The 144,179-nt window shown below is 36.2% G+C and overlaps 1 protein-coding gene across 2 annotated transcripts; it reads right to left on the bottom strand.

Moving 5' to 3' along the window:
* Positions 1-28,726: 28,726 nt before the first annotated feature.
* On the bottom strand, positions 28,727-100,607 carry LOC101705527 (adapter SH3BGRL). 2 transcript variants are annotated; one of them, XM_021247656.2, is made up of 4 exons: positions 100,266-100,607; positions 51,278-51,463; positions 36,083-36,163; positions 28,727-30,468 (listed from the first exon to the last, which is right to left on the bottom strand). In XM_021247656.2, exons 1-4 carry the CDS (start codon positions 100,413-100,415, stop codon positions 30,436-30,438), a joined length of 450 nt encoding a protein of 149 aa, XP_021103315.1. In that variant the 5' UTR covers positions 100,416-100,607; the 3' UTR covers positions 28,727-30,435. The 2 variants fall into 2 exon arrangements, with proteins under 2 accessions (XP_021103315.1, XP_012922558.1); XM_013067104.3 differs by having other exon boundaries at positions 100,371-100,576.
* Between the last annotated feature and the right edge of the window lie 43,572 nt (positions 100,608-144,179).

The following is a 144,179-nucleotide window of genomic DNA, read 5'->3' as shown; positions in this document are numbered from 1 at the left end:
TCCAATCAGGTCATGGAAAGTTCCAGGTAGGGGGAAGGTTCCCTAGCACCCAATGAGAGAAGCTGGGGACAAAAGCCCATGGCTATCCACATTTCCAGAGCCCCCGGCCCTTGTCCTCTTCAGGGCAGCTTTCTCTCTTCTGGCTTTTCCTCCTTACAAACAATGTGTCTTTCATTTAAACTTCGTCCCTTTAATTCATTACTGATTCTAAGTTTTCAATCTTAGTAAACTCTCCATTCCAATGGAGCAACAGTGGTCACCTCTCAGTTGCAAATTCTTAGCCATGTAACAATATCAGTACTCCTAACTAACTGGCCTGGGTGAAGTCCTGTTTATAGAAAAGACCATTCCATGGGCCGGGGATTTAGCTCAGTGGTTTCACTGCCTACTGCACAAGCGCGAGGACCCAAGTTTGATCCCTGGTAGCAAAAAAAGGAAAAAGAAAAGACCATTCCAGACCAACAGGCCCTCATTTTCAGAATTAAAAATGTTGCACAGAAGTGAAATGACCAGTAACCACAGACTAGATGACCTGATCCCAGAATAGTTAGTTTCCAGCTTCCTCATTCTCTGCTACCCCTTAAAATCCCTATACTCTGTAAGACAGCTGCTGTTCTGGCATTTCAGAGCCAGTGTCACCTCTTGGGTCTTTGATCTCAAATAAATCCTGGCCATGCTGTACGCCTCTCTCTCTGGAAAGAGAATACATGGCACTGTGTTTTGGCAGAGCCAGCCAGGTGGTAAGGCCCATTTGAGCATTTTTGTTTCTCTCTCTCTTTCTCTCTCCCTCATTTCTTATAGAAACAAACTTCAGGCTACAGTTATCACAACAAAAGCAAGACTAAGTAGAATGGAGAGTACAAAGTAGCATTAGAGAAGTAATCTCAGGAAAAGATACCCAAAGGTTAGCTTTACAATACAGGAGATACTTTGCTGGTGATAATGTGAAATAGGAAGAAAAGGCCTAAAGGGGTAGGGGAAGTGGGAGGAGTAGGGGAAAGGAAATAAGGGAAGGGAAAAATATGAGAAAAGGAAAAAATGGAAACAAAGTCTTTGTAAATAAGGAGAGGTGGAGGGGTTGAAGGAAGGGCAGGGGAATGGGGAAAAAATAAGAACCAAGATACATCATGTAAAGGTACAAGTTCCCAATGATGAATATCACTGTATTTCATACCTAAAATGTACCAATAAACTTAATGAAAAAAAATGGCCACAAGTTTTTCTTTCTGTTCTGTGTGTGAGGAATTGCTAGGCTTGTACTCTACTTTTCAACTCATAGCTCCTTCAGTTCACCTTTACTGGATATTCCTTTGTTCTGCTAAGTTCCCATGCACATGTTTCTAAATTATCTAAATTTCTATTACACAAAACCAGGGGAATGATCTAACCTTTTATTCAGAAGAAGAGAGAAGGCCCTTATGTTCCCTAAAAATTGGGGAACCTCCTGGCTTGCTCTGCCAAAATATGGTATTCTGTGGTCACCTTCCAGAGGTGGTTTCTAGTTTCTTCTTGTCTTTAACAAAATAAACATAAGTGGTAGCATTATTTTACATTTATTAAAGGTAACAGAAGAAAACTTCACAGAGTGAGTTCTGGCCAAGTAAATTCAGAAAAGGGTGCACCCTACAGCATGAGAGGAGACTACTGTGAAAGCAAGAGCATAGTAGCCTAGAGCTCAATGGTGACTGTCCTTTTGTATCTCCTTCTCCCTTGGCTGGCATCATGTCTAGGCTGTCCTCTTGAAAACCTGTTCAAGCTCTCATGAGAAGAATTGAAGATGGCACTCTCTGATTGTTTTCATGTATATGGCTTTGGGAACTATTCTGTGCACATATCCTGGGATTTTGTAATTGGCAAGTCATGCCCAATTCTCCAGCCAGCTTCACCACATCCTAATCTCCTGCCTCAGTAGAAGGATCTGCATCAAGAATTTCTAAGCAGTTCTACTAGACTGCCTGCATCTGGGAAGGTCCTGAAGATGAGATGAGGAATTTTTCCAATCCTAAACATGGAATTCATGGAGGTTTACTGACTTCCATCACGGAAAAAGAGTTTTAAGATCATGTCAATAGGGCAACGTAAGTGTTTATCAGGAAGACATTTTAGGACACACTCAAGAGAGGAGTGCAGATGCTTAGAGAAATGAGACATACTACAGTTTGTAACTGGAAATAGCTATGTTTTCAGTGGCGGAAATCTGTAGAATTTTATAATCTGTAGTCTTGGTCTTGTTTTGGTGAATGGGAGATGATAGTCAACCCACAATAAAGTAATGAACCATCCATAGGGGAAAGCCTATTTTATAGGTGAAAAGGTGGTCTATTCCAAGATGAAAGAGGGCTGTGTTTTGCAGGTGAAAGCTAATTGCCCAAATTTATTATCCTCTAATAGAAGAAGAAAGAAAAAATTTAATCTGGGTTTGTATTCTAAAGCTGTAGTTTTTTTCATTTTTAAAATTTTGGTTTTCCTTGTTTTGTTTCAGCCTAATTTTTATTTCTTCTATTCTACCTAATTTCCTCCCTGAGACTTTGATCTCTCTCTCTCTCTCTCTTTTTTTTTTTTTTTTTTTGGTACCAGGGATTGAACTCAGGACCTTGCACTTGCCAGGCAGGCGCAGTGCCACTGAGCTACATCCCCAGCCCTGATCTCTTATTCTTTAGGGGTGCAGAAGGCATGATAGCCTGTCTTCACTACAACTGCTTCAGGCTGAGTAGGGGTATTTGTCTTACCTAGCCATGTGTGTTAGTCAGGGTTTGTAAGGAAAACAGATTTAACACAAGACATACAATTTGTAGGATTATATTATAATAGTCACCCAAAAGGTCAATTGCAGAGGAGTCTATGGTATCTAACCATGTGCTAGAGACCCAAAGAATCCAGCCAAGGGCCTGGATCCCACAGCAATGTCCCACACAAGTCCAGCTGAAGGCCTAGAGTCCAAGGCAATGTCCTCTATGAGTCCAGCCAGTGGCCTAGAGCCCAAGACAATAACTCATGCTTGTCCATATTGAGGATCTGCACTGGGAAGTTCCAAAGGCCAGTGGTGAAAGCTATAAAGCCTGCATGAGCATGATAAAGGATTTGTGCCACCAGGCTGAGGAACCTGTACTGGAGTCAGGAAGTGATGCTCACAGCAAAGATCAGTGCTCCCCTGATGAGAACAGCAGCTATTCCCAGTGACAGCAAGGATCTGAACTCCTCCAACAATGAGAAAATAATCAAGTTCTCATCAGGAAAACTACCCATGGCAAACTTCTCCAAGAAAATCAGCATCCCATGATCTTTCCCTCCAGTTCTCTTTTTAAACCATTGGCAACAATCCTCAGGTGGGTCTTCCACACCCAAAACACACTGATTCAGTTCAGCTGGGCATTCCAAGTTGAACATTAGTTAATCCACCATACCATGGAACAAAATCTCATTCTGACTGATCTAAAGGAGACAGAAATATTGGATTCTAATTTTTGAGGAACTATCATCTTTCAGTAGTCTAGAAAGGAGGACAAGGATATTAGCAAGTGATTGACGATTAAGCTTCATTTTATAATCATGTTAAATAATCAGCAGACAGAAATTAAAAGTACTCATTTATGAACATTGGCTCCACAGAATAGTAGATGTCCCTGATATTTGGCATAAGCCTTTTATCTTTAACATTAACCTCTATTTCTTTTGAGGTATTTACCCAAATGTGTAACAAGTAGAGTTTAAGAGCATGCAGACTCCTCCTTGTTTTGTTAATAAGACAGCTAATGTTCTACTGTTTTCAGTATAACAAAGGTGAATGAATACAGTAAATAAAGTTATTTTTCTACCATGTGGCCATACAAAATTTTTACTATAGGGTTGTCCTTTACAAACCTGAAGACATTTTGTAATACTGGCTCCACATAATATAAACATATATAGTTTATGTCATCACAAAGGTGACAAAACAGAGCAGCTAGAGTATTTATATTGCCATTCTTATCTTATAGGTCCACAAATACAAGGAGATAAATCTTTACCTGGGGGGTACTTGAATGTGCATTAAAATAACATAATAGGAATACATTAAGAGAGGGTAAAAGGCACATTTTATTGGGCTAGTGGGACTAGATATTAAAATATCTTATGACTATAAGTTATAGATGTGCAGAGACCCTTGCTGGAGGAGTGATTAGAAAGATTTCTAAGATCAAAGGGTCCCTTGGAGCAATGCTCCAGAATTACTGGAATACATGATTATTAAAGCAGGCTTGCAGGGGCATTAGCAGAGCAGGATCAAATACAGATTATTCTTAGATATGGTTGCTCCGGCGACTGTTCTTTCCATCCCCAATGGCTTTTTTTGATTAGGGAAAAATGAGTCACTAGCAGACCACCCTGTCATTCTCTGTCCTGTGCATGAAGTCTTGCACAGATGTCCTTTCTTTTTGTGTCCTTTATCCTTGATTCCTGGCTCTGTCAATAAAGGGCCACAGAGGCTACAGTTTGGGATGTTTTTCTGAGACTCTCATTCTGAGGAAACTTGGTAAAGCAGATCCCCTAGACATCTTTGAGTAAAAACTGGACATGGACTCTGAATAATCTCTCATCCTTTGCTCCACTTCAGTCATGATCTAGGACAAGTAGTGCCACATGTGAGGACAAGTTGGTCCAACTCAATGCAGAGGAATGGCCTTACAAAGCCTTTAAAAGGAACAAGGATGTTCAACTTCACATTCATGTAAGGGGACACAGGCAGCCATGGAGTAGCTTGGCATGCCTTCAGCAAGGTCACAGGTTAGGTTTATCAGCCCAGAGGTCTTTTAACTGTCCAAATGCTAAGTGAGCAAGCACAGATTGTTTTTCTTTTTGCTCATTTATTTCATTTCTTCTGCATTCCATACTGTATGGATCAAACTTTATCCAAAGAGAAATATCAATTTAAGCAACATTTACAATGTCTTTTAAAAATATCTGAATATAAAGTTTGAATCTCAACTCATTAAACTTCTAATTTTTATCCACCAACAATGTCCTTGGTTCATGCCACGGGGAAGCCTGGTGGTGGAGGACTTGAAACATGTGGGCCAAAATTTGAGACTGTCATTAGTTCCTATAAAAGTTGCACACCTTGCCACCTGGCATCTTTGCAGGGTCATTATTTGATCTACTCAAACAAAGGAAGTTCCTCTAAAAAAGTTTTCTCTTTATCCCTCAGCTCCCTCTGAAAACCACCTTCTACCTCTGATGCCCTAGAGGACCAAGAGAAGTGGCTGGGGAGGGGGGGGGCTTCAAAAATACAATACCTTATACCAATTTGACATATTTTATATTAAGACAAAAATCAAGCCAACAACTTATGCTAAACTGGGAAAAATTTATCAGGAAAAAGGAATCTTCATCATAATTTTTACAAAGGCTCAAGCATGCCATGGTTTATATATCTGAGAATGTACTCTGGTTTAAAAACAATTGCCTTGTGTGTATTTATCAGTCTGTTTGTTCAATTTGTGCTAGCCACCAGTTATAAAACCTGCAGCTGCTTTGAGCTCAATAATTTCTTCTTTTTTCTAGCTCTTTTTAAGATTTCCATGGAAAACTGTATAGATTTTTCAGATACAACATTACCTCAAATACTTGTGGTTCCCATAACTTAAAACTGGGCCAATTTAATTCAGTTAATAAAAGTAATGTTGTCTTTAAGGTTAATGACATGTTCCATCCAGGTTATCAGCAAAATCAAAAATTTGTTTTACAAATGCAACACCTATTTTCATCTGTATAAAATAATTTAAGAGTTTTTCAATGATACTCAAGAGTTAATCATGAAAATGGAACCAAAAACTCTATAATGGGGAAAGACACTTAAGACTTAGAAATAAAAGCACATAGCTTCTCAATTCTGGTGTGCCTGCCTATGCAGGCACCATTCTTGCATGAATACAAATTCAAACCTTGCTTTCACTGCCTCTGGAGTCAAATTTGGGTCTAAACAAGTGAATTTATTTCTAATAATTTGGGGCTCACTTAGGAATTCTATACCTACATGGACCAGTTCTGGATGGAAAAGAAGACATGTCCAACCTCATTTTTGGGTGGCTCACTTGGCCTGGACATTCTATCTCTGTGCAGAAGCCAAACAACAACTGAGACTGTTGTTCTAATGACAGTGAAACCAATGCAATGGGAGATAAAACAGACAACTGTGGTAACCCAACAACGTCTTGCACAAATCAAAATAGAAAATTAAAATATAAATACTGCCTCTTGATGGGTGGTACATTTTTTGGAATCAAATATGTGAAAGGGGTGTCCTAGGTGGAGGTCAAGTGCACAAAGAAACAATTCTGAGTGAAAGGGGATTAAGAGAAACTCAGTCACAGGGACCAACCAAAAATAAAATTCTAGGCCTAGAGAAGTTAAAATGGAGAAAAGAAATTCTTCCTGAGACATTGCTTCAAATGGTCTGCTATACATAAATACCATTTCCTAAATTTACAACAGCCCACTGTTACAAATCTTAGCTAATTGATAAGTTTACTTATAGCTTCTAATTTGAGTTGGTATTTTTGGTCAATTGATATGCTTAAAACATTTGTACATTGTAAATTCTTAGACTGCTAAAATAAAGATTATTGGCAGCCAGTCAAAATTAGGGACACTTTAGAATCAAAATGACAGGTACTAGATTTATTATAGAAAGAAAGAAGTAGGATAAAGAAAGAATTATAGAGAAAATTATAACTATAAACTTTTTTTTTTTGGTACCGGGGCTCAAACTTGGAACCTTTCGATTGCAAGGCAGGTGCTGGAACCACTGAGCTAAATCCCCGGCCCTATAAACATATTTTTTATGTGAGAGGATTTTGTATGATAACATTCTTGGGTAAATGAGACAAATACCAGCAAAATGAGAAGGGTCAAGTATGTTGAAAAAAGGTTTATAGATGTTCTAATTTATAAAAAGAAATATGTAATGTAGTTACTTTGAGCTTTTACTGTCATTGGTTTGGTTGAACCCACAATGTTAATTCTAAAAGGTCCTTGTTATTCAATGGACACTAAAGGACTATGGCCCTGACCCTTATACCATCAATCACTCCTTCCCAGATCCCACCTCTCCTCTCTGGAGGTGCTTTCATCTAACTTATGCTTTCTAACTGATGCTTTCAGACAAAGGCTATAACTCTCATTTCTGAGATTAGTACTAAACATGATCTTTTCTGCATGATTGAGAGAAACACCTAGGTTGGTCAATGACAAGAAGCAGTTCCAACCTAGCTTATGTCATTCATTATTACTGACTTCATGGTATATTAAAGATATTTACATTTCCCAAGTGTACAGGTATACAAAGACATAAACCTAAAAAAAAACATATTAGTGACCTCTGAGCTAAAGTTATTTATGGTAATAAACTTTTAGGGTCAAGTATCTGGTTTAAAATGCTATACAGTCCAGCCAATGTCACATAAAGTACCTCTATAGACAGGTACATTTTTCTTAGATGGTATTATATTAAAAGATGATAAATTTAGTTAAGTTTTTTCATGTCACTTAATTATGTCATTATGATTCGTATAATAAAATGTTATTTGCCCTTGATCTCAAGTTTTCTCTGTGAAACTTTATAATTGTTACCTGTTAACATTTTACAGGGATAAACTTCTAAGAGGAGCATGAAGGATAAAGTCTACTTCTTGGGAAGGAGTTAATTGCTGCAGTTTAAAAGGCAATCAAATTTGCCAAATGGACATGATTCACTGTGAATACTTTAGAAAATAAGTATAATTCATGTCTCTGTTGACATATATGCTTTCTTGCTGGTAGACAACATTTTCTTTCATGATTATTTCAGAGCTTAGTGGCTCTAAAACCTTACACCAAAGCAAATTTCCTTTCACCTGTATCAGCCCAAAAAGTCAAAGGACCATCTTACATCCCTTTGTTCTAGATCTACTGGACACCCTCTGGGGCAAAAATTTACTTTCTCAATTGGATATTTACATTAGCAATTTAAAACTGATAATAACCCTGCCTATACTTCCAGTTCTTTTTGCACATTCTTCCAACTTTGGCATGTTAAACATGTTATTGATATACCTCACAATCCCACATGACAAGCCATTAGGGAATGAGCCAATGGATCTCTGAATACTCTATTATTAAAACAAAAAGGGGTAATATAGTAGAGAGACTTTACCCACTAGAACAATTATATAAAGCAGTCTTTAAATTTTTAAAATTGTTACTCAGATAGCATCAGGGTTGTAGAAAAAATTTTATTCTCACAAAAGACATTGTCTAACCCTCAAGGGCTGGTCCCCATGGAGTTGCTCACTTTAGGGAGAGGGTATGCAATCTGTTTTATCACCTCATGGCCCTCTCTGGTTTCCTACAAAGGCTGTTTATTCATATCATGCGGCACCAAGTGAGAAGCAACTCATTCTTGAGCTTCAGGCAATGGCTTTTCAACCTCCATTGAGAAAGGACAACAGGAAAAGAACACATCCAGACATCTGTGGATGCCGTAGCAGGGTCCCAGGTCACAGGGAACACACCGATCCAGCCCATTCCAAACAGGCACATCTGTGGATGCCATAGGGGGGTCCCCAGTCTTGGAGAACATGCTGATCCAGCCTGTGCCCTGGCAGCAAACCATGCAACCATGCCCCCTGCTCCTCTGGCCTCTTGGCAATACTGCCACCTGGTTCCACACTACAAAGACACAGAGGACACCAGACCACCAGACCATTGTACTGAGTAAGTTGGAGGGATCATCACCTCCCATCAGAACTTGGACTATCTTCAGGGGAAGGGGAGCTGGAACCTGCAGTACAACCCTGTAGAGTTCAACCATACAGGAGGACAGGGAGCTCAACTTGGGACTTGCAGCCACAAATCTGCCTGAATCTCATGGGTCTGTAACTGGCTTGCTGAGAATCATTGACATATCTGCACACTGCTACCCACGTTGTCTATTGTTACATCAGAGACACACCCTTAGGAGCCCCTTCATTTTCATTTTTATTTTTTGTGGGAAATTGTAGAATTTAGTTATCTAGATGTAAGAAATGATTCCAAGAAGTTAGTTAACTGAGAAAATTAAGAAGTCATTTCTGGGAATTTTCACAAGTCTGTTTGTTAAAAGAATTCCAGGAAACTTTAAGAGATGTTGTAAAAGATTTATGGGAGAAAAACAGGTTTTCCTAGTTTTCTTAGTAACCATTGTCCAGGGTCAGAGGACTGTGACCCAATGACTCTATGGGTGGTGAGAGAGATACGACTCACTATGTACATCTGTGATGTTTGTGCTGGGCCGGTGGGCTTGATTTCTGCTGAAGTCACCCTGCTTTCTTGATACCATCTGATAAGAAGAGGGCTGCAGTGTGCTCTTAGATGTACGGGATTGGTGAATGGAAACGAGGGACTTGTAAATTTGCCTGTAGCTTTTATGACTCACTTAAAGTTACTGGTTAACTCCAGAGGTTAAAACCAAAAAGACAATAGCCAGAAAAACTAAGCTGCTTTCCTATATGTATAAAAGCCTTACTTCTTTCCTTTGTGATTGTCAAACAGTGTCAGGAGAATAAACTGCTGTTCATCCCCCAGGCTGTCTCCTTTTCTTTCTTTAAATGTTGGTGCTCTCCAGGGTCTCCAGTCTCCCTCTAGAGAGACCACCCACAAGTGGCACCCAAACAGGGACCTCAACTCCTCTCACCAGAGGTAAGGTGAAAATAAGGGAGCGATTGGCATTCTGTGAGTCAGGGAAGACTCAGGAATTTCTGGGTAACAGTGGGACAGGGGTCTTCACAGTTTGGTGAAGCCATTTCAAACCTTAAACATTTATTAAAGAGGTGTGGATTTAAGATCCATAAGGAGGATCTAAAAAGATGTTTGCATATAGCAAACAGATTTTATAATTTGGCTGAGTTCAAGGAGGGCTGGTCCGAGGATAAATGGAATGAAGTGCTTGCTTGTGTTTGAAAGGCTTATAGAAAAGGAATGATGATTGATGACAGGTTTTGGGGAACTGCTATTGCAATACAGCTTGTTCTTCATTGTGCTGAATCTTTAACTGCATGAACAGAGTTATCAGATCAGGCTAAATTAGCTCTTAAAGAACAAGGTTTAATTGAGGAAGATGAGAAAAATGCGACAAATGATTTAATTCAAATTATACCTCAGGATAAGGATGATAAATCTGATGAAGAAGCATTTCCTTGTCCTTTGGCTCCCTTACCTCCCCCTCAAGTTACACTCTCAGCTCCTTCTATGCTAACTCCAGCTGAAGAGAAAATTAGAAACCTTTGTTCCTCAGCCCAAGGAGCAAAAATGTCTAATAAAACTATGCCCATGCAACAAGATCTTTTAGGACCCATAGATCAGCCTATGCCATTATTTAAAAACAATAATAAACCTTTAAAAGCCAACTCTAGAAAACAGCCCATGACAAAATCATATCCTCTCTGAAATCACAAAAGGCAGGAATTTAATACTTATTCTTCTTCCTCCTCAAAAAGTAGCTCAGGGGAAGATGGCTGCAAGGGCGAGGTGAGGCGTTGGTGACCGAAGTCCCTATGTGGGCGGATGCGGAGTGAAGATGGCCCACCACGGCAACAGGGGGTAGTGGGTGCCTGGTGTGGAATAAACATGATGGGCCCACATGAGCTGGCATGGCAGCTGCTGCACGCGCTGCTCTGCCTGCACCATGCATGCTTCCCCCCCGGTTGTGCACCCGCTTTGGCACCTGGACATTGGCCTGGAGGTGCTGCTGTCATGCCGCCACCATCGTGGTTCTAGTGCCACTCAGCTTCATGTGGTGCAAGCCCTCGGCACCCAGGAGGCCCCGGCACCACCCCCTTAGGGCCCACACAGGCTCCGCCGGCCAGGCCCGGCTGCACTGGCTTTCAGACTGCTGCACGCTGCGGAAGCTTCCAGTGCATGTGGGGCTAGTGCAGGCTGAGGATGAGTGCAGCCTGCCGGACATGGTGAGCTTGGAGGTGTGGGCCATGGTGGTGGACATCTCGTACATCAGTGTGTATGACCACCAAAGTATTTAAAAAATAATAATAATTCCAGACAGATGGATGTTACTCATTATCCTCCATTTGGCAAATTCTGTTATTTAAATGTATGCGTTGATACTTATTCCAAATTCATATGGGCCTCTGCTCGTATAGGAGAATCAACTAAACATGTTATTGTTCATTTATTAGAATGTTTTGCTATAGTGGGAGTTCCTGGATCTATCAAAATGGAAAATGGACCTGCATATACTAGTTTAAAATTTAAAACATTTTTACAAGAATATCATATTAAACATGTTACTGGCATTCCTTATAATCCTCTGGGACAAGCACTTGTAGAACAAGCTCATCATACGTTAAAATTACAATTAAATAAAATAAAAAGGGGGAATATGGGGAAAAGGAAATTGATTCCTTAGTTGAAGGACAAAATGTAACCTATAAGAAATTTATGAAACAATTAATACAAACAACACATCAACTTTTACATATTACTTTATTTACATTAATTTTTTTAAATTTGCCACAAGGAGACATTGAATCTTGAGCTGAAAAACATTTTAAAGAAATTGACTCAGAATCACCTCAGCCAGTCTGGGTAAAATTAGATCATGATAATTGGACATCAGGACAAATGCTTGCAAAGGGGAAGGGATATGCTTGTATTTCCACAGATGGCAGAATGACCCAAATCTGGCTTCCTGAACAAAGAATTAAATTCCAGAGTCAAGACATTAACCTGGACAATGGATCTCCAAGAACAAATAGTGCTTAAACAACCTTTAAGCACTATTCCAGAAGGATCAAAATAAGAGTTCCTTCAAAAATTAGAAAGCTCTCTCTTAAACAAAAGAGAAAAAGAAAGAAAATGTCTCATGCTAAATACCAGTCTAAACTCCCTGATTGGGATATGTTAACTAATCTGGTAACAAAGGCTGGAGACTACATGTCATCTATGGGCCCAGCCCCCCCTGAGCCTAGATGCTTAGTACTTTTCTTCCTTACTATGATATCTCTATTAAATTCATCTACTGCTCAGGTAGGTATAAATATGTCGGATTGTGATTATTTGGCCCCACAAAATAGTACTAGTACTATTATAATTAAAGATTGGATAAATGTAAAACCTATAATATATATTCATGATTCCTTTTGGACTGTCCCTCTCTATTCTAACAAAATGTTCTTAGATTCAGACAAAAACTTTTATAAAGTCCAAGAGGTAAAAAGGGAAACTGATGGATTACTTTTGTTGGGAATGATAATGTTTGCTATATTGACCATAATTCAGCATTTATTATGATCATTATTTTGAAGTCATTATTTTCTGGAACATTGGCAATATTACCCCAAAAACAATTAGACCTTACTGGCAATGTTTAGATTCAGCTGGCACAATCACTTAATTTGTCTGAGTTCTGTTTAAGTGTAGATGTAAATTTACATTATGTATTAGGGAGTTGTCTCATCCCAGTGTGCACTCCCTTGAGTCTGATACAACCTTATACCCTGTTTAAAGACATCCCAGGAAAAAATCTTAAGTATGAAGATAGTTACAATTGGGGGACCCCCTCTTATTTAAAACCCCAAAAAATGCTATTAAGTTATATACACCTCAGATGATTATGTTAAATAATACACAATGTGCTATATATAAAAATTGTACTACAAAATGTCTAAGATTACAAATGTTAGAAAAAAATGACCTGTTATGAGGAACAAGAAATCATATATAATGATGGTCATGTACCTTTACCATCAGGATGGTTTTATACATGTGAAGGAGTAATGTTTAATTATATCCCTGCCTACTTGTCTGAGACTTGGTGCTGCCTAAGTCGCCTGGCCATGATATTGCCAGATCAAAGTGATTTGATAGCACCCAAAAGAATTACACATTGGTCACACTATACTGAACCAGGATGTGATGATGATGTAGGTCTCTTGACAGATGCTCAAGTGATACCTATGATAGTATCTGTGCTTGCTCAGCCTGCCATAGGACTTCATGCAGAAAAGGTGGTATGAAAATTGACATGCAAGGTGGTCAAAGGTCTAAATGCTATCTCATCTGCCTTGGCATTAATTAATCAGGAGTTACAAGAACACTGACAGGCTATACTAGACAACAGGGCAGCAACAGATTACTTACTCTTGTTCCATCATCAAGGATGTGAAAAAATAAAAAATATGTGTTGATTTAATATGACTGACAATAGACCAGGGATTCAAGAAAAAATAAAACAATTAGAGGAATTGACAGAGAAAATACATAATGAAAAATTAGGATGGGATTTGTTTCAATGGTTAACCCAATGGTTGCCTAATATGCAATGGTTAAAACAGCTTTTTCTTGTAGTCATAATTGTTTCCATATGTTTGTTGTTATCGTGTTGCAGCATACAATGCCTACCTTATTGTATGGGATTGTGCCCGAAAACAGGAATTACTTATATGCTAAAACAAAAAAAGAAACCATCTCTATTCCCTTTATACAATAATTAATGGATTTAAGGATGATTTTTTTTCAATATTATTTCCTTTTTTATTATATTTCTTGCTGTTTTATAAAATTATAGAAGGACCAAACATCAAACTGAGTGGACATAAGATGTCTACCTTCCTGGCCTTTCCAGATCCCATCTCTTGATCTTCTCGACATTATAATCAAGAATTTAGCCTAAATAAAATAAAAAGGGGGAATTGTGCGAAATTGTAGAATTTAGTTATCTAGTTGTAAGAATTGATTACAAGAAGTTAGTTAACTGAGAAAATTAAGAAGTTGTTTCTGAGAATTTCCACAAGTCTGTTTCTTAAAAGAATTCCAGGAAACTTTAAGAGATGTTGTAAAAGTTTTACGGGAGAAAAACAGGTTTTCCTAGTTTTCTTAGTAACCATTGTCTGGGATCAGAGGACTGTGACCCAATGACTCCATGGGTGGTGAGAGAGATACGATTCACTATGTACATCTGTGATGTTTGTGCTGGGCTGGTAGGCTTGATTTCTGCTGAAGTCACCCTGCTTTCTTGACACCATCTGATAAGAAGAGGGCTGCAGTGTGCTCTTAGATGTATGGGATTGTTGAATGGAAACGAGGGACTTGTAAATTTGCCTGTAGCTTTTATGACTCACTTAGAGTCACTGGTTAACTCCAGAGGTTAAAACCAAAAAGACAATAGCCAGAAAAACTAAGCTGCTTTCCTAACATGTATAAAAAGCCTTACTTCTTTCCTTTGTGATTGTCAAACAGTGTCAGGAGAATAAACTGCTGTTCATCTCCCAGGCTGTCTCCTTTTCTTTCTTTAAATGTTGGTGCTCTCCAGGGTCTCCAGTCTCCCTCTAAAGAGACCACCCACAATTTTTTTTATTTCCAAAATTAATATTATTTGTTATTTTTTCTTTTTCTCCCCTTATCTTTACATTTGTCCTACTTTGCAAATTTTTTGTTTTTCCCTTCCTTTTTTTCTCTTTCCTTTCTCTGTCTCTTACACTCACTCTCTTGCTGTACCATATTGTTCATCTCCCTTTTTGTTCTTGTTCTGGCTCTCATTCAGAGTTCTTCTTTATTTTTCTATTATTCTCTTTTTGCTTCTCACCTGTGTCTTCTGGCCTCACTGCTAACCTTCCCCTATCCTTCTACCTATCTATCCCTCCCTCCTCAACTCCTTCTAACTCCCCATACCGAAGGGTAATGTTGTTATATTGAAGTTTATTCACTATAAACATATGTTGTGTTGGTCCTTGATCTTGATTTAATTCACACAGTTAAAGGGGATAGATTAATAACTACCACAAAATGTCATTTTCTAAGATGTACTTGATGCTATGGTATTGCCAATTGTATCAATTGGGCTAGGGTGTTGTGATTGATGTAATCAGTGGTCTTTCCTGGTATAATGAAAATGAGATAGCCTCAGAGTCATTAGAGACTCAAAATTTAAAGACCAGCTATACCTGGAAGACACATCTGAGAAGCAATCATTCCATAAGGGTTCTAATTACAAGCAACAAAGATATTTACAGTAAGCAATTTCGAAGCATCAACCCAGGAGTTAAACCAAAGACAGTAACAAAAAACTGAGAAGATATTTAAGCAAGGCACAAACTCAGACTTCCACCCCACCAAGGGTAAATAAACCCCAGGATAAACAAGGTGGAAAAGTCCCATAACCAACCACTTTGACAACTTGAACTGATAGCACAGGAAGTAACAAAACAGATGAATGAAGCTGTAGAAAAATTCAAAGCAGAAATAATCTCCCGGATATCTACAGAGATGGTGAGAAGAGTGAAAGACATGATTAGAGGCTCTAGAACAGAAACAGATAAAAAAATAAATGAGCTCAGAAACATGCTGGAAGCCATGAATACCCAGCATGAGAAAGAAATGGAATCCATGAAACAGATTCAAACAGATATTGAGGAGATTAAAAACTCCATTGAAAGTATCCACAGCAGATTAAGGGAATCTGAAGAGAGAATATCAGGTATAAAAGACAGGATTGCAGTTAAAGACCATGAAAACAGAGATTTTTTTAAAATAGTAAGGGACCATGAGAAATCAATCCAGCAGCTACTAGACAATGCAAAGAAGAATAACATAAGATTGATAGAAGTCCATGAAAAAAAAAGAGAAAGCACAATTGACATAAAAAACTGTTCACAGAATAGTGGAAAACTTCCCAGACAGAGGTAGAGAATTGGATGTACAGATAAGTGAGGTATGTAGAACTCCAACTAGCCATGATCAAAAAATATCTACACCTAGACATATAATAGTCAAGATCCCAGAAACCCAACAGAAGAACAAAATCCTACAAGCAGTTAGAGAAAAGAAACAAATAATCTACAAAGGAAAGCCCATCAGAATCACAGCAGACTTCTCAACACAAACCCTCAAAGCAAGGAGAGCCTGGAGTGAAGTATTTCAAGCCCTAAAAGAAAATAATTTCCGACCTAGACTGTTGTATCCTGCAAAATTATCTTTCAAAATTGATGGGGAAATTAGATACTTCCATGAAAAAGAACACCTGAGAAATTTCATGAACATGAAACCATCACTACAAGCAATTCTAAACAATATCCTAGAAAAAACAATGAAGGTCACAAATTCCATGAGGACCAACAGAGAGAAGCCACTAGGAAAGGTAAGACACTAAAGGGAAAGGGGGAAAAATAACAAATAAAAGAGACAACAAAAGTAAAACATCATGAAAAGGATGAATCAATATCTATCAATTATAACCATCAATGTTAATGGCCTCAATTCACCAATCAAAAGAAATGGACTGGCAGAATGGATTAAGAAGCAAAATCCAGCAATATGCTGTATACAAGAAACACACCTAACTCAAAAAGAAACTTAGACTGAAAGTAAAAGGATGAAAAACAGTTCTCCATGCCACAGGAGCCCAGAAAAAAACAGGGGTAGCAGTCTTATTTGCAGACAAAGTAAATTTCAAACCAAAACTAATTAAGAGAGACAAAGATGGTCACTACATCCTTGCCAAGGGAACAATCCAAGAGGAAGAGATGACAATCCTAAATATATATGCACCAAATACAAAGGCCAGCAACTATTCAAAACAAATATTCAGGGACATGAAAAACCAAATAAACACTAAGACAATTGTAGTGGGGGAGCTCAATATCCCACTATAACAAATAGACAGATCATCTAGACAAAAAGTTAACAAGGAAATTCTAGAACTGAACCAAGTTATTGAACAACTGGACTAAACAGATGTTTACAGAGTGTTCCACCCCACAAAAAGGGACTACACATTCTTTTTGGCTGCACATGGTCATTCTCCACATGCTAGCTCACAGGACATGTCTAAGTAAATGTAAAAGAACTGAAGTTACCCCCTGTATATTATCAGACCATAGTGCAATAAAATTGGAGTTCAACAACATAAGAAACCACAAAACCCCCACAAACACATGGAAACTGAATAATACCCTCCTGAACAACCAATGAGTCACAGAAGAAATTAAACAGTTCCTACAAGTAAATGACAATGCCAGTACAACATACAGGAATCTCTGGGACACAATGAAAGCAGTTCTACATGCAAAATTCATAGCAGTGAATGCCCATATTAGGAAAACAGAGAAAACTCAAATAAATAACCTAAGGCAGAACCCCAAGCTGCTAGAAAAAGAAGAGCATCAAAAATCCAAAGCTCATACAAGAAAGGAAATCATAAAGATTACAGCAGAAAAGAATGCAACAGAGACTAAGACAACAATACAATCAATGAATCAAAGAGTTGGTTTTTTGAAAGAATAAATAAAATTGATAAACCATTGGCCAACTTATCAAAAAAAGGAAAGAAAACACACAAATATATGCAATTAAGAATGCAAAAGGTGAAGTCATAACAGATCCAACAGAAATCCAGAGGATCATCAATACCCACTTCGAGAACCTGTACTCTAATAAAATGGAAAACACAGAAGAAACGGACAGATTCCTAGATACAAACAAATTGCAAAAGTTAAATGAAGAAGATATAGAAATTCTAAACACTTCAATTACATGAGTGAAATTGAAAATGTAATAGAAAATTTACTGACAAAGAAAAGCCCAGGTCCTGATAGCTTCACTGCTGAATTCTACAAGATATTTAGAGAATATCTATTGCCGTTACTCTTTAATCTCATCAAGGAAAGTGAAAGGGAAGCAAGGCTTCCGAATTCCTTCCTAGAAGCAAGTGTTACTTTGATTCCAAAACCAGGGAAAGACCCAACCCAAAAACAGAACTACAGGCCAATCTCCCTAATGAACATAGATGCGAAAATCCTCAACAATATACTGGCAAACAGAATACAGAGGGTCATCAACATGATCATACACCCTTACCAAGTCGGATTTATCCCAGGGATGCAAGGATGGTTCAACATTCTTAAATCAATAAATGTATTACACTATATTAACAGAGTCAAGGACAAAATCCATATGATCATCTCAATAGATGCAGAAAAGCCATTCGACAAAATCCAGCACTCATTCATGATAAAAATTCTACAGAAAATTGGAATAGAAGGTCTTTATCTCAACAGGATTAAGGCTATCTATGAAAAACCTACGGCCAACATCATACTAAATGGTCAAAAACTGAAAACTTTCATGCTAAAATCAGGAACAAGACAAGGATGCCCACTGTCACCACTCCTGTTCAATATCATTCTGGAAACATTAGCCATAGCAATTAGAAAAGAGACAGAAATAAAAGGAATAAAGATCAGAAAGGAAGAAGTTAAACTGTCATTATTTGCTTAAGATATGATACTTTACATAGAAAACCCACAAAACTCCACCAGAAGACTTCTAGACTTAATGGACAGATTCAATAGAGTAGCTGGATAGAAGGTCAACACTGAAAAAACAATAGCCGTCTTGTATACAAATAACAGACTCACAGAAATTAAGGAAAAATCCCTTTCACAATAGCATCAAAAAAAAAAAATGAAACATCTAGGAATCAGTCTAACAAAGGAAGCAAAAGACCTCTACACTGAAAACTACACCACTCTGAAAAAAGAGATAGAAGAGGATACAAGAAAATGGAAAGTCATCCCTTGCTCCTGGGTAGGCAAAATCAATATAGTGAAAATGGCCATACTTCCAAAACTACTATATAGATTCAATGCAATGCCAATTGAAATTCCAATATACTTCACAGATCTAGAGAAAACAATCCCAAAATTCATTTGGAACCATAAGAGACATAGAATAGCAAAAGCAATTCTAAGGAACAGAGACATGGCTGAGGGTATCACAATCCCCAACTTGAAACTATACTACAAAGCTACTGTGATAAAAACAGCATGGTACTGGCAATAGAACAGACTTGAAGATCAGTGGAATAGATTAGAAGATGCAGAAGCAACTCCAGACATACTCAGTCACCTCATCTTCGACAAAGGTGCCAATCACCATCATTGGAGGTAACATAGCCTATTCAATAAATGGTGTTGGAAAAACTGGATTTCAACCTGCCAAAGATTAAAAATAGACTCATACCTATCACCAAGCACTAAACTAAGATTGAAGTGGATTAAAGATCTAAATATTAAAACAGAAACACTACACTTGTTGGAAGATATGTTAGGTAGAACTCTTGAACACATTGGCATAGGAAAAGACTTTATGAACAAAATCTCAGTAGCACAGGAAATAGCACAAAGAATCAACAACTGGGATCCCATCTTATTAAAAAGCTTTCTGCACTTCAAAAGAAACCACCAACAGAGCTAACAGACAACCTACAACGTGGGAAAAAATTTTAGCAGCTGTACCTCAGACAAAGAACTACTATCTAGAATATATAAACAACTTAAAAAATCAGACCCCCCCAAATTCAAAGACCCAATTCAAAAACGGGCATCTGAAATTAACAGACATTTTTCAGAACAAGAAGTAAAAGCAGCAAATAAATATATGAAAAAATGTTCAACATCACTGGTCATTCGAGAGATGCAGATGAAAACAACACTAAGATTCCACCTCACTCCAGAAGGAATGGCTACTATCAAGAAATCGACCAATAACAAATGGTGGCAGGGGTGTGGGGAGAAAGGAACCCTTCTCCATTTTTGGTGGGAGTGCAGACTGGTGTAATCACTGTGGAAGTCAGTATGGAGATACCTCAAAGAACTAGGACTAGAGGTCCCATTTGACCCAGCTATTCCCTTTTTGGGTATCTTCCCAAAAGAATTAAAAGAATCATACCACAGCATTATATGTGCACCCATGTTCACGGTGGCACAGTTTGTAATAGCTAAAGCTTGGAAGCAGCCCAAGTGCCCATCAACTGGAGCCTGGATAAAGAAAATGTGGTTTTTGTATAAAATGGAGTACTACTTAGCCATAAAGAATGAAAAACTGGAGTCTTACATAGCTAAATGGATGCATATCGAGGCCATACTCTTAAGTGAAATGAATAGGACACACATGTGTAAATACCAAATAGTTTCTTTGGTGTGAGAAACTGATAGTGTAAATAAGGGTTAAAATGATTAAAATGAATAACTGATAATTTGAAATAAGAAAGAAGGTCCAAAGATGTAAAGGTGAAGGGTGGGGAAGGGAAAAGGAAAGAAGAGAAAGGAAAAATTATGAGAAAAGAAAAAAAATGGAAATGATGTCTGTGTAAACAGGGAAGGGTGGAGTGGGTGAAGGGTGCACAGGTAATGGGGAAAAAACAAGAACCAAGATACACCATGTACAGGTACAAACAGCTAATGATAAATGTCAATGAATTTTATACCTAAAATGTACCAATAAAAAAAACTTAAGGAAAAAAAAAAAGAACAGATCCATTGCCCTCTGCAATACTATCCTCAGGACCTACCTGGGAAGCAATGAAATAGCTCATCACACAAGCTAAACAGATACTAAAAAATTGGCATCCCTTCCACCTCAGAAATCCTCTTTCCAATGGTACCACAAGTCACCTATAAATCTAAGATAGCAAAGGTAAAAGGATGCATTTTTTAAAATTCATTGTTTATTGAAAGTATATTTTAGGTATACAATATCATGACATTTGTCATTGGGAATTTGTACCTTTACATGATATATCTTGGTTTTTATTTTTTCCCCATTCCCTTGCCCTCCTTTCAATCCCTCCACCCCTCCCTATTTGCAAACTTTGTTTTTTCCTTTTCTCATATTTACTTCTTTCCCTTCTTTTCTTTCCCCTACCCCTCCTACTTCACTTTCCCCTTTGGACCTTTTCTTCCTATTTCACATTATTATTATGCATTTTGATTGGTAGGAGTGTATACTGGTGCAAATACTGTGGGAATCAATATGGAGATACCTCAAAAAACTAGGATTAGAGGTCCCATTTAACCCAGCTATTCACCTGCTGGCTATTTTCCGAAAAGAATTAAAAGAATCATACTACAGCAATATATGTGCAACCATATTTGTAGTTAATTTTGAAACAGCCCAATTGCCCATCAACTGGAGACTGGATAAAGAAGATGTGTTTTTTAAATGTAAAATGGAGTACTACTCAGCTATAAAGAATGAAACATTTATAGCTAAATGGATGCACATTGAGGTCATACTCTTAAGGATGCATTTTTATTCTGGTTCTGTTTAGCTGTACAACAAAAGTAAGTGGCATGGTATATTGGGCACATTTAGTTACACCTCCTATGTTTGATATAGTCCCCTGGGAAGACCCTCTCTTCCAATACCTCATACTGATGAAGCTTGGCTGCCCCCTCCTGGCCTTTTAAGGAATTGTGGTCCCTCTAGATCCACTAATAGCTGGTATTTACTACCTCATGATTAGTATTTTGGGGATGAAAAATTACCCCTTTGGTCTCCAATGTCACCAATAGCTCTTACTGTGTTCCCTTTCATCCTCAATTGTATATGAATTATATTTTCAATGGGCCCAACTGTACTGAAGGGGCCCACTGTTAGGTCTTCATTAATACTGCCCAGAGTTCTAGGTTCTTGTGCCTGGCAGGCACCTTTCCAAACACAGTGTTCCCATATATTCTCTTCCTTGGATGTCTATAGGAGATGGCCTAGATTTGGGTTGGACTTTATGTTGGTCCACCAATATCTCCATTATTCATCTTGCTTATGAAAATTGAGGACCACAAATTTGATGGCATTAAAGTCTAATTTTACCTGGAATTATAGTTTCCGTTTTAATTACAGTGGCAGCACTCCCTTGTGGAATTATAGGTTTATTGCCTATATTTTCTTTCCTCTGGCACCTATTTATACCTTTAAAAAGCTTAATGGTGTTTAGCTATACATCTTTTGTCACGTTGTCAGAATCAGCAACTACCAACATGTAAACTCAGATGGATTGCTAATGACACCTCTGATCATGTCACAATCTCTACTTCCCATTCATATTTTGGTACTAAGGAAGGACCTGTTTTCACTGTTTACAATTCATTCACTCCTTGTTACCAACCTTCTAAGGTTTGCAATATTATCTTGCCTGCAATCACCACATGGCTCAATGTGTCACTAATAATAATATTTAATTAAATATTATTTATATTACAGTGCTTAGATAAATGGCTGAAACCTGGCTCCCCAATTTTACAGGTGGTTCAATGGGAAACTTTGCTCTTGAACAAATTACCTCAGCATTTGAACATATTAGACAAAAATGGTTTGGGGGTGTTTCAATTGCTGCTATTATAGCAGCAACAGCATTGGCAGGTACAGCAGCCACAGCTCTGTAGGCTATTCCAATAAATCACCATGCCAAAACCATGATCACATTCCTATACCAAGCCCAATACTCCTGTACCATAAACTCAACCCTCTGCTTAATCTAAATTTTTTAAAAAAGAGGAAGTTGCACTGCCACAGTCGTGAACTGTAACATATAGTTGCAGCTGGATAAAGCCAGTAGGAACTGGTACAGTGTTTAGAGCCCCCTTTTTCACATGTAGCCTAGATTTTTATTTACTATTACTATTACTCTCTATATATCTATACTTTTTCTTTGCTTTTTTTCATCTATACTTTGCTGCTGGGCTTTTAAAGATCAATCTTTTAATATCTTTTACCTTACATTGGTCCCATATTCATAAAATATAACCTAAATGTTATATTTATTTTTGAGGACATTGAATTACTCATATACATTTAAAATATATTGTATGCCTTTAAAAATCTCCCTTGTACTTTCAGAAAGAGATTAAAAAGAGAAAGAAAAAACAAGACAGCATCCAATTTAGGCCCCTGAGCTCAGGTTGTGTGAGTGGCCTGACAAACCTGGGGGCTATACTGCATAGGAAGCTCGCCCCAAACAGAGATTAAGCCACATAATACTACGTTGACCTGAGAGTACCTAATGAAGCTACTACCCATCCTAGAGGATACCTCTTGATATCTCCTCCCTTTTCTAGATAAAAAAAGAAGTACCCTAGAGGATACCTCTTGATTCTCCTCCCTTGTCTTCACAGCTTTTACATGCTACCATTTATTTTCTGGAGGCTTAGGAGCTTCCAACCACTGAAAGAGAAAAAACCTAAGGTTGCAGAAGTTTGTACACAGGAAGAGTTAAAAAAGGAGGAAAAACAGAGATAAACTATCATTCGGAAGGCAAGGGGTTAGCAGAAACTATGTTTCTGAGGAGAAGAGGTTGAGGGAAGCAGGGGAGAAAAAATGAAAGCCTTTGGCTGAACTTACCAAAGTTGTAGTTCCAATACCTCTTTTTATCTCCTGGCTGGCTCACCAAGAGAAAATGTCATTGGACTGGGTCTGAGAGGTTCCCACAGCTAAAATGCGGAACTTAATCCAGGCTAAATAAAGAATTCTTGAAAGTTTCCTGATTCACATAACGGAGTAAGAATTTTCGGGATGTGTCAGTAAGTGGCACTGGAAGTGTTTATTTGGCAGAGATTTTAGTACACACTTAAGAGCAAAGTGTGGGCATTGAGAGAAATGAGATACACAACAGTTTGGAACTGGGAGTCTTTATATGATTTTGGTGGTTGAAATCTTTAGAATTTGACAATCTATATAGTCTTGGTTTTGGTATGGTGGGTGGCAGAGTGTGGCCCACCCGCAGTAAGATAATGATCCATTTACAGGGGAAATTCTATTTACAGGTGCAAAGGTGGTCTATTCAAAGGCGATAGAGTACTATTTACAAGTAAAAAGGGTATGCCCAGCCCTTTTGCAGGGGAGAGGGAATTTTCCAGGCTTATTGTGTTCTGGGCAAAGATAGAAAAGAAAAAAATTAAACTGAGCTTGTGCCTTGCAGCTACAGATTTTATTTTTAAAATTGTGATTTTCCTTGTCTCCTTTCTGCTTATTTTTTATTTCATCTATCCTATATCCATAGGTACTAAATCAAAGTCAGCTTTAATTATTGGTAGAAAAGTAAGCTTGGCTTAAGTTTGTGGTAAATTGTAAGACAATGTTTGGTTTGTCCAGCAAAATAAACTGATATTTGCTTATTTATCCATCAATACTCCATCAACCTAGTATTCTTTTTTCTTCTAGTAAAGTCATCACTTGAGAATCTACAAGTAGCATAATAGACTGTCCCAAAGTAAACATATTTGCCACTTTTAAAATAACACAAGTGGGTTTAAATGCTCAAGGTCAGAGTGACCATTCTTTTCCTTGCTGTTCTGTTTAGAGAAATAAACTATGGCTGCAGTACAAGAAAATGGCTTTGAATCTAGCCCTTCCAGAGCATTATAAAGAGATTTGACTATAAGTTCAAAATTAGAAACTCAAATTTAGCAGAAGCCTGCCATGTCCAGAAACCATCACAATCACATCTTTTTTTTTCCCCCCTTGTGTGGTAACAGGGATCAGACTCAGGACTTTGCACTTGCCAGGCAGGAATGGTGTCACTGAGCTACATTCCAGGCCCTAGTTACCTCTTAGAGGTAATTTGATATTGGCAACTGCTTGATTGTGATTAGAAATTCAGTTCCAATTCTCTGTTTTAATTGAAACCCAGGATATTTTACTTTTGCTTACAAATCTGAAGTTTATTGGGAGATATTTTATATTCACAAATAGATAGGACCAGACAAAAAATTTATGAAAAAATTAGAGTTGAACCACACCACAGCATTAAACAAAGACTTAATAGATATTTACAGAATGTTTCTTCCAACAACAAAATACACATTTTTCTCAACGTCAAACAGACTTTTTCCAAAATAGATCACATCATCTGCAAAACTTATGCTTAAATAAATTTAAAAGAATTGAAATAATCCCATGCATACCATCATATCATAGAGTAGGAAAAGGGGGCCAGTAGGCAGGAAAAGTAAGACAAGTCCTGGGTAAGCCTTCTGTCAAATTCTAACTAGAAAGAGCTAAACCTTCACTAAAGGAAGCAGGAAGAAAACTGAGCCTGTCAGACAGGCCTAGCCACTCCTTCCCACCTTCAATAAAATGCAAAGGGTACAAAGGGTGGCCACGTAAAAGCCAGTTCTTATTTAGTACATAAAATACACATACACCCCTCAAACTTAATTGCTAGCTCAATTTTTGTATGTAAGGTCTCTTCTAACAAATTCTAGAGATAAAGAGTCTTGACAGGGCAAGAGAAAATCAAATAATAATTTAAGAATGCACATGTAGGTGGAGCAGGGGGTTAAAGGTCTTGGGGCCCAGAAATCATCTATGATAGCCCAGGGAACCAATCCTGTTATGGTCAATTCCAGGTAGGGGAGAAGGGCCTTGGCACCTAATAAAAGCAGCCAGGAACAAAGGGTCCATGGGTCTTCAATCTTTCCAGAGCTTCCTACCCTGACTTATTAGGGTAGCTCTCTTTCCTCTCCTTTTTCCCACTTTCCAATGAAGTGTCCAATAAAATGTCTTCCATTCCTTAAAATTTGTATCTTTAATTTGTGATTGATATGGAGTTTACAGTCCTGGTGAGTAGCTCAGACAGGGAAAGCAGTGGAGCTAGAGCTGCAGTGCACATCCCCGGATGCAACAAGTGTACAATGAAATTAGAAATGAATAACTATCTGAATGTGATCACTATGTATGGCAAATATAGTATGTACTAATAAAAAGTGGTCAAAAACATTATCTTGGAGGAAAGACAGCCTATAAAACAAGTAGTGCTGGGAAAACTGGATAACTCTGTAGAAGATTGAAACTGGCCCCAATTAAATCAAAATAGATAAAAGATCTAAACATTAAAACACAAACATTGAACTTACTGGAGGATAAAATAGGTAAAACACTTGAAGTCTTGGGTGTAGGAAAGGATTTTCTAAACAGAACTGAAACCGCACAAGAAATAACAGCAAGAATCAGTAAATGGGATTACATCAAATTGAAAAGCTTTTTTACTGCAAAAGAATCAATTAGAAGATAAAGAACAATGTTCAGAATGTGAAAATTCTTTTATTAACCATTTCACAGAGGACTAATATCTAGAATAAATAAAGAACTCAAAAATAATACACCACTAAAAATGAATAAACCAGTCAAGAAATGGGCATGTGAAATGAAAAGATATTTCACAGAGAAAGAATTCCAAATGGCCAACAAATACATGAAAAAAAATGTTTAACATCTTTGGCCATTGGAGAAACACAAATTAAAACAACACTAAGATTCCATCTTATACCAGAAAGAATGGCAATCATTAAGAAAACAAGAAATAACAAATGGTGGCAAGTTTGTGGTGAAAAAAGAACCCTCCTACACTATTAGTAGGAATGTAAGCTATTACAACTGTTATAGAAGTTATCTGGGACCCCCAGTGAAGCCCCTGATCCATGATTAGGTACATGGTGCAGAATGAAGATGAAGACAAATAGTGAAGGAAATGAGGCCCAGGAGGTCAGATCTTCTAATGAGCAAAAACCCTGAACCTCTGGACTTGTCAGTATTTTATTGAGCACAAAGCAGCAGAGGGGAGCCTATGGTCAGGTATGTGGGGTGATGATCAGAGGTGCTGATATGAGCGAGGCCTAGCAAAACCAAAACAAAGCATTCTTTTTTTTTTTTTTTTTTTTGGTACTAGGATAGAACTCAGGACCTTGCACTTGTGAGGCAAGTGTGGTGCCACTGAGCTAAATCCCAGGCCCAGAACAAAGCATTCTTGCAAGAAGTGAATCTTAGGTTAATGGGAACTTGTTCTTTCCCTTAGTTTAATATTACCTTTTTATACAGGATGAGCAAGAATCATGGGGTCTTCAGCTGCAGAGTCTATCAGCTAATACAGGTGCCACAGTGTCATTGACCTGGGTTAGTCTTGGTCGTGGCCAGTGGCACATAGAGTTCTCTTTCTGCATGACAGCTGCAGCCATAAAGCTATGCACTTAAGCCTTATACCAGTTCTGAATTATAAGTATAAGCCAATTTTACTAAGACAACTGAATATAATCAACGCCTGCTCAACACTATCTTAAGGTGGTCTTGTACAGAAATCAATATGGGTATTTGTCAAAGAACTAAAATTAGAAATTCCATATGACTCAGCTGTCCTCCTGCTAGATATCTTCCCCAAAGAGCTTAAGACTTTGTACTACAGTGATACATACATACCAATGTTTACAGCAGCACAATTCATAACAGCTAAATCTTGGAAGCAGCCTGTAAATCAACATATGATTAAAGAGAATGCAGTATCTATGTTTAATATAATACTATTTGGCTATAAAGGACAAATTTGAGCCCTTTGTAGGAAAATGGATGCACTCGGAAAATAAAATGTTGAGTGAAATAAACCAGACACACAAGCTTAAACATCATATGGTTCCCTCATTTGAGTAAGACAAAGTACAAAGAGAATAAAAGGTAGGTTGGAGACAAAGGAATGGATCTCTTGCAAATGAGGAGTCCAAAAGAACAAGGGCATGGGATGATGGGGAATATAAGGGGAAATAAGTACAATAAAGTTATGCCATATACAAGAAGCTCAATGAATGTAAAGATTGTATGCCATAAATGTGTCAAAACTAATAATATCAACAAGAATGAAAATGGGGAAAGGGGAACTGAAGGAGGAAAGTAGGAGGGGGAAGAGAAAGGAGATTAAAAAAATAAGCTGTAGCATGTACATGCACCTATTCCCCAAGATGACTGTAAACTATTATGTACAGTGGACCCTCGAGTTACGACCAGCCTGACATGATCAACTTGGGTTATGACTGGAAATTTAGTTTTACTTTATGAACAAGGTATTGAAGGCCCGAATGCCAGCAACTTCTGCTTTCAGATGGTCTCAGATACAGATTTAACCCTTAAAGAGTTCTGGAAGGAACCTTTCCAGTATCCTTACAGCATCCTTTCCTTTGTGGGGTTGAGAAATCCTAGGCCATTGTCTTTCTAAGGACACTGAGATCTGCCTATATATAGGAGAGGGACTTTGAGGGCTGTGTAGAGGAGCCTGGGGCTTCAATTGACCAACTTGAGTTACAACCAGCCCTTGAGAAAGAACTGAGTTCATAAGTCAAGGGTCCACTGTACTGAAAACATGTACTAAAAAAGATGAACTTGAATCCTTACCCTATACCATATACAAAAAGAAACTCAGAGTAGATCATATACACATATATGTGTGTGTGTACACCACAAGGAAAAGTATTAGAGGAAACTAGGAATAAATCTCAAAGACCTTGAATTAGGCACTTTTTTTCTTCTATTTTAGCAAAAGCATAAGCAATAAAAGAAAAACATATATAAATTGATTTTCAAAATTAAAAACTTTTGTACTTCAAAGAACACCTCCAAAAGAATGACTATATGAAAAAAGAGTGAATATATGACCCATGAAATGGAAGAACATATTTTCAAATCATGTATACAGTTACAGACTAAAAGATTTCCATTCAAGAAGGCTCCATCCAATCTTACTTTAAATCTAGAGACATTAATTTTAGCATATAATTAATACATATAAACATTCCCAATGCATATATTTTTGACAGTGTAAAATCACCTGACACAAAAATAAAAGTAAAAATCTCCACATAGGACACCCAAAGTATTATCTTCAATATTTAATAAAACTTAGAAAATTTTGGCTAATTTTTTTTAGCATTTTCCAGAATCTATTATCAATTACCCTGTGAGAACTCTAGAAAGAGTTTTCTAAGGCATATTTTTGTAAACAAAATAATGGAATAGTTTGTTTGACTCCAGTGTATATTCCAAAATTCAGGTCATGAAATGCTCTACAAGTAATATTACTCATTTAAAATTACTATTATATTAAGAAATTCCAGGAACACATAAATTATGTTTCTGAAAGTACTGTTTATTTTAAAGCATCACATCATTTGATTATCAATAAACAAAGCCATATTTTCATCATATGTTGATTTTTATAGAGTACAGACTAGCAAACAAGAAACAGGATAAACTAAAGAAAAGGGTGTTGTTTTTTAGAAATAGTGTGGAACTAAAATACAAAAGTTTTTTTTTTCTGAGTTAAGTGATTTAGACAATGCTTTCTCTCTAAAAGTCTTTAATAATATTTTAAAAGATGTCTCTTGTTACGTTTTGTACCTGCAGTGTCCCTCAAAAGCTCATGTGTTGAAGGCTTGATCCCTATGGCAGCAGTAGGTGGAGGTGAAGCCTTTTGAAAATGACTAGATAACGGGCTCTAACCTCATCAACAGCTGAAGCTATATTAACTTATTGATGAACACATATTACACTGGGTTTGGGGGGAGGTGCTTTGTTGCAAAAGGGAGCTTTCTCTATTTTTGCTTCGATGCCACCATGAGGTGAGCAGCTTTCCTCTACCATACTCTCCCCACCATGTTCTTGTTTGCTACAGGCCCACAGTGGTGATACCAAGCTACGTGGACCTATGAAACCAGGAGCAAAATGAAATTTTTTCTTCTTTTAAACTGTTTCTTAGGTATTTTGTCACAACAATTGAACATGATTAACATATCCATTTACTTGATATTTGTACTTTTTCATGGAATAGAGGCATAGAAAATATTCTCTCTGCTTGTATTAATGTATTTAAACAATGTATGACTAAACTGAAACAGAAAGGTCCAATATCAAGAGACAGTGGCATTCATAGTCACAGTCTCTTAAAAAGGGGAAACCCAATAAGATTTCTTTTAGTAAAAACCCATAGAAAACAAATGTTGGTCAATAAGTGGCAACATACTTTTTAATAATTAATTAAAATCTGAGCTCTATTCAAAAGCATGCCCTTTTAAGCTTCCTTGCTATCCCAATTCCATGAAAAAACATGCATATTTCACTGAGGTAAGCAATTCAGAAACATAATTTCATCATAAGAATGCAGTTACATAAAGAACTTGTCAAGTGAATGCACCTACTGCTTTTTATGGGAGTGGGTCGTGTAATCTGAACACTTAATGTGGAATGAAAAGCTACATTTAGAATTCTGAAAGCTTGTGGATCAGTACATATAAGTTTCTTCTACAAAAGAATGGGAATGTTATAATTATCATATAAAATTACAATGTTTCAAATATCATAATCATTATCTCCAAGTACTTTTTGATCACAATTTCACATAAAACACATACATATTCTTGTTCACTAAAACTAATGAGGCAATTTGGGAACAAGAGACAGATTCACTCACACTTTCTATTTCTGAATGGTGAGCTGCAGATACACTTAAGTTGTGAGAGTATCAAAAAGGAAGAGTATTTTCTTTGTAAAAATCATTAAGGTACAAAAATTATCTTGGAAGATAATACTATCCCATGATATTTATTTAAAATTTTATCATAACCTCCCATTATCCTCAACATAATGTTCGTATTTTAATTATGTATTCATTTTCATTTTACAGGAAAATACCACCTAATTAACTACTTTAACTTTAAGCCAATTTCTTTTGAAATCAAGATAATTTTGCTATTTGAAAAATTGTTATTTTATAAAAGCAATAGGGACTCATTTTTCAAGATGCTTAAGGCAGAATGCTTAAGGCAGAATGCTTAAGGTTCATGCTTGCTGATTTGCTTGGGCTTCTGCTTCCTGAAAACAAAAGAACAAAACAAGTTAAGCATAAATATCACAAAGCAGACATCTAGGTGTATATTGTTTAGACTTCATAAGACCAAATTACTAAGATATTCAAAAGCAGAGTAATTAAGTACAGAAAAGACTTCTTAAAATTTTTAATAGAAAAACTATAATATAGAAACTACTGTCTAAAACACGTGACTTTTAATCCTGACATATCAACTTTATTGGTTAAGAAATAACCTAGTAGATTAGTAAAACACACCCCTTGGTGTTTCTCGGTGGGTCATGGAGGAGTGACCTTGGGTACTAATATGGTTCCTCTTCAGTCCCTCTGTTGCACTGTCTCCCTGCTGTGCTCTGCTGCTATGAACTATGCATCTTTTCTCTGCCACACTTCTCTGCTGAGATGTTTCTGTCTTGATCCAGCCAACCATGGACTGAATACTGAAACCATGAGCCAAATTAAATCTATCTTCCCTTAAATTGCAGGGAACAGGTATTGTGTCTCAGTGCCAGGAAAGCTGACACAAGACACATAATGAAAGTCTGTCTAATCATTACTAATGGTTTGAAATTATTCCATAAATGCAAGTTATTTAGAGTGTAAAATTGGTATTTTAAAATAATAAGCTAGGGTTTTTTTCCCTCAGGAGATGTTTTACAAAAATCGAGAGTTCACAAATATTGTTACCTAATGTTTATAGTTAGTTGAATTTTGTTTAACTAATGTTAAGTTAGAGAATGTGCTATTCATTAAAATATTGTGGCTTTATGTTTCATGACAGTAGGCTGGAAAAGAAATCAGGTTGTCTTTTTCCTTTGGACAGTGAATATCTAGTATAGGGATTCTGAACTACCTATGTGCTTTGGCTCCCAACATAATACTTTACATATAATAATCTTCATGAATAGTTTGGTGAATTAAAGATGTATGGTAAGAGTGATTCTGGAAAAAGAAACACAAGACTTGAGCTGTAGAAATCAAGTGTTCCAGATATTAACACTCTAAATACCAGTCAGTAATTAAATTGTGGCAATCTTAGAAGAGTCAAAAGCAGCTGGGTATTCCAAAATGAGATTAAAGGAAGGAAGGGAGAGGAGGAGGAAGCATAGGAGGGAGGGAGAGAAGGAAATTTCTAAATTTTTTTAAAGTTTCTGACATAATATATGGGTATGAAAATAAATATATCTCATACCTACATTACATAATTTGTTTCATTTTATGGAGCAGACCTAGACCTACAACAATTCCTTCCACAAAAAACACATTTAATACTAAGACTCACAAAATGTTTAACCTATTTGAGGAAACATTGTACAGTAACATGAATAAGCCCTAACATGAAGTCTTTCTTCCTATGAGCATTCAATGCTTCTAAGTAATCAGTAATTTTGGAAGCAGCCTAGTTTCCTAAATCACATCCAATAGATTTTTGCTATAATTTATTATAAATTATATAGCTTTCAGTTATCCTTCTTAATGAAATAAATTACTACTACAAGCATACACAACAATTCTTTGTAATTTGTCTTTAGAATTCATCATATATAAAGTAAACTATTTACTTTTCTAATTAGGTTTTATTAACCAAATGTTTAAATCTATCTTAACCTTTATTATTACCTGAAAATAAGCAGTCAATATTTATAGAATCATGGTTCATCTAATCAAGCAGAAGGTTTTAGAAGCAATGATATGGGTAATACTCTCCACTACTCATAATGTAAAAATCATTCTATAAATGCATTGGTTTTGCATCAGGTAATCCTAGTTTCAAATTCTAGCTCAGCTACTGAATTTTTATGTATCTTTGGACAAATTACTTCAAGTATCTGAGTATCAGTTTTCTCCTCTGTAGAATGGCATTAATGACACTTAGCTCATAAGGATGATGTAAGGATAAAATGAGATGTATGTGAAGTGTGCACCTCAATGCATTGGCCACTACATGCATCCCTTATTCTTCTTTCTTCTCACCCCCTCCTCTCTTTTTGTCTAATAACTGAAACAAAGCCTACAGATACAGTGTGAATAAAATGAATTCAGTGGAAATAAAATTGCATTAAATTTCATAGAAGAGACAGACTTCCAGTGAAGATAGTGAGAACAATTCTCTAACCAGCAACCCCTGTTCCCTCAACATGCCTTCTACAGGGAAGTCATTTTCCTCTTAGCACGAACATCACTAGGTTTGTGGTTTAGTAAAAATATCAATTATTTTATCTCATATCTCAAAACCATCACCTCTACACCAAAGAAGTGCCAATGATAAATGTTATTTCATTGGCAAAATAGAGTAATTAATAATTTTATATATCTTTTTAATGCACCAACTATTCAAGATATAAAAATTATTTGACTTCCACAAAAATATTCTTTGCTTTATGGAAATATCTGCTACAGATTATTTTAAATATCAAGCTCTCCAGTGAATTAGTTTTTACTACTAAATGTAATGACTATACATTGTAATTATTTTCAAAAATAAAGATTGGGAGAAGAACATGTATATTGGCTATGGTTCCTTTCAGACTCTTTTTTGTTTTATGCATGAATTTTAAATATAATTAGAAAATGATCCTATAGAAACAATTCTGTAACTCATTTTAATACATTCTTTCACAAACTACACTAGTTCCTTCTTATCCGTACAGGGTATATTCCTAGTGGATGCCTGAAACTATAGATAGTACAACACCCTACATATACTATGTTTTTTCCTGTACAAGCATACCTACAGTGAATTTTAACTTATCAATTAGGAACAGTAAGAGATTAACAATGATAACTAGTGATTGAACAATTATAACAATATACTGACAAAATTATGTAAATGTTGTCCTTCTCTTGCTACTGCCACGATTCAGTTAGTACATACAGAATAGATAAATTGGACAAAAGAATGATTCATGTCCTGGATAGGATGGGGAAGATGCTGAGATAATTTATCACACTACTCAAAATGGCAATTTAAAGTTTATTATTTATTTCTGGAATTTTACAGTAACATTTTCATAGCGTAGTTGACCACTGGTGACTAACACCATGGAAAGTGAGACCTTTGATAGGGGAGGTTTGGGGTAGTGTATCATTCTTTCATAATACTATGAATTCATTGAGTGGATAAATTATTTTTTGTTGAACATCTAATTTTTTCCAAAGTTCATAATATACGTAATACTTTCATTTACAATTTTGTCTATTAAGTTCATTTAGTTAGCGATTTCATTTAGTTGACATTCCTGTTAAAGTTTTAACTTATTTATAATTTAAGATTATAAATTACATTTTATTCATGTTTTTATTAATAAGGCTTTTTTTCATGTATAGGATTATTTCATCAAAATGTCATACCCAAGAGGAAAGTGGGTAAAGAAGTATAAATATTTTTGAAGTTCTTGATACATAATTCCCCTTCTGCTTTAAAAGTAGTACTCCTTTTTTCCTTATGTTTCAATGTACTCTTTTCAATACCAAGCATTATTTCATTTAATTTTTGTTAATCTCACAGATGAAAATTGTATTTCATTTTACCACATTTCTTTTACCATCAATGTACTTTTTCAATGTGTATTTTACAGTTGCATTTCTTATTTGATATACTCTATTCAGCTAGTTCTTTTTTTTAGCTCACTGTCCCGTTAAAGGGCGAAAATTGAAAATTGAGCTGAACAATAGAAAAATAATATCTGACATCAAATTTGTTACCTTTAGTCTTGGAAAAACCATATTAAATATTAACATTCAAAATATCCCTATTATCAGTACATCCTACATGACCATTGTCATTTCCAGACCTGTCTGGTTAGCTGGATCTATCAGCTCCCCTTTTTCCAATCCTTCATAATCTCCACTGTTCTTTCAGATTAAATCACAACTTAAAATACTGAAATTGTATCATTGTTTTTCCGTATTCTCCATCATGCGTTTTGCATGTCTGTAGGATAAAGTTAAAACTATCCAGGACAGCAATCATAATCTGGTTCCAGCCTAGCTAGCTAATTTCACATCCTTTATTAATGTCTTCTGTTTTGAAGTCACATTGTATCACACTCTGCTCCCTGAATATATAATTATGTAGAGCCACCCCCCAATGCAGTGGTTTCTGTTGCTGTCTCTGTGAAACATGCCTTAGCATCACTATTATTTAAGGCTCTCCAACAGCTCCAATGCCACTACTCGGTGAAAGCTTTTACAGTCTCCTTAGTAGGAATTTATGATTAGTTCTTCTAAACTCTTACAAGTCTTTATTTACACTATCTTATAGAATTTACCACAGTATGTCTTAAATTAAAATTATACATAGCTGTATTTGTTAAATAATTATTTGCAAACACATCTTCTCAAGGTTATAAACACTTAGAATGTAAGAAGTGTGCTACATTTGGTTATTTGCCCCACCATTAATCTTAATGCTTGACACTCAAATTGTTGATAAATGAATAAGTGAATGAACAAATCCCAATTTTAACTGAATGAGAGTCATCAGCCACAGGAAACAGATTATCTAGATTATTTCTTTCATACCTCCTCTAATCTGCACTAAACTCAATGACTTAATTTTGGTCTTATTAGCTTATTTAACCAAAGGTGCCTTACCTAAATTTTCTTATAACTCAAATTATACAAAATCTAAAATATAACATTTTATCCTTGGAAAAAGAAATTTTGTCAAAGAAAAAAAATCACAGTGACACAAACACAATGTTAGCACACTGCATCTAGTAAAAACACAGGGTCGCCACAGGAGGTGGAGTTTGAATAATCTAAGTAAAATCAGGTGTTAAGAGCACACAGCAGGGAACACACATTTTGATTAAGTCAGCTTGTGTGGAGAAGATCTATTTTTTGTTTTGTTTTTGTTTTGGTTCTTTTTTTTTTGGTTTTTTGAGACAGGATCTTGCTATGTCCAGGCTGGCCTTGAATTCACTGTGCAGTCAAGGCTTGTCTCTAACTTGAACCAATCCTAGTGCCTCAGCCTCCTGAGTGCTGGGATTACAGGTGTGCACCACCATGCCCAGACTGAGAAGAGCTATTGCAAAAGGTAAAGGCATACTTAAATCCACAGTTTTAAGACATTTCATTAAATAGGCAATTTCGTTTCTGCTTTCTTTCTTTTTTGGTTCCCCTAGGAACACTGCCACTTGAAAATTTAATTTGTATTGGTAGCAAATATTCCCTAAGTTAGCTAGCAATTTAGTGACGAGTTTGTAACTCAAAATGCTCTTAGTTAACTTGAATGGATGAATCTATCATTTGCTTTCACACAAAGACAGTAAATGTTGTAGGATGCTTGTTGTCTATGTAGAACTGTGCATAACAACTGAAATAATAGTCTTTAATGCTCCAAATCACCTTTGAATAGGTAATGTTAACTGTGTTGGATTGCCTGATGAAGAAGTCAGTTCACCTACCACTTCCTACACACATATGTTATAATTTTATTGTGATTATGCACATATTTCTACCCTGCTTAGGATGAAGTGTATGCAGAAGGGGACTATTAGCTATGATGAACTCCCCCTGACTTAATCTGAATATTTAATAAAGGTAGAAATTTTACTGATTTAAAAGCCCAGCAGCAATAAAATAAATTATAAAGCAAGAGGAAAAAAACCATACCTTTGAGCCAGGCGGTGCCGTCAAGCCCAAAAAGGCATACACCGCATTATTTTCTCGGGCTTCAAAGAAGGCATCATAGTCCTTGATGAAAAGAAGGCAAAAGAGTTAGGAATGTGGAATCAACAAAGGACAGGATAGTGGTGGATAGGATGAGTTGTCTCACTGAGGGAAGACAGGCTACTTTCAATAATCCTAGAATTCTGGAAAAAGTAGTCAAAAGACATGGCCCCTGGATAGCATTTAATGTGGGTTAGAAGTGAAGGACCCTAGTTAGCAAGAAAGACTCCATATTGCTGCTGAACAACCCACCTGCCTGCCCTTTAGATGAACTCAAAAGGAGGAAGCTTAGAAACCTCCTCCCCTTAGAGTCTCTTAGAAACAATTAATCAACTATTGTTTTACAAATGTTCTAACAGCAGGACATTCCGCTTCTGTACCTTTTGCTTGCTTTACTAGTTCTATCCCATAGGGGGGTCTAGAAACTGCTGGCCTCAAAGGTGTATAAAATATGTTAATCTCCCCCCAGTCCAGGCTCTGAGGCCGATGCTCGGCTGGGGTCCCGGCCGGTAATAAACTCCTGTGTGGATCTATCGGTCTCTGGTTGGTTCTCTCTCACTGGGTGTATTTTACTGTGAAATGGCAAAAAATTTTACTCAGTATCACATAGCATTTACATCTGCTTGGAGCTTTCTCCACTACTCAAACCTGCCAACTATTTCCCAGTAAGAGACTGCTGATTTCTAGTGGTAAACTGTTATTCCGGTTCCCCACATTGCTCTTTCATTATTTATTTGGATATAGATTTCCTCATATTCTACAGTAGACCATATATTAACTTTATATGACCAAATCCAGAAGAATGGTGAGTCTGTGCCATGTTTTGAACAACAAAATGAAATGTTCATGAAATGTGACCAAAAGAACAACCAAACCACTGAGAGGTTTCAGCCTTTGGAATCCAAGAGAAACCTTACACAACTGAGTTTGGTTAGGTTTCCCACTGTCATTCTCTACAGCACCAAACCTTCTACAAAACTAACGAACAGACTTACCTAAATTTGTCACTTACAAACAATCATGAACAAAATTGAATATATTGGCATTGTCTACTCCTCAACTTAATTTGTTTGATTTTTAAACAGCGAGAGAGAGAAGCTTGACATTTGGGCTGATTTGTTAAAGTTAAAAAACCTTGTGAATTGTGGCTTCTCTAGAGAATGTCTTCCCAACAGATTATCAATTATAGGGTTCTTTCTGAATACTTTTTCTTTTCTTGACACTTTGAAGATACAAAGATAAAAAGTTCAGAGCCTCTCAAGCTGATGATGATGCCTAAAATTTGAATCCTACCCCCCCAAAAAACATCAGAATGGTTATTTCCTCCATACTTAGTTTCTTTCAGCACACAATAAAAAGAAAATTTGCTTTGTGGAGGATGAGGACACTGTTGTGGTGGATTAACTAATGGTCAACCTGGAATCCCCAGCTGAAATGAGTCAGTATGATTCTGGGTATGGAAGCCCCACCTGAGAATTGTTGCCAAGACCATAAAAGGAGAACTGGAGGGGAAGACTGTATGCTGTTGATTTTCCTGGAGAAGCTTGCCATGGCTGATTTTCCTGATACAAATTCAGCTGTTCTCATTGTCAGAGGAGCTCGAGTCCTCACTATCACTAGGGATGGTTGCTGTTGTCATCAGGGGAGCTCTGGTCTTCACCTTTAGCATCGCTTCCTGGCTCCAGTGCAGATCCCTCAGCCTGGTGGCACAGATCCTTCACCCTGCCTGTGAAGACCTTCTAGCTTCCACCACTGGCTTTGGGCCTTCCCAGTACAGATTCTTGATGTAGACTTGCATGAGACATTGCAATGGGTTCTTGGCCTCTGGCTGGACTCGTGGAGGACACTGCCTTGGGCTCTAGGCCATTAGCTGGAGTTGAGCGGGACACTGCCATGGGATACAGGCCTCATGTTCAGGTTTCTAGCGTGTGGACAGATCTCTTGCACTCCTCTGTATCTGACTATTTGGGTGATTATTATAAAATAATCCTATAATTTGTGTGTCCTGTATTAAATCTATTCCCTTGCAAACCCAGACTACAACAACTGTTAAGGGAATTTTAAAAACGAGTTATACATTGGAAGAAAGTATTTGCAAAACATGTATGTAGCAAAGAACTGGCATCCAGAATAAATAAATCTCACAAAACCTAATAGATGAAAAATAAACAGCTCAATTAAGTGACTGAGAACTAAAAGGACACTTAAATAGGTTGTAAGCATGGCAAGTAGTCATGAATACATGTTCAGTGTCATTAGCTGTTAAGCAAATGCAAATTAAAATTGCCAAGTGATATCAAGACACATCTTTAGATTGTTTTTTTAAACATTAGGGCTGCGAATATAGCTCAGTGGCACATAACATGTTCAAGGTCCTAGGTACTTAGTAAAGAGAAAGAAAGAAACAAAGCTGACAATACCAAGAGCTAAAAAGGATATAATTAATAAAAAAGGATACTGTGTATTAGGAATGAGTATATATATATATATATATATATATATATATATATAATGTATATAAAGTGGCAAGTCAATCTGGAAACATTTGGGCAGTTTCTTATAAATTAAAAATATAATTACCATATGATGTAGTAATCAGATTCCTTGGTATTTATCCATGAGAAATGAAAGTTGTTGTTCATATAAAACCTGGATGCAAATGTTTAAAGTAACCATAGTCATAATTGCCAAAATCTGGAACCCATAAATATGTCTATCAATGAAAGTAGTTAAACTGTAACACATATTTACAGTGTTATACTATTTGGCAATTAAAGGAACAAATTGTTGATATATGCAGCAACTTGTGTGGATCTCAAGTGCATTAAATTGAAAGAGGCCAGTCTCAAAAAGTTAAACAGTATATAAATCCATTTATACCTTCTCAAAGAGACAAAATTATACTGATGGGAACAGATCATTGTTTGCCAGGTTTTAAGGATGGGTACAGAGTGTAAATGTAAAGGATAACATGAAAGAGTTTTTTTAATGTTTCTGTATCTTGATTATGGCACTGGTTACACAAATCCATGACTGTGTTAAAATTCACAGAAAAATATAAGCCAAAAAAGTTAACTCTATGGACTGAAATTAAAACATTCAATTAAAAATGGCATGAGGAATGTATCTGTATGTTAGGGAATGTGGTAAAAATAGCATATAAATCAGACAAAATTACCCATTAAAGAAAATATGTGTATTTGTATATTTAACCAAACTGATTGTGACAAGTTAAAGACAGAAAAAGGAGTAGGGAAAGCTATTCTGGAAAAATGCAAATGAAAGGTAAATGAGATTTAACCAATTTAAAATTGAACCAAAAGATTGGAATAGAAATGCTCCAAAAGAAGATATTGTACATTGAAGGCCAATGGGCATATAAAAAATGAGTCTTTCTCAAGATAACAAGTGCTAATAAAGATGTGGAAAAATTTTTAAAAACACCTTGTGCACTCTTGGTGGAAATGTAAATTAGTGTGACCATTATGGACTTAAACATTAAAACAGAAGGTGGTCCTTCAGAACATTTAAAATAGAACTACTGTATGAAAAAATGATCTCATTTCTGAGTACATATCCAATGGAAATGAAATCATCCTATGGAAGAGACATCTACACTCCCATTTTCATGGTAGCATTATTATTCACAATAGCCAAGAAATATAAATAAGTGAATTATCCTTTAATTGATGGATAGATAAGGAAAATGCAATATATAGAGACAATGAAATATTATTTAACCCAAAAAAAGCAGAAATTCCATCATTTGTGACATGGATGAACCTGAAAGATGTTAAGTTAAATGAAATATTCCAATCATAGAAACACAAATACTGTATATTCTCATTCACATGTAAAATCTAAGAAAATTGAGCTCATAGAAGTAGAGCATAGATTGGTGGTAACAAAGCATATTCTTACTTCCCCTGAATTCACCATTCAAAAGTGAAACTAACCGGATCTAGACACCAATTCTATGCTGAAGTAGATAACTGATAAACCAATGTAGTCAAATCATATATAGCAAGATTTACACTTTACATTTGGAAATAACCTCAAAATACTAGTTAAAACAATCAAGGAGTCAAATAGGTATTTTTTTTTATCACAAAACAACTAAAATAACTTGTGTCAGTCATCTGATTCATGTGAAAGAAAGTAAGTCTTCAACTGTATTCAAATCTTATCATGTAATTCTATATAGGGTAGTCCAGTTGCTTCTATTTTAAGTATTTTATAGTCAAATTCTATGATTATTCATTGGTTCCAGCCATAGGAAACACGAACAGGTTTGTGAATCTGAGCGAAGAAAACATGTTTTTTAATTAAGTCAAATAAATTCACATATTCCACAAATATTTATTGAGCACATACTATATACTAAGCACTGTTCTTGGTGTTAGAAATGTAAGGGTACACAAAACAGACTATGACATAGTTTTTACTATCTATAGGAACTATCTTTCAGAAAAAAAGAAAAATTAATTTATTTGCATCTATGACATTCCAATAGCATTAATCCAGAATATATTTCACCATATATTATTAGTATATTATCATTATATGAAAATGTATTTCACTTCCTCATATACATAGCATAAGCTCTTTTAGAACAAAGATTATTCTTACACATTTTGTATCTTCTATAGCTGAGCCTCACATATGTAGGCAGGCTAGTAGTTTCTATTATGTTCCACTCAGGAAATAAGATTCTAAGCCATAGTTCAAATATAGCATCTCTGGGACCTGGAATCAAATCACCTGGAAAACAACAATTTTGTGAAGACAAAAAAGGAATTATGTGTCTACGAATCAGGAGCAAGCTTACAGGAAAACTAGAAACTAAAAAGAATCCTGACAATGGAGGATAATGCAGAGAAAAGAATGAAGGAGCCTGGGAAGCTAACCCCAGGTCCCTGGGAGGGGCCATGTCTCTACTAACACAAAGTAAGCTCAAAGAGGTTTGGCAGCTTCAGGAAGAAACCATCAGGCCAGGCCAGCAGTGCTAGTACCAATAAAAGCCCACAGTTATTGTGAACTGCAAAAACAACATGGGGTTTTCCTCTGAAATTAACTTCTTCCACATGGCAAGCTAAAGCCAGTGAACAAACTCAGTGCAGGGCCCACATATTTGAGTGTTTAATCAAGAGCAATTTGGGGAAGGAGATAATTGTTTAAAGACAGCTATAGAACAGCTACAGAACAATTATATACTTCAAAGTTTCTTGGGTTATCTTACCATAGTGACTGGGTGGGAGATGGCCACAACAGACAATCATCAAAAGGGTGTAGGCTAGATATAGACTCCCTGAGAAGGTGAAGCTTAAGCTGGAAAGGACACAGGGTTCCTGCCGTCTGACCTGAGAAGCTAGGCTGGTCATGAGTGTGTTTTAGAGGGGCTGGGTCTAGAAGTGCTGGCAATAAGTCCAGCAGACTGCTTGATGCTCTTTCCCCACTCTAGGGCTTGCATCCAACACAGAGCTCAGTGGTCTGTTTGCTTTCCTTATCTGCCAATGTGATCAGGGATATGCCTCAGCTTAGATGGTTGCCACCACGTGGCATGTACAGAATGAGGCCTCTGAAACCAGAGTGGGTACCTCACAGTCCCACAGAACATAAAGCAAAGTACAGAAAACCCTGACTTGGGATACACAGAGGAACACAGAAACTGGGAAGAAACCATTCAAACACACTAGTATTACTATTAAGCTTTATTAATATTTCTTAGTTGATTCTATGTTATTATTATTGAATTCTTTTTATTGTTAATGGTTGTATAATTCTTGTGTTTAATAGATTTTACTGTATGTCAATACAGTGAGTTCCCAACTTAGAAATATTTGAGTTGAGAACTTTCACAGATACAAACAGATCTCGTATTACAAACATTCATAGATGCAAAGAAATTGCAGAAGTATCCACATGTCTGTTGGATATTATCACCATTGTGTTATCATGTGTTTACTGTACAGTGCAATAGTATACAGTAGTACAGTGCTCAATCAGAGACCAGAGTGGAAGCAAGAGAAAAAGCAGTGGTGATCTGTAGGGGACTGCCAGGAAGTACTAAGCAATATACATTGTATATTTGTGTCAGAAGTGTGTAAGACTCACTTTGTTGTACTTACAAACTTTCTCCAGGAATGGAACTCATTTGTAAGTCAAATACTTACTGTATTTGGTTTGTCTTGTATCTATATTATAATTACAGTTCTCTTTTCTATTGTTAAAGGTGGTACAGTGGTAGATTTCATTGATTCTTATGGTATGGCAATATCCAGTAGTCTTTGACTTTAATATTGTTGATAGATAGTGTAAGGGTGACATAGTTGTTACTATTAATTGGTTTTTACCTTATGCCAATATCTGCTTTGTCTTTGTGTAATCGACATTACTATGTTTCATTTCCAGAGTATTGGATGCTGGGCCAATTACAATGCATCTTCATGTTCCAAAATTAATGAAAGTGACATATCAGAGTCAAAATTCTAAAAGTCCAATACAAGGACAGAATTTTAAAAGCTATTAGAGAAAAGCAACATACCACATATAAAGGTAAACCCATTGGAATTATAATAGACTTCTCAACACAAATCTTAAAGGGCAGGAGAGCTTGGAGTGAAGGGTTTCAAGCCTTAAAGTACAAGAACCTTCCAACTCATATTGACATATCTGGCAAAACAATTTGTCAAAATTAATGGAGAAATCAAGTCTTTCTATGACAAAGAGCACCTTAAGAAATGCATGACCACCAAACCAGTAATCCAAAAAATTCTCAAGGATATTCTAGAAACAATGAAGCTAAAAATGTCGAATATCTAAGGAATGAATACATCAGGTATGGTGAGCAGTTTAGAAGAAAAGGAATTCACGACAAAAAATAATGTAGTGACAAGAATGTGTCAATACCTTCCAGTAACAATTCTCAATATGAATGATCTTAACTACCCAATCAAAAGAAACATATTGGCAACCTGTATCAATAAACAACACCCAAAGGCATGCTGTGCACAAGAAATCACATTTAGTCAAAAAAAAAAAAAAACTTCACAAACTAAAAAGCAAAGGATGAAAAACAATATTCCATGCAATGGGAACCCAGAAACAAGGAGGAATAGTTATATTAGTTTCAAACAAACACAGTTCAAGCCAAAAATGATCAAAAAAGGCACACAAGGTCAGCACCTCGTGGTTAAGGGAACATTCATCAAGACAAAATAAAAATTATAAATATATATGCACCAAACATGGATACATTCACCTTCATAAAACAAACACCACTGGTTGTAAAAGATAATATAAACATCAACACAATTATAGTGGGGAATATGTGAATGTCATGACAAATAGATCAACTAGCTATAAAGTCAAAAAAGAAATATCAAAGTTGAACCATGACACTGAACAAATGAGCTTAATGGATTTTTACAAAGAGTGTGCCACCCAACAACAGAATACATATTCTTCTCAGCGACATATGGAACTTTCTCCAAAATATACCACATACTAGTCCATAAAGCATACTTAAACAAGAACAAAAGGACTGAAAATTTCCCATGCATATTATTAGATCACAATACAATGAAGTTAGAAATCAATGGCAAAAGAAACATCAGAACTTATGCAAACCTCTGGAAATTAAATTATACAATCTTGAACAATCAGTGGGTCACAAAAATTCAAAGAAGAAGGCAGTTCTTAGAATCAAATAATACCGATAAATATACCAGAATGTATGAGACACATGGAAAGCAGTTATAAGAATGATGTTTACAGCTGTGAACTCCCACATCAGAAAAACAGAGCAAGTTAGAACAAATAACCCAATGGTGCGTGAACAGATGGTACAAAAACAAGAAGAATTCAAATCCAAACCAAGTACGAGGAAGGATATTATAAAGATCTGAGCAAAAATTAATGAAATTTAGATTTATAAACAAGGTATCGATCAATCGATAAGCTGCTTCTTTCAAAGAATGAAGAAAATAAACCCTTAGTCAATCTTACCAGAAACAGAAAAGATCCATATCAATGCAATTAGCAACAAAAAAGGGAAAATCACAACAGACATGGCCAAAATCCTGAAAATTATTGGTAACCTATGTAGAAAATCTGTACTCCAATTGGAAAATCCAGAAAAAATAGATTCCTCAATAGATATGAATTGTGAAGATAAAAACCCTGAATAATCAATTATAGGCAATGAAATTGAGGCAGTCATGAAAAAAACCTACCAACCGAGAAAAGTCCAGGACATCAGGAATTCACTGCTGTAATCTATAAGAACTTCAGTAAAGATATAATGCTAATATGCCTCAAACTCTTTAATAAAATTAAAAGGGAAGGAGTACTACGAAACTCATTTCTAGAAGCTAAAATTATTTTGATTCCAACACAAACAAGGGCTCAGCTAAGAAAGAAAACTACAGGCCAAATTCTTTAATAAACATTTTAAAAATCCTTAATAAGATACTAGTCAGCATAATGGAATAATTCATCAAAAAAATCATCATCATGACCAAGCAGGCTTCATTTCATGGATGCAAGGATGGCTGAAAATAAGCAAATCAATAAATGTAATATACCACATTAAACAGAAGCAAGGACAGAAAGCACATGATCATCTCAACAGATGCAGAAAAAGTCTAGCAAAATTTAACATCTGTTCGTGATTAAAAAAACAGATGGGAGTGTAGACTGGTGCAACCACTGTGGAAATCAGTATGGAGATACCTCAAAGAACTAAGACTGGAAGTCCCATTTGACCCAGCTATTCCCCTGCTGGGTATCTTCCTCCAAAGAATTAAAAGAATCATACGACAGTGAGGGGCCAGGGATTTAGCTCAGTGGTTTTATCGCCTGCTGTGCAAGTGCAAGTATCTGAGTTCAATCCCCGGTACCAAAAAAAGCATCATACCACAGTGATATATGTGCATCCAAGTTCATGGCAGCACAATTTGTAATAGCTAAAACTTAGAAGCAGCCCAATTGCCAATCAACTGGAGACTGGATAAATAAAATGTGTTTTTTTTAATAAAATGGAGTACTACTCAGCCATAAAAAATAAGAAATTAGAGACATTTATTGCTAAATGGATGCACATTGAGGCAATACTCTTAAGTGAAATAAAAAGGACACACATGTGTAAATACCAAATAGTTTATCTCGTGTGAGAAACTAAAAGTGTAAATAAGGACTAAAAGGTATAATAGATAATGTGAAATAGGAAGAAAAGGGGCAAAGGGGAAGGGGAAGTGGGAGGGGTAGGGGAAAGGAAAGAAGGGAATGGAATTAATATGAGAAAATGAATAAATAGAAACAAAGTCTTTGTAAATAGGGAGGGATGGAGGGGTTGAAGGGAGGGCAGGGGAAGAGGAAAAAATAAGAACCAAGAGAGATTATGTAAAAGTCCAAATTTCCAATGATGAATGTGATTATACTGTATACCTAAAATGTACCAATAAAATAAAATTTTTTTTCAAAACCCTTAAGAGAATAGATATAGAAGTACCTCATCTCAATCTGATAAAAGCCAGTTATTATAAGCTTTTGCCAACATCATGTTAAGTGGAGGAAAACTGAAAGCTTTTCCTCTAAAATGAGAAATAAGACTAGGATATACACTATTGCCACTCCTGTTCAATAGAGTACTTGATACTTCAGCTACAGCAATCAGGGAAGAGCATGAAATAAAAGAGATACATATAAGAAAGGTAAAGTTCAAAGTATCCTTATTCACAGACAATATGATCCCTTATATAGAAGTACTAAAACATTCTACCAAAAGACTCCTAAAACTGATAAATTCAGCAAGGCAGGACAGAAAATCAGCAGACAATAATCAATAGTGTTTCTGCACACTAGTAAGTGAACCCATGGAGAAAGAAATTAGGAAATAATACCACTCACAATAGCTTTAAGAAAAATTAAATATAATTGCTTCTTGGCCTTTTGGCTAAGATCAAGTGAAGAAAAATTAAATACTTAGGGATTAACCTACCAAATAAAGTGAAAGACTTCAATAACAAAAAATATAGTACTGTGAAAAAGGAAATTCAAGATGACAAAAGAAAATGGAAAGATCCCCTATTCCTGGATAGGCAAAATAAATATTGTCAAAATGCCCACATTTCCAAAACATATACAGATTTAATGTAATCTCAATGAAAATACCAACAACATACCTCATAAAACTACAAAAAAACTCCTAAAATTGGAACCAGAAGAGACCGAAAATAGGAAAAGCAAACCTGGATAACAAAAACAAAGCAGGAGACCTCACAATCTCACATTTCAAAATTATATGACAAAGCTACAGTGGTAAAAGCAGAATGGTACTGGTGCAAAAACAGACATGTGGATCAATGGAACAAAATAGATAATGCAAAAACAACCCCTGACACATTTAGCTGTCTGATCTTTGACAAATGAGCCAAAAAAAACATACAATGCAGTCAAAATGGTGCTGGGAAAATTGCCTATCCACATGCAGAAGATTTAATCTAGACCCATATCTCTCACCATATACTTAAATAAAACCAAAATGGATCAAAGACCTATGTATTAACACATAAACACTTAATCTGCTACAAGACAAAAGACACAAAACTCTTGGAGACATAGGCATAGGCAAGGATTTTGTGAAAAAGACTCCTGATTGTACAAGAAATAATATCAAGAATTAACAAGTGGGATTACACCAAGTTAAAAAGCTTCTGCACAGCTGCCACCTCCTTAGCACAGAAGGCAGTGTGTCAATCTCATAATCTAAAAAAGCTTCTGCACAACAAAAGAAACAACCAACAGAGTGAAGAGACAACCTACAAAATGGAAGAGAAATTGTCAGCTATCCCTCAGATGACTAATATCTAGAAGTATAAAGAAGAAAAAGTTAAATTCCCCCCAAATAAAAGACCAAATCAAAAACTTGTCAAATGAAATGAATATACTCTTCTCAGAAAAAGATAAATACATGAAAAAATGTTCAGCATCTCTGGACATTACAGAAATACAAATTAAAAGAACACTGAGATTCCATCTTTCTCTAGAAAGAATGTCTATCACCAAGAAATCAAATAATAACAAATGTTGTCAAGGGTATAGAGGAAAAAAGAATCCTTCTGAAGAAGGAATTGTTGTGAATGTAAATTAGCAAAACCACTATTGGAATCAACATGGAGATCCTTCAAAATGGAAAACTACAAATCTCATTTGAACCAGCTATTCCCTTTCTAGATATCTTCCTAAAAAGAGTTAAAAGATATCACATTACAGAGATCCATGTAAACTCAATGTTTATAGCTGCACAATTTTTAAGAGCTAAGTCTTGGAAGTGGCTCATATATCCATCAATAGATTAATGGATAAAGAAAGTGTGGTATTTATATACAATGGAATACTACTCTGTCATAAAGAAGGATAAACGTGAGTCATTTTTAGAAAAATGTATGCACCTTGAACCCATAACGTTAAGTTAACTAAGTCAGATACACAAGCATAAGTACCTCATAGTTTCTCTTATATGAGAAACCCAAAGTATGAATAAATTAAAGACCAAAATAATAGAGATAAATTATGGGAAACACAATGATAGATAAGGACTTTTAAGATAAATGAATCTGATGCTGGAAAAATAAAAGGGTGTGAAGAGAAGGGGGATAAAGAAGGGAATTGAAATGTGTTATGTACCAATTCCCTTCAGCGACTCTAATCATTGTATATTACAAATGTACTAATAACAGTAAAAAAATATTAAACAAAGAAAAAATAGTTAAGGGGACCAATAGATGGAGAGAAGGGAGAGGAAAGGAGAATGTAAAATGTATTAAGCTGTATTATGTACATGTACCGACTCCCCATAATGAATGTAATCACTGTGTATTGCAAACAAGTACTAATAAAAATAAAAATTAAAGAAGATATAGTTTAGTGGCATTCAACAGAATATAATTTTCTATCCGGGAGTTATCTGACAATGTTTGGTGAAATTTTCAGTTGTGCACAACTTGAGGAGTTATGGCCTCTTGTGGATCGCAGCTAGAGATTCTGCTAATGATCCTACAGTGCTCAGGGAAAACCCTTACCACAAAGAACTGTCAACTTAAAATGTAAGTAGTGCCAAACTTTAGAAACCCTGAGACAGGTGAGTAAAGGGAATTAGTAGGGAGTGCTAATTATAAACTGTCATGGAGATGAGAGTCATATAAGAGCGTGTGTGTTAACTCAGAGATCAGCAATACCAGAATGTGCTACCAAAACTAAATGTAAAGGAGAAAGTTAAGAAGCATGTGTTACAGAGCCTACGAACTGTGTGACATGTGATAGTCGATAGCACAAACAAGACGCAACCACTGTCACATACACCTCCAGAAACAAGAGAGGGTGATATACCTTGGTTTCTCCCTCCTCCTGTGTTACCGTCTTCCGACCAGTGCCTCCCAATACTGTCCAAACCCAATAGGAAGCAAGTTGACAACAGAGGCTGGGAAATGCAATAATGAGAGGTAATCCTCCAATAATACAGAATAGAGCAAGAAAAGAATAAAGAAGTGATATCTAAGTAAACAGGAAAATCAACATTAAGAGAATAGGAGCTTCAGAGTAAGGCATATCTAGGTTTGAATCCTAGTTACATCACTGATTACTAGTTTTGAGACTTAGGAAACCAGCTGACCTTTTCTAAGCCTCATATGATTTATCTACAAAGTGGAATTATCAATACCTATTCTCATGGGATTGGTATGAGAGCTGATTACAAAGAATATCGTGCTCACTTCGGCAGCACATATACTAAAAATATAATAAAAGAATATAGCAAATCATTGACATATGCATTTTCAATAAATAATTGCTCTATGCTCTTTATCCTAAGAATTTATAAAATTAAAAGTATTAATTGTGATCGTTAAACTCCTTTGTGCCAGACACAAAGCAGGCACTCAATAGAGGTTGGATTCCTTTTCCATTAACAAACATGTTTTCATTACTTGAGTCTCACTTCCACGCCTTCATTTCAATCTTCTCATTTCTCAGTGATACTTGCCTTATTACATAGCACACTCCATTCTCCAGCAGTGTGGCTTCTCAGGGAGAAGTAAACTAAATAAATGTGGCTTCTCAAATGAACACTTATAATTCAAATGTATTTATTTTCAAATTCAAATAATTGAAATTGCTGCTTCAAAAGGAGATAATAGCATATTGTTTATTTTTAAAGGAGGTAAAAGTAGGAATTTTTCCCAGTTTCTCTTTTTCATTAGTACACGTTTGCAGTACATAATGATTAAATTCCTTGTGGGAAGTTGGTATATGTACATAACACATCTTAATTCTCTTTTTTTTTTTTTGGTACTGGGGATCGAACTTGGGTCCCTGCACTTGCGCAGCAGGCTGCGACACCACTGAGCTAAATCCTCAGTCTTAATTCTCTTTTTATCCCCTTCCCCCATCCCCTCCCTCCATCTCTTGATCTACTTTCCATGTGAGAAAGAACTACCTCCCTACTTCCTATTATCTATCTCTTTTAAATTTTGGGTTGCTCATATAAGGGAACTGTATTAAGCTTGTATATCTGGTCTATTTCACTTAATATTATGGTTTCAAAGTGCAACCATTTTCTTACAAATGACTCAAATTTATCCTTTCTTATGGTAGAGAAGCCCTTCATCGTGCATAAATGCCACATTTCTTTATATTTTGAATGTTTTTATGACAAAGAATGATAATTCTTGAGGAAATAGCTATGTTTACTCTGATTTGGACATTACACAGTATATACATTTATCACAATATCACATAGTACCCTATCAAGATGTATGCAATTATGTGTCAGTTTTAAAAAATAAAATTTATAGAAAGAGAGGTCACAACAACATGCTGGTTTAAATTTGACTGGCTAACTTTAGATGACTCTTCCAGTCCCTGAGATTTGCAACTGGTAGAAATTTCATATTCTAAAACAGCCTAAGCCCCTTCACTTTATATAGAGTATATCCTTGCACATTGCCTTGTTGGGAGTAAAAGTTGAAATCTCCATGCTCCTCCTTGTAACTGACAAACTAAGAGAGAAAATATTTTGCACCAACGAACTTTCCTGTTTCTGTCCTGTTCGTCCCTTAATTGTTCTGAGTTGTCACATAAAGACTCAATATCAAAACATGGCATTCTTACTCTTATAGAAATCTATGAGGTAAGAGGATTTAGACTGGTACCTCTATAAACATACATTTTCAGCCACGCTAAACTGGAGAACCCTGCATTATAAGTATTTCTTTACTCCAAATTCCTATAGCTCTTATATATAGTTTCTATACTGTACCATCCCTCTAAATATTGCAGATATTTATGATTCTTCCCCTACCTCATTTCCAATCAGCTGCAAAAGTGTATTTTATATGTCTTTGGAGTATATGGTGCCTAAAATGACCATAGGCTATAGAAGTTACTTAAATATACAGTGAATGAAAAATTAAGAATGAATGCAACTACTCCTTGGTTAAAATGAAGATTCAATGAGTTGAGATGACATATTGAAAGCCTATATCACAGGTTTGGCTTCCCTCATTTCTTGCATGAGTTCAATTTGCTACTTAAAAATTTGAGAAAATCCCTTACTGACACCAACATGCCAATATTACTAGCTTCAAAAATAAAGTAATGGCCAGGGATTTACCTCAGTGGTACCGCACCTGACTGAGAAGCGCAAAGTCCTGAGTTCGATCCCTGATACCAAAAAAAAAAAAAAAAACCCCAAAACAAATAAACAAACAAAAAGAAAGTAAGATATTCTTCTTCTTAATTAATCTTAATTTAAGTAACTAAAGTAGACAACTTCTTTTCAGAGGCTTCTCCAGACACACCAGAGGCAATAATTGTTCTGGTTGGAATCAAGATGAAGAAATAGAAAGTCAACTTTAGGTTTAGGTTTGTATTTACACATTTATAAATACTCTTTTTACAAATGACTCATCTGTTTGCCTCCCAGTAGAATGCAAACTACTCCAGTTGCTAAGGGTGGGAGCAGTGGGCAAATTACTGTATAGAGGAAAAATGACGACATCCAAGTTTGAGGGTCAGGGTAAAAACAGGATAGATTTAGTGGAATCTATTGAAAAAACAAAATGAAAATTATTTCCTTACCCCTCGGTACTGGCTTTCATTGAAAATCTGAGGTGGCAAGGGATACCCTGTGGCTGGTCGACTGTTTTCAGGTACATTTTCTCTCATCCACTTCCGATTCTCTTCATTGGCTGCAATATCTTTTTCTTCAAATCCTATTTTGTTGGCTTCTAAGAAACCAAGCACATCTTGCTGTTTCTTCTTAATCTAAGAAAGACCCAAAGGACAAGAAATCATATTGCTGAGCAAATAGCTTTTGTAATTTTTATTTTTCAAATTCAGCAAAAGTCAGTGTATGTGAGCTAGCAGAAAATAAATTCAAACATGTATCAAAATTTGTGGTTTCAAAATAGATATGTTTATTCTTCATTACTGTCTGGCTCAACAAGTGGGTTGAAGAATAGCCTATAGGTCCTTTTAATCAAATTTTTTCCTTTTCCCACTGAAAAGACCCCTATCTAGTAATACTGAAGCAAGGTTAGCTGATGCATGTCAATAACAAAAAGAAGTGTAGTTAATTCAAAAGTATGTGTAGTGGAAGCTATGATGATTTACAAGCCTCAGTTTCAGTCCTTGTTCAAACTCTTTCCAAATGACTTACCATTTTAACAAGCATAGTCATCAGAAATGAATTTTTGCTTGACAGCAACACAAAGCTGGAAGTCACTCACATCTCAGTTTTCATTGTTCAGGACAGAAACTGAATGAGAAGACTAAGCTTGACTGAATACTAAACTTGGAACATAATTCTACCACTCATTAGTGCTTAACAAGTGCTGCTAAGATATGTTTATAGGTGCCTGTTCTATCGTTTTTCCTTGATTAATATTATACCTGAGATAGCTTTGAAAATAGTAAAATTAACATAATTTTTCTTTTCATATGTATGTTTGAAAACCTGAGTTCACAGATCTATACATAGTAATTTCCCCATATTTAAAACCATTACTTCATACTTCTGAGCTGAAAAGAACAATCAGTAAGCAAATTTATTCATGGAATTATAGTAAAAGGACACACTGGGCAGAAGCATCAAAATATATATAAAGAAGCAGGCCTGCTAATGGGAATCAAAATTCAAACAATGAACACCTCCCACCCCCCAGCACACACACATGCATACATGTAGTGTTACAGCTTGTATCTAGATGTCCTCCCAAAGCCTCCTGAGGTCATAGGTGGGGTTTTCTGGAGGTGGCTGGATCTAAGGTGTATGATGCTGAGATTAAGTGTGTGATTCTGAGATTAAGGGTACAATGCTGGGATAAAGGGTGCCCTACCCTCGGTGTGAGTAGCAGCACCCAAAAGGCAGGTGGCCTGGAAGGGCAGGCTGCTGCTTCACTGCTTTGTTGGGTGGAGACTGTCCTGCTTTGCCATGGACTATTTCTCCTCTGCAATGCTTCTCTGCCATGCCACCCTGCCTTGGAGCCAGCCAACTATGGACTAAAACCTCTACAAACTGTGAGCCAAAAAAAACCTTTTCTCTTTTAACTTTGGGTATTTTGTCTTAGCAATGAGAAAAGTAACTAAGATATGTACAGAGGTTGCACTATTTCCAAGTTGTTTGCGACTTTGGTAAATATTTTTTTCTCATCACATAATCCCAGGAAATCATTCTCAATTTTTTACAAAACAAAGGAATTTATAAAAGCTATTTTGGTCAGAGAACTGAATGTACTTTATTTTTATTTTATTTTTTTTTATTATTAAATTCTTTTATTGGTACATTGTAGGAATACAACACAATTACATTTCTCACTGGGAATTGTACCTTTACATGATGCCTCTTGGTTCTTATTTTTTCCCCATTTCTAGCCCTCCCTTCATGCCCTCCACCTTTCCCTATTTACAAAGACTTTATTTCCATTTTTGCCATTTCTCATCATTTTTCCTTTCCCTTCTTTCCTTTCCCCTGCCTTTCCCCTGCCTCTCCCACTCCCCCTACCCCTTTGGACCTCTTTTTCCTATTTTACATTATCGATTATTCATTCTAATCATTGGTACATTTTAGGTATACAATATAATGACATTCATCACTGGAAATTTGCAACTTTACATAGTCTCTCTTGGTTCTTATTTTTCACCCTTGCCCACCCCTCCCTTCAACCCCTCCATTCCTCCCTATTTACAAAGATTTTGTTCCTATTTTTCCATTTTCTCATATTAATCCCATTCCCTTCTATCCTTTCCCCTAGCCCTCCCACTTTCTTCCCCTTTACCCCTTTTCTTCCTATTTCACATTACCTTTAGTATTTCACATATTTAGTCCTTATTTACGCTTTCAGTTTCTCAGACCACAGAAACTATTCGGTATTTATTCATGTGTGTCCTATTTATTTCACTTAAGAGTATCACCTCAATGTGCATCCACTTAGCTATAAATGTAGGTAATTTCTCATTTTTTATTACTGAGTAGTACTCCATTTATAAAAAAAACCACATTTTCTTTATCCAGTCTCCAGTTGATGGGCATTTGGGCTGTTTCCAAGTCTTAGCTATTAACAACTGTGCTGCTACAAACATGAGTGTACATATTTCACTGTGGTATGACGCTTTTAATTCTTTGGGGAAGATACCCAGCAGGGGAATAGCTGGGTCAAATGGGACTTCCAGTCCTAGTTCTTTGAGGTAATTCCATACTGATTTCCACAGTGGTTGCACCAGTCTACACTCCCACCAGCAATGGAGCAGGGTTCCTCTTTCTCCACAGCCCTGCCAGCATTTGTTATTGGTTGATTTCATGATGGCAACCATTCTTTCTGGAGTGAAGTGGAATCTCAGCATTGTTTTCATTTGCATCTCTGGAATGACCAGTGATGTTGAACATTTTTTCATGTATTTATTTGCTCTTTCTACTTCTTTGTCTGAGAAATGTCTGTTCATTTCAGATGCCCATTTTCGGATTGGGTCTTTGAACTTGGGAGGTCTGATCTTTTTAAGTTCTTTATAGATTCAAGATAGTAGACCTTTGTCTGAGGAAGAGCGGGTGAAGATATTTTCCCACATTGTGGGTTTTCTCTTCACACTGCTGGTGGTTTCTCTTGCTGTGCAGAAGCCTTTTAATACGAAGAGATCCCACTTGTTGATTGTTTGTGCTAGTTCACAGACAACTGAGGTTCTGTTCATAAAATATTTTCCTACACCGATGTCTTCAAGGATTCTACCTAACCTCTGTTCCAACTGGTTCAGAGTTTCTATTTTAATATTTAGATCTTTAATCCATTTTGATTTGAGTTTAGTTCATGGAAAGAGATACAGGTCTAGTTTTAATCTTTGGCAAGTTGAAGCCCAATTTTTGCAGCACCATTTATTAAAGAGGCTATCTTTCCTCCAGTGGGGGGTGTTTGGCTCCTTTATTGAAGATGAGATGGCTGAGTGTGTCTGGCATTGTTTCTGCATCTTCTAATCTGTTCCACTGTTCCTCAAGTCTGTTTCTTTGCCAGTACCATGCTGTTTTATCACAGTAGCTTTGTAGTATACTTGCAGGTTGGGGATTGTGATACCCCTGCCATGTCCCTGTTACCTAGAATTACTTTTGCTATTCTGGGTCTCTTCTTGTTCCAAATGAATTTTTGTATTGTTTTCTCGAGGTCTATCAAGTATGCTCCTGGGATCTCAATTGGAATTGCATTAAATCTATATAGCAGTTTTGGAAGTATGGCCATTTTCACTATATTAATCCTTCCTACCCAGGAGCAGGGGATGTCTGTCCATTTTCTGATATCATCTTCAATCTCTCTTTTCAGAGTGCCATAGTTTTCAGAGAAGAGGTCTTTGAATTTTTTCGTTAGGATGATTCCTAGGTATTTCAGTTTTTTGGATGCTATTGTGAAAGCAATCATTTGCCCTATTTCTCTCTCAGTGAGTCTGTCATTGGTGGAAAGGAAAGCTACTGATTTTTGTGTGTTGACCTTGTAACCAGCAACTTGACTGAATTTGGTAATTAAGTCTAGAAGACTTTTGGTGGAGTTCTTGGGGTCTTCTATATAGAGTATCATGTCATCTGCAAATAATGACAATTTGACCTCTTCATTACCTATCTTTATTCCTTTTATTTCTTTCTCTTGTCTAATTGCCATGGCTAATGTTTCCAGAACTATATTGAACAAGAGTGGTGATAGTGGACATCCTTGTCTTGTTCCTGATTTTAGTGTGAAGGCTTTCAGTTTGTGACCATTTAGTTATGATATTGGCTGTTGGTTTTTCATAGATGGCTGCTATCAGTTTGAGGTAGAGAACATCTATTCCAATTTTTTGGAGGGTTTTTATCATAAATGCATGTTGGATTTTGTCAAATGCTTTTTCTGTGTCTATGGAGATAATCATATGGTTTTTGTCCTTGGTTCTATTGATATAGTGTATTACATTGATTGATTTTTGTATATTGAAACATCCCTGCATCCCTGGGATGAATCCCACTTGATCAGGGTGTATGATCTTCTTGATGATCTTCTGCATTCTGTTTGCCAGTATCTTATTAAGGATTTTTGCATCTATGTTCATTAGTGAGATTGGCCTATAGTTCTCTTTTTCAGTTGGGTCTTTCTCTGCTTTGGGGATCAAGGTGATGCTTGCTTCCAGGAATGAATTTGGGAGTATTTTTTCCCTTTCAATTTCATTGAAGAGTTTAAACAATAGTGGTAGCAGTTCCTCTCCAAATGTCTTGTAGAATTCAGCAGTAAAGCCATCAGGGCCCAGGCTTTTCTTAGTTGATAAGTTTTTAATTATGTTTTCAACTTCATTGGTTGATATTGGGTTGTTCAGAATTTTTATATCTTCTTCATTCAACTTTGGTAATTCATATGTATCTAGGAATCTGTCCATTTCTTCTGTGTTGTCCATCTTATTGGCTTATAGGTTCTGGAAGTAGGTATTGATGATCCTCTGGATTTCTGCTGGGTCTGTTGTAATTTCACCCTTTTCATTCCTAATTCCATGGATTTGGACTTTTTCTTTCCTTTTTCTGACAAGGTTGGCTAAGGGTTTTTCAATTTTGTTGATTCTTTTGAAGAACCAACTCTTGGCTTCATTGATTTTTGTATCATTCTCCTAGTCTCCATTGCATTGATTTCTCCTCTGATCTTTATAATTTCCTCCTTTGTATGAGCTTTGGGGTTGTCCTGCTCTTCAGTTTTCTAGAAGCTTGAGGATCAGCATCAGGTTGTTTAATTGGGCTCATTCTGTTTTCCTAATATGCATATTCACTGCTATGAATTTCCCTCGCAAGACTGCTTTCATTGTGTCCCATAGATTCCAATATGTTGTATTGTCAGTGTCATTTAATTGAAGCAACTGTCTAATTTCTTCTTTAATTTCCTCTGTGAACCATTGGTTTTTCAGAAGTGTGTTGTTCAATTTCCACGTGTTTATGAAATTTTTCCAGTTTCTTTTGCTATGGATCTCCAATTTCATCGCACTATGGTCTGATAATGTACAGGGGATAGCTTCAATTCCTTTGTACTTACTTAAACATGTTCTATGTGTGAGTATGTGGTCTATTTTGGAGAATGACCCATGTGCAGCTGAGAAGAATGTGTATTCTGATTTTGTGGAGTGGAAGACTCTGTAAACATCTGTTAAGTTCATTTGTTCAAGAGTTCGATTGAGTTTTAGTATTGCATTACTTATTTTTTGTCTAGTTCATCTATCTATTTGTGACAGTGGGGTGTTGAGGTGCCCCACTACAACTGTATTAGTGCATATGTGACTTTTCATGCCCGTTAGTATTTGTTTTATATAGTTGGGCACCCTAGTGTTTGGTGCATAGATATTTATGACTGTCATCTCTTCCTCTTGGATTGTTCCCTTTACAAGGATGTAGTGTCCTTCTTCATCTCTCTTCATCAGTGTTGGTTTGAAATCTACTTGATCTGCAAAGAGAATAGCTACTACTTCTTTTTTTCGGGTTCCCATCTCATGGAGTATTGTTTTCCACCTTTTAACTTTCAGTCCATGAGCTTCCTTTTGAATTAAGGGTGTTTCTTGTATGCAGCATATTGTTGGATTTTGCTTCTTGACCCATTCTGCCAGTCTATTTCTTTGGATTGGTGAATTGAGACCATTAACATTGATGGTTATAGCTGAAACATATTGACTTGTCATTGCCATGACTTTTTCTTTTTGTTGGGTTCTCCCCATTTACATTTAATTTCTTGTCATGCCAGAGGGTTCATTCTGCTTTGCTTCCTGCGGTTGTGATCCTCAATGTCTGTTCCTAGGATATTGTGAAAAATTCTTTGGAGTGCTGGTTTGGAATTCACAAAGTTCCTAAGGTGCTCTTTGTCATGAAAGTATCTTATTTCTCCATCCATTTTGAAAGATAGTTTTGCAAGGTACATCAATCTGGGTTGGAGGCTGTTTTCTTTTAGGGCTTGGAATATGTCACTCCAAGCTCTTCTTGCCTTCATGGTTTGTGTTGAGAAGTCTGCTGTGATTCTGATGGACTTTCCTTTGTATGTGATTTGTTTCTTTTCTCTGACTGCTTGGAGAACTTTGTTCTTTTGTTGTGTTTCTGGAATCTTAGCAATTATATGCCTATGTGTAGATTTTTTTTGATCAAGGCTATTTGGAGTCCTATATGCCTCACTTATCTGTATGCCAAGTTCTTTTCCCCTCCTTGGGAAGTTTTCTGCCATTATTTCTGTGAAGAGATTTTTTTATGTCATCTCCACTCTCTCCTGTTTCTTCATTGAGCCCAATCAGTCTTATGTTATTCTTCTTTGCATCATCTAGCAGCTGCTGGATTGATTTCTCATGTTCCCTTATAATTTTGAAGCAATTTTTCTTTTCCTGGTCATTCATTGCAATCTTATCTTCTACATCTGAAATTCTGTCCTCACATTGGCTCATTCTGCTGTGTAGACTTTCAATGGAGTTTTTCATGTCCTGCAAATTTATTTGCATCTGTTTTATGGATTCCATTTGTTTCTTATGTTGGGATTCCATCATGTTCCTCAGCTCCTCTCTAGATTTATTAATCATGTCTTGCACTAGGGGCACAATTTCTCCTGTTATCTGAGAAATTATTTCTGATTTCATTTTTTCCAGATCCCCTTTTTTTGCCAGTTCAGTGGGTCCAGGTGGTTGAGTATCAGAGTGTTTCATCTCATTTCCCTTTGGGGTTGCTGTAGGTGATCTGGAAATACGGTTTTGAGACTTATTTACATGTTTTCTCATTTAGACTGGGGCAGGTGGCTGTTAGCACCTGCACGGATTACCTCCTCTGAGCTGGGAGAGGGGGGACAGGGGCCGGGAGCAGCGGTAGCGATGGTGAATCAAAAGCCCTTTCCTGTGGGGCCAGGAGCAGCATGAGGGATGGTGACCGGGAAGCCCCTTCCTCTGGACCAGGAGCAGTGGGATGGTGGCTCAGAAGCCCCTACCTCTGGGCTGGGAGCGTTGGGAGGGATGGTGGCCCAGGAGCCCCTTCCTCTGGGCCAGGAGCAGCGGGACAGAAGGTGGCCCAAAAGCCCTTTCCTCTGGGCTGGGAGCAGCGGGAGGGATGGTGACCGGGAAGCCCCTTCCTCTGGACCAGGAGCAATGGGACAGTGGCTCAGAAGCCCCTACCTCTGGACCAGGAGCAGGGGGGACTCAGTACCTTGATCTGGTGGTCTGGTGTCCTCTGCGTCTTTGTAGTGTGGAACCAGGTGGCTGCCTGTCTGCAGCGGGCTGATTTGGCATGTTCTACGCGACTGGGGACCTCAGTAGGGCGTGGGCAGACCTGCCTGACTGCAACGGGGTGATTCGGCATCTTTTGCGCAACTCAAATGTACTTTAAAGATCAGTTATAATCCAGTATAAGTTGCTACAAGATAATTTTCTAAAGGGAATACTATTTCCTCATTTGCATATAATATTAAACTTTACTCCCCAAAATGATATATTTGCTTCAGAATTTTGAAGAAAATCAATGTAAATCTCAATACATATGAGTTTCTAATGCAATTGACAGAAGGTTCAATTAAATCAGTGATTTTCAACCTCTATAACAGAATAAGGGATTTCAGTCGATGTGAAATGTGGCAAGTAATTTGTTAATCGTTAAAAATATTTACAAATCTGAGTAGATATAAAGATGTCCCATTAATATGGGACTTTCAGGAACCCAACATTCCAACAGATTTTTTGAGTAAATGAAGAGTTAGCAAATCTAATATGCCAGGGATTATGCATGATCTTGGTAGAGTATCATCTGTCCTGTGTGTGTAAACAAATGGCAGAAGACTTTTATTAAAAAATGCCATATTTCGGCCTTTTCCACATTATTTAATGCAATGTTTTGCTGAGGGCACTGTGTAGAGTTAAAACAGTGGCCTGGACTGGTATCAGTGGGCATGATCATATATCTTCACTGATAATCTTTACCTCAGCCTTCAGCTCTGGACCACAAGTATTTTTCTCATCCTCTGAGACTGCCTTACAACACATGCCTCCTAAAGTGTTCTACATCTCTATAAGCCTGTATACTATGGGTTATAATAATATTTTGCTAATATGTTTGGTTAGGTAAATCACAGATATTGTTCAGCTTTTAATATTCAGGAAATGTAAAAAAAATTGTTTCTTAATTTGATCATGTATATAAGTCCAAAACTTCAGGTATTAAGTTTATTTCAAAGATAGAATATTTTACATATAAAGAGTTATTGTTCCACTTATATGTCTACAAGAACATGTTCTCTATAACACACCCTAACAGAGGACATCTGATTATATTAATTTCCTAATTTTCCTACTGGAACTTAAAATGAAGCAATGCAATGAACAGATGTGACTGAAAACATGGACAGAATAAATAAGAAATATATGTACTAATTGTTCACTAAGGAATAGAATTTAAAATTCCTACAAAAATTATGGTGTTAAAAAGTTACTGATAACTTTTTCAGCACATAAATTCATTTGCATATGAACAATGGCACTGTCTGGGAATTTAACTCAGTTATCTTCAAAGAGTAAGCCACAACCTTCACCTTGAACCAAAGAAGACAAGTCACTTCTGTACTCATGTCAAAAGTTTGAAACTCAAAGTTTTCTTCCCCCCAAAGATAGAAAGCAGGCATATTGAACAAGCGCTGTCTGGATGAAACAGCTGCCTTCCAACAAGCTTCAGTAGTGTTCTTGTGTGTCATGGCAGGAGTCAAAGTTTTTTGTTTTTTTTTTTTAACAAAATTTCATTCTTTAATATGATGTCTGTTTTAGAAGGTGCCAACATGAATGTTCCCATACTAAAGGAAGAACAAAACTTGACTAATGATACTTCAAATGGGAAAACACAAGATCTTCATGAAAGACAAGTGTCAATCTACCCACTTAATCAAGGTGGGGTTTTTGCTTTGTTTCATAGTCAACTTCTGTCACATTTTTTACTGACAATCTAATGAACACTGATAGAAGTTATGACTACAGGGCTCTACAATCTGAGATTGTCAGAAATTGTTTTTAGTAATTATTTAACAGTATTTCTGGGGTGCTTCTTTATTGGTGAAGAGCTCAGCAGCTCTTGGTGGAGTGTGGGTGCTGAATTCTGTGATGTTTGGAGGATGGGTGGTAGGAGGTTTCTCACACAGGCATAGAGCTTGGTGAAATCTGGGGGAGCTATGGGAGGGTGCCTACTCTGGCATAGCTTGTGTCTTTTCTCTACCCTTGGATCACACTGGTCGCAGCCACTGCATACCCCAGAGATTCTCAATGCCCCACAGATTCCTCAATACCTGGTTCAGGCTTCCTAAGCAGGACCATGCCCTTTATTCCTTTGTCCCTAGGGTTCACTCAGTCTTTGCCCTCTAAGGGATTTTCAGGCTTGCACTTTCCTCAGTGCTCTGATCTGAGGAGGCCTTCTCTTTTAAATATTTCTCTGATTGGGCTCTTTCTCCCAGAGGGAAGAGAGTTAGGATAAGTGGGCACAGAGAGGTGCCTGCTAGGCTCAGGTGGCAATTGCAGCCTGGCAGCTGCTACTCTCAAGAGGGTTAGATCTTTTCCCAAGATGGAAAGTTCACCAGACCTGGAGTGTAAGCAGAATTTGGATTAAGAGGCGATCCTGGTTCTTTTTCTAAACACCCCGATACTGGAATTGATATTGGAATTAGTCTGTTGAGCTTCACCTTGGAATTGCTGCCTCAGTCTCGCCCCCATTTCCTAGCACTTGCAGCTCTTGGTGAGCATCTTCCAAGTGTCTCCTGAGTGCTTCTGCCTCTAGACCACCATGAGGAATCTCCCTTCCATATACATTTTCAAATGAATATTGCCATGAGTCCTCAAGCCACCAACTTCCTATTGCTAATCTAAGGGAACAATCACAGTAAGAGGCCCTTGTCTTTAGCTTGTCCATTTTGCAATATTTTCAAATGTGGTCTGGTCACCATCAGCCATATAAAACCTGTAATTCATATTTCTTTATTAACAAGTTTGAGCTAAGAGGATTATTAATAGTTTTCCTATTCATTTCCTTCTTCCTCTCCCGGATCCCTGGAGATCTCCTAATATGCCAAATTGTGGTAGCATGAGAACACAATTGCTACTTCTACTACTCTAAAAAGAGAAAAAGCTCTGCCATTATTGTCTATTTAGTTGTACATCTGTCGTAATCATATTAATAGTACCATTTCTAAAGAGATGTTAAGGCCTTCATAACTTCAAAAATAGGTTCTATTATGAAAAAAGCAGAACTTTAAAGGTTTCTTCTTTTTCTAAAAATAAAAATGCTATGTTCATAAGGTGGTCACAGAAAAGAAAGTACAGTTCACGCCCAGTTTCTGGGTTTAAAAGGCCTTTCTTAACTATCATATATTAGTTCTAAATTACCTTATCTAAATAGCCATTTCTTATATGAAACCAACCTGTCCATACTATTTTCGAGAGACATAAAAATTTAGTACAGTTATGATTTCTTCGCAAATGGCTTAATCTGTAGATCTAGGGAGCTGTAAAGAGCACTGGGAGCATAATCCTACCCTAAAATACAATTCTTCTCTTGCTGCCTGAAAAACTACAGCTACTGATTCACTACTGTGATGGTCACATGAACGGCAGACAAGTGTAGATATTTGGAGTGGAAGGTGGCACTGCCTAGAAAGAAGCAGGTAAGAAACAAAGTGAAATTTCTTTGTCAGCTCTAGGATTTTACCTAGTGTTGTCCATGTATGTATTCTATAAGAAGATAAGAAGATCGTATGATAAAGGAATAGGAAAAGACTCCCCCCAGGTAATCCCAAGAGAAAATTTCCAACCTTAGCATGTTAGCGCTGAGTTAAGCTTTGCACAAAGTAAAGATGTGTAAAGAGACTCAAATGTACCCTTTATGGCAGAGTAGTACTCCATTGTGTATAAATAGTACATTTTCTTTATTCATTCATCTGTTCATAGACATATAGGCCACTTTCAATATTTAGCTATTACGATTTGTGCTGCTATAAACATGGGTCTTCATGTATCACTTAATATGATAACTGATATAACTCTTTCAGGAAGATACCTAAAACTTGAGACATTTGTAGGAAAATGAAACCATAATGTTAAGTAAAATAAATCAGACACACAAGCTTAAATAGCACATGATTTCTCTTACATGAGAAACCCAAAACATAAATAATTTAAAGAGAAAAATAAAAGATAACAGGAAATAGGGAGACAGATCTTTTGCAAAAGGGAAGGGGACCAAGAGAGGAGGAAAGGAGGAGGAGGGCAAAGGGACAAAAAAATAATTAAAATGTATGTGTTATGTACATGTATCAACTCCTCATAATCAGTGTAATCACAGTGTACTGCAAATATGTAATAAAAAATAAATGAAAGAAAAAAGACATGTAAGGAGAAAAGGGAGACTAACACTGTGAAGTCCTCTGTCTATACTTTATTCTTACCCTCTAACTTCCTACAGTCTGTGTTATCCAGTTTGAAGCTTAACACATTCGTGAATAAGAGCAACAATAAAACAATAATAATGATATTCTATAACAAATTTTATGTGGCTGTTCTCTCTCCCCCTCCCTCCTGCCATAGAGCACATAGTACATATAGAATATTCATTGTATAAGCTGGAAAAAGGGATGATTCACATCCCTGATGGGATGAACTGGATGGCATGAGATTTTATCACACTACTACTCAGAATGGCAATTTAGAACTTATGAATCATTTGCTTCTGTAAATTTCCATTATATTTTGTACCACAGTTGACCAAAGAGAACTGAAACCATAGGTAAAGGAGGACTAATGGTAACAATGTTTGCTAATTTGTTTCACACGCTGAAGTTACATTTCTTCAGTTAGTTGATGATCCACCTGGATGTAGGGGGCTATACATTTTGCTTTTTTCTCCTCATATATTGTTCACCAAGGCTGGACACAAAATAAATATGCAATACTGACTGATCCCACAATTTTGTTTTAAATTCTCCAAGCTGCTTATGTTATTTAATTCTCATAATAGTCTTATGAGGCAGCTGTTAATATTTTCACTCCAGATGAAAAGAAACTAGTGCTCAGACTGATTAAGGTACATACTTCAAATCACACATTTGCCCAGGCTCTGCCAGAGTAAAAAGGACCACTTAAACCCTAAGCATGCCGAACAACAAAATAATGTACTACCATGAAGTCTTGTTAAGCACAAACGTGGCTCACAACATCTTTTTGTCCCACATTTCGAATTCCAAAGTCTGGCCTAAAGTTAGAACAAGAAAACCTGTTGATTATTTAATGAGTTTTATATACCAGAGAGAAAGTTTTCCTAGATGATTCCTCTCTTTTGTGCACCTGAGCTCTGATAATAAACAAACATTCCAGGAGCAATAAAAGCCCCCCAGAAATTTACAATTTGATAAGAAAAGGTCATGCGAATAAGCAATGATTCATATGAATTACATTGACTTTCAAAAAAAATAGTTATGTCCCTTCAAAACTATTTTCATGTATTTGAACAAATAAAAGTGCAAAAATAAAAACTGCAACATGTGGCCACAACAGTGTCAGTGGGTTGTGATCACAGGTGTCTACAGGAACTGAGTGCTAAGAGGAAAACAGGGTAACAGGTGCCTTATGCTGTTCTGGAAGTCTTGAAAGTGCCCTTAAATAAAAAGACTTCCTTGAAAACAAATCATGTAATTACAAGCAAGTACTACAGGTAAATATTCCTGATAGGCTAGCCTAACATATGTCGACCTACCCTTTTAAGAATTTCAGACTAAGGTTGCACTAAGAATTTAAAAATAAATCAATTCACTCTAGCACTCACCTTCCGACCCTAATCATTCTCATTAGGAACTCAGTGCAATGAGTTTCTGTATAGATTTCAATCTTGTTTAGATGGACTTTGTTATATGGACCACTGAGCACTATAACATGATGGTGATTTTATAGTCAATAAAAATGTTTTTCAATCCACTACCTTCTCTGTGGAACAAATTCCCACAGTAAGGAAACTTAATTACACAAATCACTTCCTGCAAATGCTACAGGGCCTCTAATTCTGGTCAGATAGCTTCTCCAGGCAGCCTTCCCATATAAGGATAAGCAAAAACACAAATCTTCAAACAGGCTGATGTGAGGTCACAGGGCAGGCATATGAGAACCAAACTTGGTAACTGAATTCTCCAGCTCACAACAGAATCTTAAAAAAAAAGGAAGGCTGTAACTACTAACTCTAAACTACGAGTTCTTGAATGGCAAAAAATCAATAAGCAATTTATCTATTTATTAATGTTAACTGGATGATAAATATGAGACAGTCTACTGTGTTACACTAGCTGTATTTTTCTTCTTTTCATTTTCTCCTGCAAGAGAGACTACTATGAAATGTGCTGCTAATGAGGATACATACAACAGAGTATTGTAGCTGAGTAATTTAAATTAGTCCAATGTACTCCTGTATGAAAAGAAATACTGTACAAATTTTCCAAATACCCACTGGAATGATTTCTGTTCCATTGTAGGGAAGGCATACTGTGTCTAGGAAAAATATCCACATATATGACATCATTCGTTAAGACAGGTAAGTCATGAGGGGAATCCACACCCTTTTAATTGAACTACCAGAACTAGAACTTGAGAGCTGGCCCATGGCCATCAAGAGAAGATAATTTCCACTAGTTCTCTCTATCAAAAGTTTAGGATTATAAGCAAGTGAAGATACTGTGTTTATTATCTGTGATCATAGAGTTCCTATTTGTATTATCATATTCCATGGCAGTTTTGAAGTTTGTTAAATTCAGTCAAATCAAAATCAGAAGCATTTTCCATACTGGGCATTAAGAGTGATAAAATTATTCAAGGTCCTTGATCCAGTAATTTCACTTTTGAGTTCCTAGTTTAAGTAAATAATTCAAAAAAGGGCAGTATTATTTGCTTGAGGAAGTTATGCAACATTTTGTTGTGTTGCTGGTGATTTTTCTCAATAGTGGAGAATTGTAAATTGCCTACATATCTAATTATTCCAATTTGGTTAAGTAAAAGTTTGTGAAGTGGCCAGTTGAAAGAATGTTATACGCATACTGAAACTGATTGCTATATGATTACATAGTAACAAGAAAAAATGTTTATGACATTAAAAATGAAAGAGAAAGTCTAGATAAACAGGTACAGACTTCTTGTATGTTCTCTAATTGCAACTGTAAAAAGGAGAAATTTAGTATTTTTAAAACACTAACAGGAATTCAAACAGTTATTATGGCTGGGCTTCTCAGAGACAGCAGGAATGAGTACTTAGCACCTTGCTCAAGAAAGCAACTAAATTAAATGGGAATTTCACTTCCTAACTTTTTTAGGATCGTTATATTGCTGTGCATAATTAGTCAATTCATGTTATAGTGAAAAGACTAAAGACTGTGGAATATGTGGCAGACACACTATAATGTGCTCCCTCCCCATGAACATCACCTCCTCGTAGTCACTTGCTTATATAATCCACTCACTGTACGTGTATGTAAAACTTGTTGCTTGGTTATGATCAACAGGATATGGCAAAGAAAACGAAATGTCACTCTAATGATGATGTTATGTTATACAGGATATTTTCCTCTGAGATTTTCCTTTCTTTACTATGAAGATATAAGCTTCACAAGTACTACAGCTTCAAGAAAATGAATTCTGCCCCCCGCCCAAAACACTTTAATTTGAAAGTAGATTTGGCCATAGTGGAGTCTGCAGATGAAGAGTCAGTTCTAGTGGATATCTTGATTGTGATCTTGCAAAGAATTCAGCTAAGGTATGCCAAGATTCTTAACCCACAGACACTGCAATACAATATATGTATGTTATTTTCAGCCAACATGTAAGTAGTCTGTTACACAACATAGAAAACTGGTACAAAACAAAATTGAGTTGGGTTTGGATCACAAATCCTTCACTTACTATGAGCAAGTTACTGAGCAAGTTCATTATAAACTCTCTGTGCCTCAAATTCCTCATCTATTAGCTGGATTAGTAATACTTCTCATAATTATTGCACAAAATATTATAAATCAGAGAAAAATATAACTATCACATTGCATGTGATAGGCTAGACTACATATTATACAAAGGAGTGATTATGTAAACTCTCTCATGGCTAGAACCTTGTCTATATTGCTCATATGTTATTTATTGCCTACCTTTATATCTGACCCATAGCAGATATTCTATAAATATGTAGTGAATGAATAAATAAATAAAAGTAAGCTCTGTTGCATTATATACACATTAGGATCTATAGATACACAGAACTGAGAAAGAATTCCTGCCCTCAAGTTATCAAAACTAATGAATGACACTAAAGTCCATCAATTATAATATAGGAAAGTCTCTGAAGCAGTATGAGAGTGAAGATATCCAGACAAGGAAATACACTTTAGAATCACATAATAAAACTGTATAAGCACAATTCAATATAATACTTCTTAAGCTGCTATCAGTATCAAGAGAAACTACATATGGGGGCGATAAGGCCTTTAAACAAAGCAATGTAGTCACTAGACAGTTGTTCTAAGGCAAGTAGTTTGTAATATGCTGGGCTGATGCCTGAGTGTTCATAAAAGATAGTAAATGTCTTCAAAAACATCATGGGGCTCTGAAAACAAAACAAAAAATGGGCTGCATAATAGGCCCAGTAAATGACTGAGGGACTACCAGTAAATGTCTGAGAAATTGTAAATTTCTCCTTGAGAAACTAAGGAAGATGACACTATTTATTGTATTACAGTAAAACTCCAAAAGTACTGTGTTCAAAAACTGAACAAAGTAAAAATTTATAACCCTATAATGGTCGATCATAAAGTTACTTGAAATGCAAGAAAGTCTACTAGAAAGTTGACTGTCAGTTAAATATTATTGTCAAATAATACATTTCTTGCACTTCAAAGATAATTCCTATCAAAAAACTCTAGCCTCCAGTGGTTCTGCTGCCTGCCTCGCAAGTGCAAGGTCCTGAGTTCGATCCCCGGTCCCTCCCCCCCAAAAAATAAATCTAGCCTGATGATAAAACTGTTGTATTTCTTAAACTGGCATTTATTAAATTGTTCCAAAAGCAAAAGAACTGTCATTCACAGCATGCAGATAAGTCTGAAGCAGAAGAAAAAGTTACAAAGTTAAGTTGATTTGAACATCAAAACCTAGTGAAGTAGTAAGCTTATGTTCACTTTAAAAATCCACCATTTGTTTCTGAGAAAAAAAAAAGAGAGGAAACAAAAAAACTGTAAAACAATAGAGGTAAGAAAGTCATTGATTTAACCTCTCTGAAAGCCACTCATATCATCCTATAAAGGTTGATAAAAGACAGACACACATTCTCAAAGGTCAAATTCCTAATGATTTTAGGTTGAGAGAAAATTATTTATCCACTTCTCTATTTTTGCAAAGAGAGATGAAGTTGTTTTTACATATGCCTTGCTGCATTTTTAGTCTAGTAAAATGTCTCATTGTTAGAACCAAATTCTCACTCAATACAATAAAAAATATTTTAAGGCAATGTCTTTTACAAACTCAACAGTGCTATTATGGTAACAACAGAAAAGAAAGCAAAACAGACAGATTCAGGAAAATCTGACCTATTGTTAATGGTCAGGAGAGAATCTCAATCTAGCCCCCATTATGAAGCAAACCATCAAATACAGGAAAGATTATAACATTTTGGCATAGTGGTCAAATTCATGGAAATGATACACCTGCTGCAATTCAACTTATGTAAATTCAAATTATCTTGAATAATTATTATTCTACTAAATACAGGAGATACCAGGTCTTTGTACATGTTGTATAACTGGGTTGTTTTCACAGATAATTCTTTCGGATTTTTACATTACAAGGTGAGCACTCTAAACAATGGAAAATTTATCTGAATAATATTTTATTAACTACATATAAAGAGATGGTAGGTAAGCCTTTAATTTTTGCATACTGAAAAATTAAACAGCTACCTAATTAAAAAACTAACCTTCAAGCATTCTCTTCAAGATAAGATGTTCACCTGCTCCACTGCTGGTGGGAGTGTAGACTGGTGCAACCACTGTGGAAATCAGTATGGAGATACCTCAAAGAACTAGGACTGGAAATCCCATTTGACCTTGCTATTCCACTGCTGGGGATCTTCCCCAAAGAATTAAAAGAATCATACCACAGTGATACATGTGCACCCATGTTCATAGCAGCGCAGTTTGTAATAGCTAAAACTTGGAAATAGCCCAAATGCCCATCAACTGGAGACTGGATAAAGAAAATGTGGTTTTTTTTATAAATGGAGTACTACTCAGCCATAAAAAATGAGAAATTACCTACATTTATAGCTAAGTGGATGCACATTGAGGCAATACTCTTAAGTGAAATAAATAGGACACACATGTGTAAATACCATATAGTTTCTCTGGTGTGAGAAACTGAAAGTGTAAATAAGGACTAAATGTATAATAGGTCATGTGAAATAGGAAGAAAAGGGGCAAAGGGGAAGGAAGTGGGAGGGCTAAGGGAAAGGATAGAAGGGAATGGGATTAATATGAGAAAATGGAAAAATAGGAACAAAATCTTTGTAAATAGGGCTAGAGGGGTTGAAGGGAGGGCTGGGCAAGGGTGAAAAACAAGAACCAAGAGAGACTATGTAAAGGTGCAAATTTCCAATGATGAATGTCATTATACTGTATACCTAAAATGTACCAATGATTAGAATGAATAATCGATAATGCAAAATAGGAATAAAAGGTCCAAAGGGGTAGGGGTAGTGGGAGGGACAGGGGAAAGGAAAGAAGGGAAAGGAAAAAATGATGAGAAATGGAAAAAATGGAAATAAAGTCTTTGTAAATAGGGAAGGGTGGAGGGCGTGAAGGGAGGGCTAGGAATGGGGAAAAAATAAGAACCAAGATGCATTATATAAAAATACAATTCCCAATGAGAAATGTAATTGTGTTGTATGCCTACAATGTACCAATAAAAGAATTTAATACAAAAAAAAAAGAAAAAAAAAGATAAGATGTTCAAGTCTCTTCATACAAGCATATGATTACAATTTGGTTTGTTTTTTAATGGAATTCATAAGAAATTTTCAGAAACAAACGTATACCAATAAATGTTAATCTAAAATGTGTTTATTTCAGTGCTTCTTCAAATTTGTACAAATTGCTGTAAATAATTATTGGTGGGGTTACTTTCACCTACACAAAAATCCTGTATGTCCCTAGACCTTTCTAGAAAAATAACTGTTAAACACAGTCAGCTAATGGTGGGTCTGTATCATAATCCTTATATCTAAAATGCTGCCCATTACTGCAGAAAACTCACAAAACCAAAAGAAATATACTATATTTTCAGACTACCTTAGTTTTATTATAGCATTGGGTTTTTTTCCTCTATATTGCTGAGGTGATGAAATTTCATGAACAAGAAAATTGAACACTATGCTTTCAAGGAAACAACACAACTCAAAAAATACTATATCCTAGTGAAAACAAATTCATTTGACTCTGAAAAAAAAATTCTAGTTGGAAGCCTTACCTAGGCAGTGTGCCCTAAATGTAGTTCTAAAAACACTGCGAACATACTTTCAGATTCAAACCAATAAACCATGCTGTGAAGAGTCTAGCTGAGGACAACTGCCATATATTACCTAATTAAAATCAGAGCCAAATGGTACAAGTCATTCAATTAGTAAACAAAGATTGCCAAAACAAAAGAAACTTGGGTCACATAATTCTGAATTCCTGTGCAATTTAATTGTCATTATGGTTATTTGGATTATGCCTATCAAAAACAACAGAACCCCCAGCAATAAAAACTACTGACAAAACTGGGTTGGTGGGACATGCTTGCAATCAGGAGGTAATCCTGCAATCCTGCAATCGGGAGGCTGAGGCAGGAGCATCATGAGTTTGATGTCACCCTGGGCTACATAACAAGTCCAAGGCCAGCCTGAGAAACATAGCACGACCTTGTCTGAAAAATTATTTTAAAAGACCTACAGTCAAAAATATTGAGGAGTTTTATGATTTTTATCTTACTTGCAAACTAACAAGTAAGCCCACCACAGTATTAAGGATACTGGCAGAAAACATGAAACTACTGGCTACAGACACATCAGTAGCCAGGGTATTAGCATTTCCATGTATTTTTCCTGATCCTCAATTTCTATAGGGTGACAGAAGACCAACATTAGAGAACATGAATCGTATACTGTATACTGGACAATAACCAAACTTGTCCTTTGCTCTGGAGGAAAATGGTGTACCTTTCAAGGTTCTTTGCATCTTTGAAAAGAATACAGAACAAGGTAGTCAGTGCATCTGGTCACAAGATATGCACAAATGCAAGACGTCATGGACAAACTTCTACCAACATTTACCATCTATAACCTAGTTTGGTTATTATATAGCTCCCAGCTCTTGTCTTACAGTTTTCTGAAAGGTAAACTAATCTGAGCATCAAATGTATTGTTGAGTGATGTAAGTATTTATTTCACCAACTGGCTGAACAAAATATTGTAGAAGTTGTACAGCAAATCAATCACACATATGAGTACTGGATTCTTCGAATATTCATCAAGTCAGACTGAATTCCTCTGCCTCCAGGCAAAACAGCAGTTCCTAATGAGGTGATTTACTCATAAAATCAACTATTGTGATCAATGTTACATCTTTAACTTGTTTCACTCTAAATCCAAATCTCCATATGTATGCCAAAGACACAAAGTAAACCATGACCTCACTATAAAGTTTAGAAAAACTGAAAAGCTTTTATTCTTTCTATAAATAGCCTTTTGCCATAAGCATTTTGATACTAATTCAGGAAATGATTTGTTGAAATAAATCTAGTACTACTAAGATAAATCTATTTCCTTTTAAAAAGGAAAACAACTGGCAGCTATCATTATAGAATCCTCACTGAATGGAATGTAAAGTATATGAAAGAAAGATGTTAATAAGTTGTCAGGTAAAAAGGCCGAAAACCAAGACCAGACCAGGCCACAACAAGCTTTTATTAGGGGAATAGATCTGCTGGGCTGTCTGTGAACAAAGGAGAGACAAAAGCCATATGGCGGGGGCAGGGAGAGTCTTTTATAGAGACTGGGGTGGGGTTTGTAGGGGCTGAGGTGGGGCTGAGTGAGGTAGTGACTAGGGAATGGAGGAGCCGGTGATGTCACTAAGTGGTAGGAGGTGAGCGAGTATTAGGTTACTCTCTAGGCGGGAACAGGGGCATGCTGGGAAGAAGGGCTTATTCTTTGGTAGGAGCAACCATTTTGGCATGACGTCACACAGGGGAGGGGCCAAGGCATGAAAGGAAAAGGGCAGCTACTATACATAATAGCTGCTGAGGTAGTGGGAGACCTATCATAAGTATGTGGTATTAGTAACAAAATGTTATATAAACAGAATTACTATTTTGTTTTGATTTGATTATATAAATATTAAGAGTAAGCATAATTTACAAGGAATAAAATTGCAGAAATTGAGATACTCATTTTACCTTATACTTTTAAAAGTTCTCAAGTATTTTTTGCAAATGTTGTGAAAATCTGTTTAGGGGCCAGTGGGAGTCCTTATATTGAAAAATTAGGCTTGTCTACAAACTACTTACTTTGTTGTTGTTTTTGTTGTTGTTTAGAGCTTTTTTAAATTTCTTTAGCAAAAATTTATAGCTTTTGGTACTCAGTTTCTACACATCTATTGTCTATGTTTGTAGGGCTATGCAAGTCTGCTGTTTCTCTTTTTTTTTTCCTCTTAAATTCTTTTATTGGTACATTTTAGGTATACAATACATTTACATTCATCATTGGGAACTTGTACCTTTACATGATGTATCTTGGTTCTTATTTTTTCTCCATTCTCCTGCCCTCCCTTCAACCCCTCCACCCCTCCCTCTTTGCAAAGGCTTTGTTTCCATTTTTTTCTTTTCTATTTTTTCCTTTCCCTTCACTCATTTCCTTTACCCTTCCCATTTCCCCTACCCCTTTGGACCTTTTCTTCCTATTTCACATTATCAATTATTCATTTTAATCCTTATTTACACTTTCATTTTCTCATACCAGAGAAACTATTCGGTATTTACACTATGTGTCCTATTTATTTCACTTAAGAGTATGTCCTCAATGTGCACCCATTTAACTATAAATTTCTCTATTGTCTCATTCTTTATGGCTGGTTAATACTCCATTTTATAAAAAAAAAACACATTTTCTTTATCCAGCTAGTTTCTATGGAGCCCTGGTAAGATACATTCTCTTCATTAAGATGATATGTTCATATGCACAAGTAGAAGGATTTATTCTAAGGCATCATCTACTGATCCTAACATAATCAGCACTGAGGTACAAGTAAGTATTGAGTAATAATGATAGATATTTTACTGAAATATATCTGATTGCCCTAAGTATCTCACTCCGTGACTAACAGAATCATAGGTGTAAGTAACCAAAAACAGGAATCAGAGCCCTGCCTATCACCACCTTTCTAAACTTTGAATGTGATACTGGTAAATTTTATGAAATCTAAAAAGACATTAACATCTCGAAAATGTTTGTTTTTTGAAAAATATGCAGTTCTCAGCAACATTTATGGATCATTTAAAAGATATGTATGATAAATATTTGTTAGTGATTCCTCATCAAAGAATCCTACACCTGCCGGGGATTTAGCTCAGTGGTTCCACTGCCTGCCTCGCAAGCACAAGCTCTGGAGTTCGATCACTGGCACCAAAAAAAAAAAAAATACTATGCCTTTTTAACACCTACACTTCAGTGAACAACTTTGTAGGGAAAAAGCAATAAATATTCACAGCCTTTCAAAATGTGTGGAATTATTTATAAAAAATTCTATTTTTCTTGGTGCAAAAACAAGTGAGTTTTGAAAAAATAATTTAGAGAGTTGTGGTTATATTATAGTTAATTGACACAGAACTTTAAAACTCATAATTTTCAAAGTCTTCTTCAGTTCATGTTATGTGAAATATCCAGCAAAAAAATCTACCCCTCAAATCTTGTAGATTAGTTCTTATTCCATACCCTAGGACTTCAGGGAGTATAAGGGTATGTCATTTCCCCTTTTTTTGGAAATATTTAAATTTTAGTAGGATTCTAAAATTCAATTTGACACAATACTTATAGCAGTTATATATTTTCAATACTTGTACACTATGCTGTACATCACACTAAGCATTTTACATATGTCATCATATTTTAATTGGTGAGGAAATAGTTTGCACATCAGTTAACTCTCTTGCCCAAAGGGGCAGAGCTAGGAAATGGTGAATCAGAGAATTGAAGCAAAGCAGACAAACTCTGGAACCCATGATGTCTACTATCACTGTATTCATCAGTTTTCCCATTTCTGGGACACAATAACTGATACCCAGAACTTAAAAGAGGTGAGGTTTAATTTAGCTAACCATTTTAAGGGATGCAGTACGTGGTCGGCAGTATCCAAGGCATGAATATCATGGTGGAAGGGCATGGTATAAGGGCGTATTGGAGCAGTCTGTATTCTATAAAGAATTGTAAGATTATGTATAGAAGAAACAGGTATGTTAGATGCAAGGATTTTAGAAGTCCAGTTAAAAAATCAACCTTTCGCAGGAAAAAACCTCAATAAGAAAGGACTGAATGGATTAATATACAGAGTACTTAAAATAATATCTGAAACATAATAAGCATTAAATTAATTTTAGTTGTTGGTATTACTATTATTATGACTCCCATATGTGAAGGTGGCAGTATTGGTGTGTTGGTAATAATAGTGGATTTCAAGTCAGAAAGTTTGATTCAAATTTGTCTATTCCACCTATGAAACATTTGGTCATATGAACATCACTTAAATTTTGTGCCAGTTTCCTAATGACCAAAAGAGGGACAGGGATGATTAACTTTATAGATTTTTAAAGACTATTAGTGTGCAAATATAGTAGATGTGAAAGGGCTTTGTAAATATAATCAAGTAAGGATTAACTCAATAAAAATCACTTTATTTTTCCCTTATTACCATATATTTTACTTGGGTTGTTTGCTGCTCTCTTAATCATATATTTGCTCTTACTGTTTCTGCTTTCAGAAATCCCCTTTCCCTTCATATCTGATAATGAAAATCACTGGTTTCCAGTTTAAATGCAGCCTCCTGGCTCATTTCTCCCATGCCTAACCACATGTACTGCACAAAATATGGGACATAATCAGCACTGAGGTACAAGTAAGCATTGAGTAAGTATAATCTCTAGGTTTTACCAACTGAAATTTTGCATCTTTGTACTTTGGCGTTAAGTTAATCTTAAAGGCTCTAATTGGATATACTAATAAAAATGAAACAGCACTAGATACGGGAATTGTTAGGCTAGTAACTCAGACCACACAGAAACTAGAGAGAAAAACTGGTAGACAGGCAAGACCAGAGATTGAGGATGAGAAGGAAAAAAATAAAAAATAATTATCCAGAGCTAGGGTTTTAGCTCAGTGGTGCCACCTTCTGCCTCACAAGGTCCGGAGTTCAATCCCTGGTACCACAACTGTTGGGAGCAATGCTACATAATTCTAGAGAAAAATCATTTGGTTAGCCTAGTTCTCTTGCCTACAGCCCAGCTACAGAATAACTCCAGTTTGGCCTCCGGTCACAACTGAGACTTCAGTGATCCAGTGATGCTGTGATTCTCCAGGACAAGAAACATCCTGGGAGAGCAAACATCTGCTCAGTTCCTCATTCTTGGACTGTTAACATCTTGTTTGCCCGAGATGTACTGAACTCTCTGCAAGCCTTCTGTTACACCTTGTTTATCCCAATGTGAACTATTGAACTCTCTGCAAGTCATTTGTTACATTTGTTTCTCCAGATGTACTGAATTCTCTGCAAATGATTTGTTACGAGGTACTGAATAAAAGGTGTGGTAAGCTGGGGGCTTTTGTCTTTGCTGCCCAGAGCAGCACTGATCAGACCCAAAGCTCAGCTTCTTCTCAGTCTCATTTTTCTACCTTTCCTGTAATTCACCGTGTGTTGCCGTGGCTCACAGGAGACCAGGACTCACTGCAGAGGTTCTGGTAACGTCCCCTTCCCCTGTCCCCTACACACAACTAAAAAAAAAAAAAAGTTATCCACTAGAAAACTATACGAGTACAGTAGGGGAAAGTCCGTGATAATTTTCCAAAGGTATAAGGGCAAACAAAGAGTGGTTGGAATTATTTAACTGTATATATACAGTTGGTGTGGGTTATATAATTACAAGAAAAAAGCAAGTACTGCGTTGGAAGTAAAACAAGAAAGTCAAGAGCTATGGGCCAGATAATAAGTGGCAAAACAGGGATTTAAATGCAGATCAACCCATTTTTCCCATACCAGTAGATATTTAAAACTTAATATGAAAAAGAATATAATTTAGGAAGTGTAAATCTAGCACTAGGACTTTGTAGTTTTAAAACTCTTCCAAGTATAAGAGGGAAATCTGTAAATCATACCTGAGAAATAGTGAATTACTGCTTATCACTGTTCACTTGAGGCACTATTTTTCTCCCCATTCCTTACATTGTAACTTCCGTCAACTAGCCAAGCTTCCATGTCAGCCTTTCAGAAACATTCAGCTACTTTACTTTAGCAATGCCAACCATTAAAAAGACAAATTCTCTGACCCCTTTCTTCTTTCTTACACTTCTCCAAACTCTGGATTCTGAAAACTAGGATTACCTGTAAAATTTTCCAAGAGAAAAGGGCAACTACTTTTCTGAATTTGGTAGCTAGCAGTCTCTGCCACACATTCTAGATCTTAAACCCTCAAGTTTATAAACTTTTTTCCTTTGCTAAAATTAAACATAATCATGATCATAATGATGTTAATCTTGCATTTATTGAGTTCCCACTATGTACTAAGCACAACCTAAAGCATATCACAGTAGCTCTTACTCTTCAAAAATTTCTGTAAGATTGATATTTTCATTATTATTACTATTTTTAGTACTGAAGATTGAATCCAAGGCCTTTGCATTAAGCCACATTCCTAGACCTTTATTTTTTATTTTGGACAGGATCTTGCTATAAAGATAAATTCCCCAAGCTGACCTTGAACTTAGAATCCTCCCGCCTCAGTTTCCAGAATGCTGGTGTTACAGCCATGCAGCAGTACATCCAGCTCTAAAGTTGGTATAACTATCCTCATTTGACAAGAAATAGTATCTGGGAGGAAAAAGTTCATGACCTACTCAAGATAACCACCAGTAAATAGTGTGAACTATTCACTGCATAGGATTTAAATTCATACAGCCTGAATCCAAAGTCTGTGCTCTTTGTGTGCGTGTGCGGGCATGTGCAGGCACATACTGGAGCTTTAACCCAGGGACTTCACACTGAGTTACATCCCCAGTTCTTTTTTATTTGTTTTTTTTAGAAATAGGGTCACTAAACTGCCCAGATTTGGCTCCAACTTGAGATCATCCTGCCTTAGCCTTCCAGAGTGCTGGGAATACAGGCATGTACCACCATTTCTGGTTCAAACTCTCTGCTCTTAATTACTCAAGTCTACAGTCTGTTAAAACCCAGATGTCTCATGACTACTTGCAAGCTCATAAATATTCACAGTAACTATTAGCAAGGGTCTAACCTACCACCGTAAAAATCCAAATGACAAAGAAAAGAGACACAGCCCAAAGCCCAAAATCATATTCATTCATGATATTCGAACATACCTGGTAAACCTGTATGGCGAGACATACATGGTCTTGGTCAAGTAATCTTATGTCTCAAGACCTAGAGAGCTTTTATGATTTTAGAGGAAAATAAAATGAAAAAAGATGAACAGTTCCTATACTGATTCATCAAAGAACTTTGGAACTTCTGTAAGGATGATTGCTATTCATTATCACACATCTCACAAAAGAAAAAAAAATTTTTCTATGTTATAGGAAAAAAAACACAATAGAGGCTATTTTGCTGAAACATAAATCATAAAGCAATGTAATTAAGAAACACATCTAGTGGCCATATATGGGTGCAAAATATTCAGAATAACAATGAAAATAATTAAAATCTTAAAAATGAATATACTGAATGGCTTATACATGTACTTTGTAAGAGACAACCAAAGAGAAAATGAGAAAAAATCTGTATTTTATCAATGTACATTGCAGAATTGATTTTATGATGCTTTTCTTATTTTGAGTAAGTGAACAACTTAAGTTATTTTTATATTGGTGCAACATATTTGTAATGGGAAACTACTTCTTCAAATGTGATCTGAAGAATTTAGAAAGGCCAATTGAGGGAACACCTACATTTTTGTGACCTGCTTGAGATGATCTACCTTTGAAAAACAGATCATTCTGGACAATGAAAAGACAGTAAAGAAGAATGATTAATTGTAAAGTGAATGAAAGATGAAATAATGTTTTGAATGACTGATGCACTAGGGAAAACAAAAGCTTTCTCAAAAAGGTATTCAAAAACATTCAAGCATTAGAGACCTGCTAAATGAGGAAGTACAAAAACAAACAACGTCTCTGGTTTCCGTTCCTTCTAGGCTTATCAGTGTAAATTTACACTTTAATTACCAGCATTAACAGTAGCTGGATTTTGCTGTTTGTATTAGAATGGCAAAGTAAAATCCTAGGTATGGATCTTAGCTCTGCTCTTGCTGGCTATAGAACTTTGGGCAAGTTAATCAAATCCTCTAAGATTTTTTTATATGTAAAATGGTTATAATACATAGAGATATAAGGACAAAATGAGAGAAAGAATAAAAAGTTCTTGGCTTTGGGCCTGGCATTCAATGTCTTTCCACATTCATCTACTCTTTTGTACTTCTCATTCTTTTGAACTCAAACCAAAGTCCTATGTTCCCTAAAACATATTTTAGACACACTAATTTTCTTTATACTATCTGAATTCTTCTAGCACTACTATCTAATCTGTGATATAGAGATCTTTGCAGGAAGGAGTACAGAGGAAGCAACAAAGTTACTGTAAGGGGCCCTCAAAGTTTTATGCATAAAAAAATTGTCTACAGACTGAATATCTTTTGCAATCAATTATAAAACCAGTTTTCTAATATGTGAGATGCTGCTGTATAACCTAAAATACATATTTATTTCAAAGTGTCCCAAATGAATGGTAACTTTTTATTACCTATTCTCTCAGTCAATATATAATAAAAATTCAACTACTACTACGGGAGATTTCTATATTCACAGTCATAGAAACTGAATCTCTCTCTATCACAAATGGCCACATAATATGATATTCTCCAATGAGAGGAGTGAGGCAGTCACCTTGAGCACAAAATTTAAGAGGACACCAGGAACCTCAGTAGTAAAGATTTTTAAATATTTTAAATAAATTGTCTTTGTGTAGCTATAACAGAATGCCACAAACTGGATAGTTAATGAGGAATAGAAATTTACTTTCCCACAGTTCTGGAGGATAAGAAGTACAAGATCAAGGTGCTGGCATCTGGTGAGGGCCTTCTTGCTGTTTCAGCATATCACATGGCAGGAATTACTGAATGGAAGAAAGGAGAGAGACAGAAAGACAGGCAAACAATCTTTTATGAGGAACTCACTTCTACAGTAATGAAACCACTACTGTAGCAATGATGGTATTAATCCTTTCACAAGGGCAGAGCCTTCAAGGCCTCTTAAAAGTCCTACCTCTTAATAGTGTCACAATGGCAATTATATTTCAACATGAGTTCTGGAGAGGACAAATATTCACACCATAGCAAAAATATTTTTATGCTAAACATTAAAGCAAAAATGTATTATGAAAAAACCCCACAATTTTAAAGACATGGTTTGATAGAAAAGAATGAAAATGAAGCGAGAGATGAGTCATATAGGGCAAAGTTGTATCCTGGTTTACAAATATATTTAAGATTTAACCTTGCATGCCTAAAGATAAGGAAAGACTGGGTCATAATTCACAATACAAGAAGTGTTCACTGAAATGTAGAGCTGGACCTCCGAAAAAGTAAGCTAATCCATTGCATGCATATGTTTTCTAAAGACAAAAAAAGATTTCTCTTGCAACAAAAAGGGAGAGTGAAAACACTGAGGGAGAGAAGGAGGGAGGGAGGGAGAGAGAGAGAGACAGACAGACAGAGAGAGAGAGGGAGAGAGGGGCTATTTCTACGTGAAATTTTCCAATGACACTTCAACCTGGTTTTTCCAACATTTCTTCCTTAAGAGCCACAGACAACCAACTAGCACACATATTTGCCTTACTTAAATCAGCATATTGTTGTAATGAGCACTGAGACTCAATGACTTAATTAAGAGTCCTAAAGTGTGGATAACCTCCTCTGGGAGAGAGTAAGTACAGAAGAAATCTAGTATACTTTTGATCTTATATGTGAGGGAAACTCAGTTTTCCCTCAGTTTGACTCAAGAGTCAAAATACACATACAGGAAAACAGGGGTTTATCTTCATGTCTCAACAGTTGGGGCTACAAATCACAAAGATGAAAGAATACACGGATATTATACTGATGACAGCAGTGAAAATTATACTATCACTGCTTTAAAATTGTAGTGGATTTTAGAATTTGTGAAATTTATCGTCATGTTTTCAAGGCTCTATTGATCTCTCGTGTGACTTTAACTCCAGTTTTATTGCCTATTTTTCTATCAGCTCTAGCCATACCTGTATTCCTCAAATATACCAACTTCATTTCCTCCCATAGTTCTTTGTAGTTGCTACTCCTCTATCCACATGTCCTTTTGTTTGCATACTGCTTACCTGGTTCTTTTTTCTTTCCCTCAGGACTAGGCTTAAATATCACCTCTATAGTGGGACCTTCCTGGATAAAACTATCTAAAGTAAGTCTCTTTTATACTCTCACATTGAACCTTGTCCTCATCCTTTGTAGCACACATTTATCACAAGTTAAAATTACATATTTATTTATGGATTTACTTCTTTAGTGTCTGTATTTTCCATTAGAATGCATACTTAATGAAAAAACTATGAATTAGCAGAAACTAGGAGACCTATAGCACAGCTATGAATTATGTAACTGAAACTTAACTGCTTAACTTTCTACTTACAGTCCAGTGTTCTTTCCACTATACCACATTACTACAGTCTCCCTAATTATTAGTAAATTCTTGCCATCACATCACTGACACCTTCTCCATAGCTTTTGGAAATGAATTCTAGGCAATAGAGATTAATACAAACCAGAGACTTCCCCTAAAAAGGATTACCAGGTTGACTGTTTTTTTTTTCAAAAGAAGACTGCAAATTCTATCCATGACACTCAAGATTCTCCAACTTCAGTAATAACTAATAGTATGTCTTCTAGTTTCTATATATAACTTGTAAGCAAGTGCTCATGTAGTATAGTCAAAAGGCATTGTGGCAAGGTGCTCTTCATGTCATTATTTTGAGAAATGTAACTTAGATTATACAACCAAAACACAGAAACAAGGTAATGTAGATTAATAATATATTATGACTTCAAATAGACTATTCAACGGAAACAATTAACATCAACCACCACAAGGAAATCCCTCTATATACTCATGTGTAGCCATTATGCTTGAATTTTCTAGAATCCTGGTTATCTAACGTTGTCTGGTTGCTGGAATATATGAGAGTAAGAAGCAACATGGTCACAATTTATTTTATAATAACTTCTGTAAATTTGCTAGTAGTTGCAGAAATACAGGAAAGAAATGAAGTATTACATAAAATAATACTCTAGGCATTAGTCCACCATTCAATGTACATATTCCACTTTTAGCTAAGGCTGTTAAACAGCATATCCAGAGAGGTGTGGAAACATATACATGTAATCCTAGCACACTGGGCGGCTAAGGTCAGAGGATTGCAAGTTTGAGCCCTGCCTAGGTAATGCAGTGACCCACCAAGACCCTGTCTCAGAATAAATTATAAGAAAGGAGTTGCAGATGGAGGTCAGTGAGAAGGCATTGGTTTCGATCCCCAATAACAGAGTATATCCAGCTTATAACAACTGAAAAATAACAAAAACAAATGAAAGCCTATGAGTTAAAAATATTCGCAAGTAACAAGTTAGTATTTTTAAAGCTTGAAAAGTAATTAAAATCATTGTCTTTTACAGACTTACCAAGATACAAAAAAAAAAAAATCAGTCTAAAGCAAAAGTAAAATCATAAGACACATTATTTCCTTTAGTATAGGAAAATGTTAAAAGCCCCATCTGATACTTTGTTCAGAATTTTTTATGCATTCTTCCTACAGATCAAACCTCAAGGGTTTTTTGCAAGAACAAGACAAATCCTCTGTTCTGAAAAAGACCCAGCACAGTAAGGGCATATGAAGTGGGAGATACACCAAAGAGAACATTTTTGTTGTTTTTAAGTAGAAAAATAAAATAGAACTCTAAAATAGGATACTTATTGGTTTAGCTCTGGTGATATCCTTCAGATCAAAGTAAAATGTAGCAGTTCTAAATCCATGAAGTAACTGGAAAATATCCACCATGTTTCTAACTGATGAGGAGACTAACAACCTGGATTGTTTACTTTTTGGCATTCTATTTTTCATAATGATAACATTCTTTTCAAAAGCCCAAAGTATTTCAGATGCACCTTCACAAATTTCTTCACCTCAGGCTTGAGATCTGTAATGTAGGCAATGTTAAACCCAACCTTAACTGACAGGAATAAAGCTAATGATAGAAATAAGAGAATTGCCCAAGAATACATGAATTACCAATGGCAGAGCTGAGAATTCCATTTTTGTCCCTATAGCCACAACAGCAAATTACTGTAAACCTAGTGGCTGAAAACAACACAGAGTTATTTCTTTACAGTTCTGGAGATCAGAGTTTGAAATTAGTCTGTAAGGGCTAAAATCAAGATGGTGGCACAACTAGTTCCTTCTGAAAGTTCTAGCAGAGATTTTATTTTCCTTGCTTTTTCTAGGGACCACCTACATTTCTTGGCTCGTGACTCCTTACTGATATCATTCCATCTTATTTCCTTCATAATATCAACTAATTCCCTTTTTTCAATAAATCTCCCTCTCTTCAACAAAGATTATTTTTTATATTTTGGGTCCACCCAGATAATCCAGGAACTTTACCCCTTCTTAAATTCTTTAAGCACACCTACAAAGTCTCTTTTGCCATATAAAGTACATTCACAATTTCCACAGATTAGGACCTGGATATCTCTGGAAGCTACTATTCAATCTACCTCAGGAATAAGAAGGAATTCATATATACTCATGAAGATGGACAGAAAATCATCCAAAAAAGAGAAAGATTAACAGTAAAAAGTGTAATCATTTTCAATAATACAGGATCCTCTTTCCAGAGAACAATATACAAAAATATTTATGTCACTGCACTAAACTAAAATCAAAATGGATTAAAGATCTAAATATTAAAATAGAAACTCTGAACCAGTTGGAACAGAGGTTAGGTAGAACTCTTGAAGATATCAGTGTAGGAAAAGATTTTATGAACAAAACCTCAGTTGCCCGTGAACTAGCACAAACAATAAGTGGGATCTCTTCTTATTAAAAAGCTTCTGCACAGCAAGAGAAACCACCAGCAGTGTGAAGAGACAATCCACAATGTGGGAAAAAATCTTCACCTCCTTTTCCTCAGACAAAGGTCTACTATCTTGAATCTATAAAGAACTTAAAAAGATCAGACCTCCCAAATTTAAAGACCCAATCCAAAAATGGGCATCTGAAATGAACAGACATTTCTCAGACAAAGAAGTAGAAATAGCAAATGAATGTATGAAAAAATGTTCAACATCACTGGTCATTCGAGAGATGCAAATGAAAACAACGCTGAGATTCCACCTCACTCCAGAAAGAATGGCTGCTATCGTGAAATCAACCAACAACAAATGCTGGCGGGGCTGTGGGGAAAGAGGAACCCTTCGCCACTGCTGGTGGGAGTGTAGACTGGTGCAACCACTGTGGAAATCAGTATGGAGTACCTCAAAGAACTAGGACTGGAAGTCCCATTTGACCCAGCTAGTCTACTGCTGGGGATCTTCCCCAAAGAATTAAAAGAATCATACCACAGCATTATATGTGCACCCATGTTCATAGCAACACAGTTTGTGATAACTAAAACTTGGATGCACACCAAATGCCCATCAACTGGAGACTGGATCAAGAAAATGTGTTTTTTTTTATAAAATGGAGTACTACTCAGCCATAAAAAATGAGAAATTAGAGACATTCATAGCTAAGTGGATACACATTGAGGTGATACTCTTAAGTGAAATAAATAGGAAACACATGTATAAATACTGAATAGTTTCTCTGGTGTGAGAAACTAAAAGTGTAAATAAGGACTAAAATGTATAATAGGTAATGTGAAACAGGAAGAAAGGGGGCAAAGGGGAAGGAAGTGGGAGGGCTTAGGGGAAAGGAAAGAAAATGGAATCAATATGAGAAAATGGAAAAATAGGAACAAAATCTTTGTAAATAGGGAGAAATGGAGGGGTTGAAGGGAGGGCTGGGCAAGGGTGAAAAATAAGAACAAAGAGAGATTATGTAAAGGTACAAATTTCCAATGATGAATGTCATTATATTGTATACCTGAAATGTACCAATGATTAGAATGAATAATTGATAATGTAAAATAGGAAGAAAAGGTCCAAATGGGTAGGGGTAGTGGGAGGGGCAGGGGAAAGGAAAGAAGGGAAAGGAAAAATGATGAGAAATGGAAAAAATGGAAATAAAGTCTTTGTAAATAGGGAAGGGTGGAGGGGGTGAAGGGAGGGCTAGGAATGGGGAAAAAATAAGATCCAAGATGCATCATGTAATGGTACAAGTTCCCAATGAGAAATGTAAATGTGTTGTATACCTAAAATGTACCAATAAAATAATTTCAGAAAAAAAAATATTTATGTCCCAACATTTTTTTGGAAATGTAAATTCTACAAGCAGCATAGCAGTCTATTTTTTGAGTTGCAGATCTTATATAACCTTAGTATCTTTTCCTTGCTTACAATATAACTTCTTTGATAAACAAACCATTATTAAATGTTAAATTCAACTTATTGGAAATCACTGTGCATTCTCATAAAGGCATGGAAAAGAACCAAAGTGAGAGAGGGGAAGGTAACGGGGAAGGAGAGAGAAGGCAGAGACAGAGAAACAGAGACAGACAAAGAAATGAACTTAAGAGTCTACAATATTTCCCTTGAGGAGAAGAGTTCATTTTCAACGGAAAAAGAAAAACAGACACTCTTCTGGTCAACATTAGGATTTTCAAGCAAAGGAAAGGTGTCAAAATTCTCTCAAAACTTCATCTAGAACTACTAAAAACAAAAAGAAATTCTAATTTATACGGAAAAATAGGAAGGCCATTCTATTTTATGTTAACAGTTGTAACAAATTATCTTGGACTGTTAATGAAAAACAAGTTAAGTGTTAACAAATTATTCTGACATTCTAAGGAAAAAAATCCTTTCTTTTAAAAGAGCTCAAATTCATTGCTATTAATCATATTTTTAAAACCTAACATTACTGAGAAGGTGAGATTAGGTCTTGTCTTCTATTTTACATGGGAAATGAGTAGCATGGAGGTTAAACTACTTCCCTAAAGTCCTTTACTCCCAATCCAGCGCATTCTGTTTGATTAGAACACTGATAACAGGAAGGATCCCTAACAAATTATCATTAAAAAACATTAAAAAGTCCTAGCTTTCAGTTTAGGGTTCTATAACAACTATGTTTTTGCTACAATAGCAAATAGCTTAATTCAAAATTATATCATAATTTTTTTCTAAAAATTGACTTTTTAAAAGTATTGTGATAAAAAAATAAAATAAAAATAAAAGTATTGTGATGGGTCTTAGATTAGCCAAGTCATGTGACTTTCTTCACTAATTACACCATCTCAAATCATGAATGAACTATGCTCACTACTGAAACTTTGGAGAATTACTAATTTAAAAATATATCTAAAATATTGATTTTGAAATTTTCTTAAGTTCAAAAAATTGCAAGTGTTATGAAATAATCAGCATGAATAAATATTCTCTTTTGGGATGTTCTCACAGTGTACTGACACAGACATGAGAAATAATACCTAGAGCACTTCCTGGTAAGACAAAAAAGAAAGAAGAGATAAAAATCATTAGACTTACTTTAAATTTTCTAAAACAAGATAGATTATAAGCTCTTTTAGGGAAAGGCCTTGTTCCCTACAAAATTGAATATTTTATCAGTGGGTACTCAGGAATTACATATATGCTGACCTAACAACTGTATCTACTGCTTTATTTCCTTTGTTTCCAGTTTCAAGAATCTTATCTCCCTCTGCACTGAACAAAAGAAGTAATATTCTTCATTGGTCACCCAGATTGCCACAGTTTCAGTGCCAGCTTTTAGACAACAAGGAATAAAAAATAGTACCGCAGCATATTACCAAGCAAAGATGTGTATTTCCTTTTTTGGAGAGTTTACTAGTAGAAAATTGATTAGAATCTTTCTGGGACAGCTTAGAGGCAGTCCTTAAGTGGGTGGCATAGATGATCTCCCACAATCTCTTCAAGTTAGATGTTTTTCATGTTTTACTTTCAGTATGATTGATGCTGATAAAAGTGGAAGACAATGAAAACCAATTTCTACACAATGGAGACAGGACTTTAAAGGGCTATGAGCAAGGTTTCTTAGTAACAAGTGACACTGAAAACAAAAACAAATTTTAATCTATGACCTTTCCACGTATGTATCATTTTTCTGGTCCACCTAAAGTAACATTATAAAAATTTGAAAGCTGTAATGCTATGTTAAAAAGAACAACTTTAACAGCATGAGAAAATTTAGCCACCAACTAGACCCAACTGGATTTTGATGCTTATTAACTGTCAGTAATATGAAAATCGTTCCTTTTTTTTTTTTTTTTTTTTTGGTACTGGGGATTGAACTCAGGACCTTGTGCTTGCGAGGTAGGCGCTGGAACCACTGAACTAAATCCCTGGCCCATGAAAATCATTCTTATCAGAGTTCAAATATTTGTGTTGAAATGAGTTAGAAAAATATATAAGGGTATTGAGGAAGGAAGAAGGATTTAAAATTATCTTTATTTATTTGGTGGAGACCTAAGAAGAAATATCAGTTATTCAAGCACTCATCCTGAGAGACCTAAATTAGCTTAAGAGCCTCCAGTCTGTCTGAACTGCCCCAGTCCTGATGGGAAACTGTCCTCTGTGTGAACTCTGAAGGGGCGGGGGGGGGGGGGGGGGTCTTATCTCACATTTGTACTCCTGTGTGAGGTCTCAACACACCAGATGTTTTTATCTCATGCCTATACTCCTGCTTTTGATTGATGCTTAAGGGTTTAGACAAACAACTACAAGAGTACATATGGAACCCACCTGTCGTAAATAACGGGATGTGTGTTTCCATTTTATAAGGGCTGGTTTTACATTATGTATCTGGTAACCCAGAGGTGCTAACCACGCATTCTTTCTCACTTCTGTAGGTACGCTTACTGCATGGCTGGGGGGGGGGGGGGGAGAAGAAAAGGGTTTTCTTTATAAAAACTGACCAAAAGTTTAGTCCGGGGCCAGTCTCCTTGCAGGGCATTTGGTCCCGGCTGGAAATAAAGTTCTCTGCGGACTTTACATCATGTTGTGACTCGGGTGATTATCGCTGTTGGGGACTTAGCCCTAACAATACTTTTTGCCATAGTTAGCCAAAGGCAAACATACTGAATAGCTGCACGCTGAAAAATTTGGGTGAAGAGGTAATTCTTATTAAACTTAATTTTAGCAGTGAAATTTTAGCATGAAATAAATGCAAACTAAATAAAGTACACTGAGCTGTAGAATGATGAATCAAACTTTAAATAAAACTGTGGGAATGCTATAACCCTTGGAATAGAGAAGGAAAGAGCCAGGAGAATAAAAAAGGGAGACAAACATAAGATGGCTGGAGTATTATAAATAAAAGAGTTAATGAATACACATCAGATTTTTGTAAAGTATAATTGTAAAATAATAGTTACCATTGGTAAGAACATGCCTTCCTATTATCACAGGCTAAGGACCATCAATTTTTAAGGTTCTGGTCCTCCCCAGGGACGTGCCTAGGTCCAAAACAATAGCCACAGTCAAAGGAACAGTCCATAAATCAGTTCTTGAAAAAAACTCTATAACTCATGCAAAGACACAAAACACCTCAAAGTGTCCAAAGATAATCTTTGAAACTCATTATCTACTCATCCATATAGGCTACATCTCATGGATACAATTATAACAAAATAAATTAAGATAAAAGCATAGACAGTTAATACAAAAGACATGACTCAGTGGGAGCTACTAAATATGCCCAGGTCAGCCCTCTAGGAAGTACTTAGACTTGACTGGAAATAAAAGACACCTCCACCCATATGCTCCAAGCTCCTGTCAATTCCCTTCTAGTGTAAACCCACTTCTCTTTGAGCATACTATCCCTCAATAAACTTGGCTTTCTTTGTTCTTATTTATCCATGTGATTCATCCAAATCTTTGATCATAACACACAAAAGCCTAGACCCTTGGGACTCACCAATACCTTAGTAACCAACACTGTGGTAACAACTGTTTACACAAAAGATCAAGGCCAGGCTGGTCCCAAGGTGAAGGGATTATCTATAAGTCTAAAACGCATTTTTCAGATAACAAAGTGCTTAGTGTGCTTTTTTTTTAAATGCCAAGGTAACTAATGAAAGTAGGCAGTAATGAAAACTGTATAATAATCATGCCTTTGCAAAATGTTCAAGTATAAAGTGTAAAATGTGCTTAGCACATATTTCCCACACACCTCCTCTAGGGAAAGGGCAGGAAAACAACAGGGTAAAAGTTAATTGAAATAATAATAATAAAATATAACAGTTTTCAGAATAGTTATTGAAGGAGATCATTATTAGGATGACTGGAAAAAGTAGGCAAAATACATTTGGATATATGCTGGAAGAGAGGAGAATGCTGACTCCTATGAGACAGTTTACCAACATGCAGGCAGAGTAGTCCCAAAAAGTATCTCTATCTTTGAACCCCTCATATACATCTTTTTATTCACAGACCACGTAACTTAGTCCCCAAAACTGATACCCTCATACTTCTTTCATTCCAGCTCAGGCAAGAGGCTGAAGAATCTTTATTCCTGGTCCTTTCTTGCCCTAGTCCCAAATCTAGTCCAGTAGCTAGTAACTAATATTGTCTGAAAGAATAAGTAAACTTGGAGTCAAAGGAAAAGAATGCACAGTATAAATCACAGATCTAGTATTATCAGCAGGACCTGGTTGTTATAGTTTAAACATGAACACTCCAAACCCTCACAGATTGAGGGCTTGATCCCCAAAACAGCAATATTTGAGATGAGGCCTAAGGGAATGATTCAACTATGAGGTTACTGAATATACTGTTAGGAGGTGGGGCCTGGTTGGAGAAGATGGGTCACTGAGAGCATGCTTTTGAAGGGTATATCCTGTTCCCAGCACCTTCCTCTTTCCTTACTTTTTGTCTGCTTCCTGGCAGCTATGAGGTAAATAACTTTCTTCCATCATGCCATTTCTACCCTGGAGCCAGATGATCATAGACGGAAACCTCTGAAACCATAAGCAAAATAAACTTTATTCCTTTAAATTGTGAACATCAGGTACTTTGTCCCAGCAACAGAAAGGTGATTAATACACTGGGCTACACAATCTACTCAATTTATCTACTCTGTACAATGTTCTTCACTTAAGTATTTCTGTCAATTGTTTATATGGTGCTGTATCTGTGTGTATAAGCTAACATGATAGTTCAGTGTAGAAGTATTGAATTAGAGCTCTGCAAACTCTTTGTCTAATTTAATAATTTTATTTACATGAAGTCCTACATTTCTAATTTAATTCCATTTTTCCTTCTTTGCCTTCCTTCTTAAATTGCATTAATAAAATCTCAAGACATCCCAGAAATCTTAAGGGGTGTTATCTGTCTACTGATCTCCCAACCTTATGCTTCTCCCAGCCTTCTGGAAGCTTGATTGGCATTAAGAGGAAAGAGGACTAAAAGACTGCATTGAAAAAAAAATAAAACAAAGTTGTATCGGTTATACTTTCCAATGACTAAAAACACCCATTTCACAGTAAGAAACTATAGTGTAGAAAACAATACTTTCTAGAGTCAAATTGTTTCTTAATGAAGTTTTTCAGGTAGGTGGACTAGAAATTATCTAGCTGTTCATACTTTCTAGAAGAACTGTGACTTTCCTATTTATTCTTTTACAAGAATACATTAAATGTGCCGCTAAAAATAAACCCATTTTTCCTGCAAGATCAACGCAGACTTTACGTTGTATCTTTAACTATATGTTAAATAGCAATCTCCTTTTATATGTAAAAGACCAAGCTTTCTGACAATACTTGGGATTTCTCTTGATAAAAAATTACTTACTGGACACTCTCAAGTAGACTAATATAAAGATGTTTATTTCATCTCATTGTTTTCTATCACAAACATTCATCTCTCTGTCATAATTCCTGAAATATTTCAGCCACTAGTCATTAAATTAAAGTTGATTCTATGGAAAATAAAAATCAACAATGATCTGATAGTTCTGGCTAGGTAAACAGAAAAGATTTTTCAAAGTAAAATTCTAGTTCACTTAGTTTTGTTCTTTTTAATTTTTTTCAGTGCTAGGGACTAAATCCATGGTCTCACATGTGCTAAGTAAGTGCTGTACTACTGAACTATACCCCAGCCCAGTTTTGTTCACTTTAAATTGCTCTGAAATAATATCATTTTAATTCATTTTACTATTTTCCATCTCCTATCTTTTCATTAAACTACTCAGAAATCAGTCTACATACTCATCTCTTCGTCATTATGCCCTTGTATAACCCTTTTAACTACATTATTGTCTCCACCATTCCACTGAAACCATTATTAAGGACTAAGGTCATTAATAATTTCCTTATTTTGAATTCAGTGATATTTACCAATTTTCACAATTCCTGTATAGCACTAGGAAACGATGATCATCTTCCTTGAAAACTCTTCCTTACTTTGATTTTCATTAAACGACAATACCTTGATCTTTCATAATGAATCTTCCTATTTCCTTCTGCTTCTGCTCCTTTCAATCCTCCTAAATGTGAACTTTCACCAAAGTACCGTTGTCTCAGTTACTTGGCTCAACACTTGGGCAAAATATGTAACACTCACAACTTGAAGGAGGAGAGGTTTATTTTGGTTCATGATTTTAGTCCATGGTTGGCTGGCTCCTAGGCAGAAAGAGCAAGGCCGAGGGGCATAGTGGAGGAAAAGGTGCTCAGCCCATGGTAGCTCGGAAGCAGTGAGAAAAGGGAGGAGCCATTGTCAAGAATATACCCAAGAAGGTCATGTACCCAGGAACAAGCCCCATCCAACCCCCTTTCACCTCCAAAGGTGAAATTTTGAGGGGACATTTTAGGTCTAAACTATAAGAACACTCCTTGCCTTCAACCTTCTTCCCCTCTCATTCTGTAATTCCTCCCTCTCAGTGAGCTATCTTTCCCATAGTTTCAAATACTTCTGTGTGAATGACTTTCACATTCACCACTTTCAAGCCACAATTGCTCCTAAACTCTAGTCACATATTTCCAACTAACAACTGCAAATCTCCACTTAGATGACCTGACTGTACTTGAATTTAAACAGACCATCTATTTATGCAACAAATATTTATTAAGAAACATGCTGCATTGTAAGTGTATACTTTCTTGGTAGTAAGAAGTAGAAGAGCTAGATAAATTATTATCACTCTGTTGAAGTTTGAAATAGTTCTAAAGTAGAGCTCTACAAAGTATCTTTAACTTTTGATAGACTCATCAATAATTGAGGAGGAAAGCTAGGAAACAAACTGGAAAAACATTAATTTGTCTCAAAATTTTCAGGCTGTTCTGTTAGATCAAAAATCTTCCTTCTATGACATGAACCATGTACTGTGTTAAAGGTGATCTCTAAATGTTGAGCAAATGTTTAGAAAAAAAAGTTTAGTACTATAATATTATTATATACAACATGACATCTGCCTTTTTATCATGTGTTTGTTTGTTTGTTTGTTTGGTGGTAGAAACAAACTCAGAGAGGAATGAACCCAGGGCCTTCATACTGAGCTACATACCCAAGTTCCCAAGCCCTTTTTAAAAATTTAATCAATTAATTTATGAATTAATTTATTTTTTAGAAAGATCTCGCTAAGTCACTAAGTTGTCTGGGCTGGGTTCAACCTTGGAATCCTCCTGCCTCAGCCTCTCAGAGTGCTAGAATTACAGGCACTCTCTACCACAGTGAGCTTTATACCATGCTATTTTTAATTTTTAAAAACATATTAAGCCGGGTGTGGTGGCACTTTGGGACTGTGTGATTCAAAAGTTAATTACTCCCCTAGGTTCTGTTGTAAATTTGATGGTTGGAGTGTGTTTGCCTCGGGACAATGGACAATCAGTAATAGGGTGAGATTGCTCAGCCATCTGTTTGCCCTAAATCCAAATGTCCCGGGGCCCAGTATCTATAGGACAATCTGTAAACAGGGTGGTCATAACTGTTAGTCAGGACGTCTGCTGACCATCAGCATGTGACAGTGAGCCACTAACTTTTGTTCTTTTTTTCTGTGAATCCACATGTTAACCCCCCCTTAACCCCCTATAAAACAACCTCGGACTCTGAGCCAGGTGCCTCTCTGAGCTATTTTGCTTCGGGAGTGCCGTCTGGCCAGACTAATAAAGGTCTATTTTCCCAACATAGCTGGTGTGTTCCTTCCCAGGTGGTCCTCGCTGTAGCCAGCTCCTTGGAGCATTTGGTAAGGCCTTGGTCTTACATTCTGAAGGCACCGCTGGGATTCCTGGGTGTGCTCCACTTCAGCTCCTTGGAGCATTTGGTAAGGCCCTTGGCCTTACATTCTGGAGGCACCGCTGGGATCCCTGGGTGTGCTTCACTATAGTCAGCTCCTCGGAGCGTTTGGGTAAGGCCCTCGGTCTTACAGCACACACCTATAATCTCAGCACTCAGAAGGCTGAGGCAGCTGGATCCAATCTCTCACATCAAATGGTAGGTAGTCCTTTTTGCAAGTGTAGGTGTTAGAATTCTGTCAGTTACTTAGTTATTGGCAGATAATATAAATACCTTTTCTTGTAATTGTTTTCAGAGCAATACATGATTTGATAGTTCAGTGAATCAGATTTTGTTCTTTTCTTCCCCAGAACTGCTTCTCTTAACATGAGCTGTTGCACAATATTGTATCCCATCTTTGTGCCAATAGTTCCTTCCTAGATTTTCTATATATAGTAAGTAATATGTTTATGTATTGTTCCTTTGGGGTTTTTTTGCATTCCATTCACAACACAATTCTAAAACTTCCTTACCCAAAAACATTATGCAAAGAAAATAATCAAATTCATCTCTGTAAATGAGAGGTTTTCAAAAATAATTAGGTATTGATTTATAATAAATCCACTTGGAAAACTAGACTAAATTACTTAGATAAGATTGTGGTAGAAGTGTTGGGTTTTCATGAAATCTGGAGTTAATGACTTTCATTTTATTTTTAAATTTTTTTTTTGGTACCAGGCATAGAACTCAAGACCTTGCTCTTGCAAGGCAGGTGGTGGCACCACTGAGCTAAATCCCCGGCCTTGGAGTTAATGACTTTTAAAAGTTCATACATGATGGGCAGGGAATTTAGCTCAGTGGCTCCACTGCCTGCCTTGCAAGCACAAGGACCCAAGTTCGATCTCCCGTACCAAAAAAAAAAAAGTTCATACATGTTGTGTGGCTGGCAAGACATCTCCCAAAGAGTTCCTCACATTTGAAAACTGCAAGGATCCCCTAAGATATATAATTTAGTTTTCAAGTTCAACATTTTGGTAGAGTCAAATTAAATACTATGAGATACACACTCTTCTCTTAAGCTCCCTATACAAAGCCTATTCATAACCACTCAATACCTAAGTGCATACAACAATATACTCATTCAGTAACACTCAATACACCCAATAACATTCAATAATACTCATTCAAGCTCAACTACAAAATCAAATCATAAATCCTAATCTGACTAGATAAGAAATAAATATTTTCTCAGTTTCCTCATGGTTTTATAGTTGCCTTTCAATATCTTCTTCAAAAAAATATATTACATGAATTTGGTAAAGGTTTTGCCTTGTTCTGGGTGTTGCCAAACTTCCTACTTACTGCCTTTAAAACTCACCAGGTGTGTGTCTTATCATTTGGTAAACTCTATATCATTACCATCAACTCCGGGTGTTCCCCCAACATTGCTTAGAAAATTTAAATTTAACACTTTTATTCTTATTTTTAAAGTAGAAATTCACTGGAAAAGCTTCACTCCAACTACTGCCCCTTTCTGTGAAATTCAAAATATTTAGCTGATGTGCAAAACCAAATTATGTTTAAGTTTCTAAAAGTGCTAGATTAGACTCCATAATTTTCATTAATGAATGTGCTATAACATCTGTAGAAGCTTCCTTCTATGATAACCTTCACTTTATGCCATCTATATTCAGTTTGTGAGAGTCAAGGAAAGTTTAGTGACCTACTCAAATCACATAGGCAACAGCTGATAACATAAACCTTACCCTTAAGTGTGCTCTAGCTAATTGCCTTGACTAATTTTTGGAAATCCTCCAAGAAGAAATGGTTGCTCCACTCAAACTCTGTGATAGGAATTCATTTCCAGAAAGGAATAATGTAAAGGAACAAAACTAGTAAATTATAGTAGTAAGCCTCTCAATTTAGAAGATTTACAGAATCATGAAAAACTCCCATTTAATCATGATGATATATAGCCTCACAAAGACACTCTTCAGAGAGGAGAATCAAAGTCACAAAAGTTCAACGTGTAGCACAGGCCATCATAAAAAAGACACGCATTATTTTAAAATGTGGCCTTGGAAGATACCTATAAGTGGAATTATGTACTTTAAACATGTATCAATAAAAATTAAAAAGGCAAAAAATAAAAAGATGTGGCACTAATAAAAATGTGTCCTTGATTATGCTATTTTATATATTAAACAACAAGTTAAAAATGGTGCTACTAACCTCTCTTTTTGCTCCCTATACTCATTCCCCACCTCAACCTCAAGTACAGATTATGGATGAGAACACATTTGCCTAGTTAGGCATCATCCCAACTTAAATGGAATTGTGCTAGCTTTGTATAACTGTAGCAAAATATATGAGAAAATCAATTTAAAGTAAGAAATATTTATTTTGGATCACCGTTAGTGAGGTTTCACTGTATGATCATTTGTTTCTGGACCTGTAGTGAGGAAGAATATCATGGCAGGGAAGATGTGATAAGACAAGTGTTCACCTCATAGAGGTCAGAAACCAGAGAGAGCAAAGGTAGGGGCTGGGGTGGGAGGGAATATTTTTCAGGGCATACCCTCAGTGACCTAATTCCTCCAAATAGGCTAACTTCCTACAGTTTCTATCACTTTTCAGTAATGCCATCAAACTATGAATCCATCAATAGTTAATCCATTGATGAAGTTAGAGCCCTTATGACCTCAGGCCTTCAATACATGAGTTTGGGGGGATATTCCAAATCCAAATTATAACCACAATTGTGTTAATGTATTATTGACACAATAGCTATCCAAAATCTATACACAGAGGATGTGCAAATAACAGTGTTTAGGAGTGGGTTCTGAAGTCAGTCCCACTCTGCCATTTCTAATCCCAGCTCTGAATTCTAGTCCCGGCTCTGCCATTTCTAGCTTTTCAATTTTAAGCAATATACATATTGTTTCTTCTGGATCTCAGTGATACCACCTTCCAATAACATAAAATGAGATTAATAGTAGCACTTACCTCAAAGTGTTATTGTGAGAATTATATTAAATAATTTATGCAAAGTACTGAGCACGATGCCTGATATATAGTATATAATGCATAAAAAAGTGTTAGCCTTTACTATTATTACAGTCAAACATGATTAGCCATGCAGATGACGTAATGTAGCCAAAAAAAAATCTAGGAGCACTGAATATTTATACAGTCTTTGACTTTTTCACATTTTTAAACTTATATTTGCCTGCTGTTTGGGCAATCTACAAAGTTCCAAACAAACTAATATATCCCAAATGTGTGACACTGGGTTTAAAACGCAATTCCTGGGTTTAAAATTATTCTTTGCTGTCCAAGTGTAAAATTTCTCCTTTATCTCTCATATTAATGAAAGCAGCTAACATAAATGAGTTGCTCCTTCTCTCTGAAAGCATTTTTGTTTAATCTTGGTTTGGACTAGAGGAAGTAATTAAGTTCTAGGTTTAAAAGACATCTCAGTAGGTAGCAAAGTAGTAGAACTGAAAGGAAACAGATCACCAGATAGTCACAACAGATTCTCTCTTAATGTGCTTAATTTTATCAGAAAAAAAATGAAATACAAAATTCACCTTTGATAATTCAGTTGAAGCAAAAACTATTCCTATAACAATACATAGTTGATTATACAATATATACTTTTAAAAATATTCAAAATTAGCCACAGAGAATTTGAACATTCAACCTGATTATGTCTGGGTTTTAATTTATTTTTCCCCAAGTTAATCCACAGAGAGGGTTAACCTTAAGGTTTATTGATCATTACCCTTCATCAACAGTCTGTGATGAAGAGATGAAACCACATACTCTTCTCATTTCTACATACTCTTCTCTCCTATTACATTATGAAATTTTCATAAATGTCCACAATACATTCTTCCCTATAACTATTTAACTTTTAAATATTTTTAAATACCCAAGAATCACCCTCATTGATAACTGTGTTTCTCAAGCCTCTTTAAATTAAGCTAAATTACTCCAATGGCTTTGCCAAAGTTGCTGTGAAATTTAGGAAATCAGCCATCAAATACTGGGCACTAAATTGAAGACATCGATCAGTCTCTGCATTTCTCACTGAAAGGTGCCATTCTTCACTGTTTAGAGGATCCAAAAAGCATGCCCATTCAAACAGTGAATAGTTTTTGATTTTGGTCTTTCAAGGAGTTTATGAATAGCTTTAAATAGCATTTAAACAAAGCTTGGCAGCTATGACAAAGACTAAAGCCTAAATTAAATCAAAGTTCAATTTACAAATACGGAGGCAGAGCAGCAAAACATTCCATCACTTAAAATATAATTAGTCGAGAACCACATAATGAAGAACTGTGGTTTGCTATTAAATGAAGAAAATAATGTGACTAGTAACATGATTTAGCAATCAAAAGTTTTCATTTTATTCACTTGTTTTTGTAACTTGTGTACAGAGTACCACCAAAAAGAATAATTATGTATATTTAATTTAATATGTGAACAATCCAAACTACAACTATCTTCTCTTAGCAGCTATAAAAGAGATCATTTTATAGAAGTCATTTCATAAATTAAATTCTCAGGAACCATCTGTTTTCCATAATCATAAAATTTCTACTTTAAAGCACAAATAGAATGCATAGAGGATGCTGTATGGAGATCATTATTGATACAGTAGAAAGAAATATGAGAGCAAAACACTTCCAAGCCAGTGAAAATTTTCCAATCTATCATTACTCTAAGCAATTCTGACCAAATGTAAATGCTGATTTTTTTCAAAGCTATTGCAATTTATTAAGTTATATAGTCACAGGACATTCTATTCCTTTTCTATGAAATGTAAATTTAGAAGGCATTATAATCTCAAAAAAATTGTGGCATATACTACTTTGTCAAAGCAGGTCAAAGACATGCATATACTATTCTGAATAGACAGGGTCACTTCCTGTGGGCAGAGAGCTTTGAAGCTGCATTCTTGCTAAATGGTTCCCACCAAGAGAAATAGTACTAAAGCTTGGATTTTCACCTGTGAACTATCAAAGATGAATTTAAGCTTTCTAAAACATACATGTCTTCTCCATATTCCTGGATTTCACTTAACATTTACTCGACTTATTGACATTTACCTTTACATATACTATCCCTCCTTCACACTAGCTCCCCATTTTGCTATTCCCTTATACGCACCTGCCCAAACAAACCTACTTTCACCTACAGAACTTACTCCTTCTTCCCCATCTTACTTCATGTTTACATTTATCTCTTCATGCCTATTAGCTGCCAAGCATCAGTGGGAAGATACATTTCTTTGCGGTTAAGCACATGTTCTTTGAATTCAAGCAGCTTACATTGGATTCAAGCTCTGGGGCTTGCTAGGTGTATAAAAACATTGTTTAGGGCTGGGTATTTAGCTCAGTGGTTCTGCCACCTGCCTCGAAAGCAGAAGGTCCCGAGTTTGATCCCTGGTACCAAAAAAAAAATTGTTTAATCTCTCTGAAAATTAATTTCCTTCTCTGAAAAATAGAGATAATAATGACTATTGTCAAGAAAAAAATCAGATAGCTTATAAGTTCTATAAGTTACACTTCTAAGTTTTCCTGACTATCCTTATTTAGGGCTACTACCAAAACATTGTTGTGAAGGCCAAAATATAATACTTGCTTTCACTACAAGTGATACTTCTCTGTACTGGGGCTAATTTAAATGCAAGTTTGAAAACATGTTTTTGGTTTCTTTTAAATTTGGGTTACGAAATACTGGAAGTCTTGGGTTACAAATAAGTTGACATTATCTTGCCAATTATCGCAGATCCAGATCTTCCTCTGTCCAATAAAACATATAATACTGGTTATTTTATGACATTCAGTATTAAGAGCCAAAAACAGTCAGATATTACACTAACCAAAACCCAATTTTAAATATTCTTTAGACAAATAAATTTAGTCACTTACAAAAATATCTTCCTTTGTGCAATTGTTTGGTTCCATCAGCTATCTCTCCCCAAATTTCTAAATCATTTGTTGAAAACAATATTGCCACAACTTTAAAGTAGAACTTTAAAACTGCAAACTGAAGAGTCCCTTTCTGAAGTAAATAATCACTACCCTATTTATGTTATACAAGAGATCTCTCTAAAGTGTGCTTATTTTGTATTGTTTTAGTATTTTTAAGTACTGTAAAATTACAATAAAGCAAGGATTTATCTTGATAATTAGCAATAGAATGTTGACAACACGTTTATATTAACTATAATAACTGAAACCATGGACAAACCTTTACCCATGAGAAAAAAATTTAGACTAAACACAAATACCATAAACATCTGCCTTTTGCAATTTTTAACAACAAAGTCCAATAAAGAAATTAATAAAAGTTTCAATCATTTTTAAGGCTCTTTGAAATTTAAGTGTTAACAAAGAGAAAGGTTCATTTGTTCTTATTTGATTAGACTTCTTTTTGAGTGAAGGGGGCAGTAAAAGAGAGCACAAATAACAAATAGCAGTATTGAAATTTTAGGGCCCCCAAAGATAAGCTAACCACCGTATTTGTTCAATTTAATTAGGGGTGTAACTAAAGGCATTGAGCTAGTCTTTGAAACATTACAATTATTGTATTAGATTGAGATTCTGAGCAACTCAAATTTTACTTTGAAATATCAGAATATATATGAAAAATAATAAGACAAAAGACTTATACTGTGAGGTTCCAAAGGAAATTTAAAGGAGTTTTTTTGCAACTGAAACTTGCTCCAAAGATATGATTTTTTGACCATCTCAAAATTGTCTAAACATGCCCACACACAGTGACTAGAGAAGAGAAAACTCAAGGTGCAAAGTTCTTGCAATTCCACATAACCTTCAGTTCGATTCCAAATCTTCTTAGAAGTAAATATTAAAAAACAAAACAAAGCAAAACAAAAAACCAAGAACCCAGAATCACTGCTGTTCTAAAAGTAAAAGTAGAGGGAGGGTTTCCTACATCTTCCATCTTCAACCCCACACATCTGCTCCTGCTTTTCTCTTGACTTGTGAAGAACAGACATTTTCCTTTAAAGCAGATATTCTCAGCTTTCACAGTTTATCCTCTCCTCAGAATTGCTGAAAAATTGTTATCCTCACTTAACAATTAGCAAATGGATCCAGGCGAAAGACCTATCTTTTGAAGAAGCAGCAACTCAGCCTGCCACTTCAGAAAAAGCAACTTGCTAGCTCCCTTTCTAGTTCTCAGTATATAGAGACCAGTTAAGAAATGTTAGAAGTAAAACCTTCTGAAAGAAAAATTCAAAATGACAAACAATATATGGGAAAAACCATGTGTAATGTTACAAAGTTTTTAAAAAATAGTATAATTGTTCTCAACTTCCTTCCCGTTTTGTGTAGTTTTAACATGCCTTTAAACTGAAGTTAAACACTCTTCTACGTACTCTTAAAATAAATGTTACAAGAGTCTCGTCTTTTAGAATAATCCCAGAGCCTCAGTAGGTAGGCCTCCACGAAATCTCCCATCAGTAACAGCTGTGCACCTCCATCCTTTACAAAAATGCACCCCTTCCGTTTGCATCATTACTTAGAGCATATACGCCAAATGCCTCACTCTTGAAACCCACCAGTGTCTGATTTTATTTGACTTTTTCATCTAACCCTAAAGAACCAATAGCACCAGCTCCCATTTCCCAAAACTTCGTAGCTTCCTTCATAAGAGAAACGTGCCCCCAACATCGTAAGGCAAACAAAGCTAAAATTTCCCTGAAAAAATAAAATCGATACAATAAAGGAAGAAAGGGAAGAAAGGAGTAGGGTGGGGGATGCGTACATCTTCCGAAGGAGAGGCTCCCAGATGAGCAGCAATTTCATGGTTCTGGAGCAGAAGAGACCAGTAGGTAAGAAAAATAACAAAGGTAGACTCCCCTCTCCTTACCGCTGTAGATCCAGAAGAAGATGCAATATATACACGGATCACCATCCTGGGAACAGTGGCTTGCAGTTGTTTGGATCCTGAAAAGGGCTGCAGAGCAGCTGCAACAAGGTTGGAAATGAGCTAGGGGCCCCCCAACAGAGAACAGGAGGCTGGGGGAAGGAAGAAAGGAAACTCTCCAGAGCCCCGCCTCCGCCCTTAGCTGCTTTCAACAGGCTCAGAGGACTGCAGTCCAGCCCCAAACCCCGGAAGGCACAGGCTCTTTTGCATCATTTCTACTTTTTTAAATAGAGAATCTCGAATAGCACCGCGAGATCTGTTGAAACAATTTTTTTTGACTATTCCTTCCTCTAGAAAAGGGGGAAGAGGAGAAAGAAAAAACAAACAATGAATTGAATTAGATTACAATGAAGGACTTTTTCTATACAAACCAAAATTTTTTGAGTAACTTCCTGGTCAGAAATGTACGCAAATCAGAAGATAGATCTTCCTTGAAATGGCAAGTTCTGTGTTAAATCCCGACACTACTAAGAAAAACCCCAAGTTCTCAAAGCCTTGAACATTTTAAGACTTCTATAATGTAATGATTTTTATGATGTTAGCTGTTTGCAGTAATTGTGCAATGAAATACTGGGCCAGGGTTCAAAGTTTCAGGTTCCCTAAACCCGGAAAAGAAAGGATTAGTTTTCTTTTTGAGTTTTGCTTTCTATTAAAATAGGAAATCTTTCTTCTGCGGGCATTTTACAGGAGGCCTGATTGGCAAACTCAAGAATGGAGGAGAAAATTGCAAACAAAACTTGAAAATAATGTGAAAGAATGTGCTTTGCTTTGCATTTTATCTGACTAAGAAGAGTTTGGAGCATATATCGCAGGAAATGTTGAGATGATACAAAGAAAGCAGGTATTTGCAGCTTAGGGAAAGGAGCAAATAATTGGTAATGTATAAGAGAGGGACTATATACTTAAAATTGTAGTTTCAAGTTCCCAGATTATCTCAAATGAATAGAAAAATCTGCAAGACGAACGAGACAAGAAAGTTGGTCACCTGTCCTACTTTTTACTTTTCTTTTGTAATTTGTCTTCCCTCTCCAATCTAGTAGTTTACATTTGCCAAGGCAAAAAATTGCAGCAGCTTCCTAAAAGTTCCCTGCCTGCAGATTCTGTCTTCTTCAAACTACTTTATACACTAACTCTAAATTAATCTCTTTATGTATGGCCCATACAATAATCTTGAGAGGTAGGTACTACACTGTTTTTTACAGGGGAAGAAACTGAAACTTAGGAAAATAAGTAATTTTCCCAGTCATATAAGATAGCTAGCAAACTCTAGAGTCAGGACTTGAACTCTGGTCCAACCATCTCCAAAGACAACTCTCTTACCTATTATTGTAACATTTAAAATGTTAGCTATTTTTCATCCTAAAATACTGCTTTTATATAAGGCAATGTAGGCTGAAATACTTAAGATAGTTTTCCATTCACTATCAAACCAAACCTAAATTATGTTTCTAAGGACCCCCATATAATCTGGCCTTACACTATTCATACAATCTTACCTATTGCTTAGATTCTTTACATAGTCATTATAGACCCCTCACTATAAGCACCAGACTAATTCCCACTTTCATGTCATTGGTCTTTTTGTCCTTCCTTCATCTACTCCTATACCTCATATCCCTTTCTGCCCTACCCACCTATACAATTCAACTTTTTCTAGACATAACTCAAAATTTTTATAAAAAGGGCCAGGCACATTAAGTAAGGATGACCCAGCTACTCACATTAATCCCAACTTTAGGGCTATTGTTAGCATGTTTCCCAGTCCATTTAACAGGAAAATCTTCCATCTGGCTTTGATTTGGCAAAATGGACATTGTTACCATAACACAACCTCCTTCTCTTCAGTGGTCCACATGTACTGTCTTTGGACCTGTAGTCTCTTTCCAAATAATGAAAAAATAAAGAGATGGAAAGAGAACCCTTCTATTTATTCTACACACCTACCAGATGAAATTTATTATCCCCAGAGATTTGAATGACAGGATTAGCAATGAGTCAAGTGGGCTTTGTGGAATAAGAGGATGATTTCTGATTTTATTTCTTTTAAATGTAGGTGTGAAATGTCCCCAGTAAATTAATTTATAAATAAAATATTCTGGTCCTTAATGACTGAACTTGGGATGCATTTTGAGGGCGGGTAATTTATCAGTATTTCTATCCTAGACATTAACATTACAGATATTCCTTGTTTAACGATCCATCTATTTAATGACTGGACTTAGGACTGAGGCGCTCTGTTTGGACTTATGATCTGCCACTCAGATTTATGACTCATATTGTTTTTGTACAGTTCCATACATCTTGTTTAGAGAGGCTCAATGTATTTCTTGTACAGTATATCTTGTTTCTATAGTACTTTATTTTTTCTGATTCTACTCTACAGCCCAATACCTTAGCTTTATGTTCTGTTGTACATTATAGTACTAACTGTAAGAGTTATGAAAATAAAGCAAAGTCATCAAGTTGAAGTTTTCTTTGACCATTTATCTGTTTTGAATATTGCAAAATGTGCATACTGTATACACTCCCTCATTTAAAGACAGATACATTTAACAATCTAGTCACAGGAACTGAACTTGGTCACTAAACAAAGAATGTCTTTATAGATAGCATTAGACTTACTTCTCAGCACATTCAACCATTCCTAGAAAGAATATTGTAGAATGATCATTTATTAATTTTAATTTTCATAGAGTAGTCCTCTGGACACATTGGTGCATAAATATATGTATGTGTATGTATATATATATATATATATATATATATATATATATATTTTTTTTTTTTTTTGCACCGGGGATTGAACTCAGGACCTTGTGCTTTCAGAGGTAGGTGACAGAACCACAGAGCTAAATCCTCGGCCCAGGTTTATATTTTTTAACTGGAAAGGCTAAGGCCTGAATGAAGTAAGGTGGATGAAAGAGTTTTCAAACAGCACTGTGACCTATTGCTATAAAAAATCTAATTATTAGCCAAATATTAATATATTCTTAAAGTTATAAAATAAATGCATGCTGTATGCCCACTCTAATAATTTCTTAGGAATAAACTGATGTAAAATTGCTGGCAAAATGAGTAGGCAGTGTAATGTATTGTTAAAATGCTATATTTTGGGCTCAGTATCATCCTTGTCTAGAATGGAAAAACAATGTTGATTTCATTGAAGAATTAGTTGATGTTATCCTAATCACAAGAATTGGCTTTTAGTGGTTTCATTTGAGGGTATATGTCCACTTTTGTTGAGAACAGTCTGAAGACAGTTCTCCCCCTCACATTTCCTGATTCATTTTCCTGATGTTAGACTCTAACTTTCTGCAACTTTCAGAAGTGGAAGGTAGTACTTCCCTGCCCTATATTCCCTTTAATGGAATAGATATTCGTGCTGCTCGTGGTGCCCACATGAGTATAAAACTCTCAAAAATACACATTTTGGTTCTCTGTCTTAAATTGTTGGACCAGTTGTTGAGCTAGAAGGTAGAAGACAATGTCAGCAAACTAGACATACAGTGGTAGGATTGGTGTGTATGGCATAGACATAGGTAAACAGACAGAATACAGAGACAGCAGAATTAAAGATCTTTCTGGGATGGCATCATATAGAAGCCAAATAATCTGTAGCAAACATGGGTCTTACACAAGGCATAGAATAAGAACTAGAAGATATCACCCGCTACCTCAAGCTTTTGTGTTTTTTTGTTTGGTTTGGTTTGGGGTTTTGGTGTTTTGGGTTGGTTTGGTTTTTCTTTTGTTTTCTTTTGTTTTTTGAGACATGGTCTTCCTACATAGCTCAGGCTGGCCTAGAACTGAGGTGATCCTCCTGCCTCCGACTCAGACTCCGGAGTGCTGAAATTACAAGTGTGTGCCACCACAGCCAGCTACCTCAGGCTTTGATCTCTATCATTTTCATAAATGTTTTTCCCATACTCAAAGCTCCTTTTATGGTAAAAAAAAAAAAAAAAAAAAAACAACTCTCCTTTTATCTTCAATCTTCTCTCTGAATGTTCTTTCCACCTCATTCCCTTAACTGATCATTGTTTGTTTAGGATGGCACTTCCTCTTCTCAAGTGGAGATCCCTTACACTCTCACACCTACTCAGGATTGACAGTCTCCATCTCCCTGCCAAAAGAAGCTGTATATTCTTACTCCACAAAAGTATGTCATACCTCCTGGGCAGCAACAGCTCTACATCCTTACTGAGTTCTTTGGAATTGCAATCTATTCCCTTTTCTTGATGTGGTAATTTTTTACTTTCCCATTTATGTCTTTGATATTTTGAAAAAGATTTTGTAAATTACCTTTGAACATTTTTAATTGCCTTTGGTAAGGGAGTTGTTCCAGATCATCTAGTCCACCATTGCCACAAGACAAAAATCTTATGTTTAACTTTTAAGAAAGTAAAAATATTACTTATCCCACAACACAAAAACACTAGAAAGTTACAAGTAAGATATGTTTAGTGAAATACTTACAAAATATTACAAATCAACTTCATTTGATATTAAATTTCATAAAATTTCATTTCATTTGAAAACAATTCATAGTTTGGATTTTTTCCCACATCATCAGAATTCGCAGATATACATAATAGTCGCTGAAAAATCACTGTTAAGCATAATTTAATGAATGGTTTGTGGCTTAATAATTTTAAATTTCTGCCTGATCAGGCAGATCAGAGATGAGGAACATAACACAACACATCAACATGTAAATATAGAAATCACACAGAGAAACACAAATACTGCATTTTTAAGGACTTTCTGTTGTTTTCCCCAAGAGTCAACAGACGTATTCAGTGGAGCTAGAGTAGATTAAAGGACACTAATATGCTTAGGAGTGCTCAGCCTATCTCAGCCACTTGCTATATGGTGATTAACATCAACAGGGAGAACTTTCTGACTCTGTGTTGGAAGGTACCTTAAAAGTATTGGGTTCAGAGTTCTGATCCCATCAAAAATTCTGTTAATTTTTATGTCCACTAGAAGGCATGACTCACCTTTTTTTTAAGTTATATGTTAGCTTTTTTACTTTTATTAGTACAAATTGGCAGTACATAATGTATACTTCCACTATAGGGAATTGGTATATGTACATAACACATTTTAATTCCCTTCTTTCCCTACCCCCTCTTTTACTTTTCCAGCATCAGATTCATTTATCTTGTAAGAAATTATAAAGTTAATTATCATATACACAGATTGAAAATGAGACTAATAGACCAAAGAACATATAAAACATGTAAGGCAATTATACTAAGTCAAGGTACACTCTTAGATACATTGTGTGCACTAGAATACAATGCTGTTTTTTCTTTCATTTTTTCCTATCGGCTGTCTTCTATTTCATATTTTATATATGTACTGAGTTTTTCATATAAGAGAAAACATATTTAAGCTTGTGTGTTTGAATTACTTCACTTAATATTATGGCTTCAATGTGCACCCATTACCCTAAAATTGACTCATTTATCATTTTTGTGGCAGAGTAGTACTCCATTGTGTATAAATACTGTGATTTTTATGCTTTCATCTGTTAATGGACAGGCTGTTTCAAAGATTTAGCCATTATGAATTGTGCTGCTATAAACATGTGTATGCAAACATCACCGTGGTATGACATCTTCAACGCTTTTCAAAAAATGCCTAGAAGGGGAATAATTGGGTCAAATGGAATTTCCAGTTGTAATATTCTGAGGAATCTCCATACTGATTTCCACAGTGGTTGCATCAGATCAGAGTTCCAGAAACAGTGAAGAAATGTACATTAGGTATTGGCTAATTACTTGCTGGTAGCCATAATTTCTGGAGTGAGATGGAATCTCAGTATTATTTTAATTTTCATTTCTCAAATAGCCATCAATGGTAAACATTTTTTCCTGTATTTATTGGCCATTTGTAATTCTTCATCTATGAAGTGTCTATTTGCTTCAGACACCCATTTTTAATTTGGTATTTAACTTTTGGGGGAGTTCACTGTTTTTCAGTTCTTTATATATCCTAGATATTACTCCTTTTCATGAGTAGTAGGTAGCAAATTTTTTTTCACATTCTGTAGGCTGTCTCTTCACCCTACTGATTGATTCTTTTGCTGCACAGAAGTGATGTGGTGTGATATAATCCCATTTGTTGATTCTTCCTATTTCTTTATTTTTTGAATTAATTTTACTGGTACATTTTAGGTATACAATATAATGATACTATTCATTGGAAATTTGCACCTTTACATAATCTCTGTTGGTTCTTATTTTTTTCCCATTCTCCTGCCCTCCTTTCAACCACTCCATCCCTCCCTATTTACAAAGACTTTGTTTCCATTTTCTCATATTACTTCCATTCCCTTCTTTCCTTTCCCCTACCCCTCCTACTTCCCCTTCCCCTTTGCCCCTTTCCTTCCTATTTGACCTTATCTATTATACCTTTTAGTCCTTCTTTACACTTTCAGTTTCTCAAACTAGAGGAACTATTCAGTATTTACACATGTGTGTCCTATTTATTTCACTTAAGACTGTTGCCTCAATGTGCATCCATATAGCTATAGATGTCTCTACTTTTTTGTTTTTTATGGCTGAGTAGTACTCCATTTTATTAAAAAAAAACCCCAACGTTTTCTTTACCCAGTCTCCGTTTGATGGGCAATTGGGCTGTTTCCAAGTTTTAGCTATTAAAAATTATGCTACTATGAAAATGGGTGCACATATATCACTGTGGTATGATTCTTTTAATTCACTGGTGAAGATAACCAGCAGGGGAATAGCTGGATTAAATGGGACTCCAAGTCCTAGTTTTTTTGAATTATCTCCATACTGATTTCCATAGCGCTTGCACCAGTCTATACTCCCACCAGCACCATTGCTGGGTTCCTCTTTCCCAACAGCCCCTCCAGCGTTTCTTATTGGGTGATTTCATGATAGCAGGCATTCTTTCTGGGGTGAGATGGAATCTCAGCATTGTTTTCATTTGCATCTCATGAATGACCAGTGATGTTGAATACTTTTTCAAATGTTTATTTGTTATTGATACTTCTTTGTCTAAGAAATGTCTGCTCATTTCAGATGCCCATGTTTGGATGGGTCTTTAAATTTGGGAGGTCTGATTTGTTTAAGTACTATATAGATTCTAGATAGTAGAACTTTGTCTGAGGAACAGCAGGTGAAAATTTTTTCCCACAATATGGGTTGGCTCTTCACACTGTTGGTGGCTTCTCTGTTGTGCAGAAGCTTTTTAATAAGAAGAGATTCCACTTGTAGATTGTGCTAGTTCACATGCAACTGAAATTTTGTTCATGAAATCTTTTCCTACAGCAATATCTTCAAGAGTTCTATCTAACCTCTGTTCCAGCCTGTTCAGCATTTCTGTTTTAATATTTAGATCTTTAATTAACTTAGATTTTAGTTCAGTGCATGGTGAGAGATATAGGTCTAGTTTTAATCTTTGGCAAGTTGAAACCCAATTTTTACAGCACCATTTATTAAAGAGGCTATCTTTCCTCTAATGAGGGTGTTTGGCTCCTTTGGAAAAGATGAGGTGGCTGAGTGTGTCTGGAGTTGTTTCTGCATCTTCTAATCTGTTCCACTGGTCCTCAAGTCTGTTTCTTTGCCAATACCATGTTATTTTTATCACAGTAGCTTTGTAGTACAGTTTCACATTGGAGATTGTGATACCCCCTACCATGTTTCTGTTGCCTAGAATTGCTTTTGCTATTCTAGGTCTCCTCTTGTTCGAAATGAATTTTTGGATTGCTTTCTCAAGGTCTGTGAAGGATGCTGCTGGAATTTCAATTGGGATCGCATTGAATCTATATAGCAGTTTTGGAAGTATGGCCATGTTCACTATATTGGTTCTTCCTACCCAGGAGCATGTGATGTGTTTCCATTTTCTGATATCCTCTTCTATCTCTTTTTTCAGAGTGCTATAGTTTTCAGAGTAGAGGTCTTTGATTTCTTTCATTAGGTTGATTCCTAGGAATTTCAATTTTTTGGATGTTATTGTAAAAGGAATTTTTTTTTTGCCTAATTTCTCTCTCAGTGAGTCTGTTGTTCATGTAGAGGAAAGCTATTGATTTTTGAGTTGACCTTGTATCCAGATACTTTACTGAATTTGATTATTAAGTCTAAAAGACTTTTGGTGGAGTTCTTGGGGTCTTCTATGTAGACTACCATATCATCTGTGAATAGTGACAATTTGACTTCTTCATTTCTTGTCTTTATTAGTTTTATTTCTTTCTCTTGTCTAATTGTTATGGCTAATGTTTCCAAAACTGTATTGAACAGGAGTGGTGCTAGTGGAAATCCTTTTCTTGTTCTGATTTTTGAGTCAAGGATTTCAGTTTTTGACCATTTAGTATGATATTCGCTGTTAGTTTTTCATAGATAGCTTTTATCAGATTAAGGTAGAGACCATCTATTCTGTTTCTTTGTAGGATTTTATCATGAATGTGTGTTGAATTTTGTTGAATGCATTTTCTGCATCTATTGAGATGATCATATGGTTTTTATCCTTGGGTCTATTAATATAGTGTATTACATTTATTGATTTGCATATGTTGAATCATCCCTGCATCCCTGCATCCCTGCATCCCTGTGATGAATCCCATTTGGTCAGGGTATATGAACCTCTTGATGATCTTCTGCATTCTATTTGCCAGTATCTTATTAAGAATTTTTGCATCTATGTTCATTAGTGAGATTGGCCTATAGTTCTCTTTTTTGGTTGGGTCTTTCCGTTGGGAATAAAGGTGATGCTTGATTCCAGGAATGATTTTGGGAGTATTGCTTCCTTTTCAATTTCATTGAAGAGTTTAAACAGTAGTGGCAGTAGTTCTTCTCTAAATATCTTGTAGAAATCAACAGTGAAGCCATCAAGACCCAGGGTTTTCTTATTTGGTAAGTTTTGTTTTGTTTTGTTGGAACCAGGGATCAAACTGGTAAGTTTTTAATTACATTTTCGATTTCATTGATTGATTGTGGATTGTTTAGAATTTTTAGATCATCTTCATTCACCTTTTGTAATTCATACATATCTAGGAATCTGTCCATTTTTTGTATGTTTTCTATCTTATTGGCATATAGGTTCTCAAAGTAGGTATTGAAGGACCTCTGGTTTTCTGCTTGGTCCATTGTAATTTCTTTTTTTTTTTTTTGGTAAGGGGATTGAACTCGGGTCCTTGCGCTTGCACAGCAGGCGGCGCAACCACTGAGCTAAATCCCGAGCCCAGGTCCATTGAAATTTCATCCTTTTCATTCCTAATAGCATGGCTTTGGGACTTTTCTTTCCTTTTATCATAAGGTTTGCTAAGGGTTTGTCAGTTGTTTATACTTTCAAATAACCAACATTTCACTTCATTGATTTTTTTATATCATTCACTTAGTCTCAATTGCATTGATTTCTGTTTTGATCTTTATAATTTCCTCCCTTGTATGAGCTTTGTTCTTCTTTTTCTAAAAGCTTGAGGTTCAGCATTAGGTTGTTTAATTGAGCTCACTCTGTTTTCCTAAAATGAGTATTTACTGCTATGAATTTCCTTCATAAGACTTTCATTGTGTCCCATAGATTCCCATATGTTGTGTTTACATTGTCATTTAATTGTAGGAACTGTCTGATTTCTTCTTTAAGTTCCACTGTGACCCATTGGTTATTCAGAAGTCCGTTGTTCAATTTCCACATGTTTATGAAATTCTTGTGGTTTCCTTTGCTATTGATCTCCAATTTCATCACACTGTGGTCTGATAATACATAGCGGATAACTTCAATTCATTTGAACTTAATTAAACATGTTCTGTCTTCAAGTATGTTGTCTATCTTGGAGAATAACCCATGTGCAGCTGAAAAGAATGTGTATTTTGACTTTGTGGTGTGAAACACTCTGTAAATATCTGTTAAGTTCATTTGTTCAAGACTTTGACTGAGTTCTAGCATTTTGTTATTTATTTTTTGTCTAGTTGATCTATCTGTTTGTGACAGTGGGGTATTGAGTTCCCCCTCTACTATTGTATTAGTGCTCATTTGACTTTTCATGTCTGTTAGTATTTGTTTTATATAGTTGGGTGCACTAGTGTTTGTTGCATATATATTTATGATTGTCATCTCTTTCTCTTGGATTGTTCCTTTACAAGGATGTAATGGCCTTCTTGGTCTCTCTTAATCAGTGTTGGTTTGAAATCCACTTGTTCTTCAAAGAGGATAGCTAGTCCAGCTTTTCTCAGGTTCCTGTCACATGGAGTAACTTTCAGTCAATGAGTTTCTTTTTGAATGAAGTGTGTTTCTTGTATGCAGCATATTGTTGGATCTTGCTTCTTGACCTATTCTGCCATTCTATTTCTATTGATTGGTGAGTTGAGACCATTAACACTGATGGTTATAACTGATATGTATTGACTTATCCTTGTCATGACTTTTTCTTTTTGTTGGATTCTCCTCCTTTGTGTTTAATTTTTTGTCCTGCCCAATGGATTCATTCTGCTGGGCTTCCTGGGCTTATGATCCTCATTGTCTTTTCCTAGGATATTGTTTAAAATTTTTTGGAGTGGTGGCTTGGTATTCATGACTTTCCTCAAGTACTGTTTGTCATGTAAGTATTTTATTTCTCCATCAGTTTTGAATGATAATTTTGCAGGACACATCAATCTGGGTTGGAGACTGTTTTCCTTTAGGGCTTAAAATATGTCACTCCACACTCTTCTTGCCTTAAGGGTTTGTGTTGAGAAGTCTCCTCTGATTCTGATGGGCTTTCCTTTGTATGTGGTTTGTTTCTTTTCTCTAAGTGATTGTAGAATTTTGTTCTACTTTTGGGTTTCTAGAATCCCAACTGTTATATGCCTATGTGTAGTTTTTAAAATCGTGGTTAGTTGGAGTCCTATATGCCTCACTTATCTGTATGTCAGGTTTTTTTCCCCTACTTGGGAAGTTTTCTGCCATTACTTCTGTGAACATTTTTTTTATGTCATCTGTACTCTCCTGTTTCTTCCTTGACTTGGATCATTCTTATATTATTCTTCTTTGCATTGTCTAGCAGCTTCTAGATTGATTTCTTGTGGTCCGTTACTATTTTTAAGAAATTTTTCTTTTTCTGGGCACTACTTGCAATCCTGTCTTCTATATATGAAATTCTGTCCTCACATTGACTCATTCTGCTGTGTAAACTGTCAATGGAGTTTTTAATCTTCATAGAAATCTGTTTGCATCTGTTTTATGGATTCCATTTGTTCCCTATGTTGGGATTCCATTATGTTCCTCAGCTCCTCTATTTTTTTTTTATCTGTGTCTGCTTTAGATTTATTAATTATGTCCTGCACTATGGGCACAATTTCTGCTGTTATCTGAGAAATTATTTCTGATTTCATTTTTTTCCAAAACCTCTTTCGTTCCCAGTTCAGGGAGTCCAGGTGGTTGAGTATCAGATTGTTCCATCTCATTTCCCTTTGGGGTTGCTTTAGGTGATCTGTAAGTCTGGTTTTGAGACTTGTTTATGTGTTTTCTCATTTCAACAAATGCAGCCTAGTGTGCCTTTGTTGAGGTGACTTTTTGATCACCCAGTCATCTTCAATTCTCATCAAGCCACAAAGAGGCCTTTTCTCTGCTGCTCACACCTGCACCACTTCCTGGGTTCAGAATTGTGGCCTTCTGGATCCTTGTGCTGCCCTGTTTTCTATGCAGGGATCTGTCTGGGGCCTGCACATACTTGGGATGGTATCTCAGCATGCCTAGCATGCCTCTGGCTTGGGCCTGCCCCCTACATAGCTGTTATCTGGAAGGGCCTTTTTCTAGCGCTGTGCACCCTAGTCCCTTGTGTCTGAGCAGACTTCTGGCTAGGGTCTCTGCACACTTCCCAATGGTATTGGGGGAAGCCTCTGGCTGTTGATTGTGCACCTGTGCAGCTCTTTTCCATCCAGACCCTTGGCTTGGGCCTTTGTGGCCAAACAGCTGGGGTTGGGGTGGGGCCCTAGCTGCACCTGCCTTAAGCTGTGCCATTCTGGTCCACACTGTTTCTCACTGGGATATGCATGCACTTACTGATGGTATTGGGGCAGGCTTCTGCCTGATGTTTGTGCACCTGTGTAGCTCTTTTCTGGGTGAGGCTTTGGCTTGGGCCTGTGTGCCTAAGTGGCTGGTGTCAGGGAAGGCCCTGGCTGGACCTGCCTTAAGGTGTTCTGCTCTGGTCCACACCACTGCTTGCTGAGGTTTATCTGATATTTTTCTTCAGTAATGTTTGGTTTATGAATTTTGATATGCCAGGGTTTGAAGAATATATGTTTAGAATTGCTATCTCTTCCTATTGAATTGTTCAATTAACCAATATGTAATGGCCTTCTTTGCCTCCTCTGATCAGTTTTGGCTTGGAGTCCACTTTGTCTGAAAATAGAATAGCTACTCTTGCCTTCTATGAAATTTCCATTGCATGGATTATTGTTTTAAATCCTTTGATTTTTTTGTCTGTGAATTTCTATTTGGATTAAATCTGTTTTCTGGGTACAGCCTATTGTTGGATTTTGTTTATTGATCCATTCTTCCAATCTCTGTCTTTTGTTTGGGGAACTGAGACAATGCACATTAAGATTTATTACTTAAAGTCATTGTTTTATTTCTCTCATTGTGTTGTTTGCCTGTTGCTGATTTCTTTCATTTTCCCTTCTGCTTGACTAATTATCCTGCCTGGTGTATTCATTCTACTAGGCTTTTCGACATTTTTGGCTTCACTGTCTCTTTCTAAAATATCTTTGAGTAATTTTAGTAGTGCTAGTTTTGTATTCATGAATTTCTTTTTGTGTTCTTTGTCATGGTAATAACTATTTTCTCCATGAACTTTGCAAAACAGCTTATATAATATAATATATATATAATGTATCTATATCTATCTGTATTTATATCTATATCTATATCACCTGTTTTGGAAGTTGTTTTCTTTTGGGCTTCAAACACTTCACTCTGAGCTCTCCTAGTCTTTATGCTTTGTGTTGAGAACTCTGATGTAATTTTAATGGGTTACTCACTTCATAAGTCATTTGTTGTTTTTCTCTAAGACCTGTTAAGAGTCTGTGTGTTGGATTTCTGGGATTTTGACTATGTTGTATTGTGGTGAGGTTCTTTTTTGATTATGGCTATTTGAGGTTCTATATAATCTCCCTTATTTATATGCTTAATTCTTTCCCTATATTTGGAAAATATTTTGCTATTATTTCTGTAAACAGATTTTTTATGCCATTTGTACTATCTTCTGATTTTTCACTAATTTCAATTAATCTCAGATTAGTCTTCTTTTAACCATTTAGCAGCTGTTTAAGCCATTAGTCATACTATTTTGCTGTTTTTGAGGTATCTGTGAATAACTGGTCTCCAAAGGCAGGGCTATTTTCTAGTTCTTAATCTCCACCCTTACATCAATCATTTTTGCTGCCCATACTTTCAGTGGAATTTTTAATCTCCTGGATTTATCTTTGGTACCTTTTCATAGATTCTATTTCTTGTGTAAAATGTTCATTCATGTTTTGTATCATTTTGTTTAGCTTTACTAACTTTTTATTAATATCTTATGTACACTACTGAGCAATCTGTTTATTATGTCCATTATCTGTTTAATTATATATACTTTGAATTTGCTGAGCACCTTGTTTTGTATTTTATCTCCTCTATTATCCTTTAAAATAATTGAGTTGTGTAGCTTTTGCTTTCTTACCTGTCCATGTCTCATAGGTTAGCTTTTCAGGACTTGAGAGTTTTTATTGCCATTTTGTTGCCTTGTCTTTTCATGTTTGTATTGTTTTGTTTTGTGCTGAGGTTTGCAGGTGTTTTCATAGCATAAAGACTTTGTTGATAGTGTGGACAGTTTTTAAATTAATGTCTGCCTTTCAGCAATGCATTCTGGGAATGGCTAACTATAGGTTTTTTAATGTTTCAACATCCAACCACCTCTGTCAATTTCAGAGGGAAGAATGCAGTGCAATGACACTACTACCCAGTTCTCTGGCAATGGACCATAGTATTTCTAATTACACAAAGGAAATCCAAATATTGACATACAAAGAAAACCTATTAATACCAATAACTATGCCACTCTGACAATATCAAGTATATAAGCAAAATAATAGTGTTAAAGACAGACTAGATATTGACATAACATAAGAACCAGTCATGTTTCACCCTTAACCATAGAAAAGAGATCTATAATTACAGTACAAACACTAAGACAAACCAAATATTGACACACAGTAGATATCTACTAAATGTGACAACTATACCTCTACTAAAAATAGAAAAGAGTTTAGGGCTGGGGATTTAGCTCAGTGGTTCTGCTGCCTGCCTTGCAAGTGCAAGGTCCCAAGTTCAATCTGCAGTAAAAAAAAAAAAAAAGAATTCAGAAGTAATAGCATTGAATTAACCATCAAAGTAGTAATAGAATGTAACATATGTACTAGTAAAATCAAGGGGTATGGAAGAATGAAAGCAGAAAAACTTGAAAATTGAAATAATGGAAAATGAAGAGGAGAAAGAAATGAGATAAAGGATCCTATTAATGAATAAAAAGGAATTAATACAATTAGATAAAGATAACAAAATAAAAAAAGAAGAAGCCTAAGAATAAAAACTGAAACAAATTTTAAAAGAGAGACAAAAAGAAAATCCCAACCTCCCCTTAAAAGCCAGTAAAGAAGAAAGCAGAAAGAAAAAATTAATAAAATGGGGCAGGAGATTTAGCTCAGTGGCACCATTCCTGCCTCGCAAACACAAGGTCCTGACTTCCATCCCCAAGACCAAAAAATAAATAAATAAATAAATAAAAATAAATTTTAGAAATGTGTCCAAAAACTTTCTCTATATTTGAATGAGTGCTTTATTTCTAGGATCTGCTGGATTTTTTAAATACAGCCTGTCACAGTTTTCTCTGCCTAGCTTTATGCCTCTGGGTTTGTGAGGTGCCTCACCTCTGCTACTGAAGCCTCTCTGTCTGTTCATACCAAGCTGTGGCAATTAGCCAAACTGATGCATCTCCTTGCTTATGTTGGTAGATTGGAAAAGCAATCAGACAAATGTTCATTCTCCTATCTGGATGTAGCTAGTAGGGCATGGGTTCAAGCAAACTGCTGCATTTAATGTCAGAACTTCCACACCAAGCTTTCTCTGAAAACAACACACATTGGGCTTGGCTTCTTCCTATGAAAAGTGGGAGGCTGTGTCCATACTGGCCTGAGCTTTAACTTATCAGGGGACTGTGTACACTATACCCTTTCCATTACTGTTTCTCAAGTCTATCTCTCACCCAGTCATTGCAGGAAGATAGAACTGGGAACCCTAAAGTTAGGGGGGTTTTAGTTGTTTTGAGGCTCAGTGTTACATAATCAGCTCCTTTCCAAAATGGTGTCTGACTAAACAATCTTTGGCAATATGGCAGATGCTACACTGAATTCTTTCTCCAATTGTGTCTTGCTATGTAGAAGCGGTCTCTTTAAGAGAAAAACCACTCACTGTTTTTGCAATTTACAATAGGGGGTATAGGTCTGTTCTCCTGGTCCATTGTTTCTTTTTGGGCCACCTGACCCTGCTGGTTTACCTTGTGTCTGTGAAACCAGGTATGCCTCCCCAGGAGCCAGGGTGAGCTTCTAGACTGCCTTTTTTTCCTCTGTATCATGGTCTATTTCTCCAACTTCTCTAGCTTCTAAATTTCCTATCAGTTTGCTCCAGATTCCCAGAGATTTACTTCTTTTTTTGTACTAATCAAGCTGTTTTTTTCTAGGTGTCTGGATGCTGTGTACCTGAAAAACTAATTTTTGCTACTGATCACTACTCTGCCCTTTTGCATCTCCTTTGTCCTGTTTATAATATTGTTATTTTTATGAACAGTGGGTCTTATTTTTAAGTTAGTTAAATATATCAATTTCATTTCTTTATGAATAGTGCTTCTCATGAAATGTTTACAAAATCTTCCCAGACCCTGAAGAGATGAAGATTTTCTCCTATCCTCATTTATAACAGTTTTATTGTGCTGCTTTATACTTGTAGATCTAGAATTGATTTGTGTTTAAGGTTTGAGACATGGGTCAAATTTTTCTCCAAATAAATACTCAATTATTTAGTACTAGAAATGAAAAAAAAATCATTTAACCTCTGCTTTGCAATAGACCCTTATTAAAATGGAGTACTAAGACATAAGTGATAAACTAGACACATTTACAGCTAAATTGATGCCCATTGAAGCCATAATCTTAAGTGCAATAAATAAGACACACATGTGTAAACATTGAATAGTTTCTCCAGTGTGAGAAACTGAAAGTTTAAATGAGGACAAAAATGTCTAATAGATAATGTGCAATAGGAAGAAAAGGTCCAAAAGGGAAGGGGAAGTGGAGGGTAGGGTAAAGGAAAGAAGTGAAAGAAATATATGAAAAAAAGGAAAAATACAGAAATAAAATCTTTGTAAATAGAGAAGGGTGGAGGGGTTGAAGTGAGGGCAGGGGAGTGGGGGGAAAATAAGAACCAAGATGTATCATGTACAGGTACAAATTCCCAATGATTAATGTCACCATATTGTATACCTAAAATGCACCAAAACGCTTAATGATTAAAAAATTTAAAAATCTAGTGATTGTATGTACACAAGTCTCTTTTGGCTCATTTATTTTATTCTATCTACCTATTGTCCTTCTGCTTTCACCATACTATCTTAATTACAATAAACATAAATATCTTGAAATTTAATACAGTAAGTTCTCATATTTTAATCTTCATCAAGTAGCTAGGCAGTTCATGTCTTTAATATTTCCACATAAAATCTTAGAGTGTAAAACTTCAATGTAGAAATACACTTTATTTTTCATAGTGGCCTTGTATCAGTAATTTTTCCAAACACTTGGTGTTAATATCAGTAATGACTTATATACTATTATGCATTTTCTGTTTGCACAATTTATGTATTTTATGAAAAACTGATGATTCTGTTTCTCATTTCCAATCTCCTACATCTTATTTATTTTCATTTATTATATGAAACCTCCAAAATTCTAATTATGTATTTCTTATTCTTCGAATCTATAAAGAACTTAAAAAAATCAGATCCCCCAAATTTAAAGAACCAATCCCAAAATGGGCATCTGAAATGAACAGACATTTCTCACACAAAGAAGTAGACATGGCAAATAAACATATGAAAAAATGTTCAACATTACTGGTCATTCGACAGATGCAAATGAAAACAACAGTAAGATCCCACCTCACTCCAGGAAGAATGGCTGCTATCATGAAATCAACCAACAACGAATGCTAGCAGGGCTGTGGGGAAAGAGGAACCCTACTCCACTGCTGGTGGGAGTGTAGACTGGTGCAACCACTGTGGAAATCAGTATGGAGATACCTCAAAGAACTAGGACTGGAAGTCCCATTTGACCCAGCTATTCCCCTGCTGGGTATCTTCCCCAAAGAATTAAAAGAATCATACCACAGTGATATATGTGCAGCCATGTTCATAGCAGCACAAGTTGTAATAGCTAAAACTTGGAAACAGCCCAAATGCCCATCAACTGGAGACTGGATCAAGAAAATGTGGGGTTTTTTTATAAAATGTATTACTACTCAGCCATCAGAAATGAGAAATTAGAGACATTTATTGCTAAATGGATGCACATTGAGGTGATACTCTTAAGTGAAATAAACAGGACACACGTGTAAATACTGAATAGTTTTTCTAGTGTGAGAAATTGAAAGTGTAAATAAGGACTAAAAGGTATAATAGATAATGTGAAATAGGAAGAAAAGGGGCAAAGCAGAGGGGGAAGTGGGAGGGGTAGGGGAAAGGAAAGAAGGGAATGGAATTAATATGAGAAAATGAAAAAATGGAAACAAAGTCTTTGTAAATAGGGAGGGATGGAGGGGTTAAAGGGAGGGCAGGGGAAGGGGGAAAAATAAGAACCAAGAGAGTATGTTAAGGTGCATATCTCCAATGATGAATGTCATTATATTGTACACCTAAAATGTACCAATAAAAGGATATACAAAAAAAACCCCAGTGGTATGAAATAACAATTTCATTATTTCAGATTTTGTGGGATAGAAATTCAACAATAATGTTCACCACTTATTTCTTCTCTACTATAACTGGAATCTCAGCTGGAAAGACTTGAAAGCCAAGAATCACTTGATGACTGGAACTTGAAACTATCTGGTGATTCCATCATTCATATTTCTGCTCCCTGTATTGAGACATTTTAAACACTAAGCTCAGATATAAATGATGACTAGGGTACATGCATGTGGCCTCACTATGTCATTTAATATTTGTTATGACACAGCAGCCTCAGAGAGTTGATTTTATTATACTTCAGCTCTGAGCCCACTCAGCAAACAAGACAGAAATTGTGTCACCTTTTGTAACCTTCCTTACCTTAGAAGTCACATAGCATGACTTCTCCAAAGATTCATACTCCAAAAACCAGAGAAACAAGACTTACAAAGATCCCAAAGCTACTTATAAGGCAACAGGGAATTGTTCCAAAAGTAAATGTAATTTTCTATTGAAATAAGATAACATCTGGAGCCTCAATTTTAGTATAATATATTCATTTCTATGTCTAGCTTTCAAGTAAAAATAATGTTACTTAAAAGAGAAAAAATTGGGTGGAAAATCACAAAATATACCCAAATATCAAAAGACAATACCATTAAATAAACAGCAAATAGACTTATTGTTGACCGATCATCAGAAAAATGGGACATAGAGACAACGGAGTGTGTGTGTCAGTGTGATGAAAGAATACAATTGTCAGCACAGAAGTCTAAATCCAACAAAAGTATTTCATATGTACTAATATAAAATAGATCTGAGGGTTTTTTGTTTTGTTTTGTTTTGTTTATTTTTGGACCAGGGATTGAACTCGGGTCCTTGCACTTGTGCAGCAGGCAGTGAAACCACTGAGCTAAATCCCCAGCCCCATAAAAGAGAGACACTTTTGGGTAACTAAAATAGAGCTTTTCACTCAGAAGCCACATATGAATTAAAATACTAAGGCATATGGTTCATGTAGTATAAAAAGTTTGTAGATGGAAAGTAGGAGATGCAGCATAGTGAAAAGTCAAGGAAATAGTGAATATTTGAGTAAATCTGAAATGAACAGTGCCTTAAATATTTGAGTAACTCTAAAATGAACTGTGAAACAATGAATGTCTTATGGATATACAATACATATGGTACTAAAAGTCTTGATACAATTTTAAAGTTACATGTATATTTCAACTCTTCCTCCAAGGAAACCTAGAAGCCCAGAGGATTTCCTTCTGAAATTTCTACAAAATATTTAAAATATAAATAAGAATTTTACCAAACAGAAAAAAATAGTTTTCTCGATTTCAAGACCATCTAAATATTCAATCTGAAATTTAATGAGTACAGGAAAAAATGTACAGTTCAGTCACACTCTTTAAAAAAAACAGTAGTATATAAAAAAGGTAAACTTTTATGACTAAGTTGGGGTATTCTAACTGTTAAGGAGAACACTGTTAATAATTACCCATTACTAAACCCAGAGAAGTCTAATAATCACTTTTGCTCACTCTTTATGGGTATTGAATTGCCCAAGGAAAACATAATGCTATCAAGTTCTGCATGGAATAACACATTACTTGTGTACAGAAGAAACAAAGTAAGATCAGCTTCAATACTTGCAGGTCCTATCCACCCAATACAAGGCAAATAGGTAAGTTAACACCACTTGTGCTTCAGAAGAAGCATTCCGATCCCCTTCTGCCAGTGTAAAATACCATATTGGAAACTGAGGGAATGCCTAATGGCCTTTTATGCACATGTTTAGGAAAACAAAGGAGCATTTATTGAGTCTGAAATAGGGAAAGATATTTTCATACAAGGCAATAAGCCTTACATAGGCTATGTGGGCATTTTATCTCTTTTTAAAGAAATTCACTACTCCCAAGACTCATCCATTTGGCTGAGCAGAGGTCAAAGGACGGCAAAAGACATACTACTTTTCCCCAAACTAAGCATTCAAGGTTGTTTTGACATTTGAAAAGCAATCAGTATAATTTCCTTCATTAACTGAAGTTAGTAGGTAGAAAAAAAAAAATAACCTGATAAATTCAACAATCCTTCATGCTTGAAAAAGTAACAAACTAGCAATAAAAGAGAACTTCTTCAATCAAAGATGTGTACCAAAATTTAAAACAAACATCATGCTAATTTTTTTCTTGTGGAACTGAGGATGAAACGTGAAAATTTACTATTTCCTCTTCAACCAAACATTATGCTAGATATTCTAGTCAAGGCACTAATAATGAGACATTAAAAGGGTAATGAAGGTATAATGATTAGAAAGAACAAATTTAAATATTTTTATTTATGCATAATATTCTTGTACATAAAATATAAAGATTTATAAACTACTTTAAATAAATTAATTAGCAAAGTGTATGTCTGAAAGATCAATATATAAGAATAATTGTATTCCAACACATTAACAGCTATTTAGGAAATTAAAGCATTTATATATATCATTAAAAATAACATGACAGGGCTGGAGATTTAGCTCAGTGGTTCTACCACCTACCTCACAAGTACAAGGACACAAGTTCAATCCCCAGTACCAAAAAAAAAAAAAATGACAATTTTTGAAGGAAAAGAACAAAATTGGAAAACTGATATTGTGTGGGGGACTTCCTTGTTGATTACACCCAAAGCAGGCTGTAAGCAGTGAAGGCCGTAAAGAGTTAACCCCACAATTGGCTTTTTTTCAGAAATGAGTCTGGCTGAAGCCTATGTGCTAATGTCAGAGTAACTTGCATCCAAATTTCATTCCCATGGGTAAAACCTTCTTAACTAGAAAAATAAGGTTCTAATTACAACCCTATATTTTGTGTGTTCTGCTCCTAGTTAGAGAATACTTTGTCTTTTCTGTAACAAGCCCTGCCTGCATCAGTGTCCACAGCAACTGCACAACTGTACATCCTTGAATGTAGTTACCCTTTACCCCAATTTGATTACCAATAAAAATTAATGGCTTGGACTGATCAGGGCCTTTGCTGGTTACTCAGCACTGGCCATCCTGGCTTACAATAACTCTGTATCTTTAATTCTGTCTTTGAGTATTTCTTCAACCCTGTGTCGTACACTGGACAGGAGACTAGAACTGACTCCAGAGGTCTCCAGCAATATTGCCCAATTTCAAGTCTTATTATAAAGGTACATGAATTATGACAATGTAGTATTGGAGAAATAATAGGCAACTGGGTCAGTGGAACAGAATAGAGAGCCTAGAAATAGACCCCCTAAAATATAGTTAATTGGCCTTTGACAAACGAGCAAAGAAAATACAATGGGAAAAAAAGATAGTCTGTCCAACAAAATGTGCTGAAACAACTGGACATGTTTTTGTTTTGCCTGAGGATGGGACTCAGGACCTTGCTCTTGTCTTGCGAGGCAGGAGCAATGGCACTGAGCTAAACCCTGGCCTTTGGATATCTATTTTAAGTAATGAAAAGAATCTAGATACAGTTCATACATGTTTTACAAAAACTAACACAAAGTGGATCATAAACCTAAATACAAAACACCAAAATATAAAGCTGGTAGAAAATAACACAGGAGAAAATCTAGATATATAGCATTTAGTGGTGAATTTTAGATACAAAATCAAAGGTACAACCCATGAAATAAGAATTGATAAAATGAATTATCATTTTTAAAATGTTAAGAGGGAATAAAAAGAGAATCTACAGACTGGAAAAAAATATTTGCAAAAGACATATCTGATAAAGTACTGTTATCTGAAATATACAAAAAAGTCTTAAAACTCAACAATAAAACTCATGCAACATAGCTTAAAAATGGACCAAATACCTTAACAGACACCTCACCAAAGAAAATACAAAGATGGCAAATGAGCAAAGGAAAAGATGTTATACACCATATGTCATCATTTGAAAATTAAAACAATGAGACAACACTACACACCTATTAGAATGACCAAAATCTAAAATACTGATAATAGCAAATATTGGTGAGGATCAAAGGCAATAGGAAATGCCATTAATTGCTGGTGGGATGTCGGGAGCAATGCTACATAATTTTAGGGAAAAAATCATTTGGTTAGCCTAGTTCTCCTGCCTACAGCCCAGCTATGGCATTCTGAGACATAATTCCATTTTGGCCTCGGGTCACAACTGAGACCTCAAAGATCTGGTGATGCTGTGATTCTCCAGGACAAGATTACACCAGCTGAAGACATCCTGGGAGGAACAAAATCTTCATCTACTCAGTTCCTCATTGTTCTTGGATTGTTACATCTTATTTACGCCAATGTACTGAACTCTCTGCAAGTCATTTGTTACATTTGTTTCTCCTGATGTACTGAATAAAAGGTGAAGTAAACTAGGGGCTTTTGTCTTTGCTGCCTAGAGCAGCACTGATCAGACCCAAAGCTCAGCTTCTTCTCAAAGTCTCATTTTTCTACCTTTCCTGTAATTCGCCTTGTTCTGCCATGGCTCACAGGAGACTAGGACTTACTGCAGAGGTTCTAGTAAGGTCCCCTTTCCCTGTTCCCTACAGTGGAAAATCAAAACAAATGGTACAAATGATTTGAAAGACACTTGGGTGGTTACTTATGAAACAAAGCATACTCATAACATGTGAACCAACAATCATATTCCTTGCTCTTTATAAAAAACCTTGTCCAAAGAAATCTACACGTGGATGCTTATAGCAGTTTTCTTCATAATTTACAGCACTTGGGAGAAACAAGGATGTACCTCAGTATGCCAATGGATAAGCAATGGAGCATTCATAAATGGAATATTATTAAGCACTGAAAAGAAATGACCTATCAAGCCATGAAAAGACATGAGGAAAACTTAAGGCCATTATGTTAAGTGAAAAAAACCAATATGAAAAAACTATGCACTACATAACTATTTGACATTCTGGGAAAGGTAAAACTATGGACACAATAGAAAGGTCAGTGACTTCTAGGGATTAGAAAGAAGGGAATGATGAATAAAATGTGCACAAAGGATTTGCATAATACTACAATTATTGATCAATGCAAATATAAATTTGTTCAAATTCATAGAATGTAAAATACCAAAAATTAGCCCTATGAACAAGGTGGACTTTGGATATAACTATATGTCAATGTAGATTCATTTACTGTAACAAATATACTGCTCCAGTGGGGGATGTGGATAATGGAGGAGGCAATACATTTGTAGGGAAAGAGAGGCATCTATCTCTATAGCCTTCTGTTCTATTTTGCAGTGAAGTTAAAAGTGCTATAAAAGGTAAAGTATATAAAAAGAACAAAAATATTTGACCTAGAAGGTTCCCCAATGGCCCACATGTTAAATGTTTGATATCAGTTGCTGGAGCTATTGGGGCATGTTGGAGCCTTTAAGAGGTAAAACTTCGTGAAAGAAAAGTAGGATATTTGGATCATGCCCTTGAAAGAAATATTGGAAATCTAGTCCCTTCTTCTTCCTCTTTTTGCTTTCTGTCATGAAGTGTGTAGCCCATCCTACCACTTGCTGCCGTACCACAGGCTCAAAAGTAACAAGCCAGGCAACCATGGATTGAAATCTCTGAAACTATGAGCCAAAATAAAACTTACCTCTGTATAAATGGATTATTTAGAGTGTTTTTGTCACAATAATGGAAAGCTGACTAATACAATATCAAATACCTAAAATCCATATATAGAGTCCCCAGAAAATATATACAAACTTCAGGAAAAGAAAAATAGTGCGGGGGCAACTCACTTTCTGGTCCCACTTCTGACTCTTAGACAGCAGATATCTTTCTCTCAATAAATTTTTCCTACTCTTAACCTCTGCTGTTCCTAGAATTCATTTGAGTGTAGAGAACACAAACTCAGCATTTCAGATATCTAGCAGGTTGGGAGTTACAAGATTTCCTTTACATTATTTGTCTTATTTGGAGGTCTTATATCATACATCCTATATAATTTGGAGGTCTTCAACTGATATAATTGGATGGAGGTAAGAGTTTGTTTTCGTATCATAGTTTCTAATATTTGTTTCATAGATTCTGACCTTTTGTTTCATAGATTCTGGCCTTTTGTTTCATAGACTCTGGCTTTTGTTTCAAAATTGTCTTAAATTTTAGGTTATATGTCTTCAATTTTTGCACATTGCTTGTTTCTCTTATCATGCATTGTTCTTTGTTAAAATTACATTTTATTCCTGTTTTATATTTTTGCATTTGGACTTAGTTTCTAAAGTTGCATTCTTTGTTTTGTTCAACAACAGGAGCAGGGAAAAAGTAGTGTTAGAGCACCACCTAGCAGACTTTAATGATAACTAAAAGTAAATTTAGAAAATGCTGCAAAATGGGTCTTTTATGAAATCATCTCAGGTAAAGACAGTTCAGGGATTTATCTGTCCCTCATAGGACACTCAAACAAACAGTGGTTACTCTGCCAGCTAGTAATTTCCCTTAGGGCAGCTGCCACTCTCAAAGCAGAGGAAATGTTTCTCCAATTGCCCTCTGGCAAATCCCCATCCCCACTGAAGCAAATGGCCAATGGAATATTGACCGGGCAGGTGACAGGATTGCTTTCCAGAGACAGATCTTTGATTGTGTTGAACAAGTAAAAACTGAGGTGCCAACTGTGGTGTCATTGCCAAGACTGCTCTCTGACAGACATCCAAAGGTCTCTCAGTGGAAGCTAGGTCCTGCCAGCCCAGTCAAGTAATCAGCAGAAAATCTGCACATATCTATTGTCCCTACCTGCACACCTGCACTCCTCAGTGAGGTGAAAGTTAACTTGCTGAGTGATCATCAGGTAGCCTCTGTCAAAGAGTGACCTGAAATGATGCCATCAGAGCCCTATCTTAATCCACTGTTAAGAGTTAAGCTACAGGTTTGGTCTATTCTCTCTCTCTTTCTCTCTCTCTCTCTCTCTCCCTCCCTCAGTCTCTGCTAGTAAGGTAGACTCTTGGAAAGACACAGAAAAAAGTCTACCCCAACCTTCTATCTTCTTGTGTCTTATTTTCATCATTTATGTGTGTAGGGGAGGAAAATACTTTCACTAATAAGTTGTGGGCTTTGAAACCTTTACTGTAGACTTGTAAAATGCTATGAAATGATTTTTTGGGTGTCTAGAAGGCTTAGGCTTTTATTTGGACTTTTTCACTTTTCTAGTGTGTTAGAAACTCTACTTAAACTTTTCTCCAACTCATTGGAAATTGACTTTAAAACTCCCTTGTAGACAGACCTTCCCTCCTTCTAGGAAGTCAGGCTAAGACAACATACAGGAACTTTTTTGTCTTATATGAAGGAAAATAGCAATCAGCTAACAACTTACATTTGTATTTTCATATATTAACAAAAATAGAAAGGGATTTGTTTCCTTCATGTGTGCATAGGAAACTGATAATTATGCCTTTACTAACACGTGAATTGTGGTTGCTAAGTGATGAACATAAGCTTAACCTGTGAGTTTCAGATACTTAGTGATTTTAGAATAGACCTTGAACAATGTGTAGCTTTGTCATAACATGAAGAAAAGTTGCCTAAGTGAATTAGGTAGGTAACAGAATTGTCTTAAAGGTTTCTTTGCCCTAGGGCCTAGGGAAGAATCCCTTCAAGCCATATACTTGACTCTACATGTCTCTAGAGGTGATCTTTTACAGGCAAAATATGCTCTAATTTGACAACCGACCTATTTTTCTCACTCTCTTTCAAAGAACTAAAATATAGTGGTTTAGATCTCTTGATTATTGGTTTGGCTAGTGATGTTTCCTTCTTTAAACATTATTGTATGGCTGAAATGAATTGTAACTTGTGCTTTTGGACTACCTATGGGAGTAAGGACATGAGCTTCCTGGGAATATAAGATCACACACTGGTAAAAGGGTAGATAGTCCAGTCCAATTTCATCTTCTGGGTCTCTCTCTAGATGGCAGCTACCTGGACTGGAGTGGAATCAACTTGAGGGACACCTCAAGGGCATAGGAATCAAATAAAAGCTTAAAGGGATGTCAATTTGTTTCTCTCATTTCATATGGGGAACTGAACATCAGAACCTGTTTTTCCTTTGGAATGTATTCTTTTTTTTTTTCTGATACATTGGTTCAAATTCAGAACCTTGAGCTTGCCAGGCAGGAGTGGCACCACTGAGCTAATCCTCAGCCCTTGGAATGTATTCTTAAATACTGCAAAATGTACCACCCTCATATGTTAAAAAAAAAAGAGTTGTTTAGTATTTTTCTACACCTGCACATTGCCTGCCTACCCTCTAGAGCCAAAATAGAATACAGAAGGAAGTATTGATTATGATGGTATTTCACAACTAGAATTATACTGTAAGAAAGAGAGAAAATGGTCAAAAATTGCATATGTTCAGAGTTTCTTTGCATTAAGAAGTAATCCTTGTTGGGCCAGGGATTTAGCTCAGTGGTTTCACCGCCTGCTACGCAAGCACAAGGACCCAAGTTCCATTTCCGGTACAAAAAAAAAAAAAGCACAAAAAAACCCAAAAAAAGAAGTAATCCTTGTTTGTGTTCAAAGTGTAAATGTAAGTCCCAGGAAAACCAGACACGTGTCCCTTAAGGCATCTACTATCACTGGCCTGAGGGTACTCCTCATGTTTTAAAACCTGAGGTCAAGGTTACCAACATACCAACACAACTTTAATCAAATCCGTGACCACTGTCACTGACTCTGAGGTTTCCCCTACTTGCCCTTTGGGTGCTGAGGGTGTGGTTCCTAGGCCAGCCATAATTAAAACCTCTATGTGGCTATATCCATCTTTAGCTAATTTGTTCTGGACCCTCAAAGAAAATATCCCTTACAGGAAGTAAATGGCATATACATGACTAAAAGCATTTATATATTCTTTCTTCTCAGTGACCTAAGAGATCAAATGAGACCTAAAAAATTTTTCAGATAACCATCATAAGTACATTGAGGTCTTTAGAGGACTTACTCACACCTATGAATAGATTAGAAAGATGTAATGTTACTCTTATATCAAATATTGACTTCCAGTGAGAGACAAGCAGGATTACAAGTTGCTACTACATTTAAAGATGAATATTGTCTTAATTTTAGAAGGTCAGAAGACAGGCAGCCAGAGGAACAGCATTCCTACTGGAAACCAAAAAGTCCCTTTAAAGACCCACACTGGCCTGCCAACCAGACAGGAGATTGAAATAGAAGACACTTTCAGACATGTATTCTTGTAGGTCTAAGAAAGATGAGAACTAATCCTTTTAGTTGTTTTAAATTGTCAACTATTTAGCAGGAAAAAGATGAGGACAGCCTTAGCTCCTGATTCAATGGAAGGAAATACTACAGTTTTCCCAAAGTTACAGTCTTGAATATGTAGATGGTATGCTGTCATGTTCCCCCTCAGAAGAGCTCTCTAGCCAAGGCACCTGTGTTCTGCTGAATTTTCTAGCAGGCAAGGTTTATAAGGTTTCTAGATCTAAAGAAATCTATAGCCTTGAGGCAAAATATTTGGATGTTATCACATCTAAGGGAACCTGAAGACTGGAGGAAGAAAGAATTAAACCAGGTCTTTCCCTCCCACAGCTTAAGACTCTAAAACAGGTAAGGGGATTCCTAGGAATTACAGGCTTTGGTTGCCTTTAAAAATACAGGATATGGTGAGAGTGTGTGACCTCTCTATCAGCTTATGAAGAAACCCAAAAGACAGACAACCATATTTTAACCTGGGAATTTGATTAACACTTGCATTTTCGTTCTCATTGTCTTTCAAGAGGCTAGAAATCAGCCATTCAGGTTCTTTAATTATTGGTCTAATTTTCTGCTTGGTAACACAGTTGAGTCAACCATACTTCTTGTCTCTGGAGACATGTTTTGCTAAAGATTGGAGATCCACTGTGGGAAAAGCTCTTGATCTTAATTATTTTTCTGTACCTGAGATGGTTAGGATTTAGTTCTTGTGGCATATTTAGATTCCCTCTTCTGTCCTATCTCCACTGCCCTGCCCCCTAAAAAAAACATAGTTTTCAACAGTGTTAGATTCAAGGGAATTACCTCCTCTGTGGCTGCTGGATTTCAGGACCAGGCTTCCAGAATGGTGAGTTTCCCCTCACCAAGAATCTTCCAGAGTGAAGCTAACTTTCACTTATCTCTGGATCATATTAAAAAAGACTCATCTAGATTTAATTCTAAAACTCTCAAAAAATAAATATAAAGATTTTAGTCCAAATTTATCTGCCTATCGGTCCTTAAGGAGAACTAGAGATTAAATTCTCTTACTTCCCTCTCACTTCAAGGATAATGCTGACTGGCTTTTATAGCACAGGACATTCTGATTGGTTTTTATAACACAGATAAGTTCCTTGATAGAACATGACATTCATAGGGAACTTTATGAGTTTAACAACAGTTTTAAACAAAAATAGACATTAAAGAATAGGCACAGCCCCAGTCCCCAGAGGACTGCCTCTCTTGTCATGATTTCTCTCCAAAATGTCTTTCCAGACTGGCCACTATTATAAGAGATACTCTAGCTGAAGCTCTAAAAATAAAGGACCTATAGCTAAGTATGATTCAAAGGTTATAGGCAAAATGGGAAAAACTGTCCTAGGTAAACATCTGCAGCTGGACAGATTAGAGCCCTGTTAAAAATACATACTTAGCTCCAATGTATGCCACCTAGTCTCTTTCGACACCCAGACCTAGCTTATGTATCCACCCCTAGAAATACTTAAAATTACCCTTTTACAGTCTGCTCCTCTAGAGGGAACATTTACATGTGGCTATCAAAACAGCAGTTTTGGCTATTAGCTGTGACTATTCAAAAACTATATCTATCAAAACAACAATGATAAGCCCATATAGCTAGATATTAAAATCAGGTTAACCATCAGCCTAGAGCCCATCTTAAAAACTGTCTTTGCTTTTGTAAGTGTAAAAGATTTTTATTCCTTCTGATTCTTATTACAAGAGATCTCTGTTAATTGACCTACAAAAGTTATAAATAGTCTTATTTATAGTTACAAATCTAAAACCTATAAAAGGGTTATTATAATTTGACTTGGCCAAATACATCTGAGAGCACTCTTTAAAAAAGTTGTCTTATGTTTGTTTGTCCATCTGTCTGTCTAATCTGTCTTAGATCTTTTTTGTTTGAGCTCAACAATTATTTTCTTTTTTGGCTTTTTGGATTTTTAAAATATTTGCCTATAAGTTACTTTGGTTTATAGCTAAATGTCATTAGAGTTAAAGACATGGCTGCAAGCTGATAAAAATGATGTCAAGATTAGTTTTACAAATGCAATACACATTGTTGTCTGTATATAATAATTCAGGAATCTTTCACTGGTCAAAAATAATGTGTCAGACTGGAGATTTAGCTAAGGGGCATAGGGCCTCCTGACTAGCATGAGGTCCTGAGTTTTATCCCTGGTACTGAAAAAAAGGAATAATGTGTTAATTGTTACAACCCTTTTTTATAGGTCATTTTAAAATTGATTAAGATAATTAAATGGGGACCCTTAGGCTTAGAGTAAAAGCTAGCTAGGACTCTCCTTGGTAAAAAAGTAGAATCTTCCAGGAAATGTTATTTCATAGAGTCTTTCTTCACACAGGGGACTCCAGCAATCTTCATAGCCTTATGGGACACTCACCCCAATAAGCATTGCTAAACATATTATTGTAATATATTTATATTGTTCATCACAAAAAGGTTAAGTTTTCAGTGGGAAAAATAATAAAGCTGTATTAAAAGATGCTCTTGGTACAAAACTAAAGTAAGGAACAAAGGGTTTCATATAACTGTGATACTTGTTGCTAATTTCATGGTGAACCAAATGTATTCATGCCTTCTGAGAGTACAGGTCTTCTAAGAGATTGTTTATGGTAATAACCTTTTTGGACTCAGGTATGTGCCTTTCTCTTGCATTCCAACCATTTGTGATAAGAAGTACATATCAAGCCAGCACAAGATCACCAGTTACATAATAGTTTTTATATGATGTGTGCACTATATGTCTCACTACACTTAGAGATATTCAGGCACTAAACAGCCCAAACAATGTCACAGACTAAAAATTAGAGGCTAAAAATTATAAACTACTGATGTACATTTACAGGCTGGTACACTCTACTTAGATGGCATCCTATTAAAGAACAACAATTTAGGTGTGAGTTTTTTGTGTCATTTAATATCTTGTGATCAGATAGAGATGTTTCACTAAAAATCTATTCTATACTAAGATGGACATTTAAGTGTGTTACAAAGATAATGCCATCATGATTGTCATGCTAAAATACTATGTGTGGCTCTTGATCTCAAGTTTTCTCTGTAAAACTATATAACTATTGTCTGTTAACATTTTAGAGGGATTCAACTACTAGAACAACCATGATTGATAAAAAAATGGTCCTCTAACTATATATTTCAATGTGCTTGATATCGAGGTAAATTTATAATACATAAGCTCACTACTCCCACTGCAATGCTAAGGTCACTGATATTCTCTTCTGAGTTTTCAATAACTAAAGTTTGGAAAACAGAACTAGAAAGATAACTGGGCTAAGAGGACAGCCAATATTTTGACCCTTGGCCTCCAAGTTCAGTGAGGAACCTGGACATGAGGGAACTTTTTCTATAGGATCCTACAACTTTGGTGAGTCACCCAAACTCCTAAACAGGGAGATGGCCAGATCCCAGATGACAATAAACAACAAATGTACAGTGTGCCAAAGTAGGGTCACCAAGAGGGAAAATCTCCCATGCTTTCACAGAAAGCAACATGATCCAGCAAGGTCATACCCCATTCTAACAGCTGACACTGACAGAAGAGCTGAGAGGCTCTATACATGGCTCCAAAGTAATGCCTGAGGAGATTAACTGACCTTGATAGAGAGTAAAATGTTAATTTTGATCCACCTAGGTCTCACTTTAACTTGGTCTTAAACACCCAGAACAAAAGAATAACCAAATAATATAAAAAATGCCATAGTAATAAAGCTAGATATAAAAGGGGGCTCCAATTGCTAACCTCTTCTGCAAGTTTCCAGCTACATCAGTACCTGACCATTGTTATGTGTTATGAATCATTAGAAAAAACTACAGTAAAATCTATAAGAGCTCAACAAGTGTTTTTACATTTTGTAGCTAAAATTGTCCTTCAAAACTATCATATTCTCTATCTTCTTACAGCAAAAACTACAGAAAACCATGAAAAAATATCAGATTTATAGACAACCTCCATCAGTAGAGGGGTCTAAGAGTCAGCAAGTTGCAATTGCCATTTAAATCCCTGAAGAACAGTTATTAGAGAGGTGAGCCACTGTACCACCACCACTGAATGCCAAGGAGCAGAGCCCCCAGTCGCCCAGGAGGTGAGCCACATAGGCACCAGCAGCATCACCCCACCATGGCTGTGCTGAGCCAGTACCTGCATCCACACCACAGAGGTGCAGGGGTCATAAAGGACATTGTTCTGAACTCCAGAAGATAGAGCAGAAGTGAACAACAGAAAGAGGGCCTCTCTCAGGCTCCTTGATGAAAATTGAAGCCCACTAGAAAAGTGAAGAAAATTTCTGCAATAAAGGCACACCAGATCATCATAGTTGGTAAGTTGGAGGGATAACCACCTCCCATCAGAAACTGGATTATCTTCAGGGGAAGGACAGCTGGAACCTGCAGCAGAACCTTGCAGAGTTCAACCCAGCAGGAGATCAGGGAGCTCAACTTGGCCCTTGTAGCCAGAAACCAACCTCAATCTCAGGGGACTGCTACTAGCTTGCTGAGACTAAGTGACTTAGATCTGCATACTGCTGCCCACATTGTCTATTGTGACAGCAGAGACACACCATGAAGGAGGCCATTTGTTTTTATTTTTTATTTTCAAAGTTATTTTTTCTCTTATTTTTAATTTTTTCTCTTTTCAAATTTATTTTTTTCTTTTTCTTTTCTCTCTCTCTCTCTCTCTCTCTCTCTCTCTCTCTCTCTCTCTCTCTCTCTCTGTCTGGCACCTTGTTCTTCATCTCTCTCCCTTTTTGTCCCTGTTCCTGTCCTAATGTGAACTTTTTTCTCTTTTTCTTTCTTCTCTCTTTTTCCTTATCTCAATTGTCATTAGTTTTAAAGGAAAGTGAATACAGTTTCTAGCTTTCCTATTGCTGTTAGGTTGTTCTGTTCTTATCTTTGTTCTTTCATTCTGTCTTTTCCTCTTGTCTTCAACAGTTTCCTAGAGTTTGCATGATCTTCCTGTGTCCTCTGGCCTTGCTTCTAACGTTTCCCTATCCTTGTACCTATCTATCCCTTCCTCCCCAACACCTTCTAAGCCCCCATCCTGAAGGGTAAAGTTGCTATACTGAAGAGTTTATTCACTATACACATATTTTGGGCTGGTCCTCAATTTTGATTTAATTCACACAGTTAAAGGTAATAGATAAATAACTGCCCCAAATTGTCATTTTCTAAGATGTATTTGATGCTATTGTTGTTGTTGATAGTATCACTTGAGTTAAGGTGTCATGATTGATCTAATTAGTTGTCCTTCCTGGTATGCTGAAAACGAGATTGCCTAAGAGTCATTAGAGACTCAAAACCTAAAAAACAACTATATCTGGGAGACACCTCTGAAAAGCAATCATTCTTTAAAGATTCAAAATACAAGCAACAAAGATACAATAAGGATCAACCCAGGAATTAAACAAAAAACAGTACCAACAACAAAAATAGAAATGAGAAGACACCTAAGCAAGGTGCAAACCCAGACTTCCAGCTCACCAAAGGCAAATTCTGGGGAAGCCTAGGTAGAAAAGTCTGATAATCAACCAGCTGGACACCCTGAACTGATACAACAGGAAGTAACAAAACAGATGAATGAGGCTCTAGAAAAATTCAAAACAGAAATAATTTCCCAGATAACTGCAGAGATGGTGAGCAGAATGAAAGACATGATTAGAGACTCTAGAACAGAAACAGATAAAAAAATAGATGAACTCAGGATCATGATGGAAGCCATGAATGTACCACATAGGAAAGAAAGGGAAACCATGAATGCCCAACATAGGAAAGAAATGGAATCCATGAAACAGATTCAAACAAATATCCAGGAGATTAAAAACACTATGGAAAGCATTCACAGCAGAATGAGCCAATGTGAAGACAGAATTTCAGATATAGAAGACGGGATTTCAGTCAGTGACTGTGAAAGAGAGATCTCTTAAAAATAGTAAGGGACCATGAGAAATTGATCCAGCATCTCCTAGATGACACAAAGAAGAATAATATAAGACTGATAAGAATCCACAAAAAAGCAGGAGAAAGTACAAATGACATAAAACTGTTCACAGAATTAATAACAGAAAACTTCCCAAACAGAGTGAAAGAATTTAACATACAGATAAGTGAGGCAGGCATATAGGACTCCAACTAGCCATGATAAAAAAATCTACACCTAGACGTATAATAATCAAGATCCCAGAAACCCAACAGAAGAACAAAATACTACAAGCAGTTAGAGAAAAGAAACAAATCACCTACAAAGGAAAGCCTATGAGACTTATAGTAGACTTTACAACACAAGCCCTCAAGCCAAGGAGAGCCTGGAGTGAGGTATTTCATGCCCTAAAAGAAAACAACATACAAACCTAGACTGATGTATCCTGCAAAACTATCTTGAAAAAATTGATGGGGAGATAAGATACCTCCATGATAAAAAAAAAACCTGAGAAACTTTATGAATACCAAACCAGGACTCCATACAATTCTAAACAATATCCTAGAAAAAGACAATGAAGGTCACAACTCCATGAGGCACAACAGAACAAACCCATGAGGAAAGGCAAGAAATTAAAGGGAGGGGGGGGGAATAAAAGAGCCAACAGCAGGAAAATAACATGACAAGGATAAGTCAATACATATCAGTTACAACCATCAATATTAATGGCCTCAGTTGACCAATCAAAAGAAATAGACTGGCAGAATGGGCCAAGAAACAAAATCTACCAAGATGCTTTATACAAGAAATGCACCTAGTTCAAAAAGAAATTCATAGACTGAAAGTAAGAGGATGGAAAACAGTTCTCCATGCAACAGGAACCCAGAAAAAACAGGGGTAGCTATCTTATTTACAGACAAATTAGATTTCAAACCAAAACTAAGTAAGAGAGAGAAAGATGGTCAGTACACCCTTGTAAAGGGAACGATCTAAGAGGAAGAGATGTCAATCATAAATATATATACACCAAATACTAATCTTCCCATGTATACAAAACCAATAATAATGAATATGAAAAAACAAATAAGCACTAATACAATTGCAGTGGGGATCTCAATACTCCATTGTCACAAATAGACAGATCATCTAGACAAAAAACCAACAATGAAATTCTAGAACTGAACTGAGCTTTTGAACAAATGGACTGAATAGATGTCTACAGAGTGTTCTACCCCACAAAATCAGAATATACATTCTTTTCAGCTAAACACAGGTCACTCTCCAAAACAGACCACATGCTAGCTCATAGAACATGTTTAAGTAAATGCAAAGAAATTCAAGTTATCCCCTGTATATTATCTGATGATAGTGCAATTAAATTAGAGATCAATAGCATAAGAAACCACAAGAACTTCACAAACACGTGGAAATTAAATAACACTCTCCTGAGCAAGCAATGGGTCACAGAGGAAATTAAAGAAGAAATTAGACAGTTTTAAAATTACATGATAACACCAGTACAACATACAAGAGCCTATGGGACACAATGAAAGCAGTTCTAGGAGGGAAATTCAGAGCAGTAAATGCCCAATACTAGGAAAACAGAGTGAGCTCAAATAAATAAACTAATGCTGAGCCTTAAGCTCCTAGAAAAAGAAGAGCAAGACAAACTAAAAGCTCATACAAGGGAGGAAATTATAAAGATCAGAGCAGAAATCAATGCAATGGAGACTAAGATAATGATTCAAAAAAAATCAATGAACTGAAGAGTTGGTTTTTTGAAAGAATAAATAAAATTGATAAACCCTTACACAACCTTGTGAAAAAAAGGAAAGGCTCAAATCAATGCAATTAGGAATGAAAAAGGTGACAAAAGATCCAGCAGAAATCCAGACGATTATCAACACCTACTTCGAAAAACAGCATTCTAATAAAATGGAAAACACAGAAGAAATGGTCAGATTCCAAGATACATATGAATTACCATACTTGAATGAAGAAGGTATAAAAATTCTAAACACCCCAATTACAATCAGTGAAATTGAAAATTAATTAAAAATTTACCAACAAAGAAAAACCCAGGTCCTGATGGCTGAATTCTATAAAACATTTAGAGAAGAACTAGTGCCACTACTCTTTAAACTTTTCAATGAAATTGAAAGGGAAGCAATATTTCCAAATTCATTTCTGGAAGCAGGCATCACCTTGATTCCAAAAGCAGAGGGAGACCCAAGTGAAAATGAGAACTTCAGCCCAATCACCCTAGTGAACATAGATGCAAAAATCTTCAATAAGATACTGCCAAACAGAATACAGAGGGTCATCAAGAAGATCATCCTCCCTGATCAAGTTGGATTTATCCCAGGGATGCAAGGATGGTTCAACAAACACAAATCAATAAATGCAATAGACTATATTAACAGAGCCAAGGTAAAAGGCGTATGATCAGCTTAATAGATGCAAAGAAAGCATTTGACAAAATTCAACCCCCATTCAGGATAAAAAAAAACCTACAGAAAATTGGAATAGAAGGTCTTTATCTCAACCTGATAAAGGCTATGAGCAACCAACAGCCATCATCATACTAAATGGTCAAAAACTGAAAACCGTCACTCTAAAATCAGGAACAAGACAAGGATGTACACGATCACCACTCCTGTTCAATATAGTTCTGGAAACATTAGCCACACCAGTTAGACAAGAGAAAGAAATAAAAGGAATAAAAATAGGAAAGGAAGAATTTAAACTGTCATTATTTGCTGATGATATGATACTCTACATAGAAGACCCAAAAAACTCTGCCAAAAGACTTCTAGATGTAATTGACAGATTCAGTAGAGTAGCTGGATACAAGGTCAACACTCAAAAAACAATAACCTTCTTGTACACAAATAACAGACTCCCTGAGAGAGAAATTAGGGAAACAATCCCTTTCACAATAGCATCCAAAAAAAATGAAATATCTAGGAAACAATCTAACAAAGGAAGCAAAAAGCCTCTACATTGAAAGCTGCAAGCGCTCTGAAAAAATAGATCAAAGAGGATATCTGAAAAAGGAAAGACATCCCCTGTTCCGGGCTAGGAAGAACCAATATAGTGAAAATGACCATATTTCCAAAACTGCTATACAGATGCAATGCAATCCCAATTGAAATACCAACAGTATACTTCACAGAACTAGAGAAAACAATCCAAAAATTCATTTGGAACCAGAAGAGACCTAGAATAACAAAAGCAATTCTAGGCAACAAGACATGACAAGGAGTATCACAATCCATGACTTGAAACTAAACTACAAAGCCACTGTGATTAAAAACAACATGGTACTGGCAAAGAAACAGATGCAAGGATCAGTGGAATAGATTAGAAGATGCAGAAACAACTGCAGACATACTCAGCCACCTTGTGTTTGACAAAGGAGCCAACTACCCTCAATGAAGGAAAGATAGCCTCTGTTTTTTTTCTTAAAGTCTTTTATTGGTACATTTTAGGTATACAATACATTTACATTTATCATTGGGTGTTTGTACCTGTACATGATGTATTTTGGTTCTTATTTTTTCCCCATTACCTGTGTGCCCTTCACCCCCTCCACCCTTCCCTATTTACATAGACTTCATTTCCATTTTTTTTCTTTTCTCATATTTTTTCCTTTCCCTTCTTTCCTTTCCCCTTCCCCTCCCACCATCCCTAGCCCTTTGGACCTTTTCTTCTTATTTCAAATAATCAATTATTCATTTTAATCATTTTAACCCTTATTTACACTTTTAGTTTCTCACTTTAGAGAAACTATTCGGTATTTACACATGTGTGTCCTATGTATTTCACTTAAGAGTATGGCCTCATTATGCATCCATTTAACTATAAATGTCTCTAGTTTCTCATTCTTTATGGCTGAGTAGTACTCCATTTTATTAAAACCCCCCACATCTTCTTTATCCAGTTTCCAGTTGATGGGCACTTGGGCTGTTTCCAAGCTTTAGCTATTACAAACTGTGCCACTATAAACATGGGTGACCATATATTGCTGTGGTATGATTCCTTTAATTATTTTGGGAAGATCCCTAGCAGGGGAATACCTGGTTCAAATGGGACCTCTAGCCCTAGTTCTTTGAGGTATCTCCTTACTGATTTCCACAGTGGTTGCACCAGCCTGCACTCCCACCAACAATAGAGAAGGGTTCCTTTCCCCCCACACCCCTGCCAGCATTTGTTATTGGTTGATTTCTTGATAGCAGCCATTCTTTCTGGGGTGATATGGAATCTCAGTGTTGTTTTCATCTGCATCTCTCAAATGATCAGTGATGTTGAACACTTTTTCATGTATTTATTTGCTGCCTTTACTTGGAAAGATAGCCTCTTTAATAAATGTTGCTGGAAAACTGGATTTCAACCTGCCAAAGATTAAAACTAGACCCCTATCTTTCACCATGCAATAAATTAAAATCTAAGTGGATTAAAGATCTAAATATTAAAACAGAAACACTAAACTTGCTTGAAGGTAAGTTAAGTAGAACTCTTGAAGACATTGTTATAGGAAAAGACTTTATGAACAAAACCTCAGTAGCAAGGGAGCTAACACAAAGAATCAACAACTGGGATCTCATCTTATTCAAAAGCTTTTGCACTGCAAGAGAAACCACCAAGAGAGGTAAGAGACAACCTACAATGTGGGAAAAAATTTTTAGCAGCTGTACCTCAGACAAAGATCTACTATCTAGAATATATAAAGATTTGAAAAAAATTACACCCCCAAAATTCAAAGACCCAATTCAAAAATGGGCATCTGAAATGAACAGACATTTCTCAGACAAAGAAGTAAAAGCAGCAAATAAACATATGAAAAAATGTTCAACATCACTGGTCATTCTAGAGGTGCAAATGAACACAACAGTAAGATCCCACCTCACCCCAGAAAGAATGGCTGCTATCAAGAAATCAACCAATAACAAAACTGGTGAGGTTGTGGGGAGAAAGGAACCCTTCTTTGTTGGTGGGAGTGCAGAGTGGTGCAACCACTGTGGAAATCAATATGGAGATACCTCAAAGAACTAGGACTAGAGGTCCCATTTGAGCCAGCTATTCCTGTACTGGGTATCTTGCCAAAATAATTAAAGGAATCATACCACAGCAATATATGGTCACCCATGTTTATAGTGGCACAGTTTGTAATAGCTAAAACTTTGAAACAGCCCAATTGCCCAACAACTGGAGACTGCATAAAGAAGATTTGGTTTTTTTTATAAAATGGAGTACTACTCAGCCATAAAGAATGAGATATATGTCAGGTAAAAGGGCCGAAGACCAAGACCAGACCAGGCCACAACAAGCCTTTACTAGGGGAATAGATCTGCCTGGCTGCCTCTGAACAAAGGAGAGACAAAAGCAATATGGCTGGGGCAGGGAGAGTCTTTTATAGAGACTGGGGTGGGGCTTGTAGGGGCTGAGGTGGGGTTGAGTGAGGTCGTGACTAGGGAATGGAGGAGCCGGTGATGTCACTAAGTGGTAGGAGGTGAGCGAGTATTAGGTTACTCTCTAGGCGGGAACAGGGGCATGCTGGGAAGAAGGGTTTATTCTTTGGTAGGAGCAACCATCTTGGCATGACGTCACACAGGGGAGGGGCCAAGGCATGATAGGAAAAGGGCAGCTACTATACATAATAGCTGCTGAGGTGGTGGGAGACCTATCAATATATATAGCTAAATTGATGCACACTGAGGCCATACTCTTAAGTAAAATAAATAGGACAAAAATGTGGACATACCACATATCTTCTATGGTGTGAAAATCTAAAAGTGTAAATAAGGATTGAAATGTATAATTGATAATTGAAATAGAAAGAAAAGGTCTAAAGTAGTAGAGGAATTGGGAGGGGTAAGCGAAAGGAAAGAAGGGAAAAGAAAAAAACATGAGAAAAGCAAAAAATGGAAACAAAGTCTTTGTAGATAGGGAAGGGTGGAGTGGTGAAGGGAGGGCAGGGGAATGGGGAAAAATAAGAACCAAGATACATCATGTAAAGGTGCAAGATCCCAATGATAAATGTAATTTTATTGCATACCCAAAGTGTACCGAGAAACTTAATAAAAAAAGGGCAGTTATTATACATGGTTCTTTCCCCAGCCTGCCTTTCCATTATAGTGTTAATGCTTTGATTATACACGCTCTGATTTCTTGAAAAAATTGTGTATTCTTTTCTAGAGGCTACCAAACTCCAAATGAACATACAGATGTTATAATGATAAATGTGCCAGATTCCTTTTACCAGGATCCAGCAGACTGACCTTTTAAAAAAGTTCATAACTGCTAAACCAACTACAGCATGACTTCTATCTGAAATCCATTTGTTTAGCTCTCTAGAGAGAGATCCTGACTGCAGTCTCCCCTACATTGACTCTTCTCAGCTCGAAGTAGTTACATAAAAACTGCATCCTTTTTCCTCTAACTGAATTAGGGGTACTTCTTCAGGTGGGGTAATGTTGTAGACAGCTAAGTTACTTAGAAAATATCATAAGACAGTGAGGCAGGGCTGATCCCTCAGAACAGAAGACAATTTTAGTCTGAGGTCCAATCACTACAGGCTATTGTCAAGAGCCATTCCACATAATTTTGGGGAAAAATCATTTCATAATTGAAGTATGACTATAGATTTCTAAGGCCCAATGTTACCTTCCCTCAACCCAGCTATGGCATGCAGAAACAACTCTGTTTTGCCTCAGGTCACAAGTTGAGGCCTCAGTGGTCTTGTGATACTGTGATGCTCAAGGGCAAGAGTACATCAGCTGAAGACATGCTGGTCTTTGAGAACCAGAACTGAGTAGTAATAAAAAAAGAGAAAGTTTTCACCTGGGGGAAGGACAAATTCTTTATTAGCCTGCTATGTCATCATACCTACTATTATAAAAATGCTCTCCTTACTGCTTTTACCAACATAAGATCCTCAGTGACCTAAGATTCTCATCAACATAAGCTTCTCATCAATGTAGGATTACTGCCACCCCCAAGTCATCTGACACTCCCTCCATTTATTGTGTGTACCCAATAAATAATGACTAGCTTAGAGTGTCTTTGTCTTTGCCCACTCTGAGACAATGACCTCCTAGTCCCCCTGTACTTTGAAATTATGTAAGTCTCTATTGTCTTTCTTTCTTTAGCCTTCACTATCCCTCTTTGTAGGTGGTCAGAGGATTGATAGCCCTCCAATAGACTATGCTTCAAGAAAAAGAACAACTATGTCCACATACTTCCCCTAGGGATGAATAGCAGTGATTTATATTCTAAATAGATATCAGTTACCTTGAGTGGAGGCCAAAACCTCCCCGGCCCATTCCTTCCAGGAAATCCTGGTTCCTTCCATGCACACTTGCTCCCGATATGATCCTCATTTAAACAATATTACCTAAGGGTCTATATTTGTAATCTTATTAGTTGACTGTAGTTTTGTCCCTCCTTGTACCTGCCTCATCTCATGGCTTTGCTCAATAAAACACCTTTGAGAAGTGGCGTGGGCAGGCAAACCACTTTCCGCTCCCACTTCTGTCTCTCAACTAGAAGTTATATTTCTCTGAATAATTTTTTCCTACTCTAAGAAAAACAACAATGGTTTTACCCTTGTATGGAGGACCTTAGAGGATTTGAATATTGCAGAAAACCCACTACACTGCTGATCCTTAGAGAAGAAATTAAAAATGTATGTGCAGTAATCTCAATGAGCAAGGTTACCCAATCAGAAGTTTGCCATACTAACAAATGTCTGAAAGCTAAAGTGGTGACTTTGAGCACCTCTTATAATTGCAGAGGCCAAGGGTAACTTGTATCAATCTCACATTGTCTCAATAAATAGTAAATTCAGTATTAAAATATTTTTACAAGTTTTTCTTTTCCTGAAATGTGAATACATTTTTTCCATGGATTCTCTCTATATAGATATTTAAAGATACCTCTCTCTAAATATCTGCATAGAGAAAGTCTCTTTCTCTCTCTTTGTATATGTGTTTGTGTGTATTTGGTTCACAAACAGAAACATTTGGCAAAAATTTTGCTTTTGTTCCTGAACTCTGCATCAGGTAACAAACATAAACATGGCCATCTTCCCCAGAATCATGGAATAAAATGTTTGTGAACTGGTACCATATATGTTATATATGCATATATGTTATATATATGTATATATATATATATATACATATATATGTATCTGAATAGAATGTTTTTTCTAAAATAATAAACTACAGAAACAATAGTATGGAAAAACTCAGCAATATAACAAATAAAAATAATAAGTTATTGAAAATTACATACACCATGAATTTTTTTATGAAGCTAAAAATTTCCAAAATTTTATAGACACACACACATGCCCATTCTTCAGTGTTGGGAAGAATGCTACATAATTCTAGGGAAAAATCATTTGAGTAGGCCTAGTTCTCCTGCCTACAGGCCAGCTATAACACTCCAAGACATAATTCCATTTTGGCCTCAGGTCACAAGGGAGATCTCAATGATCCCGTGATGCTGTAATGCTCCAGGACAAGACCACACCTGCGGGAGACGCCCTGGGAGGAACCAAATCTTCATCTGCATAGTTCCTCATTGTTTTTAGATTTCCACCGCCCCCACCCAGTCTTCTGTTACACCTTGTTTATCCCAGTGTGAAGTGCTGAACTCTGCATTTTCACTTGTTACATCTATTTCCCCAGGTACTGAATAAAGGGTGCTGCAAGCTAGGGGTCTTTTGTCTTTGCCGCCCAGAACAACACTGATCAGACCCAAAGCTCAACTTCTTCTCAGTCTCATTTGTCTACCTTTCCTGTAATTCGCCATGTGCTGCCGTGGCTCACAGGAGACTAGGACTTACTGCAGAGGTTCTGGTAACGTCCCCTTCCCCTGTTCCCTACACTTCAGAATACATTTAAATAAAATAAAGCTAAGCAAAACATAAGTAAGGCACAATAAACCCAGGATTCAAGGTATGTCACCTAGAGGAATGGAATGGTAGGAAGAAAATGTGTGGTTAAATGTCATGGTGGGACATGCCTGTAATCCCAGCCATCTGTGAGGCTAAAAGAGGAGAATCACAAATTCAAGGCCAGCCTAGGCAGCATAGCAAGATCTATCTCAAAATTTTAAAAAGTATAGAGTGGGGATATATCTCATTTCTTCCTGGATTCCTGAGTTCGATCCCTAGTACCACAAGAAACTTCAAGTTGTTATCAAGGCCTACATTTTGTTTTAGATGTTGGATTTGTAGGTATTTGTTACTTTGTAGGATGTGATTTACTAAATAGGAATGAGTAAGTAAAAGTAGTCCGTATATTAGAACAATGAAGAGAATGTTTTAGAAAATGGTTATAATGAAGCCAAACCTGATATGCAAAGATTGTTTAAATATTTTAAGAAATTATTTACAGTAAAAAAAAAGTTGATGTAAATCTAAAGTGTAAAGGGATATGTTTTCAAATTCTTTTAGAGTTTATTTAACCAAATTATTAAAGATGACAGATCTAGGAGACATTTTTCATCTTATATAAATAGAATTTCCATATACCTTATAAAAATTTAAATAGAAAATGTGTTCTTGTTCATCTTTCTACAAATCTAGGGACTCTATAAAGAAGGAAACAACTGAAAACTATAATTTTCCAAAATTATATTTTATAGCATATTAATTTGTTGTAGTGTTGACAAATAATACACACACAGGACAGTATCTCTGTACTGAGATACTTTTGAAAAAGTTTGCATATTATGATAACCTATTGGAAATATACAACACACCTCAATTTACTAAAAACTCTGGTATATTCTGCAGAAAAATTGTGAAGACATGTTTAACTTTGCTTAATTGCATAATTCCAACAGTTATTTGTTCATAGAATAGGGTTTTTTTCCTCAGTACTATCTTGTTAGCATTCAAACTTCTCAGGGATACCAGTTTATGTAACACTGATCTGGCATAATATACTTTTATCATGTTAAATGGATTAAGACAGGCTCAGAAAGACAAGTATCTCATGTTTTCTCTGCCATGTGTGATGTGGGACTGTATGATTCAAAATTCATTTATTCCCCTAGCCTCTGTTATGTTTAAAATTTAATGGTTAGAATGTGCTTGTTAGTCTTGAAATAGTAGATAAAATCTGTAACAAAGCAAAGTTCCTAAGTAAATCATTCAACCCCTTGTTTGTCCGGAGAACGAAAATTCCCGGACCCACTATCGGTAGAACAATCCATCACTGTGTCTGCTGATCATCAGTACGTGAGGGTCGTGACCATATGGTCGTGACCATTACTGTGTGTCTGTTGACCGTTAGTACGTGACAGTCGACCACCAACCTTTGTTCCTTTTTTTCCGTAAATCTACATGTTAACCTCCCCCTCAACCCCCTATAAAAACAGCCTCGGACTCTGAGCCAGTTGCCTCTCTTAGCTACTTTGCTTTGGGAGTGCCATCTGGCCAGACTAATAAAGGTCTGTTTTACTTTCCAACTTGTCCGGTGTGTTCCTTCCCGGGTGATCGTCGCTGTAGTCAGCTCCTCAGAGCGTTTGGTAAGGCCCTCGGTCTTACAGTGAAATATAAGGGGAAAAAGACTAAAGGAAAGTAGAAGG

This window comes from Heterocephalus glaber, unplaced genomic scaffold (genome assembly GCF_053883595.1).
Source record: "Heterocephalus glaber isolate CG9 unplaced genomic scaffold, H.glaber_assembly_v1.0 deba00001613, whole genome shotgun sequence".
Lineage (NCBI taxonomy): Eukaryota > Metazoa > Chordata > Mammalia > Rodentia > Bathyergidae > Heterocephalus > Heterocephalus glaber.
The sequence above is the reverse complement of the archived record's forward strand: the minus strand, read 5'-3'. Positions and strand labels throughout refer to the sequence as shown.

Excerpts from the sequence above, each read along its gene's own strand:
- LOC101705527 (XM_021247656.2), bottom strand. The coding sequence starts at position 100,415 with ATGGTGATCCGTGTATATATTGCATCTTCTTCTGGATCTACAGCGGTA. Across the intron at positions 51,464-100,265 it reads GAGCCTCTCCTTCGGAAGAT|ATTAAGAAGAAACAGCAAGA; the intron begins GTACGCATCCCC and ends GGTCTTTCTTAG. Across the intron at positions 36,164-51,277 it reads ATGAAAGCCAGTACCGAGGG|GACTATGATGCCTTCTTTGA; the intron begins GTAAGGAAATAA and ends CTTTTCATCAAG.